We start from the raw sequence: 144,179 nt of genomic DNA, 5'->3' as shown, positions 1-144,179 counted from the left end.
TGTGACGACCCGAAAATTTCTGATCAAATTTAAACTTTAATCTTTATATTATTCAGACACGATAAGCAAAGTTTGTTAAGTTAAATCTCAAGAATTTTAAACTGTGTTCATACATTCATTATAACCTCGACCAAATTCCGACGATTCACGAACCGTTATATATAAATAGATATGTATATGTATATATATATTATAACTTGAGAATATTAATAAAGTATTAAACGTATAATACTTTACACGAACGTATTTGTTTCAATATGATTTTTGACGGAAAAAAATATATATTAAATGATTGAATTATTAGAAAAATTGAATTATGATTACAAGTCTCTGTTGAGAGGTCCACTATGATTTGAGAAAATCTATTCCTCTTAACGATATTCAGAATAATTTGTAAAGCTATTTATAAATAAAAAAAAAAGTGTCATTTACGAAAGTTAGATAAAAGTTAGTGGAGAATTGGTTTCCATAATATTCTATTAATCTATTTTCAAACGTACAAAGACGTTTTCAGTTTAAAAAGAACTTTATTATTAAAACGTATATAACTTTTATAAATATCTAGAATCACTTTTAACAACTCATTACTTAACCAGTATAATAAATATAACGATATTTATATTTTATTTCATTAAATATATATAACGATTTAAATTAATATTATATATATTTATACGCGTATTATACATACATAGTTTTTTATACTTTTACTATACTTTAACTTTACCTTTACTTTACTTTTACTTTACTTTAACTTTAATAATTCATACTTTAATAATTCACTTTAATAATTCATACTTTAATAATTTACTTTAATAATTCATATTTTAATAATTCACTTTAATAATTCATACTTTAATAATTCACTTTAATAATTCATACTTTAATAATTCACTTTAATAATTCACTTTAATAATTCATACTTTAATAATTCACTTTTATAATTCAAAAATCTATTATAAATAGAATTCAATAGGTTTCATTATTTCATAGAAACTTGAAAATATATTTCTCTAAACTCTCTCAATTGATATGTATATATATATATATATATATATATATATATATATATATATATATATATATATATATATATTTGCTCTGTATTATTTCAAGATATTATTAGTATACATAAAATATTACGACGGAGTGCTGTCCGAGTGATTTCAAAATAGTTTTTTTGAATGAGTCGAAGCTAAGGAAATTATGGGTTATAGCTATGGAGGTGATGGGTATGGTTCATGGGTATGCTCGTGAGGTCAATCTAGTGTTTATCATCTCCGTTGCGTCTACGTACTTTCCTACAATATTGAATCTCAATATTGATACGTTCGTGAATCCGAGGCCAACCTTGCACTTATTAATGACGTTATATGTATTTTTACTATGAAATACAGTATTGTGAGTTTCATTACTCCCTTTTATATATATTTTTGGGCTGAGAACACATGCGCTGTTTTATAAATGTTTTACGAAATAGGCACAAGTACTAAAACTAATTCTACGTGGGTTTAAACCAGAAATATACCCTTAGCTTGGTAACATTAAACTACTTGTCTATGTACGGTAGGCGCGAATCCTAAAGATAGATCTATTGGGCCTGACAAACCCCATCCTGACTATGGGATGCTTTAGTACTTCGAGGTTATTTTAAACACACCTGATCTGGTGTACTTCAGAGGGTAAAACATGAACGTTAAGGCTTGTTACCGGGTGCCTACAACTTATAGAATACTTTTATACACTTGCGAGTGTACATATATTTATAAACGGAAATCTTGTGGTCTATTAATATATTGAAATGATTGTTATGATAAACCTGTGAACTCACTAACCTTTTGGTTGACACTTTAAAGCATGTTTATTCTCAGGTATTAAAGAAATCTTCCGCTGTGCATTAGCTCATTTTAAGGATATTACTTGGAGTCATTCATGGCATATTTTGAAAGACGTTGCATTCGAGTCATTGAGTTCATCAAGATTGATATTAAGCCAATTATAGTTGGATGTATTATGAAATGGTGTGCATGCCGTCAACTTTCGTTGTAAAGAAAGTTTGTCTTTTAAAAACGAATGCAATGTTTGTAAAATGTATCATATAGAGGTCAAATACCTCGCGATGTAATCAACTATTGTGAATTGTTTATAATGTATATGAATGGGTCTTTTCAGTTGGTATCAGAGCGGTGGTCTTAGTGAACCAGGTCTGCATTAGTGTGTCTAACTGATAGTCGTTAGGATGCATTAGTGAGTCTGGACTTCGGCCGTGTCTGCATTTCAAAAGTTTTGCTCATCATTCTTGTCGGAAATTACCTGCTTATCATTCTTAGTCTAGACACATCTTATTGCATTAATTGCATGAATAGTGTATAGACAAAATTCATATCTTAGCGTATCTGCTAATTCATATCTTAGCGTATCTGTTACTGTAAACTTTGCCTGACATATTCCGTAAATTCCTCCGTAATCTACGAAACCTTTTGCTCTATATAATTAGAATACCACCCGATAGCCGGAAAATCATTTCATATCGAAAAATTCTTTATTCAATCGTACGAAATGGAATTCGTCATTAGTTCAAGTCCCTCGGATTCCGAAATGGAATCCCACTCAAGTTCCGAAAGCAGTGTGACCGGAATGGATCAACCAATTAGTCATCATCTATTCGGGATGAATTGGGGATGGGTTCGTAGCCTCCTTAATCATTAGAGACAAGAAGAAGGTGATCCCTTCCATCCACCACATTGCCCTCTTGGCGAAGAACCTGAAGCACTTACCGGCGAACCTATCTGAAACACCATTTTCTCTCTTATTTCTAGAGTATCTCGTCACGATTACATACTACACCAAATTCTAGATTTTATTTATCCTCTCGTCCGAACCGACAATCACCCCGGTGTACTAGAAGAAGTCAACGAGCTTCGCGCTCGGGTAGTGGCTTTGGAGAATATGGTGCAAAGGTTACAAACACCAGCTGCAGCACCAACAGCATAAACAGTACCACCATCAGCAACACCAACAGTGCCATCACCACCCCCAACAACAACATCCACATCCCACACCGCAACATCACAATATGTATCTCAAACATCCACTTCATACGCCCTATAAATATACAGGAATATCAACAACAACAAACGATGAAGTATTAATTCATAAACTTCATTGAAGAGATATCTCTGCGACAGTTATGTAATCTCCAAAATCTTAGAGATTATTTAATTCTGACCGTAAATCGGATGAGTGAACGGAGATGGTAGAGTAGAAACTTTGATCGAAAATGGTGTACAATTTACAAGTTAGAATTGTTTTACCAACAACATCAACAGGACCGTAGCATCATCAACACAGTCAGTGCTGTCAGTATCGTCAGAATCAACAGCACCTGTAACATCACAAACTCTGTCAGTTCAAGAATCATTGTGGACATCATTACGAATCAACAACAAATATATTGTATCAACGAGTTATGAAGTATTAACTCATTTCCAATCGAAAGATTTATATGTATATTTTATATGTATAAATTTTTAAACCATAATAAATCTTCCCGTACTAAGCTATTATGTGTGAATCTTAACTACTCAGTTAATTCATATTACAAATATGCAATGATGTACGTCCTTCATCCGCAACTTAACCATCGTTAATTACAATCTCTGTCTCAATTCAATAAAAAATCCAATTCATAATAAATCAAGTGTATTATTCGAATATATGTTTGATTTTACACTTTCATCATCGATGTACTCGAAAATTTTCAAATAACATCATTCGTACCTTGCGAAGTTCACAAGAATTTCACGAAAACCAACAAATAACAAAGTAATGATTCATAATTTCAATATTATTGAAGAAATACTTATGCAATTTATAAAGTTTTAGGGATTACTCAATTCTAGTTCCAACCATAAAACAAATGAGTTTAATTTAATATTAACTCATTAAATCTATGTTACATCTAAAGAAAATATACACATATATTTTCATAAAGACTGTAATAAACTTCTTTTGTACAAAATATTAATTGTGAATTTTTTTTTAACGGGTAGGTAATACCCGAGAGATATATAAATTCACAATTAATATATTACATTTTTCGAAACTGATTCAGCAATCATCAACTATACTCCCTACTTTCACAACAATATCCATTCTTTCATATAAATCAAAAACAATCATACTCATTCAAATTTAATTACATATTCTGATTTTGAAATCGCATAATTCAATTCGAAATATAACCAATATCATCACTCTTAGATTCCTATATCTTTCAAAGCTATACTTTGACTTCAAAACTGTGTTAGAACATCATATGTATTAACGATTACAATATGTGCTCAAACCCTTCAAAATTCCTGAAGACACTTCAACTAAGGAACAATCGAGATGGTGATCCAACCACATGTTACCCACAGTTATACACCTGAAAAACTCTCAAAACCCAAGTCATAGTTCGACATGTATCCGTGTTAGACCCTTTGGCATTTACTAGCTAAAATAACTTTTCAATTCCGTTTCAAAATAGACAGTTTTGTCACAGCTCCAGCAAGTCATCTTCGACTTCTCAATCAAAACAGTCTTATTATAACCTCGATAGATACGTTGCCCTTCGCCAACGTTACCGGGGAATCGTTTATATTCACCACATTAGCAATAAACTTACCAACAACTTCATTGATCTTTGACTTTCCAAAAAAAAAAAAAATCATTATAATTATCGAAACCCTATCATATACTCATTCGTACCTTATAACAAGAATTGCCATACCAATTATTGAGAATCAGCAATCAGTATTTTGAAACCTCGCAGCATGTCTACATCAACAATTACATATTGAAAGGACCCATTCATATATATTATAAACGATTCACAATAGTTGATTACATCGCGAGGTATTTGACCTCTATATGATACATTTTACAAACATTGCATTCGTTTTTAAAAGACAAACTTTCTTTACAACGAAAGTTGATGGCATGCACACCATTTCATAATACATCCAACTATAATTGGCTTAATAATAATCTTGATGAACTCAATGACTCGAATGCAACGTCTTTCAAAATATGCCATGAATGACTCCAAGTAATATCCTTAAAATGAGCTAATGCACAGCGGAAGATTTCTTTAATACCTGAGAATAAACATGCTTTAAAGTATCAACCAAAAGGTTGGTGAGTTCATAGGTTTATCATAACAATCATTTTAATATATTAATAGACCACAAGATTTCCGTTTATAAATATATGTACACTCGCAAGTGTATAAAAGTATTCTATAAGTTGTAGGCACCCGGTAACAAGCCTTAATGTTCATGTTTTACCCTCTGAAGTACACCAGATCAGGTGTGTTTAAAATAACCTCGAAGTACTAAAGCATCCCATAGTCAGGATGGGGTTTGTCAAGCCCAATAGATCTATCTTTAGGATTCGCGCCTACCGTACATAGACAAGTAGTTTAATGTTACCAAGCTAAGGGTATATTTCTGGTTTAAACCCACATAGAATTAGTTTTAGTACTTGTGCCTATTTCGTAAAACATTTATAAAACAGCGCATATATTCTCAGCCCAAAAATATATATAAAAAGGGAGTAATGAAACTCACAATACTGTATTTCATAGTAAAAATACATATAACGTCATTTAATAAGTGCAAGGTTGGCCTCGGATTCACGAACGTATCAATATTGAGATTCAATATTGCAGGAAAGTACGTAGACGCAACGGAGATGATAAACACTAGATTGACCTCACGAGCATACCCATGAACCATACCCATCACCTCCATAGCTATAACCCATAATTTCCTTAGCTTCGACTCATTCAAAAAAACTATTTTGAAATCAGTCGGACAGCACTCCGTCGTAATATTTTATGTATACTAATAATATCTTGAAATAATACAGAGCAAATATATATATATATATATATATATATATATATATATATATATATATATATATATATATATATATATATATATATATATATAAATCAATTGAAAGAGTTTAGAGAAATATATTTTCAAGTTTCTATGAAATAATGAAACCTATTGAATTCTATTTATAATAGATTTTTGAATTATAAAAGTGAATTATTAAAGTATGAATTATTAAAGTGAATTATTAAAGTATGAATTATTACAGTGAATTATTAAAGTATGAATTATTAAAGTATGAATTATTAAAGTGAATTATTAAAGTATGAATTATTAAAGTGAATTATTAAAGTATGAATTATTAAAGTGAATTATTAAAATTAAAGTAAAGTAAAAGTAAAGTAAAGGTAAAGTTAAAATATAGTAAAAGTATAAAAAACTATGTATGTATAATATGCGTATAAATATATATAATATTAATTTAAATCGTTATATATATTTAATGAAATAAAATATAAATATCGTTATATTTATTATACTGGTTAAGTAATGAGTTGCCAAAAGTGATTCTAGATATTTATAAAAGTTATATACGTTTTAATAATAAAGTTCTTTTTAAACTGAAAACGTCTTTGTACGTATGAAAATAGATTAATAGAATAATATGGAAACCAATTCTCCACTAACTTTTGTCTAACTTTCGTAAATGACACTTTTTGTTTTTATTTATAAATAGCTTTACAAATTATTCTGAATATCGTTAAGAGGAATAGATTTTCTCAAATCATAGTGGACCTCTCAACAGAGACTTGTAATCGTAATTCAATGTTTCTGATAATTCAATCATTTAATATATTTTTTTTCGTCGAAAATCATATTGAAACAAATACGTTCGTGTAAAGTATTATACGTTTAATACTTTATTAATATTCTCAAGTTATAATATATATATACATATACATATCTATTTATATATAACGGTTCGTGAATCGTTGGAATTTGGTCGAGGTTATAATGAATGTATGAACACAGTTTAAAATTCTTGAGATTTAACTTAACAAACTTTGCTTATCGTGTCGGAATAATATAAAGATTAAAGTTTAAATTTGGTCAGAAATTTCCGGGTCGTCACAGTACCTACCCGTTAAAGAAATTTCGTCCCCGAAATTTGATAGAGGTCGTCATGACTAACAATGAGAATGTTATTATAACGATTATAGAGTTTTATCATGTTCAAGAAGAATGGATAAAATAATTCGATTACTCGAAGCGTGTGAGTGAAGTTATCGTAAATGAATGAAATAAGATAATAGTGATTCGTCGTATCTTTTGACGTCATCACGATTGATCTCTGAAAAGAAAATCTTTGTAATCTATATTGGATTTGATTATTCGGCGATTAAGGAAATTATGATCCTCTTCGAATTAATGCGATAATCCATTTTGATTTCTCTGTCGGATATTTCACTATAAATCCACCTCATTTGCTTTCTTACAACTCACACCTTCTCAACTCATATTTTAAAGTATTTGTCAATATGCTTCATCCAGTGCTGATTCTTGATATACTCGTCACTTTCATATCTGTCGCTCTTCTTTTTCATCTGCCTCCGGAAGAATCTATTTACTTCTACTATACTCTTGGTTTTATAGTGTTTTTAGTTCTCCCGTGTCTTTATATTGCTATATGCATTGATATATATACGATTTGTGATTTCTGGGTTGTTGTTGGGTTTTATATCTTCCCTTATATTTCAAAGTCCTTGCTTCTTCTATAATCATTGTCATCCACAGTTAATGCTCTCTTCTATTTGCTATGATTTATACTCCCATTTCTAGTTCGGAGCTTTGTCCTTTCGTTTCTTCTTCTTGCGATTAAGCACCGCTTGTAATGGTCCAGAATTCGCAGATATAAATTTCGGAATGAACATTGTTAATGTTCTGTGAAGGAAATTGTAATGACACGATCTTGACTTGTCAAATTACCAGAATACGGAAAAGGCCGAATCATCAAGAAATATTTTCTTGATATTTAGAGATCAAAGAGAATACAAGAGTCGTGTAACATAGCACATGATGACGTTATGATCAGTGAATCATTATGTTCCATTTAGAAACTCAGCATGAATTACTATAATATAATCACGTTGATCAAGTGTCATTATATTATACTAACTCATGCTTCAGCTCCCAACACTTCTTCAAGAATATTCCTATTTTAAACTCGAATGTTTCAGAATTTAGAAACTAAAATAGTTTCTTTTATGATATAATACAGATAGCGCGAAGAGGTAAATGATTTCAGATAAGAATAGTTATAAAAATATCTTCAGAAGTATGGATGATATTTATAATGAAAGATACGATGATATCTTAGAATGTCTAATATCAGAGGATGATGAAGGATATTGTCCGCATGGGTTTAGAGTCAGGAGCAAGGTATTCGTTAATGACTTCAACAAGTACTGAATCATTTGGATTCTTTGAAGGCAGGTTCAGCCTTTGTGATTTGTCCACAGCCTCCTTCATACTTTGCTCAATCCATTTTCCAGTTCCAAAGCTTCTCTTTTTCTGAGCTTTTCCAATATACTATCCTTTATCATCCAACTTTTTACTGTTAAGGTCGTTTACAGTTTTTGCTGCTTCATCAGCATTTTTCAAAATTTCGAGAACTGGTTCGCAGTTTAGGGTGTTTTTCAGAAATTTCTCATTCAAAGAATGTAAGTCTTGGAGGTAGACGTTGTGTGTATATGTAATTGTTGATGTAGACATGCTGCGAGGTTTCAAAATACTGATTGCTGATTCTCAATAATTGGTATGGCAATTCTTGTTATAAGGTACGAATGAGTATATGATAGGGTTTCGATAATTATAATGATTTTTTTTTTTTGGAAAGTCAAAGATCAATGAAGTTGTTGGTAAGTTTATTGCTAATGTAGTGAATATAAACGATTCCCCGGTAATGTTGGCGAAGATGACTTGCTGGAGCTGTGACAAAACTGTCTATTTTGAAACGGAATTGAAAAGTTATTTTAGCTAGTAAATGCCAAAGGGTCTAACACGGATACGTGTCGAACTATGACTTGGGTTTTGAGAGTTTTTCAGGTGTATAACTGTGGGTAACATGTGGTTGGATCATCATCTCGATTGTTCCTTAGTTGAAGTGTCTTCAGGAATTTCGAAGGGTTTGAGCACATATTGTAATCGTTAATACATATGATGTTCTAACACAGTTTTGAAGTCAAAGTATAGCTTTGAAAGATATAGGAATCTAAGAGTGATGATACTGGTTATATTTCGAATTGAATTATGCGATTTCAAAATCAGAATATGTAATTGAATTTGAATGAGTATGATTGTTTTGATTTATATGAAAGAATGGATATTGTTGTGAAAGTAGGGAGTATAGTTGATGATTGCTGAATCAGTTTCGAAAAATGTAATATATTAATTGTGAATTTATATATCTCTCGGGTATTACCTACCCGTTAAAAAAAATTTCACAATTAATATTTTGTATAAAAGAAGTTTATTACAGTCTTTATGAAAATATATGTGTATATTTTCTTTAGATGTAACATAGATTTAATGAGTTAATATTAAATTAAACTCATTTGTTTTATGGTTGGAACTAGAATTGAGTAATCCCTAAAACTTTATAAATTGCATAAGTATTTCTTCAATAATATTGAAATTATGAATCATTACTTTGTTATTTGTTGGTTTTCGTGAAATTCTTGTGAACTTCGCAAGGTACGAATGATGTTATTTGAAAAGTTTCGAGTACATCGATGATGAAAGTGTAAAATCAAACATATATTCGAATAATACACTTGATTTATTATGAATTGGATTTTTTATTGAATTGAGACAGAGATTGTAATTAACGATGGTTAAGTTGCGGACGAAGGACGTACATCATTGCATATTTGTAATATGAATTAACTGAGTAGTTAAGATTCACACATAATAGCTTAGTACGGGAAGATTTATTATGGTTTAAAAATTTATACATATAAAATATACATATAAATCTTTCGATTGGAAATGAGTTAATACTTCATAACTCGTTGATACAATATATTTGTTGTTGATTCGTAATGATATCCACAATGATTCTTGAACTGACAGAGTTTGTGATGTTACAGGTGCTGTTGATTCTGACGATACTGACGGCACTTACTGTGTTGATGATGCTACGGTCCTGTTGATGCTGTTGGTAAACAACTCTAGCTTGTAAATCGTACACCATTTTCGATCAAATTTTCTTCTCTACCATCTCCGTTCACTCATCCGATTTACTGTCAGAATTAAATAATCTCTAAGATTTTGGAGATTACATAACTGCCGCAGAGATATCTCTTCAATGAAGTTTATGAATTAATACTTCATCGTTTGTTGTTGTTGATATTCCTGGATATTTACAGGGCGTATGACGTTGATGTTTGAGATACATATTGTGATGTTGCGGTGTGGGATGTGGATGTTGTTGTTGGTGGTGGTGATGGTACTGTTGGTGTTGCTGATGGTGGTACTGTTTATGCTGCTGCTGCTGCTGCTGCTGGTGTTTGTAACCTTTGCACCATATTCTCCAAAGCCACTACCCGAGCACGAAGCTCGTTGACTTCTTCTATTACACCGGGGTGATTGTCGGTTCGGACGAGCGGATAAATAAAATCTAGAATTTGGTGTAGTATGTAATCGTGACGAGATACTCTAGAAATAAGAGAGAAAATGGTGTTTCGGATAGGTTCACCGGTAAGTGCTTCAGGTTCTTCGCCAAGAGGGCAATGTGGTGGATGGAAGGGATCACCTTCTTCTTGTCTCCAATGATTAAGGAGGCTACGAACCCATCCCTAATTAATCCAGAATAGATGATGACTAATTGGTTGATCCATTCCGGTCACACTGCTTTTGGAACTTGAGTGGGATTCCCTTTCGGAATCCGAGGGACTTGAACTAATGACGAATTCCATTTCGTACGATTGAATAAAGAATTTTTCGATATGAAATGATTTTCCGGCTATCGGGTGGTATTCTAATTATATAGAGCAAAAGGTTTCGTAGATTACGGAGGAATTTACGGAATATGTCAGGCAAAGTTTACAGTAACAGATACGCTAAGATATGAATTAGCAGATACGCTAAGATATGAATTTTGTCTATACACTATTCATGCAATCAATGCAATAAGATGTGTCTAGACTAAGAATGATAAGCAGGTAATTTCCGACAAGAATGATGAGCAAAACTTTTGAAATGCAGACATGGTCGAAGTCCAGACTCACTAATGCATCCTAACAACTATCAGTTAGACACACTAATGCAGACCTAGTTAGCTAAGACCACCGCTCTGATACCAACTGAAAGGACCCGTTCATATACATTATAAATGATTCACAATAGTTGATTACATCGCGAGGTATTTGACCTCTATATGATACATTTTACAAACATTGCATTCGTTTTTAAAAGACAAACTTTCTTTACAACGAAAGTTGACGGCATGCACACCATTTCATAATACATCCAACTATAATTGGCTTAATAATAATCTTGATGAACTCAATGACTCGAATGCAACGTCTTTCAAAATATGCCATGAATGACTCCAAGTAATATCCTTATAATGAGCTAATGCACAGCGGAAGATTTCTTTAATACCTGAGAATAAACATGCTTTAAAGTGTCAACCAAAAGGTTGGTGAGTTCATAGGTTTATCATAACAATCATTTCAATATATTAATAGACCACAAGATTTCCGTTTATAAATATATGTACACTCGCAAGTGTATAAAAGTATTCTATAAGTTGTAGGCACCCGGTAACAAGCCTTAACGTTCATGTTTTACCCTCTGAAGTACACCAGATCAGGTGTGTTTAAAATAACCTCGAAGTACTAAAGCATCCCATAGTCAGGATGGGGTTCGTCAGGCCCAATAGATCTATCTTTAGGATTCGCGTCTACCGTACATAGACAAGTAGTTTAATGTTACCAAGCTAAGGGTATATTTCTGGTTTAAACCCACATAGAATTAGTTTTAGTACTTGTGCCTATTTCGTAAAACATTTATAAAACAGCGCATGTGTTCTCAGCCCAAAAATATATATAAAAAGGGAGTAATGAAACTCACAATACTGTATTTCGTAGTAAAAATACATATAACATCATTTAATAAGTGCAAGGTTGGCCTCGGATTCACGAATGTATCAATATTGCAGGAAAGTACGTAGACGTAACGGAGATGATAAACACTAGATTGACCTCACGAGCATACCCATGAACCATACCCATCACCTCCATAGCTATAACCCATAATTTCCTTAGCTTCGACTCATTCAAAAAAAGCTATTTTGAAATCACTCGGACAGCACTCCGTCGTAATATTTTATGTATACTAATAATATTTTGAAATAATACAGAGCAAATATATATATATATATATATATATATATATATATATATATATATATATATATATATATATATATATATATATATAAATCAATTGAGAGAGTTTAGAGAAATATATTTTCAAGTTTCTATGAAATAATGAAACCTATTGAATTCTATTTATAATAGATTTTTGAATTATAAAAGTGAATTATTAAAGTATGAATTATTAAAGTGAATTATTAAAGTATGAATTATTACAGTGAATTATTAAAGTATGAATTATTAAAGTATGAATTATTAAAGTGAATTATTAAAGTATGAATTATTAAAGTGAATTATTAAAGTGTGAATTATTAAAGTGAATTATTAAAATTAAAGTAAAGTAAAAGTAAAGTAAAGGTAAACTTAAAGTATAGTAAAAGTATAAAAAACTATGTATGTATAATACGCGTATAAATATATATAATATTAATTTAAATCGTTATATATATTTAATGAAATAAAATATAAATATCGTTATATTTATTATACTGGTTAAGTAATGAGTTGTCAAAAGTGATTCTAGATATTTATAAAAGTTATATACGTTTTAATAATAAAGTTCTTTTTAAACTGAAAACGTCTTTGTACGTTTGAAAATAGATTAATAGAATAATATGGAAACCAATTCTCCACTAACTTTTGTCTAACTTTCGTAAATGACACTTTTTGTTTTTATTTATAAATAGCTTTACAAATTATTCTGAATGTCGTTAAGAGGAATAGATTTTCTCAAATCATAGTGGACCTCTCAACAGAGACTTGCAATCATAATTCAATGTTTCTGATAATTCAATCATTTAATATATTTTTTTTTCGTTGAAAATCATATTGAAACAAATACGTTCGTGTAAAGTATTATACGTTTAATACTTTATTAATATTCTCAAGTTATAATATATATATACATATACATATCTATTTATATATAACGGTTCGTGAATCGTTGGAATTTGGTCGAGGTTATAATGAATGTATGAACACAGTTTAAAATTCTTGAGATTTAACTTAACAAACTTTGCTTATCGTGTCGGAATAATATAAAGGTTAAAGTTTAAATTTGGTCGGAAATTTCCGGGTCGTCACACATATACACACAACGTCTACCTCCAAGACTTACATTCTTTGAATGAGAAATTTCTGAAAAACACCCTAAACTGCGAACCAGTTCTCGAAATTTTGAAAAATGCTGATGAAGCATCAAAAATTGTAAACGACCTTAACAGTAAAAAGTTGGATGATAAAGGATAGTATATTGGCAAAGCTCAGAAAAAGAGAAGCTTTGGAACTGGAAAACGGATTGAGCAAAGTATGAATGAGGCTGTGGACAAATCACAAAGGCTGAACCTGCCTTCAAAGAATCCAAATGATTCAGTACTTGCTGAAGTCATTAACGAATACCTTGCTCCTGACTCTAAACCCTTGCGGACAATATCCTTCATCATCCTCTGATATTAGACATTCTAAGATATCATCGTATCTTTCATTATAAATATCATCCATACTTTTGAAGATATTTTTATAATTATTCTTATCTGCAATCATTTACCTCTTCGCGCTATCTGTATTATATCATAAAAGAAACTATTTTAGTTTCTAAATTCTGAAACATTCGAGTTTAAAATAGGAATATTCTTGAAGAAGTGTTGGGAGCTGAAGCATGAGTTAGTATAATATAATGACACTTGATCAACGTGATTATATTACAGTAATTCATGCTGAGTTTCTAAATGAAACATGATGATTCACAGATCATAACGTCATCATGTGCTATGTTACACGACTCTTGTATTCTCTTTGATCTCTAAATATCAAGAAAATATTTCTTGATGATTCGGCCTTTTTCGAGGTATTCTGGTAATTTGACAAGTCAAGATCGTGTCATTACAATTTCCTTCCTAGAACATTAACAATGTTCATTCCGAAATTTATATCTGCGAATTCTGGACCATTACAAGCGGTGCTTAATCGCAAGAAGAAGAAACGGAAGGACAAAGCTCCGAACTAGAAATGAGAGTATAAATCATAGCAAATAGAAGAGAGCATTAACTGTGGATGACAATGATTATAGAAGAAGCAAGGACTTTGAAATATAAGGGAAGATATAAAACCCAACAACAACCCAGAAATCACAAACCGTATATATCAATGCATATAGCAAAATAAAGACACGGGAGAACTAAAAACACTATAAAACCAAGAGTATAGCAGAAGTAAATAGATTCTTCCGGAGGCAGATGAAAAAGAAGAGCGACAGATATGAAAGTGAGGAGTATATCAAGAATCAGCACTGGATGAAGCATATTGACAAATACTTTAAAATATGAGTTGAGTGAAATGTCCCGTTCTTATTGATTAAAAACGTTCCATATTAATTGATTTCATTGCGAGGTTTTGACCTCTATATGAGACGTTTTTCAAAGACTGCATTCATTTTTAAAACAAACCATAATCTTTATTTCATAGATAAATGTTTTAAAAAGCTTTACGTAGATTATCAAATAATGATAATCTAAAATATCCTGTTTACATACGACCATTACATAATGGTTTACAATACAAATATGTTACAACAAAATAAGTTTCTTGAATGCAGTTTTTACACAATATCATACAAGCATGGACTCCAAATCTCGTCCTTATTTAAGTATGCGACAGCGGAAGCTCTTAATAATCACCTGAGAATAAACATGCTTAAAACGTCAACAAAAATGTTGGTGAGTTATAGGTTTAACCTATATATATCAAATCATAATAATAGACCACAAGATTTCATATTTCAATACACATCCTATACATAGAGATAAAAATCATTCATATGGTGAACACCTGGTAACCGACATTAACAAGATGCATATATAAGAATATCCCCATCATTCCGGGACACCCTTCGGATATGATATAAATTTCGAAGTACTAAAGCATCCGGTACTTTGGATGGGGTTTGTTAGGCCCAATAGATCTATCTTTAGGATTCGCGTCAATTAGGGTGTCTGTTCCCTAATTTTTAGATTACCAGACTTAATAAAAAGGGGCATATTCGATTTCGATAATTCAACCATAGAATGTAGTTTCACGTACTTGTGTCTATTTTGTAAATCATTTATAAAACCTGCATGTATTCTCATTCCAAAAATATTAGATTTTAAAAGTGGGACTATAACTCACTTTCACAGATTTTTACTTCGTCGGGAAGTAAGAATTGACCACTGGTTGATTCACGAACCTATAACAATATATACATATATATCAAAGTATGTTCAAAATATATTTACAACACTTTTAATATATTTTGATGTTTTAAGTTTATTAAGTCAGCTGTCCTCGTTAGTAACCTAAAACTAGTTGTCCACAGTTAGATGTACAGAAATAAATTGATAAATATTATCTTGAATCAATCCACGACCCAGTGTATACGTATCTCAGTATTGATTACAACTCAAACTATATATATTTTGGAATCAACCTCAACCCTGTATAGCTAACTCCAACATTCACATATAGAGTGTCTATGGTTATTCCGAAATATATATAGATGTGTCGACATGATAGGTCGAAACATTGTATACGTGTCTATGGTATCTCAAGATTACATAATATACAATACAAGTTGATTAAGTTGTGGTTGGAATAGATTTGTTACCAATTTTCACGTAGCTAAAATGAGAAAAATTATCCAATCTTGTTTTACCCATAACTTCTTCATTTTAAATCCGTTTTGAGTGAATCAAATTGCTATGGTTTCATATTGAACTCTATTTTATGAATCTAAACAGAAAAGGTATAGGTTTATAGTCGGAAAAATAAGTTACAAGTAGTTTTTGTAAAGGTAGTCATTTCAGTCGAAAGAACGACGTCTAGATGACCATTTTAGAAAACATACTTCCACTTTGAGTTTAACCATAATTTTTGGATATAGTTTCATGTTCATAATAAAAATCATTTTCCCAGAATAACAACTTTTAAATCAAAGTTTATCATAGTTTTTAATTAACTAACCCAAAACAGCCCGCGGTGTTACTACGACGGCGTAAATCCGATTTTACGGTGTTTTTCGTGTTTCCAGGTTTTAAATCATTAAGTTAGCATATCATATAGATATAGAACATGTGTTTAGTTGATTTTAAAAGTCAAGTTATAAGGATTAACTTTTGTTTGCGAACAAGTTTAGAATTAACTAAACTATGTTCTAGTGATTACAAGTTTAAACCTTCGAATAAGATAGCTATATATGTATGAATCGAATGATGTTATGAACATCATTACTACCTTAAGTTCCTTGGATAAACCTACTGGAAAAGAGAAAAATGGATCTAGCTTCAACGAATCCTTGGATGGCTCGAAGTTCTTGAAGCAGAATCATGACACGAAAACAAGTTCAAGTAAGATCATCACTTGAAATAAGATTGTTATAGTTATAGAAATTGAACCAAAGTTTGAATATAATTATTACCTTGTATTAGAATGATAACCTACTGTAAGAAACAAAGATTTCTTGAGGTTGGATGATCACCTTACAAGATTGGAAGTGAGCTAGCAAACTTGAAAGTATTCTTGATTTTATGTAACTAGAACTTGTAGAATATATGAAGAACACTTAGAACTTGAAGATAGAACTTGAGAGAGATCAATTAGATGAAGAAAATTGAAGAATGAAAGTGTTTGTAGGTGTTTTTGGTCGTTGGTGTATGGATTAGATATAAAGGATATGTAATTTTGTTTTCATGTAAATAAGTCATGAATGATTACTCATATTTTTGTAATTTTATGAGATATTTCATGCTAGTTGCCAAATGATGGTTCCCAAATGTGTTAGGTGACTCACATGGGCTGCTAAGAGCTGATCATTGGAGTGTACATACATCTAAAAGCTGTGTATTGTACGAGTACGAATACGGGTACATACGAGTAGAATTATTGATGAAGCTGAACGAGGATGTAATTGTAAGCATTTTTGTTAAGTAGAAGTATTTTGATAAGTGTATTGAAGTCTTTCAAAAGTGTATAAATACATATTAAAACACTACATGTGTATACATTTTAACTGAGTCGTTAAGTCATCGTTAGTCGTTACATGTAAGTGTTGTTTTGAAACCTTTAGGTTAACGATCTTGTTAAATGTTGTTAAGCCAATGTTTATAATATCAAATGAGATTTTAAATTATTATATTATCATGATATTATCATGTATGAATATCTCTTAATATGATATATATACATTAAATGTCTTTACAACGATAATCGTTACATATATGTCTCGTTTAAAAATCATTAAGTTAGTAGTCTTGTTTTTACATATGTAGTTCATTGTTAATATACTTAATAATATGTTTACTTATCATAGTATCATGTTAACTATATATATATATATATATATATATCCATATATATGTCATCATATAGTTTTTACAAGTTTTAACGTTCGTGAATCACCGGTCAACTTGGGTGGTCAATTGTCTATATGAAACATATTTCAATTAATCAAGTCTTAAAAAGTTTGATTGCTTAACATGTTGGAAACATTTAATCATGTAAATATCAATCTCAATTAATATATATAAACATGAAAAAGTTCGGGTCACTACAGTACCTACCCGTTAAATAAATTTCGTTCCGAAATTTTAAGCTGTTGAAGGTGTTGACGAATCTTCTGGAAATAGATGCAGGTATTTCTTCTTCATCTGATCTTCATGCTTCCAGGTGAACTCGAGTCCTCTACGAGCATTCCATCGAACCTTAACAATTGGTATCTTGTTTTGCTTAAGTCTTTTAACCTCACGATCCATTATTTCGACGGGTTCTTCGATGAATTGAAGTTTTTCGTTGATTTGGATTTCATCTAACGGAATAGTGAGATCTTCTTTAGCAAAACATTTCTTCAAATTCGAGACGTGGAAAGTGTTATGTACAGTCGCGAGTTGTTGAGGTAACTCAAGTCGGTAAGCTACTGGTCCGACACGATCAATAATCTTGAATGGTCCAATATACCTTGGATTTAATTTCCCTCGTTTACCAAATCGAACAACGCCTTTCCAAGGTGCAACTTTAAGCATGACCATCTCTCCAATTTCAAATTCTATATCTTTTCTTTTAATGTCAGCGTAGCTGTTTTGTCGACTTTGGGCGGTTTTCAACCGTTGTTGAATTTGGATGATCTTCTCGGTAGTTTTTTGTATAATCTCCGGACCCGTAATCTGTCTATCCCCCACTTCACTCCAACAAATTGGAGACCTGCACTTTCTACCATAAAGTGCTTCAAACGGCGCCATCTCAATGCTTGAATGGTAGCTGTTGTTGTAGAAAAATTCTGCTAACGGTAGATGTCGATCCCAACTGTTTCCGAAATCAATAACACATGCTCGTAGCATGTCTTCAAGCGTTTGTATCGTCCTTTCGCTCTGCCCATCAGTTTGTGGATGATAGGCAGTACTCATGTCTAGACGAGTTCCTAATGCTTGCTGTAATGTCTGCCAGAATCTTGAAATAAATTTGCCATCCCTATCAGAGATAATAGAGATTGGTATTCCATGTCTGGAGACGACTTCCTTCAAATACAGTCGTGCTAACTTCTCCATCTTGTCATCTTCTCTTATTGGCAGGAAGTGTGCTGATTTGGTGAGACGATCAACTCTTACCCAAATAGTATCAAAACCACTTGCAGTCCTTGGCAATTTAGTGATGAAATCCATGGTAATGTTTTCCCATTTCCATTTCGGGATTTCGGGTTGTTGAAGTAGACCTGATGGTTTCTGATGCTCAGCTTTGACCTTAGAACACGTCAAACATTCTCCTACGTATTTAGCAACATTGGCTTTCATACCCGGCCACCAAAAATGTTTCTTGAGATCCTTGTACATCTTCCCCGTTCCAGGATGTATTGAGTATCTGGTTTTATGAGCTTCTCTAAGTACCATTTCTCTCATATCTCCAAATTTTGGTACCCAAATCCTTTCAGCCCTATACTGGGTTCCGTCTTCCCGAATATTAAGATGCTTCTCCAATCCTTTGGGTATTTCATCCTTTAAATTTCCCTCTTTTAAAACTCCTTGTTGCGCCTCCTTTATTTGAGTAGTAAGGTTAGTGTGAATCATTATATTCATAGATTTTACTCGAATGGGTTCTCTATCCTTTCTTCTCAAGGCGTCGGCTACCACATTTGCCTTCCCCGGGTGGTAACGAATCTCAAAGTCGTAATCATTCAACAATTCAATCCACCTACGCTGCCTCATATTCAGTTGTTTCTGATTAAATATGTGTTGAAGACTTTTGTGGTCGGTATATATAATACTTTTGACCCCATATAAGTAGTGCCTCCAAGTATTTAATGCAAAAACAACCGCGCCTAATTCCAAATCATGCGTCGTATAATTTTGCTCGTGAATCTTCAATTGTCTAGACGCATAAGCAATCACCTTCGTCCGTTGCATTAATACACAACCGAGACCTTGCTTTGATGCGTCACAATAAATCACAAAATCATCATTCTCTTCAGGCAATGACAATATAGGTGCCGTAGTTAGCTTTTTCTTTAATAATTGAAACGCCTTCTCTTGTTCATCCTTCCATTCAAATTTCTTCGCTTTATGCGTTAATGCAGTCAAGGGTTTTGCTATTCTGGAAAAGTCTTGGATGAACCTTCTGTAGTAACCAACTAGTCCTTAAAACTGGCGTATGTGTTTCGGAGTTTTTGGGGTTTCCCACTTTTCAACGGTTTCGATCTTTGCCAGGTCTACCTGGATACCTTCTTTGTTCACTATGTGACCGAGGAATTGAACTTCTTCCAACCAAAATGCACACTTTGAAAACTTAGCGTACAGTTTTTCTTTCCTCAATACTTCTAGCACTTTTCTCAAATGTTCTTCGTGCTCTTGATCATTCTTTGAGTAAATAAGTATGTCATCGATGAAAACAATGACAAACTTGTCAAGATATGGCCCACACACTCGGTTCATAAGGTCCATGAACACAGCTGGTGCGTTAGTCAATCCAAACGGCATAACCATAAACTCGTAATGACCAAAACGTGTTCTGAAAGCATTCTTTGGAATATCATCTTCTTTCACCCGCATTTGATGATACCCGGAACGTAAGTCAATCTTTGAATAAATAGACGAGCCTTGTAGTTGATCAAATAAGTCATCGATTCTAGGTAGTGGGTAGCAGTTCTTGATGGTAAGTTTGTTCAACTCTCGGTAGTCGATACACAACCTGAATGTACCATCTTTCTTCTTGACAAACAAAACAGGAGCTCCCCATGGTGATGTGCTTGGTCGAATGAAACCACGCTCTAAAAGTTCTTGTAATTGGCTTTGTAGTTCTTTCATCTCGCTGGGTGTGAGTCTATAAGGGGCACGAGCTATTGGTGCAGCTCCTGGTACAAGATCTATTTGAAATTCAACAGATCGATGTGGAGGTAGTCCCGGTAATTCTTTCGGAAATACATCGGGAAATTCTTTTGCGACGGGAACATCATTGATGCTCTTTTCTTCAGTTTGTACTTTCTCGATGTGTGCTAGAACAGCATAGCAACCTTTTCTTATTAGTTTTTGTGCCTTCAAATTACTAATAAGATGTAGCTTCATGTTGCCCTTTTCTCCGTACACTATTAAGGGTTCTCCTTCTTCTAGTACAATGCGAATTGCATTTTTATAACATACGATCTCTGCTTTCACCTTCTTCAGCCAGTCCATGCCAACTATATATCAAAACTCCCTAACTCTACTGGTATCAAATCAATCTTAAATATTTCGCTACCCAGTTTAATTTCTCGATTCCGCATATATTATCTGCTGAAATTAATTTACCGTTTGCTAATTCGAGTAAAAATTTACTATCCAACGGCGTCAATGGACAACTTAATTTAGCACAAAAATCTCTACTCATATAGCTTCCATCCGCACCCGAATCAAATAAAACGTAGGCAGATTTATTGTCAATAAGAAACGTTCCCGTAACAAGCTCCGGGTCTTCCTGTGCCTCTGCCGCATTAATATTAAAAACTCTTCCGTGGCCTTGTCCATTCGTGTTCTGCTGGTTCGGGCAATTTCTAATAATGTGGCCCGGTTTTCCACATTTATAACAAACTACATTGGCATAACTTGCTCCGACACTACTTGCTCCGCCATTACTCGTTCCGACACCATTTGTTCCTTTCGTTCTATTAACCCCTGGTCCGTAGACCTCACACTTCGCCACGCTATGACCATTTCTTTTACACTTGTTGCAAAATTTGGTGCAGAACCCCGAGTGATACTTTTCACACCTTTGGCATAGCTGCTTCTGATTGTTGTTGTTGTTGCAGTTATTATTGTTGTTGGGATGATTGTTGTAGTTGTTGTTGTTGTTGTTGTTGTTGTTGTTGGGCCATTTGTTGTAGTTGCAATTGACGTTGCGATTGTTGGGATAATTGTTGCGATTATTGTTGTAATTGTTGTTGTTGTTATATTGGTGATTCTTATCACCGTTTTTCTCCCACTTTCTTTTGACTTGCTTCACATTGGCCTCTTCAGCAGTCTGTTCTTTAATTCTTTCTTCAATCTGGTTCACTAGTTTGTGAGCCATTCTACATGCCTGTTGTATGGAGGCGGGCTCGTGTGAACTTATATCTTCTTGGATTCTTTCCGGTAATCCTTTCACAAACGCGTCGATCTTCTCTTCCTCATCTTCGAATGCTCCCGGACACAATAGGCACAATTCTGTGAATCGTCTTTCGTACGTGGTAATATCAAATTCTTGGGTTCGTAACCCTCTAAGTTCTGTCTTGAGCTTATTGACCTCGGTTCTGGGACGGTACTTCTCGTTCATCAAGTGCTTGAATGCTGACCATGGTAGTGCGTATGCATCGTCTTGTCCCACTTGCTCTAGATAGGTATTCCACCATGTTAACGCAGAACCTGTGAAGGTATGCGTAGCGTACTTCACTGTGAAGGTATACATATATATCAAAGTATGTTCAAAATATATTTACAACACTTTTAATATATTTTGATGTTTTAAGTTTATTAAGTCAGCTGTCCTCGTTAGTAACCTACAACTAGTTGTCCACAGTTAGATGTACAGAAATAAATCGATAAATATTATCTTGAATCAATCCACGACCCAGTGTATACGTATCTCAGTATTGATCACAACTCAAACTATATATATTTTGGAATCAACCTCAACCCTGTATAGCTAACTCCAACATTCACATATAGAGTGTCTATAGTTGTTCCGAAATATATATAGATGTGTCGACATGATAGGTCGAAACATTGTATACGTGTCTATGGTATCTCAAGATTACATAATATACAATACAAGTTGATTAAGTTGTGGTTGGAATAGATTTGTTACCAATTTTCACGTAGCTAAAATGAGAAAAATTATCCAATCTTGTTTTACCCATAACTTCTTCATTTTAAATCCGTTTTGAGTGAATCAAATTGCTATGGTTTTATATTGAACTCTATTTTATGAATCTAAACAGAAAAGTTATAGGTTTATAGTCAGAAAAATAAGTTACAAGTCGTTTTTGTAAAGGTAGTCATTTCAGTCGAAAGAACGACGTCTAGATGTCCATTTTAGAAAACATACTTCCACTTTGAGTTTAACCATAATTTTTGGATATAGTTTCATGTTCATAATAAAAATCATTTTCCCAGAATAACAACTTTTAAATCAAAGTTTATCATAGTTTTTAATTAACTAACCCAAAACAGCCCGCGGTGTTACTACGACGGCGTAAATCCGATTTTACGGTGTTTTTCGTGTTTCCAGGTTTTAAATCATTAAGTTAGCATATCATATAGATATAGAACATGTGTTTAGTTGATTTTAAAATTCAAGTTAGAAGGATTAACTTTTGTTTGCGAACAAGTTTAGAATTAACTAAACTATGTTCTAGTGATTACAAGTTTAAACCTTCGAATAAGATAGCTTTATATGTATGAATCGAATGATGTTATGAACATCATTACTACCTTAAGTTCCTTGGATAAACCTACTGGAAAAGAGAAAAATGGATCTAGCTTCAACGGATCCTTGGATGGCTCGAAGTTCTTGAAGCAGAATCATGACACGAAAACAAGTTCAAGTAAGATCATCACTTGAAATAAGATTGTTATAGTTATAGAAATTGAACCAAAATTTGAATATGATTATTACCTTGTATTAGAATGATAACCTACTGTAAGAAACAAAGATTTCTTGAGGTTGGATGATCACCTTACAAGATTGGAAGTGAGCTAGCAAACTTGAAAGTATTCTTGATTTTATGTAACTAGAAATTGTAGAATATATGAAGAACACTTAGAACTTGAAGATAGAACTTGAGAGAGATCAATTAGATGAAGAAAATTGAAGAATGAAAGTGTTTGTAGGTGTTTTTGGTCGTTGGTGTATGGATTAGATATAAAGGATATGTAATTTTGTTTTCATGTAAATAAGTCATGAATGATTACTCATATTTTTGTAATTTTATGAGATATTTCATGCTAGTTGCCAAATGATGGTTCCCACATGTATTAGATGACTCACATGGGCTGCTAAGAGCTGATAATTGGAGTGTATATACCAATAGTAGATACATCTAAAAGCTGTGTATTGTACGAGTACGAATACGGGTGCATACGAGTAGAATTGTTGATGAAGCTGAACGAGGATGTAATTGAAAGCATTTTTGTTAAATAGAAGTATTTTGATAAGTGTATTGAAGTCTTTAAAAAGTGTATAAATACATATTAAAACACTACATGTATATACATTTTAACTGAGTCGTTAAGTCATCGTTAGTCGTTACATGTAAGTGTTGTTTTGAAACCTTTAGGTTAACGATCTTGTTAAATGTTGTTAACCCAATGTTTATAATATCAAATGAGATTTTAAATTATTATATTATCATGATATTATCATGTATGAATATCTCTTAATATGATATATATACATTAAATGTCTTTACAACGATAATTGTTACATATATGTCTCGTTTAAAAATCATTAAGTTAGTAGTCTTGTTTTTACATATGTAGTTCATTGTTAATATACTTAATGATATGTTTACTTATCATAGTATCATGTTAACTATAAATATATCCATATATATGTCATCATATAGTTTTTACAAGTTTTAACGTTCGTGAATCACCGGTCAACTTGGGTGGTCAATTGTCTATATGAAACATATTTCAATTAATCAAGTCTTAACAAGTTTGATTGCTTAACATGTTGGAAACATTTAATCATATAAATATCAATCTCAATTAATATATATAAACATAGAAAAGTTCGGGTCACTACATTGAGAAGGTGTGAGTTGTAAGAAAACAAATGAGGTGGATTTATAGTGAAATATCCGACAGAGAAATCAAAATGGATTATCGCATTAATTCGAAGAGGATCATAATTTCCTTAATCGCCGAATAATCAAATCCAATATAGATTACAAAGATTTTCTTTTCGGAGATCAATCGTGATGACGTCAAAAGATACGACGAATCACTATTATCTTATTTCATTCATTTACGATAACTTCACTCATATGCTTCGAGTAATCGAATTATTTTATCCATTCTTCTTGAACATGATAAAACTCTATAATCGTTATAATAACATTCTCATTGTTAGTCATGACGACCTCTATCAAATTTCGGGGACGAAATTTCTTTAACGGGTAGGTACTGTGACGACCCGGAAATTTCCGACCAAATTTAAACTTTAATCTTTATATTATTCAGACACGATAAGCAAAGTTTGTTAAGTTAAATCTCAAGAATTTTAAACTGTGTTCATACATTCATTATAACCTCGACCAAATTCCGAAGATTCACGAACCGTTATATATAAATAGATATGTATATGTATATATATATTATAACTTGAGAATATTAATAAAGTATTAAACGTATAATACTTTACACGAACGTATTTGTTTCAATATGATTTTCGACGAAAAAAAATATATTAAATGATTGAATTATCAGAAACATTGAATTATGATTACAAGTCTATGTTGAGAGGTCCACTATGATTTGAGAAAATCTATTCCTCTTAACGATATTCAGAATAATTTGTAAAGCTATTTATAAATAAAAACAAAAAGTGTCATTTACGAAAGTTAGACAAAAGTTAGTGGAGAATTGGTTTCCATAATATTCTATTAATCTATTTTCAAACGTACAAAGACGTTTTCAGTTTAAAAAGAACTTTATTATTAAAACGTATATAACTTTTATAAATATCTAGAATCACTTTTGACAACTCATTACTTAACCAGTATAATAAATATAACGATATTTATATTTTATTTCATTAAATATATATAACGATTTAAATTAATATTATATATATTTATACGCGTATTATACATACATAGTTTTTTATACTTTTACTATACTTTAACTTTACCTTTATTTTACTTTTACTTTACTTTAACTTTAATAATTCATACTTTAATAATTCACTTTAATAATTCATACTTTAATAATTCACTTTAATAATTCATACTTTAATAATTCACTTTAATAATTCATACTTTAATAATTCACTTTAATAATTCATACTTTAATAATTCACTTTAATAATTCAAAAATCTATTATAAATAGAATTCTATAGGTTTCATTATTTTATAGAAACTTGAAAATATATTTCTCTAAACTCTCTCAATTGATATATATATATATATATATATATATATATATATATATATATATATATATATATATATATATATATATATATATATATATATATATATATATATATATATATATATATATATATTTGCTCTGTATTATTTCAAGATATTATTAGTATACATAAAATATTACGACGGAGTGCTGTACGAGTGATTTCAAAATAGTTTTTTTGAATGAGTCGAAGCTAAGGAAATTATGGGTTATAGCTATGGAGGTGATGGGTATGGTTCATGGGTATGCTCGTGAGGTCAATATAGTGTTTATCATCTCCGTTGCATCTACGTACTTTCCTGCAATATTGAATCTCAATATTGATACGTTCGTGAATTCGAGGCCAACCTTGCACTTATTAAATGATGTTATATGTATTTTTACTACGAAATACAGTATTGTGAGTTTCATTTGCTCCCTTTTATATTTATTTTTGGGACTGAGAATACATGCGCTGTTTTTATTAATGTTTTACGAAATAGGCACAAGTACTAAAACTAATTCTAGGTTTAAACCAGAAATATACCCTTAGCTTGGTAACATTAAACTACTTGTCTATGTACGGTAGACGCGAATCCTAAAGATAGATCTATTGGGCCTGACAAACCCCATCCTGACTATGGGATGCTTTAGTACTTCGAGGTTATTTTAAACACACCTGATCTGGTGTACTTCAGAGGGTAAAACATGAACGTTAAGGCTTGTTACCGGGTGCCTACAACTTATAGAATACTTTTATACACTTGCGAGTGTACATATATTTATAAACGGAAATCTTGTGGTCTATTAATATATTGAAATGATTGTTATGATAAACCTGTGAACTCACCAACCTTTTGGTTGACACTTTAAAGCATGTTTATTCTCAGGTATTAAAGAAATCTTCCGCTGTGCATTAGCTCATTTTAAGGATATTACTTGGAGTCATTCATGGCATATTTTAAAAGACGTTGCATTCGAGTCATTGAGTTCATCAAGATTATTATTAAGCCAATTATAGTTGGATGTATTATGAAATGGTGTGCATACCGTCAACTTTCGTTGTAAAGAAAGTTTGTCTTTTAAAAACGAATGCAATGTTTGTAAAATGTATCATATAGAGGTCAAATACCTCGCGATGTAATCAACTATTGTGAATCGTTTATAATGTATATGAACGGGTCCTTTCACCATGCGATCGCATGGCTCCTTTTTCCAGCTCACATGAGTTTGTTTCTTTGCTTGCCGACGTTTTATAATAATATATATAATATATAAATAATTTTAAGAATTATTTAAATATTATATTATATTCGTGTGCATAGTTGACTCATAATTTTTAGTCCCTTGCGTCGAGCGTTGAGAGTTGACTCTGGTCCCGATTCTGGATTTTCGAACGTCCTTGCGTACAATTTAATATCTTGTACTTTGCATTTTGCGTCTTGTACTCTTGTAATTTTGAGACGTTTCTCATCAATAATTTGAACCACTTTGATTGTACTTTGTACTTTGAGCTTTTTGGTCATTTGCGTCTTCAATTCGTATCTGTCTTTTGTCTTCACTTTTTATTATTTAAACGAATATCACTTGTAAATAGAACAATTGCAACTAAAAGCTTGTCTTTCTTGAGGGATAATGCTATGAAATATATGTTCGTTTTTAGCATTATCAAATATTCCCACACTTGAGCATTGCTTGTCCTCAAGCAATATAGTCTTGAAATAAAAACATACTAGAATCACTTCTTTATTCTTCACACTTTGTATATCAGTGAATTCTATACGGCGGTATAAACAATGGTAGTAACGTTGTGGTTTACAGTCCCACATGACTATAAAAATTTAGATCCTTTAGGGAAATTGGATCTTTATGAAAACATTTGATCTTTTGAAAATTTAATCTAGCTTTTACCCTAGATAAGTTTTCCGGAATAACCCTTCACCGGTGTTTGAAAATTGCTTTTGTGGGTTTGGTGGGTTTCAGATTTCAAAACTTTAGCTCAAAACTTGCGGTTTTGTGTCACCCACTTGCTAACCTTGTATTGGGAAAGCAACACGTCCAGTATACTTGCTCCGTATATTACCTTTCGGTAAACTACCGTCCAGTTGTAAAGGAAAGCGTTGAACAAGCAACTGTTAAGTCATTGTCCCCTGACATGCTTTTAATTATGGTCTATAACGTATCGGATGCATTTACTATCCTTGGTAGGAGCAATAGTAAAGCTCACCCTTATAATTTTCGGTCTGGCACAAGGTCCTGTCTTTGACCATGCTATGCAACCACCGTTCTTACGGTTGACACCCGAATTGGTTCAGGTGACCTAATGAATTCTAGGTGAATTCTCAGGATTTTACTTTCAATGGTAATGAACGCATTAAAAATGGATTTTCAGAAAACAAATCGGTTTGTAATTTTTATCAAAATATTTTCTCGTTCAAGCTCGAGTTTAGATATCATTGAATTCCATGAGTTTGTAATTCTCAATCTTTAAGATCAATCTCTAGGATTGAGTAATATCAGGCTTAAAAGCTGATTTTTAATCTTTAAGGAGATTATCCTTTCTGGGATCTGATTCATTAGTCTTATCCAGCTAATTTGCACGGCGTCCTCCCCATTTTACAAGACAGATCCTCTCATGGTTAGGATAAGTCTGACCACTTGGCGACCCTGTTTGATGCTGAGGTCTGTGGATTTCCTGCTGATTTTAGAGATGACTTTTCTATATTTTTCGTCAACCTACAGCTGGTCTGGACGACAACTTCCTGACCTAAATCAAGAAGCGCATTTCTTTTTTGGAAGACTTTACTTCCTTTTAATGATGGAATTGATTCATCGTGTAGATCCATCTTTCTTTCAAATATATTACAATTTTCCGGGTAAAATGGTTAATTTTGTCCAAAACAAAAGTATCTTTGTACAAAATATGTGATATATGTTTTAAAGAACTTGGTAAATTTTCCCAAACTTGGCTTTTATTTTCCTTTTTATTGTCCTTTATTCCATTTTAAATGAATTCTAACATTTTGGGTTGTTTCTCAATTTATGTCCTTTCCAAGGTAACAATAATTTCGGTATTAATACCTAGTTTTATCGTTCATAAATATGTATAAACATGATTTTGAATTCATTTAATTGAAAATTTTGAAAATTTTACTAGAATTGGGTAGTCAGTATATAAGACTAGGGTTGTTCTTTATTATCAGAGAGCACTAGATTCTAATACAACTACTGCTTTACTAGCATTTTTAATGGTAAGCAAGTGTATAAGTTAAAATTTTAAAAATCCGAAAGAATTTAACCCCTTCCCACACTTAAGATCTTGCAATGCCTTCATTTGCAAGAAATCAGTAACAATTTAAATTATTGAGGGTTATTAGCGTAGAAAAATAATTAAATTTTACCAAAGTTTCCAAACATATTGGCGTTTGTTTGCTGAATGATAAATGGTGCACATCATTTGTTCATTCCGTCTTGTTGTTACATCATATTTGTTTTTCTTTTTATCGTCAAAAGTACTAGCTTTTGCTGAACTTAATGCCAGTCTTTGAAAATTTCGCTGTTTTACCCTGTTGTGTACATGAAATAAAATACATACAATACAAATATAAACATGCATGGTAATTTGAAATGGGACTTAAAATCCCACTTTCAAATCAAATATGAAATATTAGTACAAAATAAAAATATTAAACATTAAAAGTATCGTAATATAATGTGTTTAAACATAAACAAACAGAAATAATAAAAATAAAAATCATAAAAATTACCAACAGGAACTAGATCAATCTGGATAGAGGTTCCAGTTCATGTCGCCATCTGGGTTCCATGGTTGGTGATAGGTGTACTGGTATGCCTGGTTAGGGTCGTAGAGAGTATATGGTGGTCTCATCTCGGGCTGGTGTTGAGGATAGTAAGCGGGTCGGGTCGGAACGTAGTGATCCTGAGGTGACAGCCGGCTCATAATCTGACGCTGATGATAGTCCCATCTATCATGCTGTCGTTGCCTGGAATGCTCATAATCATTCCGGGCTTACCACTGCTCCATCCGACGAAATCTCTCCGCGTTTGTCATGTCTACCTCATCTACACACTGGTAGACATCAGTCATAGCCTCCCGAATGACATCCCTAATGTCATCTGCTTCCTCCATCTCCTCATCTGAGCCTCTCTCTACCTGAGGATGACTACCTTCATAGGGTATTGCCTGGTTGTGTCTACTCTTTAATACCTTAGCACCCGCATAAACCCTCAATCCTAAAGGCTCAACCTGCTCCCTACATTCCAAAAGTGGACCCCCTTGGTCCTTATCTACACCTAAATACTCTCCAATGAAAGTAACAAAAATACCTCCTCCAATTATCCCCCCTCCCTGTATTCCTTCCACCATCTTAGACAAATAAAAACCAACACAGTAAGGGATATTAACAAAGCCTCTTGGGTCTCGAATACACTTTAGGTAAAATAAATCATGTAAGGTCATTTTCTCCTTGTTGTGACCTCTCTGTGTAATCGAGTTAGCCAAAAATCTATGAATTATATGAAGATCGGCTTTGTTAATATGTAAGTAGGTATGTGTTCCTGCCCGCCCAAAAACATTATAATCTGACATACGCCTCCAGACGGCGTTTGCGTCAAAATTCCTATCTACCCTTTCACCACGATAAATCAAATTCATACAATCGGGTAGTAGCAATTCAGCGGGCGTATATATCTGCAAAGCCCTGGCCATGTCCAGCATGGACATCCTGTACATCCTACGGCCAAATATAAATCTAAGAAAACTTCTATCATCTAATCTATCTACATCTACATTTAATGCTATAGTACTCATCAGCTCAACGCACCATTCCTTATATACAGGTCTACGAATGGTGAATAGACGTTCCCAATCGGTAAAAGAAGAACTGCCATACCTTTGAATCAGTAGCAGTCTAACACGGTCAGCAAGTTGGACCTTTTCCAAAGGATTCCAATCAATTACCCTAGGCACCTCTACATCTTTTGTTACTAATTTGAATTTATTAATTTGATATGCCGGGTAATCTCTCCAGCTTCTGTCGAATCTCAGATTAGGATGCAATGTATGTTCAGGAATCGTTGGGTATTCTAGTGGCGGATGCATCGGTACTACTATGAATTCATTATCAAACTGTAGCGGATCATAATAAGGTACATGTTGATCAGGCTGATGTTGTTGTTCCTGTTGTGGTTCTTGTTCGGGTTCTGGCTCGTATTGCGGCTCATATTCTGGTTCAGGTTCTTGTTGTGGTTGTCTAGATGACGATGAAGCACCAGCAATATCGGTTTTCTGCAAAACACATTAAACACAAAATTTGTGCATCCAAATATGCATTAGTGTTAGCAAAATAACAACTTAAAACAATCACAATAACATGTTTAATCAAAATTAAACTTATACACATTTTCACATTTTTTTACAATTATACACTTTTTCAAATAAGCACATATGAAAATGTATACAAAGTTTATAAGCATTTAACTCAAATAACATGTCAAAATAGTCATTACTAACAATTAAACAAGTCTCAAATGGCAATTATATCAAATTAATCAAGTTCATGAAATTTAGACTTAAAAAGTCCACTTTAATTCTCAAAAATCATGTTTAGGATCAATGTTTGGATCATTTAGCTACTTAAACATGTTACACTACTTAATTTAGCAATAATTCATGACAAAAATCGGCCATAACCTGTTTATATCAAAAAGCCCTAAATTGCTCAAGAACACAAACCCTAGATTTCTAAAAATTTTGAAGTTTTTAGCTTCAAATCATGTTAAATAGCATCAATCTAGGTTATACATGCATAAAATACTAACAATTTAACACTAATTACACTAGAAATTAACAAAATTTGCATTAAGTAAAATATTGGTAATTATCACAACAACTAGAAATTTTAAGAGTTTAGGGGTGTAATTTTTACCTTTTTGTTGAAGAAAATCCGAACCTAGGCATGATTAGAGCAAGAAATTTGAAGAATTACGGTGAAAAAATGGTGAAATTTGGTAAGGATTTGAGAGATTTTCGTGTATGTGTGTGTGTATTGTGGAGAGAGCAGAGCAGCTCGCTGATTTTTGGCCTGAATTTTATCCCCATGCGATCACATGGCACCAAAGGCCAAACTCCATGCGATCGCATGGAGTCCGGGTACAGTGACTTTTCACTTTTTTTTTTATAAAACCTTATAACTTATAAAACATATAATTAATAAAATTTTTAAAAATTTGTTTCTTTTTAGGATGAGGGCGTTTCGGATCGTTGTCCTAGTCCGTCCCTCGACAAAATTTTAAAAATTTGTCATTTTTAAGCGCGGTTTTAAAAGCAAAGATTTTTGGGTTTTTTAATGTTTTTGGCATACTTTAATTCAATAAGGCTAAAAATAATGATAATAAAAGTTCTCGTCCCTCCCTTGGGTAGAGTAATTTTGGTTCAAAGACCTAGTCTTCAACTCACGACGAATTTTTAGAAATCAATTTTTAACTTAGTGAAATAAAGCAAATATTTGTTTTTAAATTCACACCAAACTTAAATTTAAAATGCATATAATTAAAAATTCATATTATAAATTCACACCAAACTTAAATTATATTTTTTTGTTTTTATACATACAAACTTATATTAAAAATATTAATTTTTCAAATATGTACAAATTTAAATATATTGATTTTAAAAAGTTACATTAATAATTTAATATTAATTTTAAAAACAAAGTAAAAATAAAATTAAAAATCTTTTTGGTTTTTTTTTATCCCACTTTAATCAATCAAATATTATCAAAAATATACGCCCCTCTTTTCGGTAAAGTAATTTCGGTTCCATAACCTAGTTTAACTCATGACGAATTTTTGAAATATTTTGGGTTGATTGATTAAAGATATTTATACCTTAAGAATAAACGGTAAATTTCGCAGTGATGTAATAAATTTTTGTATGATATCAATAATTTCGGTCGCAAAACCTAATTTTATTGAATATCAATTTAATACTTTATAGCGAACTATTTAGCGTTTGTTATCAAAAGGTTAAAAGCAATAAAATAAAAATAAAAACTGTACATACTTACCTGTGAAATAGAATTCTTAGTGACCTGCTTTAGCCCACTCATAAGATAGTCGGGCTAATTGGTTTTCCATAGCTACATAGGCGTAACCTCGAGCATTCAACGTTTTTTCTTCGAAACATATGAACGGTCCATCTCTGCATAAAGCAACAAATTCGGTATTGGAATATGTCTTATTCGTCGAGCATTTTCCTTCGTGTGACCATTTTTTGCATTTGTGACATCTTTCAAGGTGTCGTGCTCTTCTTTTCGCTGCGGATTTTGATTTTACTTTACCAAATTGTAACTTATTATTTTCGTTTCTGGATTCTTTTCTTACTCCGTCTAATTTACCTCTGATTAATGATACCAATTCACTTGGAAGGGTGTCATTATTACGTTTAGTGATCAAAGCGTGTAGCATTAGACCATGGTTTAATTCACAGGAAGTCTTCATCTCGTAAAACCTAAAAAAAATAAAAATTCAGAATGGGGGGAGAAGACTAGTTCTTTAGGGTCTGCTAGGGAAAGACCATTCAGATTCAATTCTCGAGAACTACACGAAAACAGAAAATCTAACTCTAACAGAAATACATATTACCCTAAAAAGATTCGAACCTCCCCACACTTAGTTGAAATTGTGATTAACGTTATTTTCAATTGGATCATCAACAACTTGTATATCTTTGACTTTTACTTCAATCCATTTGTTGATTTCCTCCATAACTTTCACAAGTTCAACTAACATCGCCTTTTCTTTTGGCGATAAATTGGATATTAATCGGTTACATAACTTAAAGTTTCCCTTAATCTGTAGTGACCCGAACTTTTCCATGTTTATATATATTAATTGAGATTGATATTTACATGATTAAATGTTTCCAACATGTTAAGCAATCAAACTTGTTAAGACTTGATTAATTGAAATATGTTTCATATAGACAATTGACCACCCAAGTTGACCGGTGATTCACGAACGTTAAAACTTGTAAAAACTATATGATGACATATATATGGATATATATATAGTTAACATGATACTATGATAAGTAAACATATCATTAAGTATATTAACAATGAACTACATATGTAAAAACAAGACTACTAACTTAATGATTTTTAAACGAGACATATATGTAACGATTATCGTTGTAAAGACATTTAATGTATATATATCATATTAAGAGATATTCATACATGATAATATCATGATAATACAATAATTTAAAATCTCATTTGATATTATAAACATTGGCTTAACAACATTTAACAAGATCGTTAACCTAAAGGTTTCAAAACAACACTTACATGTAACGACTAACGATGACTTAACGACTCAGTTAAAATGTATATACATGTAGTGTTTTAATATGTATTTATACACTTTTGAAAGACTTCAATACACTTATCAAAATACTTCTACTTAACAAAAATTCTTACAATTACATCCTCGTTCAGTTTCATCAACAATTCTACTCGTATGCACCCGTATTCGTACTCGTACAATACACAGCTTTTAGATGTATGTACTATTGGTATATACACTCCAATGATCAGCTCTTAGCAGCCCATGTGAGTTACCTAACACATGTGGGAACCATCATTTGGTAACTAGCATGAAATATCTCATAAAATTACAAAAATATGAGTAATCATTCATAACTTATTTACATGAAAACAAAATTACATACCCTTTATATCTAATCCATACACCAACGACCAAAAACACCTATAAACACTTTCATTCTTCAATTTTCTTCATCTAATTGATCTCTCTCAAGTTCTATCTTCAAGTTCTAAGTGTTCTTCATAAATTCTACAAGTTCTAGTTACATAAAATCAAGAATACTTTCAAGTTTGCTAGCTCACTTCCAATCTTGTAAGGTGATCATCCAACCTCAAGAAATATTTGTTTCTTACAGTAGGTTATCATTCTAATACAAGGTAATAATCATATTCAAACTTTGGTTCAATTTCTATAACTATAACAATCTTATTTCAAGTGATGATCTTACTTGAACTTGTTTTCATGTCATGATTCTGCTTCAAGAACTTCGAGCCATCCAAGGATCCGTTGAAGCTAGATCCATTTTTCTATTTTTCAGTAGGTTTATCCAAGGAACTTAAGGTAGTAATGATGTTCATAACATCATTCGATTCATACATATAAAGCTATCTTATTCGAAGGTTTAAACTTGTAATCACTAGAACATAGTTTAGTTAATTCTAAACTTGTTCGCAAACAAAAGTTAATCCTTCTAACTTGTCATAACCCGACCTTAACCATAAGGACAAATACAATAATATATGATTTCATCGCGAGGTATTGACCTCTATATGCGACATTTTTCAAAAACTGCATTTGTTTTTACAATACAAACCATAGCTTTTATTACAAATACAAGGTTTAAACAACTTAATAAGGATTATCGTTTAGCGATAATCTTAGACTTACAAACTTTACATGTGATAATAACAACACGACCTCCAACATATTTTACATTACAAATCCTCTGATATGCAGTTTTATTTTTGACACAAATATGCATACTCAAGATCTTGCTTAAATTCAACATGTTGCAGCGGAAGCTTTTAGTTATCACCTGAGAATAAACATGCTTAAAACGTCAACATAAAGTTAGTGAGATATAGGTTTAATGCCGGCAGCAATATATATATATATAGACCACAAGATTTCATATATAAACATTTTAATAAAAATATTCTAAGTGGTTGAGCACTTGGTAACCATACTTAACATTTAATCACGTCGCATATTCCCTTTATTATGAAATCTTACTACACCGTACCAAGTGTAGTCACGAAACGAAGTACTGTGCAACCGTTGAATACTGGTCGTCTAGTCCGGTTGGGGTTGTCAGGCCCGATAGATCTATCAACAGGATTCGCGTTTACAATACAGTTGTAAATAGTAGTTACCAAGCTACAGGGAAGTATGCCAGTGGTACAACTCAACGTAGAATATATTTTTCAGTTACTTGTGTCCATATCGTAAAACATAAAATACATGTATTCTCATCCCGAAATATTTAGAGTTTAAAAGTGGGACTATATACTCACTTTTGCCTTGAAGATATATATATTTTGACTTGGTCTCCGGTTGACATCACGAACCTATCCATATATAATATATCAATATATCTTCATTTTAAACAATCGTCACGTATATATACTTATAATACTTTTAATATCTTCTTAGTCCGTAGTTAGCAATTCAATTTTAATGGTTCATATTTAGGTGTTCAATAAATAAATAAAACCCCCATCAAAATAAATAAAACCCCCATCGTATTTGTATTGGTCGGGATTAATCTTGACCCATGGTACCTATATTGTCAAGAAGACGTATTGCGTACAATCATGGGATCTTATGATTAATCTTCTCGTATAGTTTATGGGTGATCCTGAAATATATAAAATTAAATTATGAGTACATATATATAAAATATCATGTTATTTTAGAAAGATGTGATTTATTTACTTTTTCTCCAATTATTTTCGTGGCAAAACTAGTTTTGGATATCCGATCTTGTTTTAGTCATAGTTTCTTCGTTACAACTCCGTTTTTGTTGGTTCAACTTGCCACTTCCTTGGATCGAGTCCTTCTTTAAGAATATGAACTGTAAATACCTTAGTTTGTATTCAAAATCACAGGTCATAGGTCAAACTTTGGTGAAACTTATGAAGTTGATCATTTTCCATCATGTAAACAACCTTAAATGATTATTTTTCTAAAAATACTTATACTTTGAGTTAAATCATGAAATTTTTATGTGTTAACATATTCATAGTAAATATCAATTTTCCAGAAAATAAGCCTCCAATTCAAAGTTCAAGATGGTTTTTAATTATCCAACCCAAAACAGCCCCCGGTTGTACTCCGACGACGTAAATTCAGTTTTTAAGGTGTTCTTTGAAAAACCAAGTTTTACCTTGTTAAGTTAGCATATCCTTATGATATATTACAGGTCTTGAAGTATTTTAAAAGTTAAGTTAGAAGGATCTATTTAGTTTGCAAACAAGTTTGAAAACATTCAAACTATGTTCTTGTTGTTAAAATTTTATACCATAAAATAAGATAACTATATATATGAATCGAATAAGGTTATGAACAAAGTTACTACCTCAAGTTACTTGGACAAGGTTGCTGTAAAAGAGAAGTAAAAACCTAGAATCAAAAGAGTGGTGGAGTTGGATGAAAGATTGGAAGTAAACTTGTGTTCTTGGAAGGATTCTTGAAGTGTTTTTGTAAGGGTTTTCTTATGGTGATTAAGTGGTGTTTTTGAAGCTAGATCTTCATGGTTGTGGGCTGAGATGGTTAAGGGTTTTAAGGCTCTTGAAAGTGTGTTCCTAACTAGCAAAATGATGTAGCAAAATTGAAAATGGATGGAGTATATATGGTGGTGATGGTGGCGTGAATGATGAAGATCATGGACAAAATTTATGTTGTAATTTTGTGTAATTAGTCATACTATCATACAAAAGTAATTACCTTATACTTAAGGCATGAACAAGAGAGTTACCTTATACATAAGGCATGAACAAGGGCTGGTTGGTGGTGATTTGATGTGTATATACCAATAGTAAATACGTATAGAAGCTAGGTATGATACGAGTACATATACTCTAAATATACGTATAGAAATCTTGTGAAAACGGAACGAGGATTCAAATATAGTTATCTTTTGTGAATATACTTATATTGTTTTATGTATTTAAGTCCTTAAAAAGTGATTAAATACATTACATATACGATATATGTATAAACATTATAGGTTATAAGTATTTATATCAAAAAAACGTTACTTAAAGTTATCGTTTTGAAAACTTAAGTTAGTAGTTTCAAAATATACTTATAACTTATTGTTATTAATACAAAATGAGATATTAAAACATCCTTATATCATGTTAAATATGTATATATACATATATATACACAAACGTATAATTATCATATGTTATATAGTTCGTGATATCATCGGTCAAACTAGACGGTCAAACGTTGTGTAAATCTCTTTTCAAAAACATAAGTCTCAACAATTTGGGTTGCTTATCATGTTGGTAAGGTTTAATTTATGTAAATATTAATCTTATAAGTATAGATCGATCGAAAAAGTCCGGGTCATTACAGTACCTACCCGTTAAATAAATTTCATCCCGAAATTTTAAAATCGTACCTATTTTGCGTCATCGGGAAACAAATGCGGGTATTTTTGTTTCATTTGATCCTCTCGCTCCCAAGTAAACTCGGGACCTCTTCGTGCATTCCAACGAACTTTAACGATCGGTATGTTGCTCTGCTTGAGCCATTTAACTTCACGGTCCATGATCTCGATTGGTTTTTCTATGAATTGTAGTTTCTCGTCAACTTGAATTTCTTCAAGAGGAATGGTGAGGTCTTCCTTTGCAAGACACTTTTTAAGGTTTGAGACGTGAAATGTATTATGTACTTCGGCGAGTTGTTGCGGTAACTCGAGTCGATAAGCTACCGGTCCGATGCGTTCGATAATTTTGAACGGGCCTACATACCTTGGGTTTAGTTTACCCCTTTTTCCAAAATGTATTACACCTTTCCAAGGTGACACCTTTAACATAACCATGTCACCGATCTGAAACTCTAATGGTTTCCTTCGGACATCGGCGTAGCTCTTTTGGCGACTACAGGCTGTTTTCAATTTCTCCTTGATTTGCACTATCTTCTCAGTAGTTTCATGGATGATCTCGGGTCCAGTTAATTGTCGATCTCCTACTTCGTTCCAACAGATAGGGGATCTACACTTCCTTCCATACAGTGCTTCGAATGGTGCAGCTTTAATGCTCGCATGATAACTATTATTATACGAGAATTCTGCTAATGGTAGATATTTATCCCATCCGTTTCCAAAATCGATCACACATGCCCTAAGCATGTCTTCAAGAGTCTGAATTGTTCTTTCACTCTGCCCGTCAGTTTGCGGATGATATGCGGTACTCATATCCAAACGAGTTCCTAGGGCCTCCTGTAGTGACTGCCAGAACTTTGATGTAAATCTACTATCACGATCGGATATAATGGAAATAGGTATTCCATGCCTTGAAACAATTTCCTTTATGTATAATAGTAATAGTTTCTCCATTCTATCCGTTTCCTTTATAGGCAAGAAATGTACAGATTTGGTGAGACGATCAACTATTACCCAAATGGTGTCATAACCCCAGGCAGTCTTAGGTAATTTTGTGATGAAATCCATGGTAATACCATCCCATTTCCATTCTGGAATTTCTGGTTGTTGAAGTAATCCTGACGGCTTCTGGTGTTCTGCTTTGACTTTGGAACAAGTTAAACATTCCCCAACATATGTTGCAACGTCTGTCTTCAAATTAGGCCACCAATAATGCGTCTTAAGATCTTGATACATCTTTCCAACTCCAGGATGTATCGAGTATCTTGTCTTATGTGCCTCATTCAATATTAACTTCCTTAATCCACCCAACTTTGGTACCCAAATACGGTTTGCAAAATATCGAATTCCATCTTCCCGCATAATGAGTTGTTTCCCATACTTCTTCATTATTTCATTTCCTATGTTTTCTTTAGTAAGAGCTTCTCGTTGAGCCTCTTTGATTTGTGAGTTGAGATTCATGCGAATTTTTATGTTCATTGCTCGCACTCGAATTGGTTCTCGTTCCTTTCTGCTTAAAGCGTCGGCCACTACATTCGCTTTCCCGGGATGATAGCGAATCTCACAATCGTAGTCGTTTATCAGCTCGACCCACCTACGTTGCCTCATGTTCAGCTGTTTCTGATCGAAAATATGTTGAAGACTTTTATGATCAGTAAACACAGTGCATCTAACCCCATATAAGTAGTGTCTCCATATCTTCAACGCAAACACGACTGCTCCCAGTTCTAGATCATGCGTCGTATAATTCCGCTCGTGAATCTTCAATTGTCGGGATGCGTATGCAATAACTTTCTTTCGTTTCATAAGAACACAACCAAAACCTTGTCGCGAAGCGTCACAATATATTTCAAAATCATCGTTCCCTTCAGGTAACGATAAAATAGGCGCCGTAGTTAACTTCTTCTTCAGTAATTGAAATGCGTTCTCCTGCTCCGAGGTCCATTCGTATTTCTTCCCTTTTTGCGTTAATGCTGTCAACGGCTTAGCTATTCGGGAAAAATCTTGAATAAACCTTCTATAATAACCGGCTAAACCCAAAAATTGGCGTATCTGCATTGGTGTTTTAGGAGTCTCCCATTTTTCAATGGCCTCAATTTTAGCTGGATCAACCTGAATTCCTTTGCTACTAACAACGTAACCAAGAAATTGCACTTCTTTCAACCAGAAAGCACACTTAGAAAATTTAGCGTATAGCTGTTCTTTTCTCAACAACTCTAATATTAACCTTAAATGCTGCTCATGCTCTTGCTCACTCTTGGAATAGATAAGAATGTCATCAATGAAAACAATAACAAACTTATCTAAATATGGACTACAAACTCGATTCATGAGGTCCATGAATACAGCTGGCGCATTCGTCAATCCAAACGGTATGACCAAAAATTCGTAATGACCGTAACATGTCCGAAAAGCAGTTTTCGGTATATCTTCTTCTTTGACGCGTAATTGATGATAGCCCGATCTTAGGTCAATTTTCGAGTACACACATGATCCTTGGAGTTGATCAAATAAGTCGTCAATTCTCGGTAGTGGATACCGATTTTTGATAGTTAACTTATTTAATTCACGATAATCTATACACATCCTAAAAGATCCATCTTTCTTTTTAACAAATAGAATCGGAGCTCCCCACGGTGAAGTACTTGGTCGTATGAATCCACGATCCAGTAATTCTTTTAACTGACTCTGAAGTTCTTTTAACTCGGACGGTGCAAGTCTATATGGAGCACGGGCAACTGGTGCAGCTCCTGGTACTAAATCTATTTGAAATTCTACAGATCTAAATGGAGGTAATCCCGGCAACTCTTCCGGAAAAACTTCAGGAAAATCTCTTGCCACAGGCACGTCGTTGATGCACTTCTCTTTTTCTTTCTTTTCGACTTTATTAACATGTGCTAGAATAGCATAACATCCCTTTTCTAAACACTTCTTGGCTTTCAAACAGCTAATGAGTTTTAGCTTTGAGTTACCCTTCTCTCCATAAATCATCACCGGCATTTTATCCTTACAAGGAATGCGAATTGCCTTCTTGGCACACACAACTTCAGCTCCTACTTTGGACATCCAGTCCATGCCGACTATTACATCAAAACTTCCTAATTCTACGGGTATCAAGTCAATTTTAAACGTTTCTCCGGCTAAATTTATTTTACAATCACGACAAATTTTATCGGCTTTAATTAGTTTACCATTAGCTAACTCAATCATGTACTTAGCATCTAGAGGTAATGATGAACAATTCAATTTAGTGTAAAAATTTCTACACACGTAACTTCTATCGGCACCAGTATCAAATATAATAGATGCTGATAAGTTATTAATGGTAAACGTACCCGTAACAAGCTCCGGGTCTTCACATGCCTCTCTAGCATTAATAATAAATGCTCTCCCACGTGCAGGTCCGATATTCTTCTCAGGATTCGGGCACTGGCTCTTATAGTGACCTTGTTTTCCACACCCATAACAAGTAATGGTAGCCAAAGCAGTTCTATTTGCATTGGTGGCAGGAGTCTTGGTACCATTTGTATTTGTAACGAGAGCCCTACAATCTTCAGCAAGATGACCCTTTCGATTACATTTGTTGCATACCACATTACAGTAGCCAGAGTGATGTTTGTGGCATCGGTTACATAAAGGATTTTGTCCTTTGTAACCAAAGCTTAAACCACTACCCGCACCTTGCGTGATTTCTTGTTTCTTAAAAGATTGTTGTTGGTTACCTCGATCATAATTTCCATTCCACTTTCTTTTGTTACCTGATACCTTCACATCAGTATTGGATACTTTCTTATCCATGATGACCTGATCCATTAGCTCGTTTGCCATGGTTATAGCTTCATGAATTGTCTTAGGTTTCGATGCTGTAACATTTGCCTTGACCTTTTTGGGCAAACCATCTTTGTACATTTCAATCTTCCGTTCTTCGGTTGGAACCAATTCAGGACATAGCAAAACTAATTCCATGAATCGCTGATTGTAGTTGGTGATTTCAGTACCAACAACCTTCAGGCTTCGTAATTCATCTTCCAACTTCCTAACCTCGTTCCTTGGACAATACTCGTTGATTAACATTATTTTGAATTCTTCCCATGGAGTATCATAAGCTACATCTCCTCCTACAGCCTTCACATAATTTTTCCACCAAGTGAGTGCACTATCTTGTAAAGTGCACGATGCATACTTGGTCATGTCCTTTTCAACACAACCACTAATTTTAAACACAGTCTCCATCTTTTCCATCCACCGGGTTAAACCGATCGGTCCTTCTGTTCCACTGAATGATGAGGGCTTGCAAGCTTGAAAAGTTTTATAGGTGCATCCTACACGAGGATTTGGGTTAACTGCAGCAGCTCTTGCAGCCTCGACCCATAACATTCTGTCGTTCACTCGCTGGTTGATGAATTCCTTGACTTCTTGTTCCGTCATTCGATTCAATCGCGTCATATTCTTCTATAAGAATGAAAAGAAAATAATTATTCACATGGAATATTATAGATGTAGTGTATATTTACAGTACATTATAGCTTATTAATAATATGAACCAGGTATTATTATAAAAGCCTTTTCTTCTTATTAGCGTTTTATAATTATATCTAGGGTAGTACCTACCCGTTAATGTCCATACTTAATAGCTTAGTACAGAACCAATTACTACCATCTAAATAATACTTAACCATGGAAAATTATTGCATTTCATACTTCACTATTTTACATATGCTTATCTTACATTGAACATTAAGCAAACCACACTAATAATATTATACAAAACATTATATGATCCCATGGTTTAATACGGCAGCGCATCGTTTGGTCTATTTTCTAGGACGTTTAGGTTCAAAGAATCGCTTAACACTTATCCTGGCTGTCTGCCTATATTTTGGCGGTGTCTCCCTATATTTTGGCTGTGGGGCTGAATAACTGGATGCCGGGATAGAACGAATAGGAATAGCGGGAATAGGGGTGGTAGTGTCTAGTGGAGTTGGTGCCACATCATCCTCACTAAACTCGGGATTTGAATTTTCTAATTCATTAGCCTTTCGTTTCTTTCCTAGTTCGAACTTGTCTTTTGTAATTTCCTGTATTTCTTCCTCGGGTTCACTTTCCTCCTCGGGTTCACTTTCCTCCTCGGGTTCACTTTCCGGGTTCTCTATAGTCGGTTCATCCGGAATTTGTGAGTCTTCCCCAAAGATATTATTTTCGTCATCGGATAGGTTAATGACTGGAACACCATCTGAAGATTCTGGTTCGGAGTCGCTGAATGTGATAACAAGTTTTGAGCCCGACATCTATCACACAACAACTAACACATTAGTACTACATAATATTTACATATAAATTTTAACCAACAATGATAAGCAATGGTTTTTAAATCAGACCCGGTCAAAGTCCAGACTTACTAATGTATCCTAACGACTTATCAGTTAGACACACTAATGCAAACCTGGTTCGCTAAGACCACCGCTCTGATACCACATGTCATAACCCGACCTTAACCATAAGGACGAATACAATAACATATGATTTCATCGCGAGGTATTGACCTCTATATGCGACATTTTTCAAAAACTGCATTTGTTTTTACAATACAAACCATAGCTTTTATTACAAATACAAGGTTTAAACAACTTAATAAGGATTATCGTTTAGCGATAATCTTAGACTTACAAACTTTACATGTGATAATAACAACACGACCTCCAACATATTTTACATTACAAATCCTCCGATATGCAGTTTTATTTTTGACACAAATATGCATACTCAAGATCTTGCTTAAATTCAACATGTTGCAGCGGAAGCTTTTAGTTATCACCTGAGAATAAACATGCTTAAAACGTCAAAATAAAGTTGGTGAGATATAGGTTTAATGCCGGCAGCAATATATATATATATATAGACCACAAGATTTCATATATAAACATTTTAATAAAAATATTCTAAGTGGTTGAGCACTTGGTAACCATACTTAACATTTAATCACGTCGCATATTCCCTTTATTATGAAATCTTACTACACCGTACCAAGTGTAGTCACGAAACGAAGTACTGTGCAACCGCTGAATACTGGTCGTCCAGTCCGGTTGGGGTTGTCAGGCCCGATAGATCTATCAACAGGATTCGCGTTTACAATACCGCTGTAAATAGTAGTTACCAAGCTACAGGGAAGTATGCCAGTGGTACAACTCAACGTAGAATATATTTTTCAGTTACTTGTGTCCATATCGTAAAACATAAAATACATGTATTCTCATCCCGAAATATTTAGAGTTTAAAAGTGGGACTATATACTCACTTTTGCCTTGAAGATATATATATATTTTGACTTGGTCTCCGGTTGATATCACGAACCTATCCATATATAATATATCAATATATTTTCATTTTAAACAATCGTCACGTATATATACTTATAATACTTTTAATGTCTTCTTAGTCCGTAGTTAGCAATTCAATTTTAATGGTTCATATTTAGGTGTTCAATAAATAAATAAAACCCCCATCGAAATAAATAAAACCCCCATCGTATTTGTATTGGTCGGGATTAATCTTGACCTATGGTACCTATATTGTCAAGAAGACGTATTGCGTACAATCATGGGATCTTATGATTAATCTTCTTGTATAGTTTATGGGTGATCCTGAAATATATAAAATTAAATTATGAGTACATATATATAAAATATCATGTTATTTTAGAAAGATGTGATTTATTTAATTTTTCTCCAATTATTTTCGTGGCAAAACTAGTTTTGGATATCCGATCTTGTTTTAGTCATAGTTTCTTCGTTACAACTCCGTTTTCGTTGGTTCAACTTGCCACTTCCTTGGATCGAGTCATTCTTTAAGAATATGAACTGTAAATACCTTAGTTTGTATTCGAAATCACAGGTCATAGGTCAAACTTTGGTGAAACTTATGAAGTTGATCATTTTCCATCATGTAAACAACCTTAAATGATTATTTTTCTAAAAATATTATACTTCGAGTTAAATCATGAAATTTTTATGTGTTAACATATTCATAGTAAATATCAATTTTCCAGAAAATAAGCCTCCAATTCAAAGTTCAAGATGGTTTTTAATTATCCAACCCAAAACAGCCCCCGGTTGTACTCCGACGACGTAAATTCAGTTTTTAAGGTGTTCTTTGAAAAACCAAGTTTTACCTTGTTAAGTTAGCATATCCTTATGATATATTACAGGTCTTGAAGTATTTTAAAAGTTAAGTTAGAAGGATCTATTTAGTTTGCAAACAAGTTTGAAAACATTCAAACTATGTTCTTGTTGTTAAAATTTTATACCATAAAATAAGATAACTATATATATGAATTGAATAAGGTTATGAACAAAGTTACTACCTCAAGTTACTTGGACAAGGTTGCTGTAAAAGAGAAGTAAACACCTAGAATCAAAAGAGTGGTGGAGTTGGATGAAAGATTGGAAGTAAACTTGTGTTCTTGGAAGGATTCTTGAAGTGTTTTTGTAAGGGTTTTCTTATGGTGATTAAGTGGTGTTTTTAAAGCTAGATCTTCATGGTTGTGGGCTGAGATGGTTAAGGGTTTTAAGGCTCTTGAAAGTGTGTTCCTAACTAGCAAAATGATGTAGCAAAATTGAAAATGGATGGAGTATATATGGTGGTGATGGTGGCGTGAATGATGAAGATCATGGACAAAATTTATGTTGTAATTTTGTGTAATTAGTCATACTATCATACAAAAGTAATTACCTTATACTTAAGGCATGAACAAGAGAGTTACCTTATACATAAGGCATGAACAAGGGCTGGTTGGTGGTGATTTGATGTGTATATACCAATAGTAAATACGTATAGAAGCTAGGTATGATACGAGTACATATACTCTAAATATACGTATAGAAATCTTGTGAAAACGGAACGAGAATTCAAATATAGTTATCTTTTGTGAATATACTTATATTGTTTTATGTATTTAAGTCCTTAAAAAGTGATTAAATACATTACATATACGATATATGTATAAACATTATAGGTTATAAGTATTTATATCAAAAAAACGTTACTTAAAGTTATCGTTTTGAAAACTTAAGTTAGTAGTTTCAAAATATACTTATAACTTATTGTTATTAATACAAAATGTGATATTAAAATATCCTTAGATCATGTTAAATATGTATATATACATATATATACACAAACGTATAATTATCATATGTTATATAGTTCGTGATATCATCGGTCAAACTAGACGGTCAAACGTTGTGTAAATCTCTTTTCAAAAACATAAGTCTCAACAATTTGGGTTGCTTATCATGTTGGTAAGGTTTAATTTATGTAAATATTAATCTTATAAGTATAGATCGATCGAAAAAGTCCGGGTCATTACAGTACCTACCCGTTAAATAAATTTCGTCCCGAAATTTTAAAACCTGGAAACACGAAAAACACCGTAAAACCGGATTTACGCCGTCGTAGTAACACCGCGGGCTGTTTTGGGTTAGTTAATTAAAAACTATGATAAACTTTGATTTAAAAGTTGTTATTCTAAGAAAATGATTTTTATTATGAACATAAAACTATATCCAAAAATTATGGTTAAACTCAAAGTGGAAGTATGTTTTCTAAAATGGTCATCTAGACGTCGTTCTTTCGACTGAAATGACTACCTTTACAAAAACGACTTGTAACTTATTTTTCCGACTATAAACCTATACTTTTTCTGTTTATATTCATAAAATAGAGTTCAATATGAAACCATAGCAATTTGATTCACTCAAAACGGATTTAAAATGAAGAAGTTATGGGTAAAACAAGATTGGATAATTTTTCTCATTTTAGCTACGTGAAAATTGGTAACAAATCTATTCCAACCATAACTTAATCAACTTGTATTGTATATTATGTAATCTTGAGATACCATAGACACGTATACAATGTTTCGACCTATCATGTCGACACATCTATATATATTTCGGAACAACCATAGACACTCTATATGTGAATGTTGGAGTTAGCTATACAGGGTTGAGGTTGATTCCAAAATATATATAGTTTGAGTTGTGATCAATACTGAGATACGTATACACTGGGTTGTGGATTGATTCAAGATAATATTTATCGATTTATTTCTGTACATCTAACTGTGGACAACTAGTTGTAGGTTACTAACGAGGACAACTGACTTAATAAACTTAAAACATCAAAATATATTAAAAGTGTTGTAAATATATTTTGAACATACTTTGATATATATGTATATATTGTTATAGGTTCGTGAATCAACCAGTGGCCAAGTCTTACTTCCTGACGAAGTAAAAATCTGTGAAAGTGAGTTATAGTCCCACTTTTAAAATCTAATATTTTTGGGATGAGAATACATGCAGGTTTTATAAATGATTTACAAAATAGACACAAGTACGTGAAACTACATTCTATGGTTGAATTATCGAAATCGAATATGCCCTTTTTTATTAAGTCTGGTAATCTAAGAATTAGGGAACAGACACCCTAATTGACACGAATCCTAAAGATAGATCTATTGGGCCTAACAAACCCCATCCAAAGTACCGGATGCTTTAGTACTTCGAAATTTATATCATATCCGAAGGGTGTCCCGGAATGATGGGGATATTCTTATATATGCATCTTGTTAATGTCGGTTACCAGGTGTTCACCATATGAATGATTTTTATCTCTATGTATGGGATGTGTATTGAAATATGAAATCTTGTGGTCTATTGTTACGATTTGATATATATAGGTTAAACCTATAACTCACCAACATTTTTGTTGATGTTTAAAGCATGTTTATTCTCAGGTGAATACTAAGAGCTTCCGCTGTTGCATACTAAAATAAGGACAATATTTGGAGTCCATGTTTGTATGATATTGTGTAAAAACTGCATTCAAGAAACTGATTTCGATGTAACATATTTGTATTGTAAACCATTATGTAATGGTCGTGTGTAAACAGGATATTTTAGATTATCATTATTTGATAATCTACGTAAAGCTTTTTAAACCTTTATTTATGAAATAAAGGTTATGGTTTGTTTTAAAAATGAATGCAGTCTTTGAAAAACGTCTCATATAGAGGTCAAAACCTCGCAACGAAATCAATTAATATGGAACGTTTTTAATCAATAAGAACGGGACCTTTCAGTTGGTATCCGAGCGTTGGTCTTAGAGAACCAGAATTTTGCATTAGTGTGTCTTATCGAGTTTGTTAGGATGCATTAGTGAGTCTGGACTTCGACCGTGTTTACTTGAAAAATGATTGCTTAACAAATTTTGTTGGAAACTTTATATTTTTAACATGTGAATATTATGTGATATATTAATCTCTTAACGCGTTTGATATTATGTGATAGATGTCTACCTCTAGAACAAGTCCCATTGACTCACCTAATAATAATGAAGAGTCAAATGTAAATTGGAATGATTCGTGGACTGATTCACAAGTTCCCGAAGAGGAACCGGAAGAAGAGTCGGAACCGGAAGAAGAATCGGAACCGGATGAAGAAATAGAACCGGTGGGGGAAATAATAAAATGGTTAAGTAAAAGAAAATCCTCAACCAACCGACCAAGGTTAATCATGGTCAATGGTGTTTCCGCCAAGGAAGCAAAATATTGGGAGGATTACCAATTCTCCGATGAATCGGATTCCGACGAGAATTCCGATGATGTTATAGAAATTACCCCAACTGAATTTAAAAAGGCAAAAGAAAATAATAAGGGAAAGGGCATAAAAATAGAGAAATCTAATTCCAACCCCGATGAACTTTATATGTATCGTCAACCCCCGAAGTCCTTAAGTTGTAACAATGACCCGGGAACCTCTAAACCACCAGGTTTTTCTAAACCAATGTGGAAAACGACGGCTCGTATTAGGGGAACATCATATATCCCTAGAAACTTAGCAAAACGAACCAAAACCAAAGAAGAAGAAACAAGCGAGTCGGAATAAGATAGTTGTATTCGTGTGGTGTAATATATGTAATATAGTGTGCTTATGCTTTATGATATATGTAAAAATTGCTTGTATTAATAAGTATTTTTTTTTATGAATCTAACTCTTGTCTATTTTACAGTATAAAAACACAAAATGGATAGACAACCCAATATTTTAAGAGACCTACCCGGAGACATGATTGATGAAATCTTGTCTAGAGTCGGTCAGAATTCTTCGGCACAACTATTTAAGGCGAGATCAGTTTGTAAGACATTCGAAGAACGTTCCAAGAATGCCTTGGTTTATAAAAGGCTTTCGTTCGAAAGATGGGGGATATCACATTGGGAAATCCATAAGTTACGATGTGTTTACTTTGACGCATATATTGCGGGGAACCCAAATGCTATTTTACGCAATGGGTTAAGAAATTATTTTGACTCAATATATCCGAATATTGGACTTCGTGATTTAGAAAAAGCGGCTAACATGCAACATAAAGAAGCATGTTATGCTTACGGATTAGTAATGTTCGCTTCTCACCAAAGTGAGAACAAGAACATCGGGCTACAACTATTAAACAAAACGTTCCCACAAGTGACGGAGTCGGTAATTGGGGTAAGAAATGAGGTTTTTAGATTGTTACGGGACTGTTGGACATTACGTAACCTTCGTCCCTTTGACGACATTACAACACGCTGTCTTATCAACGGCCATAACGGTTATGTTCCACAAGACCAAGGATGGGAAGTAATCCTAGTAAAACCAGAATGCATGACTTGTTTCTGGACGTATGAATTACGTGTCTTTATTGCCTTTGCTGAACGACTTGTGTACTAGCTAGAATTATCTTCACAACCATCTTGTATCAAATTTATTGTGTGCTATATTTCATGCTATATGTAAAATAAGCGGTATTGTAAGTTTGTAAAATATTGTGTAAAAGTTTGAACGCGAAATATTATTATAATCAGTTTTTCCTATAGAATTGTAGTAGTTGAATTGTATATTAGCTACTAAGTATGAACTTAACGGGTAGGTACTACCCGAATTTAAACTTATAAAATGCTAATATGAAGAAAAAGCTTTTATAAATGAGTTCATATTATCCTACGAAATACTATTAACTACTCTTAATATTCTGTATAATTAACTTGTTCCATTTGACTATTTTGAAGGAAATGGCACCGACTACTCGACACACCGTGAATATGAATGAAGAGGAATTCCGTACTTTTCTAGCTTCAAACATAGCCGCAGTACAAGCTGCGCTACATACCAACAATAACCTTGGATCTAGCAGTACAGGAAATCGTGTAGGATGCACCTACAAAGAATTCACTGCCTGCAAACCTTTGGAATTTGATGGAACCGAAGGACCGATCGGATTGAAACGGTGGACCGAGAAGGTCGAATCGGTGTTTGCCATAAGTAAGTGTACTGAAGAGGACAAAGTGAAGTACGCTACGCATACCTTCACAGGTTCTGCGTTAACATGGTGGAATACCTATCTAGAGCAAGTGGGACAAGACGATGCGTACGCACTACCGTGGTCAGCATTCAAGCACTTGATGAACGAGAAGTACCGTCCCAGAACCAAGGTCAATAAGCTCAAGACAGAACTTAGAGGGTTACGAACCCAAGGATTTGATATTACCACGTACGAAAGACGATTCACAGAATTGTGCCTATTGTGTCCGGGAGCATTCGAAGATGAGGAAGAGAAGATCGACGCGTTTGTGAAAGGATTACCGGAAAGAATCCAAGAAGATATAAGTTCACACGAGCCCGCCTCCATACAACATGCATGTAGAATGGCTCACAAACTCGTTAACCAGATTGAAGAAAGAATTAAAGAACAAATTGCTGAAGAGGCCAATGTGAAGCAAGTCAAAAGAAAGTGGGAGGAAAACGGTGATAAGAATCACCAATACAACAACAACAGCAATTACAACAATAATCGCAACAATTATCCCAACAATCGCAACATCAATCGCAACTACAACAAACGGCCCAACAACAACAACAACAACAACAACAACAACAACAACAACAACAACAACAGCAACTACAACAATCATCCCAACAACAATAATAACCGCAACAACAACAACAATCAGAAGCAGCTATGCCAAAGGTGTGAAAAGAATCACTCGGGGTTCTGCACCAAATTTTGCAACAAGTGTAAAAGAAATGGTCATAGCGCGGCGAAGTGTGAGGTCTACGGACCAGGGGTTAATAGAACGAAAGGAACAAATGGTGTCGGAACGAGTAATGGCGGAGCAAGTAGTGTCGGAGCAAGTTATGCCAATGTAGTTTGTAATAATTGTGGAAAACCGGGCCACATTATTAGAAATTGCCCGAACCAGGAGAACACGAATGGACAAGGCCGCAGAAGAGTTTTCAATATTAATGCAGCAAAGGCACAGGAAGACCCGGAGCTTGTTACGGGTACGTTTCTTATTGACAATAAATCTGCTTACGTTTTATTTGATTCGGGTGCGGATAGAAGCTATATGAGTAGAGATTTTTGTGCTAAATTAAGTTGTCCATTGACGCCTTTGGATAGTAAATTTTTACTCGAATTAGCAAATGGTAAATTAATTTCAGCAGATAATATATGTCGGAATCGAGAAATTAAACTGGTTAGCGAAACATTTAAGATTGATTTGATACCAGTAGAGTTAGGGAGTTTTGATGTGATAATCGGTATGGACTGGTTGAAAGAAGTGAAAGCAGAGATCGTTTGTTACAAAAATGCAATTCGCATTATACGAGAAAAAGGAAAACCCTTAATGGTGTACGGAGAAAAGGGCAACACGAAGCTACATCTTATTAGTAATTTGAAAGCACAAAAACTAATAAGAAAAGGTTGCTATGCTGTTCTAGCACACGTCGAGAAAGTACAAACTGAAGAAAAGAGCATCAATGATGTTCCCATTGTAAAAGAATTTCCCGATGTATTTCCGAAAGAATTACCGGGATTACCCCCACATCGATCCGTTGAATTTCAAATAGATCTTGTGCCAGGAGCTGCACCAATAGCTCGTGCTCCTTACAGACTCGCACCCAGCGAGATGAAAGAACTGCAAAGCCAATTACAAGAACTTTTAGAGCGTGGTTTCATTCGACCAAGCACATCACCGTGGGGAGCTCCTGTTTTGTTTGTCAAGAAGAAAGATGGTACATTCAGGTTGTGTATCGACTACCGAGAGTTGAACAAACTTACCATCAAGAACCGCTACCCACTACCGAGAATCGACGACTTATTTGATCAACTATAAGGCTCGTCTGTTTATTCAAAGATTGACTTACATTCCGGGTATCATCAAATGCGGGTGAAAGAAGATGATATTCCAAAGACTGCTTTCAGAACACGTTACGGTCATTACGAGTTTATGGTCATGCCGTTTGGTTTAACTAATGCACCAGTTGTGTTCATGGACCTTATGAACCGAGTGTGTGGACCATACCTTGACAAGTTTGTCATTGTTTTCATTGATGACATACTTATTTACTCAAAGAATGACCAAGAACACGGTGAACATTTGAGAAAGGTGTTAGAAGTATTGAGGAAGGAAGAATTGTACGCTAAGTTTTCAAAGTGTGCATTTTGGTTGGAAGAAGTTCAATTCCTCGGTCACATAGTGAACAAAGAAGGTATTAAGGTGGATCTGGCAAGGATAGAAATTGTTGAAAAGTGGAAAATCCCGAAAACTCTGAAACACATACGCCAGTTTTTAGGACTAGCTGGTTACTACAGAAGGTTCATCCAAGACTTTTCCAGAATAGCAAAACCCTTGACTGCATTAACGCCTAAAGGGAAGAAATTTGAATGGAATGATGAACAAGAGAAAGCGTTTCAGTTATTGAAGAAAAAGCTAACTACGGCACCTATATTGTCATTGCCTGAAGGGAATGATGATTTTGTGATTTATTGTGACGCATCAAAGCAAGGTCTCGGTTGTGTATTAATGCAACAAACGAAGGTGATTGCTTATGCGTCTAGACAATTGAAGATTCACGAACAAAATTATACGACGCATGATTTGGAATTAGGCGCGGTTGTTTTTGCATTAAAGACTTGGAGGCACTACTTATATGGGGTCAAAAGTATTATATATACCGACCACAAAAGTCTTCAACACATATTTAATCAGAAACAACTGAATATGAGGCAGCGTAGGTGGATTGAATTGTTGAATGATTACGACTTTGAGATTCGTTACCACCCGGGGAAGGCAAATGTGGTAGCCGATGCCTTGAGCCGGAAGGACAGAGAACCCATTCGAGTAAAATCTATGAATATAATGATTCATAATAACTTTACTACTCAAATAAAGGAGGCGCAACAAGGAGTTTTAAAAGAGGGAAATTTAAAGGATGAAATACCCAAAGGATCGGAGAAGCATCTTAATATTCAGGAAGACGGAACCCGGTATAGGGCTGAAAGGATTTGGGTACCAAAATTTGGAGATATGAGAGAAATGGTACTTAGAGAAGCTCATAAAACCAGATACTCAATACATCCTGGAACGGGGAAGATGTACAAGGATTTCAAGAAACATTTTTGGTGGCCGGGTATGAAAGCCGATGTTGCTAAATACGTAGGAGAATGTTTGACGTGTTCTAAGGTCAAAGCTGAGCATCAGAAACCATCAGGTCTACTTCAAAAACCCGAAATCCCGGAATGGAAATGGGAAAACATTACCATGGATTTCATCACTAAATTGCCAAGGACTGCAAGTGGTTTTGATACTATTTGGGTAATAGTTGATCGTCTCACCAAATCAGCACACTTCCTGCCAATAAGAGAAGATGACAAGATGGAGAAGTTAGCACGACTGTATTTGAAGGAAGTCGTCTCCAGACATGGAATACCAATCTCTATTATCTCTGATAGGGATGGCAGATTTATTTCAAGATTCTGGCAGACATTACAACAAGCATTAGGAACTCATCTAGACAAGAGTACTGCCTATCATCCACAAACTGATGGGCAGAGCGAAAGGACGATACAAACGCTTGAAGACATGCTACGAGCATGTGTTATTGATTTCGGAAACAGTTGGGATCGACATCTACCGTTAGCAGAATTTTCCTATAACAACAGCTACCATTCAAGCATTGAGATGGCACCGTTTGAAGCACTTTATGGTAGAAAGTGCAGGTCTCCGATTTGTTGGAGTGAAGTGGGGGATAGATAGATTACGGGTCCGGAGATTATACAAGAAACTACCGAGAAGATCATCCAAATTCAACAACGGTTGAAAACCTCCCAAAGTCGACAAAAGAGCTACGCTGACATTAAAAGAAATGATATAGAATTTGAAATTGGAGAGATGGTCATGCTTAAAGTTGCACCTTGGAAAGGCGTTGTTCGATTTGGTAAACGAGGGAAATTAAATCCAAGGTATATTGGACCATTCAAGATTATTGATCGTGTCAAACCAGTAGCTTACCGACTTGAGTTACCTCAACAACTCGCGGCTGTACATAACACTTTCCACGTCTCGAATTTGAAGAAATGTTTTGCTAAAGAAGATCTCACTATTCCGTTAGATGAAATCCAAATCAACGAAAAACTCCAATTCATCGAAGAACCCGTCGAAATAATGGATCGTGAGGTTAAAAGACTTAAGCAAAACAAGATACCAATTTTTAAGGTTCGATGGAATGCTCGTAGAGGACCCGAGTTCACCTGGGAGCATGAAGATCAGATGAAGAAGAAATACCCGCATCTATTTCCAGAAGATTCGTCAACACCTTCAACAGCTTAAAATTTCGGGACGAAATTTATTTAACGGGTAGGTACTGTAGTGACCCGAACTTTTCCATGTTTATATATATTAATTGAGATTGATATTTACATGATTAAATGTTTCCAACATGTTAAGCAATCAAACTTGTTAAGGCTTGATTAATTGAAATATGTTTCATATAGACAATTGACCACCCAAGTTGACCGGTGATTCACGAACGTTAAAACTTGTAAAAACTATATGATGACATATATATGGATATATATATAGTTAACATGATACTATGGTAAGTAAACATATCATTAAGTATATTAACAATGAACTACATATGTAAAAACAAGACTACTAACTTAATGATTTTTAAACGAGACATATATGTAACGATTATCGTTGTAAAGACATTTAATGTATATATATCATATTAAGAGATATTCATACATGATAATATCATGATAATATAATAATTTAAAATCTCATTTGATATTATAAACATTGGCTTAACAACATTTAACAAGATCGTTAACCTAAAGGTTTCAAAACAACACTTACATGTAACGACTAACGATGACTTAACGACTCAGTTAAAATGTATATACATGTAGTGTTTTAATATGTATTTATACACTTTTGAAAGACTTCAATACACTTATCAAAATACTTCTACTTAACAAAAATTCTTACAATTACATCCTCGTTCAGTTTCATCAACAATTCTACTCGTATGCACCCGTATTCGTACTCGTACAATACACAGCTTTTAGATGTATGTACTATTGGTATATACACTCCAATGATCAGCTCTTAGTAGCCCATGTGAGTCACCTAACACATGTGGGAACCATCATTTGGCAACTAGCATGAAATATCTCATAAAATTACAAAAATATGAGTAATCATTCATGACTTATTTACATGAAAACAAAATTACATACCCTTTATATCTAATCCATACACCAACGACCAAAAACACCTACAAACACTTTCATTCTTCAATTTTCTTCATCTAATTGATCTCTCTCAAGTTCTATCTTCAAGTTCTAAGTGTTCTTCATAAATTCTACAAGTTCTAGTTACATAACATCAAGAATACTTTCAAGTTTGCTAGCTCACTTCCAATCTTGTAAGGTGATCATCCAACCTCAAGAAATATTTGTTTCTTACAGTAGGTTATCATTCTAATACAAGGTAATAATCATATTCAAACTTTGGTTCAATTTCTATAACTATAACAATCTTATTTCAAGTGATGATCTTACTTGAACTTGTTTTCATGTCATGATTCTGCTTCAAGAACTTCGAGCCATCCAAGGATCCGTTGAAGCTAGATCCATTTTTTTCTTTTTCAGTAGGTTTATCCAAGGAACTTAAGGTAGTAATGATGTTCATAACATCATTCGATTCATACATATAAAGCTATCTTATTCGAAGGTTTAAACTTGTAATCACTAGAACATAGTTTAGTTAATTCTAAACTTGTTCGCAAACAAAAGTTAATCCTTCTAACTTGACTTTTAAAATCAACTAAATACATGTTCTATATCTATATGATATGCTAACTTAATGATTTAAAACCTGGAAACACGAAAAACACCGTAAAACCGGATTTACGCCGTCGTAGTAACACCGCGGGCTGTTTTGGGTTAGTTAATTAAAAACTATGATAAAATTTGATTTAAAAGTTTTTATTCTAAGAAAATGATTTTTATTATGAACATAAAACTATATCCAAAAATTATGGTTAAACTCAAAGTGGAAGTATGTTTTCTAAAATGGTCATCTAGACGTCGTTCTTTCGACTGAAATGACTACCTTTACAAAAAAGACTTTTAACTTATTTTTCCGACTATAAACCTATACTTTTTCTGTTTAGATTCATAAAATAGAGTTCAATATGAAACCATAGCAATTTGATTCACTCAAAACGGATTTAAAATGAAGAAGTTATGGGTAAAACAAGATTGGATAATTTTTCTCATTTTAGCTACATGAAAATTGGTAACAAATCTATTCCAACCATAACTTAATCAACTTGTATTGTATATTATGTAATCTTGAGATACCATAGACACGTATACAATGTTTCGACCTATCATGTCGACACATCTATATATATTTCGGAACAACCATAGACACTCTATATGTGAATGTTGGAGTTAGCTATACAGGGTTGAGGTTGATTCCAAAATATATATAGTTTGAGTTGTGATCAATACTGAGATATGTATACACTGGGTCGTGGATTGATTCAAGATAATATTTATCGATTTATTTCTGTACATCTAACTGTGGACAACTAGTTGTAGGTTACTAACGAGGACAACTGACTTAATAAACTTAAAACATCAAAATATATTAAAAGTGTTGTAAATATATTTTGAACATACTTTGATATATATGTATATATTGTTATAGGTTCGTGAATCAACCAGTGGCCAAGTCTTACTTCCCGACGAAGTAAAAATCTGTGAAAGTGAGTTATAGTCCCACTTTTAAAATCTAATATTTTTGGGATGAGAATACATGCAGGTTTTATAAATGATTTACAAAATAGACACAAGTACGTGAAACTACATTCTATGGTTGAATTATCGAAATCGAATATGCCCCTTTTTATTAAGTCTGGTAATCTAAGAATTAGGGAACAGACACCCTAATTGACGCGAATCTTAAAGATAGATCTATTGGGCCTAACAAACCCCATCCAAAGTACCGGATGCTTTAGTACTTCGAAATTTATATCATATCCGAAGGGTGTCCCGGAATGATGGGGATATTCTTATATATGCATCTTGTTAATGTCAGTTACCAGGTGTTCACCATATGAATGATTTTTATCTCTATGTATGGGATGTGTATTGAAATATGAAATCTTGTGGTCAATTGTTACGATTTGATATATATAGGTTAAACCTATAACTCACCAACATTTTTGTTGACGTTTAAAGCATGTTTATTCTTAGGTGAATACTAAGAGCTTCCGCTGTTGCATACTAAAATAAGGACAAGATTTGGAGTCCATGTTTGTATGATATTGTGTAAAAACTGCATTCAAGAAACTGATTTCGATGTAACATATTTGTATTGTAAACCATTATGTAATGGTCGTGTGTAAACATGATATTTTAGATTATCATTATTTGATAATCTACGCAAAGCTTTTTAAACCTTTATTTATGAAATAAAGGTTATGGTTTGTTTTAAAAATGAATGCAATCTTTGAAAAACGTCTCATATAGAGGTTAAAACCTCGAGAAATCAATTAATATGGAACGTTTTTAATCAATAAGAACGGGACATTTCATAATCCTAGCATCGTGAATCCGTTTATAAAGTTTCTTCGTTGAACTGTTAAAAATGGGTTTATCTAATTTCTTATCATCAACGGGGTTCTTTGTGATTGGATCATCATTAAGTGTTTCTTCATCTTCCCCACACTTATTTGTTTTTATTGGTTTAACAGTTTTGGTTGGTGGAGATCTAAACTTTCGGTTCACAAAGGTGATCGATTTATCACCAACCCTAAGTGTCATTCTACCTTCTCTTACATCAATGAATGCCTCGGTGGTTGCTAAAAATGGGCGACCTAAAATTAGAGAAATATCAAGGTTTTTCTCCATATTAATCACTATGAAGTTTGCAACAAAGGTCAAACTTCCCACGTTAACAAGTAAATTATTTGCTATTCCAACCGGGTGTTTAATGGTTAGGTCAAATGATTGAACACCTATTTTGGTTGGTTTTAATTTACCCATACCTAATCTTTTGTATAAGGAAAGAGGCATAATATTTGCACTTGCTCCTAAATCTGCGAGTCTATTATATACAGCACCATCATTAAGCAAGCAAGAAATGATAAATTCACCCGGGTCTCCTACTTTAGTAAGTCGAGTTAGTTTTTAAACCTTTTTCGGGTGTTCTTTTCTTGGTTCTTTCACTTCTATTTGAACTTCTTGTTCACATTTTTCTTCGTTTCTTGGAATGGGAGGTTTGTATAAGAATTCTTCTTCATCACTCCAATTTGAATCCTTCCTATTTTCCAATTTTGATTTTTCATATGTTGTTGATAACATACTTATGTTTTCATTTTGAAGGTTTTCTTGGGTGGTGAAATTATGGTTGACTTCATTGTCAACTTCCATCGGACCATGTATGTAATGTTTAACTCTGTGACCATTAACTTTAAATTCAATCCCATTTGAATTTATTAACTCTATTGTTCCGTATGGGAAAACTCTTTTGACTATAAATGGTCCAGACCATCTTGATTTCAATTTTCCAGGAAATAGCTTGAATCTTGAATTGAAAAGAAGAACTCTGTCTCCTTCTTTAAATTCTTTTGAACTTCTGATTCTTTTATCATGCCATTTCTTCCTTCTTTCTTTATAGATTAACGAATTTTCATATGCTTCAAGTCTTAATTCTTCTAATTCGTTTAGTTGACTTAATCGTAGACGTCCGGCTTCATGTAAATCAAGATTACATGTCTTCAAAGTCCAAAATGCTTTGTGCTCAATTTCTACTGGAAGATGACATGCTTTTTCGTAAACGAGTTTAAAAGGTGTGGTACCAATTGGAGTTTTGTAGGCTGTTCTAAAAGCCCAGAGTGCATCCTCCAATTTCATGGACCATTCCTTCAGATTTGATCCTACGGTTTTCTCAAGAATACGTTTTAATGCTCGGTTGGTATTTTCAACTTGTCCACTTGTTTGTGGATGATAAGCAGTGGAGATTTTATGAGTTACTCCATATCTTTTGAGAACTTTCTCAAGTTGATTATTACAGAAATGAGTACCCCGATCACTTATTAAAGCTTTCGGTGTTTCGAACCGTGCAAAAAGATGTTTTAAAAAGTTGACTACAACTCGTGCATCATTAGTCGGGAGAGCTTGTGCTTCCGCCCATTTAGATACATAATCAATGGCAACGAGAATGTAGAGATTATTATGAGATTTTGGAAATGGACCCATAAAGTCAATACTCCAAATGTCAAATACTTCACATACTTGAATGACATTTTGTGGCATTTCATCACGTTGACTTATTTTTTTCGGCCCTTTGACAAGCATCACAGGATTTGCAAAGAAGGTGTGCGTCTTTGAAAATTTAGGCCAATAGAATCCAGCATCGTAAACTTTTCTTGCTGTGAGCTGAGACCCATAATGCCCTCCTGTTGGTCCTGTGTGTCAATGGTTTAAAATTTGACTGGCTTCATCTCCGAATACACATCGGCGTATTATTCCATCGGGACAACTTTTAAACAAATGTGGATCTTCCCAGAAATAGTGTTTTGTATCACTAAAGAATTTCTTTCATTTTTGGTACGATAATCCTTTTTCAAGGAATCCACATACTAAGTAGTTTGCATAGTCTGCAAACCATGGAATTTCATTATAATCTATCTTCAATAGATATTCATCAGGAAAGTTGTCTTGTATGGCCGATTCATTTAGAACTTCTAATTCGGGATTTTCAAGACGAGAAAGATGATCAGCGGCGAGATTTTCTGCTCCCTTTTTATCTCGGATTTCAATATCGAACTCTTGTAAGAGTAAGATCCAACAGATTAATCGTGGCTTGGCATCTTGTTTTGAAAATAGGTATCTAAGAGCAGAATGGTCGGTATAGACCACCGTTTTTGCTAGAACGAGATATGAACGAAATTTGTCAAAAGCAAAGACAATAGCAAGGAGTTCTTTTTCAGTAGTTGTGTAATTTGTTTGTGCTCCTTGTAACGTCTTACTATCATAATAAATAGGTTGAAATCATTTTTCAATCCTTTGTCCTAAAACGGCTCCCATTGCAAAATCACTTGCATCGCACATTAGTTCAAATGGTAGATTCCAATTTGGTGTTATCATGATCGGCGCATTAGTGAGTTTTTCTTTAAGAATATTAAAAGATTTGATGCATTCATCTGAAAAGATGAATGGAGCATCCTTTTCTAGGAGTTTATTCATAGGAGTGGCAATTTTAGAAAAATCTTTTATGAAACGTCGTTAAAAACCGGCATGCCCTAGAAAACTCCTAACTCCTCTAACATTAGTGGGATGCGGAAGTTTAGCAATTACATCTACTTTAGCTATATCCACTTCAATTCCTTCCTTTGAAATTTTATGACCAAGAACGATGCCTTCTTTAACCATGAAATGGCATTTCTCCCAATTAAGTACTAGATTTGATTGTTCGCATCTAATAAGTATTCGTTCAAGATTAACTAGACATGTTTCAAAAGTATCACCGAAGACTGAATAGTCATCCATGAAAACTTCCATGCATTCTTCTATCATGTCATGAAAAATCGCCATCATGCACCTTTGAAAAGTTGCAGGGGCGTTGCAAAGTCCAAATGGCATGCGTTTGTAAGCAAAAGTACCATAAGGGCACATAAATGTAGTTTTCTCTTGATCCTCAAGTGCTATTGGAATTTGAAAATATTCAGAAAAACCATCAAGAAAACAATAGTAACTATTTCCGGCTAATCTTTCCAACATTTGATCAATGAAATGTAAGGGAAAGTGATCTTTTCTGGTGGCGTCATTTAATTTTCTATAATCAATACAAACACGCCATCCTGTTACAGTCCTAGTAGGAATAAGCTCATTTTTCTCATTTGTGATGACAGTCATGCCACCTTTCTTAGGTACGCATTGAACTGGGCTTACCCATGGACTATCAGAGATTGGATAAATTAAACCTGCATCAAGCAGTTTAATTATTTCTTTCTTAACAACATCTTGCATATTTGGATTTAGTCTTCTTTGGCGTTGCAGATACGTTTTATGACCTTCTTCCATAAGGATTTTATGTGTACAATACGAAGGACTTATTCCTTTAATATCATGAATCTTCCATGCAATAGCTGGTTTATGAGCTTTTAGCACAGAAATGAGTTGAGATTTTTTATTTTTAGTAAGAGAAGACGATATTATTACAGGTAATTCAGATTCACCATGTAAATAAGCATATTCCAAATGGTTTGGAAGTGGCTTTAACTCTAATGTCGGTGGTTCTTCTATCGATGATTTATATCGATATCTGTCTTCCTCTTTTAGCATTTGAATTTCTTCTGTTGTTGGTTCATATCCATTAGCCATAAGTGTAGCTAACATTTCAGTTTCATCAATTGGTTCAGTTCCTTCTCCTAAAGAACATTCTCCTGTTCCTTGTAATTCTGGAAATTCTTCTAACAATTTTGCATGTGATTCTATAGTTTGAATATAATAACATGTATCATCTGCAGAATGCGGTTGTTGCATGACTCTATCCACAGAAAAGGTAACACTCTCGTCCTCTATACTTAGGGTCAGTTTCTTACCAAACACGTTTATTATTGCTTTGGCCGTGTTTAAGAATGGTCTTCCTAATATGAGAGGAACTCGAGAATCTTCTTCCATATCCAGAATAACAAAATCTACTGGAAATACTAAAGTACCAACTTTAACTAGCATGTTCTCCATTATCCCTCTAGGATATTTTACTGATCGATCGGCTAGTTATATACTTATTCGTGTTGGTTTCAATTCTCCAAGGTCTAGTTTAGCGTATAGTGAATACGACATTAAATTTATACTAGCACCTAAGTCTGCCAATGCTTCTATTGAACTAAGACTACCCAGAAAACATGGAATTGTGAAACTTCCTGGATCTGATAATTTTTCTGGTATCTTATTCAACAACACTGCAGAACAATTAGCATTCATAGTAACAGCCGAGAGTTCTTCCATTTTCTTTCTATTGGTGATTAGATCTTTCAAGAATTTAGCATATCTAGGCATTCCTGAAATCACATCAATGAAAGGAAGATTTACATTTATTTGTTTAAACATATCCAAGAATTTGGATTGCTCGGCTTCAAGTCTCTCTTTTCTCATTTTACTCGGGTAAGGAAGTGGTGGTTGGTATGGTTTAACATAAGGTTTAGCCTTAACTGTGTTATCTTCATTAACCTTTTCAACTACCGGTTCTTTTTCCTTATCTTGATCAGATTGTGGTTCTTGTGGAGTACGAATAGCTTCATCAGAAATTACAGGTATTTTAGGTGGTTTAAGTGTAATACCACTTCTTGTGGTAATGGCTTTAGCTGTTTCATTCCGGGGGTTAGCATTTGTATCAATAGGTAGACTTCCCGGTTTTCTTTCACCTATCAACCTTGCTAGGTTGCTCACTTCTTGTTCCAAATTTTGAATAGAAGCTTGTTGATTTCTAAATGCTTGAGCATTTTGTTCATTGGTTTGTTTCTGAGATGTGAAAAATTGTGTTTGAGAATCAACTAGCTTCGACATCATGTCTTTCAAATTTGGCTTTTTATCATCAGTTTGTGGTGGTTTATTTTGAAAAATAGGTCTTTGCTGGTTGTAAGTATTGTTGGATACTTGTTGATTGCTAGGACCTTGTTGGTTGTTGTATGGAACATTTCGGTTATAATTCTGATTTTGATTGTAGATTGGTCTTGGCGGTTGATAATTATTCTGATAATTATTTCCAGGCCTTTGGTTTATGTATGAAACATTCTCTCTTTGTTCCATTGTTAGTTCAATACTGAGACAATCTTTTGTCAAATGTGGTCCTCCACACTGCTCATAACTAATTCGTATTGAGTGAATATCTTTAGTCATCTTTTCCATTCGTCTCTCGACAGCATCTATCTTTGCAGAAATGGAATCAAAGTCATGGCTAGAATCGGCTCTAGCTGCTTTAGATGATCTAACGATATCTTTTTCTTGGTGCCACTCATGTGAGTGGGAAGCAGTGTTATCAATAATTTTGTAAGCATCAGTTGCGGTTTTCTTCATAATGGAACCACCAGCTGCTATATCGATGTCTTTTCGTATAGTGATGTCGCATCCTTGGTAGAATATTTGTACTATTTGACAGGTGTCTAAACCATGTTGCGGACATCCTCTTAATAACTTTCCAAATCTTGTCCATACTTCATATAGAGTTTCATTTGGCTTTTGTGTGAACGTAACAATTTCTCCTTGAAGTCTTACGGCTTTAGATGCCGGAAAGAATTGTTTAAGAAAATTTTCAACTAAAACGTCTCATGTATCAATCGCCCCTTCAGGTAACGATTCTAACCAATCTTTGGCTTCTCCCTTTAAAGTCCAAGGAAATAACATGAGATATATCTGTTCATCCTCCACTTCTCTTATTTTAAATAGAGTGCAGATCCTATTAAATGTACGAAGATGTTCATTTGGATCTTCCTTCGATGCACCACTAAATTGGCATTGATTAGTTACCATGTGTAGAATTTGTCCCTTGATTTCATAATCTGGCGCATTAATGTCTGGTTGAGTAATTGCGTGACCTTGGCCAGTGCGTTTAGCTCTCATTCGGTCTTCCATACTTAGAGGTTCCAGATTCTCCATGATTGAATTTGTTGAATCTGAATCACTAGAGGATTCTGATTTAATGGTTGGTTCCTCGACAATCTCTGTTTGAATGATTGGTGGTTCCGGAGGAAAGATTAATGGTTCAGGATCTATGAATTGTCCCTGAATATTCTCCGGATTCTCAATTGTGAGGTCAGGTTCAAAAAATAGATTATCGGAACTTTGAATTGGAGTACTTGGTCGACTAGATGACGATTCTAAAGAAAAATCAACGGCGACAATATTTGCTAGATGTCTTGATCGAGTTACAGGTGGTGAACGTACAAAAGGTGGTGAACGTTTTGCTCGGTGCATTCACTGAATATCCTATTAGTTATAAAAATAAGAAAAATTATATAAGTTATCAAATTAATAGACTTTTCTGATTTTTCTCACGTTTCGAATAGCCAAAAGATGCAGCAGAGGGGCAGGATTCATTTGGTCTCAATATAATTGAGTACTGTTTGGCTCCAATAACCCGGTCCACGTACAAATCCAACTATTACTACGAACCAGAAAATTTTGATGTCTATCAATTTAACCACTTAAAATAATTTTTCGTTGAAATTTAAAGAAATTTTAGAGAAGAAATAGAAATTCTATGTCCTAAAAACTAGAATGTCGAGAATTAAGAAAGAAAAAGAGTGCGTTGAAAAACGACGAAAAATAAAAGGTCGAAAAATAAGCGTCGAAAAATAAAAATAAGAAAGTAGCTCGTCGAAACTTAAAAAGGAACTAAAAATTAAGAATTAAAAGTTGCGTCTAAAAAATATTAAAGCTTAAAAGAAAAACTATATCCCAAAACGGCAATAACTTAAAAAGGTACTAAATTTTAAAAACGGCGTCGCAAAATTCTAAAGCACCTAAATCTTAGTCTAAAGAAAAAGCACTTAAGGGATTTTACGGCAAAGCCTAAAAATCTAGAAATAAAAATAACTATGGCAAATACTATGTCTTAAAACTAATTACGAGCGAAAAAAATACAAATATTACGCTAAAAATAAATAAAAAGATACAAAATATAAAAATAAACTTAAAGTTGTAAAAAGTAAAATTTTTTATAAAAATATTATTTTTATATTATTTATTTTATAAAACTATTAATTTTATAATTTATTAAAACTAAATAAACTAAATATATAAATTAAATACTAAAAACTAAACTAAATTAATAATAAATATAACCCTAATTAGGGTTTTAATTATAATAATAATAATAATTACATAATGATTGCTGTTGGAGAATCAATTAGGGCGTGTCAGGTACCCTTATGCGATCGCATGAAAATTTGCCTTCGGGCTCATGCGATCGCATGGGCTAGGGTTTCGGGCCAGTATATGGTGTAGCGACCCGACAAAATCGTCATTGACGGCGCCGTCTACTTAGGTCCCGTTACGTGGTCATAAGTCTTTAAAACAACGTTTGACCAAAAGATATGTCGCATTCATTTCAAATGTAAAGATTGTTCAAAGTTTATAAGAATTGTTCCACCACAAGTTACGTTACAAAGTTATAAGTACAATGAAACTTATGCGACATAATTTAAAAGTAGCCAAAAGACGCTCCATGTATGCATATATACTCGACATCCAATGCAAGTATCAAAATAATGAGCGGAAGCATGTAACATGTATCGTTCAAGGACCTGAGAAAAACATAGAAATCTGTCAACGAAAACGTTGGTGAAATCATAGGTTTAAGTAAGTAAGTGAGTAAAAGTAAGTCGAACCACAAGATTTACATCAAAGATAATATAGTAATACATTCTAAAAGTTGATATTCACGAGCACCCAATTATCAAGGCTTAACATTCCGTCCGTTGATACCCCATTCATAGTGCTAGAACATCACTGTTTCTCGAAAATATATTTCATCTGTGGACGGTAGTGAACCGTCCGAGATGAGGGTTTGTCAAACCCATATGGCCATACAACATAAGTTCACGCCTACACTTACACCCTACAAGTGTAACTAATGATAATCGAATTGAGGATTTCGTTCTAAACTCGTATGTAGAATGTTTGTTTTCCTGTACTTGTGTTCACTTAGTAAAAGAAATGTTTATGTTTTCTCATCCCAAATATAAGTTCAAAAAGAGTAAAAGTGGGACTATGATCTCACCTTGAGTGCACGAGTAGTAAAGTACTTCAACAAGTAAACGTGTGCAAAGAACAATGCTAGTCTTGACCTAAACAATAGGTTGTATCAATAACGGTACACACGATAGGTCAAAGATGTTCAATTAGTCCTATGGCTCGTTAAGACTCGATCATAATAGCATGTGAATCAAATTGTCATGTTTCATGCAAGGTACAAGTATAAAAGCATGTTAGAACGATTGCACAAATAATTGGTTAAGTTTGATTAAAAGTCAACTTGGTCGGGTCAAAGTCAACGAAAAAGTCAACACGTTCAGGTCGGGTCCCGAACTATTTTTCTGAGGTTTTTAATCATATATGAGCATGTTAGAACAAGTTACATGTGAATCGGAGGTCCATAGCATAGCAAACATTTTCCGTAAAATGACCAACGAAGACAGTGGCCTGCCAGGGTATCTGGACGGCGTCCAGATAGTCTGGACGGCGTCCAGCTTTGAAGTCTGGGACGGCATCCAAATAGCTGGACGACGTCCAGCTTTGAAGGCTGGGATGGCGTCCAAGTTTCTGGACGGCGTCCAGATTGGTATTTCAGTCTGATGCAGTAAGCTTCTAAGTACACGAACCAAAAACCAAATAAACACAATTTATGATCCGCAAACAATCAAGTCAAGTATTTTATACCGTTGGGAAGGTAATTTGACGAAGAAAACGACTAGACACATTTCAACAAGTAATTTAACACCTACAACAGCCCAAAACCGCATTAAACTTTCATAATCAAAGGTTCAAGTTCTAAAAACGCATTTCATGATTCGGGTAACCAATTTACATGTATGATATGCCGTTTCGAAGGTAATCAAACATACAATCCAACTAAACACTTACCAATAATAATCCATGGTATTCAATGCATCAAAAGTTCATTTCAAGTTCAACAAACCCTAACCCAAATTCACCAAAATCATAAATCAAGTTCATGAACTTTTCTAAAGCAACCTACACATCAAATTGAAGCTAGTGATACTAGGAACACAATTAGAACATGAACTTTTAACATCTAACAACATATGATCATCCAAAATTCAAGAACAATACACCAAAATTCAAGTTCATGCTAGTTACACTAAAACAACGAGATCGAGCATATAAATCATATAATCATGTTAGACTTGAGCCATAGACACTAACTAACACCATTTCAAGTCAAAAACACGAATTTAGAGAAATATAGAGTTTTAGAAATGTTACCCAAACGAGATGAAGTTGGTACCAAAATGAAGAGGATGAAGAGAGGATCACGAATATGTAATTTATTTTGTTGTAAGCCTCCTAGATCGAATTTAGATGATGATTGAATGAATTTGGTAATTGTGTGTGTGTTCTTGCTAGAGAGAAAGAGAGAGAGATGGAGATGGTTGAATGGTGGTGATTTGGGGTGGACTAGTTGACCTAGTCAACTAGTTTGCCCCGTGTCAATTTTAGTCCCTCAAGTTTCGTTCGGGTGCGTGAATTACCTAATCGAGATAATTTAAAACGCGTATTAACGAAAGATGTTATAAATATATAACGGACTTTAAAATAGTTAAACGGAAAGTAACCGAAAAAAGGCGGGATGTTACATTACCTAATCCTTATAAGAAATTTCGTCCCGAAATTTAAATAGGCATAGCAGTCGTTGTTTTTTTTCCTCGAGATCTTGCGTTTCCGAATTTACGAATAGATGAGGATACTTCCTTTGCATTTGATCTTGTCTTTCCCAAGTAAACTCGGGTCCCCTTTTGGCATTTCAACGGACCTTGACAATTGGATTTCGGCTTTGTTTTAACGTTTTGACGGAGGTGTCCACAATTTCAACCGGTTCCTCCACAAAATGAAGTTTGTCATCCATAGTAAGCTCCTCGAGAGGGATGACGAGTTCGGGTTCGGCTAAACACTTTTTCAAGTTAGATATATGGAAAGTAGGATGAACGGAACTCAGTTGAGGCGGAAGATCTAAACGATAAGCAACGGTTCCAACACGCTCCAAAATTTCGAAAGGACCAATATACCGCGGATTTAGCTTCCCTCGTTTCCCAAAGCGGATTACACCTTTCCAAGGTGCGACTTTTAACATTACTCGGTCACCGACTTGAAATTCGAGGTCGTTGCGTCGTTTTTCGGTATAACTCTTTTGACGACTCCGGGCCGTCCTAAGCCTATCTCGGATTTGTACGATCTTCTCGGTGGTTTCGTGAATGAGTTCGGGTCCAGTGATTTGCACGTCGCCTACCTCGGCCCAACAAAGAGGTGAACGACATTTGCGGCCATATAGCGCTTCAAAAGGTGCGGCTTTAATACTCGCGTGATAACTATTATCGTAAGAGAACTCTGCGAGAGGTAAGTGCTTGTCCCAAGCTTTTCCGAAATTAACCACGCAAGCTCGTAGCATGTCTTCCAAGGTTTGAATTGTGCGTTCGCTTTATCCGTCGGTTTGTGGATGATATGCGGTGCTCATGTCTAAACGCGTTCCCAATGCTTCTTGCAAAGTACGCCAAAATCTAGAAACAAAACGGCCATCTCGGTCGGAGATAATCGATAAGGGTACACCGTGTCGGGCTACGATTTCTTTGATGTAGAGTTGTGCGAGTTTCTCCATGTTGTCGGTTTCCTTCATGGCAAGGAAGTGTGCGGATTTGGTGAGACGGTCAACAATAACCCAAATGGTATCATAACCGCCAACCGTCTTTGGTAGTTTGGTGATAAAATCCATCGTTATCCTTTCCCATTTCCATTGCGGGATTTCGGGTTGTTGAAGTAGTCCGGACGGTCTTTGATGTTCGGCTTTGACTTTGGAGCAAGTTAGGCACTTTCCAACATAAGTAGCGACGTTCCTTTTAATGTTCGGCCACCAATATTGTTCTTTGAGGTCGTGGTACATCTTATTGGCACCGGGGTGAATCGAATACCTTGACTTATGGGCTTCGTCTAAAATAAGGCTTCGCAAGTCCCCATAACTAGGTACCCAAATTCTTCCGGCGAAATATCGGAGTCCGGTTTCTTTAACTTCGAATCGAGAGGTGAGGACGTTCAAGTGTTCAAGAGAGATATTTTTGTCCTTGAGAGCCTCATCTTGGGCTACCCGAATTTGGCTATTAAGGTTTGTGTGGATGGTGATGTTTAAGGCTCGGACACGAAGAGGCACCGCTCTTTCTTTTCGACTTAAGGCATTGGCTACTACATTTGCCTTCCCGGGATGGTAACGAAGCTCGCAATCGTAATCGTTTAAGGTTTCAATCCACCTTCGTTGTCTCATGTTTAGTTGCTTTTGATCGAAGATGTGTTGAAGGCTTTTGTGATCGGTGAAGATAGTACTCTTGGTTCCATAAAGATAGTGTCTCCACATTTTAAGTGCAAAGACAACGGCTCCAAGTTCGAGATCATGAGTCGTGTAATTCCGTTCATGAATTTTTAGTTGTCGAGAGGCATAAGCAATGACTTTCTTCCGTTGCATCAATACACACCCAAAACCATGTTTCGAGGCATCGCAATATACAACAAAATCATCATTGCCTTCGGGAAGTGACAAGATAGGAGCGGTGGTTAGCTTTGTCTTCAAGATTTGAAACGCGGATTCTTGTTCGGTCGCCCAAATGAATTTCTTTCCCTTGTGAGTTAATGCGGTTAGAGGACGTGCAACCAAAGAAAAGTTTTCGATGAATCTACGATAGTACCCGGTGAGACCCAAGAATTGATGAATGTGACTAGGAGTAGTAGGAGTCTCCCATTTACTAATGGCTTCGATTTTCGTTGGATCGACTTTAATACCTTGGTCACTTACAACATGACCAAGAAATTGAACTTCCTTTAACCAAAATTCACACTTGAAGAATTTGGCATAGAGTTGTTCTTGTCTTAAAAGTTCAAGCACAAGTCGGAGGTGTTCCTCGTGTTCTTCTTCGCTTTTTGAATAGACTAAAATATCATCGATGAACACGATAACGAATTTGTCAAGATACGGTTTGCACACACGGTTCATAAGATCCATGAACACCACCGGTGCGTTAGTGAGACCAAATGGCATTACAAGAAATTCATAACTACCATAACGAGTTCGGAAAGCGGTTTTGGAGACATCTTCCCCCTTAACCCCTAATTGATGATAACCCGAGCGGAGATCGATTTTTGAATATACACAAGACCCTTGTAATTGATCAAAGAGGTCATCGATGCGAGGAAGAGGATATCGGTTCTTAACCGTCAATTTGTTTAGTTCAAGATAATCAATGCACATTCATAGGGATCCGTCTTTCTTTTTAACAAACAAAATCGGAGCGCCCCGAGGTGAATGGCTAGGTTGGATAAAACCACGATCAAGTAGTTCTTGGATTTGACTTTGCAATTCTTGCATTTCGGATGGAGCGAGTCTGTATGGTGCACGTGCTACGGGGGCGGCTCCCGGAATAAGATCGATTTGGAATTCAACCGGTCGATGAGGTGGAAGACCCGGCAATTCATCGGGAAATACATCGGAATAGTCACTAACAATTGGCACATCATCGATGTGCTTCTCATCGGACTCGACTTTCTTAACGTGAGCAAGGATCGCAAAACAGCCCTTACGGAGTAGTTTTCTAACTTTAATACACGAAACGAGGTTGAGTCCGGTGCAACTCTTAACGCCATAGACGATCAAAGGTTCACCATTCTCGATAGGGATTCGGATTGTGTTAAGATCACAAAGGATGTGAGATTTCATTTTGGCTAGCCAATTCATACCGATTATTACATTGAAGCTCCCTAGTTCCATGGGTATCAAGTCAATTTCAAACTCATTACCCAAAATGTTTAACGTACACCCCCGGTAATATGTGTCGGCACTCAATAGTTTTCCGTTGGCCACTTCAATGGTATAAGTGGTATCTAGTGGACGTAGTGGAGTATTAAAAGAATGAGTCAAAGTCTTGGATACAAAACTCTTATCGGCACCCGAATCGAATAAACAAGTAACATAAGTGTTGTTGAGAAGAAACGTACCCGTGACCAATTCATTATCATCTCGGGCTTCCTCGGTGTTGATGTTGAAAGCTCGGCCGCGCGTATTGGGGTTATCTTTCCTCTTCGGGCATGCATTTCTATAATGGCCCGTTTGGCCACATTCGTAACAAGTGACCGTTTTTGGAGTATTGGGCCCCTTTCGAGCGATGGGGACGGCGCTTGTGCAATTGTTGGCCTTATGACCAACTCCTTGGCACCGGTGGCAAATTAGCTTGCCGCATTCACCCGAGTGGTGCTTGTGACATTTGTTGCAAAAAGGTTGAGTTCCGGCATAACCTTTCTTGCCGTCGTTGTTGAAAGGCTTTTTGGTGAAGGTATTGTTGTTGTAGTTGCTTGATGGAGTGGCTTCCCATTTTCTTTTGTTGTTACCCGACTTGTCCTCGGCTTTAGGTGCCGGTACTACGATTTCGTCCACCGTCTCTATCAATTTGCGGGCCATGTTCAAAGCTTCTTGATGATTAGGAGGTTTGGATGACATTACTCCGTGTTTGATGCTCTTTGGAAGACCATCCATGTAAAGTTCAACCCTTAAAGACTCGGGGTTCACAAGGTTTGGGCACATCAAGGCTAGTTCAAAAAATCGTTGATTATAGGCCTTGAGATCGTTTCCGACTGCTTTTAGAGTTCTTAGCTCTTGTTCGAGCTTTCGGGTTTCCTCGCGCGGAAAGTATTCGGTGATCATCTTTCCTTTCAAATCGGACCAAGAGAGAGCGTGGGCTTCATCGGTACCCACCGATTGTACATAGGTGTTCCACCAAGTGAGAGTGACGCCGGAGAAAGTGTGAGTGGAGTACTTGACCTTGTCTTGGTCCCGACAACCGCTTATACTGAAAACGGCGTCCGTTTGCTCAAACCATCAAGTGAGAGCAACCGGTCCTCCGGTTCCATCGAAAGTGTGAGGTTTGCACCCCATGAAAGCTTTATAGGAGCATCCCTCGTTTGAGTTACCGGCTCCATTGTTGTTGTTGTTGTTGTGGTTGTTATTATTATTGTTGTTGGATGAGTGACCGGCCATGGCCGCATCTACGGCGGTGGCTATCATGCGTTGTAGAGCTTGTTCGGGAGTTTCACGACATGGCGCACGGCGAAGAGGCATTGTTCCTTCAAAACAAAAGAATACCGTTGGTTAGTATTCTAAATAATACTAACCGTGATATGGAATAAAGATAGAGAGAAAATTTTCCTTGACTCGCCTTAAATTCTTTATGCCACAATGTCGGAACGTTCATATGAGTCACCGTAATATAATCCCGGAAATTATATTACCCTGATTCATATGTGCATTCGACATCATTTCATATAGTCAAGGTGGCGTGTCAATCAAATTTAACAACGTGAGATTAAGATGAACTAAGAGTAGATATGAGTAGAAGCGTTCGAGTATAAATGCACAAGTAGTCAAGTAATTCCTACTTCAAGTCTATATGCCGGTTGTAGTCTAGACTCACCAATGTACCCTATGACTCGGGGTTGACACCAATGAACTCTAAATCCCTACAACCAATGCTCTGATACCATCTGTAGCGACCCGACAAAATCGTCATTGACGGCGCCGTCTACTTAGGTCCCGTTACGTGGTCATAAGTCTTTAAAACAACGTTTGACCAAAAGATATGTCGCATTCATTTCAAATGTAAAGATTGTTCAAAGTTTATAAGAATTGTTCCACCACAAGTTACGTTACAAAGTTATAAGTACAATGAAACTTATGCAACATAATTTAAAAGTAGCCAAAAGATGCTCCATGTATGCATATATTCACGAGCACCCAATTATCAAGGCTTAACATTCCGTCCGTTGATACCCCATTCATAGTGCTAGAACAACACTGTTTCTCGAAAATATATTTCATCTGTGGACGGTAGCGAACCGTCCGAGATGAGGGTTTGTCAAACCCATATGGCCATACAACATAAGTTCACGCCTACACTTACACCCTGCAAGTGTAACTAATGATAATCGAATTGAGGATTTCGTTCTAAACTCGTATGTAGAATGTTTGTTTTCCTGTACTTGTGTTCACTTAGTAAAAGAAATGTTTATGTTTTCTCATCCCAAATATAAGTTCAAAAAGAGTAAAAGTGGGACTATGATCTCACCTTGAGTGCACGAGTAGTAAAGTACTTCAACAAGTAAACGTGTGCAAAGAACAATGCTAGTCTTGACCTAAACAATAGGTTGTATCAATAACGGTACACACGATAGGTCAAAGATGTTCAATTAGTCCTATGGCTCGTTAAGACTCGATCATAATAGCATGTGAATCAAATTGTCATGTTTCATGCAAGGTACAAGTATAAAAGCATGTTAGAACAATTGCACAAACAATTGGTTAAGTTTGATTAAAAGTCAACTTGGTCGGGTCAAAGTCAACGAAAAAGTCAACACATTCGGGTCGGGTCGCGAACTATTTTTCTGAGGTTTTTAATCATATATGAGCATGTTAGAACAAGTTACATGTGAATCGGAGGTCCATAGCATAGCAAACATTTTTCGTAAAATGACCAACGAAGACAGTGGCCTGCCAGGGTATCTGGACGGCGTCCAGATAGTCTGGACGGCGTCCAGCTTTGAAGTCTGAGACGGCATCCAAATAGCTGGACGGCGTCCAGCTTTGAAGGCTGGGACGGCGTCCAAGTTTCTGGACGGCGTCCAGATTGGTATTTCAGTCTGATGCAGTAAGCTTCTAAGTACACGAACCAAAAACCAAATAAACACAATTTATGATCCGCAAACAATCAAGTCAAGTATTTTATACCGTTGGGAAGGTAATTTGACGAATAAAACGACTAGACACATTTCAACAAGTAATTTAACACCTACAACAGCCCAAAACCGCATTAAACTTTCATAATCAAAGGTTCAAGTTCTAAAAACGCATTTCATGATTCGGGTAACCAATTTACATGTATGATATGCCGTTTCGAAGGTAATCAAACATACAATCCAACTAAACACTTACCAACAATAATCCATGGTATTCAATGCATCAAAAGTCCATTTCAAGTTCATCAAACCCTAACCCAAATTCACCAAAATCATAAATCAAGTTCATGAACTTTTCTAAAGCAACCTACACATCAAATTGAAGCTAGTGATACTAGGAACACAATTAGAACATGAACTTTTAACATCTAACAACATATGATCATCCAAAATTCAAGAACAATACACCAAAATTCAAGTTCATGCTAGTTACACTAAAAGAACGAGATCGAGCATATAAATCATATAATCATGTTAGACTTGAGCCATAGACACTAACTAACACCATTTCAAGTCAAAAACACGAATTTAGAGAAATCTAGAGTTTTAGAAATGTTACCCAAACGAGATGAAGTTGGTACCAAAATGAAGAGGATGAAGAGAGGATCACGGATATGTAATTTATTTTGTTGTAAGCCTCCTAGATCGAATTTAGATGATGATTGAATGAATTTGGTAATTGTGTGTGTGTTCTTGCTAGAGAGAAAGAGAGAGAGATGGAGATGGTTGAATGGTGGTGATTTGGGGTGGACTAGTTGACCTAGTCAACTAGTTTGCCCCGTGTCAATTTTAGTCCCTCAAGTTTCGTTCGGGTGCGTGAATTACCTAATCGAGATAATTTAAAACGCGTATTAATGAAAGATGTTATAAATATATAACGGACTTTAAAATAGTTAAACGGAAAGTAACCGGAAAAAGGCGGGATGTTACATATGGGCTGCTACAGTAAGGGCCGAGTAATTTTTTTTTTTTTCTGTTTTCTGATTTAGATATTTATATAATATATTTAAATAAAACTTATATTTTTATAAACTAAAAATAAAAATAAAGAAACTGTGATGCCCCGTACTAAATCATCATTTCCTTCTGGTAATGACAAAATGGGTGCAGACGTTAACTGTGACACCCCGTACTAAATCATCATGTACGGACCATCAACAACAGGATCATTACAAGGTCAAACACTATATACGTTTTCAAAACGAGTTTGCATTCATGATGAAAGGTGACGTCATAACTGAAATGTCCCGTTCTTATTGATTAAAAACGTTCCATATTAATTGATTTCGTTGCGAGGTTTTGACCTCTATATGAGACGTTTTTCAAAGACTGCATTCATTTTTAAAACAAACCATAACCTTCATTTCATAAATAAAGGTTTAAAAAGCTTTAAGTAGATTATCAAATAATGATAATCTAAAATATCCTGTTTACACACGACCATTACATAATGGTTTATAATACAAATATGTTACATCGAAATCAGTTTCTTGAATGCAGTTTTTACACAATATCATACAAACATGGACTCCAAATCTTGTCCTTATTTTAGTATGCAACAGCGGAAGCTCTTAGTATTCACCTGAGAATAAACATGCTTTAAACGTCAACAAAAATGTTGGTGAGTTATAGGTTTAACCTATATATATCAAATCGTAACAATAGACCACAAGATTTCATATTTCAATACACATCCCATACATAGAGATAAAAATCATTCATATGGTGAACACCTGGTAACCGACATTAACAAGATGCATATATAAGAATATCCCCATCATTCCGGGACACCCTTCGGATATGATATAAATTTTGAAGTACTAAAGCATCCGGTACTTTGGATGGGGTTTGTTAGGTCCAATAGATCTATCTTTAGGATTCGCGTCAATTAGGGTGTCGGTTCCCTAATTCTTAGATTACCAGACTTAATAAAAAGGGGCATATTCGATTTCGATAATTCAACCATAGAATGTAGTTTCACGTACTTGTGTCTATTTTGTAAATCATTTATAAAACCTGCATGTATTCTCATCCCAAAAATATTAGATTTTAAAAGTGGGACTATAACTCACTTTCACAGATTTTTACTTCGTCGGGAAGTAAGACTTGGCCACTGGTTGATTCACGAACCTATAACAATATATACATATATATCAAAGTATGTTCAAAATATATTTACAACACTTTTAATATATTTTGATGTTTTAAGTTTATTAAGTCAGCTGTCCTCGTTAGTAACCTACAACTAGTTGTCCACAGTTAGATGTACAGAAATAAATCGATAAATATTATCTTGAATCAATCCACGACCCAGTGTATAGTATCTCAGTATTGATCACAACTCAAACTATATATATTTTGGAATCAACCTCAACCCTGTATAGCTAACTCCAACATTCACATATAGAGTGTCTATGGTTGTTCCGAAATATATATAGATGTGTCGACATGATAGGTCGAAACATTGTATACGTGTCTATGGTATCTCAAGATTACATAATATACAATACAAGTTTATTAAGTTATGGTTGGAATAGATTTGTTACCAATTTTCACGTAGCTAAAATGAGAAAAATTATCCAATCTTGTTTTACCCATAACTTCTTCATTTTAAATCCGTTTTGAGTGAATCAAATTGCTATAGTTTCATATTGAACTCTATTTTATGAATCTAAACAGAAAAAGTATAGGTTTATAGTTGGAAAAATAAGTTACAAGTCATTTTGGAAAGAGGTAGTCATTTCAGTCGAAAGAACGACGTCTAGATGCCCATTTTAGAAAACATACTTCCACTTTGAGTTTAACCATAATTTTTGGATATAGTTTCATGTTCATAATAAAAATCATTTTCTCAGAATAACAACTTTTAAATCAAAGTTTATCATAGTTTTTAATTAACTAACCCAAAACAGCCCGCGGTGTTACTACGACGGCGTAAATCCGGTTTTACGGTGTTTTTCGCGTTTCCAGGTTTTAAATCATTAAGTTAGCATATCATATAGATATAGAACATGTGTTTAGTTGATTTTAAAATTCAAGTTAGAAGGATTAACTTTTATTTGCGAACAAGTTTAGAATTAACTAAACTATATTCTAGTGATTACAAGGTTAAACCTTCGAATAAGATAGCTTTATATGTATGAATCGAATGATGTTATGAACATCATTACTACCTTAAGTTCCTTGGATAAACCTACTGGAAAAAAGAAAAATGGATCTAGCTTCAACGGATCCTTGGATGGCTTGAAGTTCTTGAAGCAGAATCATGACACGAAAACAAGTTCAAGTAAGATCATCACTTGAAATAAGATTGTTATAGTTATAGAAATGGAACCAAAGTTTGAATATGATTATTACCTTGTATTAGAATGATAACCTAATGTAAGAAACAAAGATTTCTTGAGGTTGGATGATCACCTTACAAGATTGGAAGTGAGCTAGCAAACTTGAAAGTATTCTTGATTTTATGTAACTAGAACTTGTAGAATTTATGAAGAACACTTAGAACTTGAAGATAGAACTTGAGAGAGATCAATTAGATGAAGAAAATTGAAGAATGAAAGTGTTTGTAGGTGTGTTTGGTCGTTGGTGTATGGATTAGATATAAAGGATATGTAATTTTGTTTTCATGTAAATAAGTCATGAATGATTACTCATATTTTTGTAATTTTATGAGATATTTCATGCTAGTTGCCAAATGATGGTTCCCACATGTGTTAGGTGACTCACATGGGCTGCTAAAAGCTGATCATTGGAGTGTATATACCAATAGTACATACATCTAAAAGCTGTGTATTGTACGAGTACGAATACGGGTGCATACGAGTAGAATTGTTGATGAAACTGAACGAGGATGTAATTGTAAGCATTTTTGTTAAGTAGAAGTATTTTGATAAGTGTATTGAAGTCTTTCAAAAGTGTATAAATACATATTAAAACACTACATGTATATACATTTTAACTGAGTCGTTAAGTCATCGTTAGTCGTTACATGTAAGTGTTGTTTTGAAACCTTTAGGTTAACGATCTTGTTAAATGTTGTTAACCCAATGTTTATAATATCAAATGAGATTTTAAATTATTATATTATCATGATATTATCATGTATGAATATCTCTTAATATGATATATATACATTAAATGTCTTTACAACGATAATCGTTACATATATGTTTCGTTTAAAAATCATTAAGTTAGTAGTCTTGTTTTTACATATGTAGTTCATTGTTAATATACTTAATGATATGTTTACTTATCATAGTATCATGTTAACTATATATATATATCCATATATATGTCATCATATAGTTTTTACAAGTTTTAATGTTCGTGAATCACCGGTCAACTTGGGTGGTCAATTGTCTATATGAAACATATTTCAATTAATCAAGTCTTAACAAGTTTGATTGCTTAACATATTGGAAACATTTAATCATGTAAATATCAATCTCAATTAATATATATAAACATGGAAAAGTTCGAGTCACTACAGTACCTACCCGTTAAATAAATTTCGTCCCGAAATTTTAAGCTGTTGAAGGTGTTGACGAATCTTCTGGAAATAGATGCAGGTATTTCTTCTTCATCTGATCTTCACGCTCCCAGGTGAACTCGGGTCCTCTACGAGCATTCCATCGAACCTTAACAATTGGTATCTTGTTTTTCTTAAGTCTTTTAACCTCACGATCCATTATTTCGACGGGTTCTTCGATGAATTGAAGTTTTTCGTTAATTTGGATTTCATCTAACGGAATAGTGAGATCTTCTTTAGCAAAACATTTCTTCAAATTCGAGACGTGGAAAGTGTTATGTACAGCCGCGAGTTGTTGAGGTAACTCAAGTCGGTAAGCTACTGGTCCGACTCGATCAATAATCTTGAATGGTCCAATATAGCTTGGATTTAATTTCCCTCGTTTACCAAATCGAACAACGCCTTTCCAAGGTGCAACTTTAAGCATGACCATCTCTCTAATTTCAAATTCTATATCTTTTCTTTTAATGTCAGCGTAGCTCTTTTGTCGACTTTGGGCGGTTTTCAACCGTTGTTGAATTTGGATGATCTTCTCGGTAGTTTCTTGTATAATCTCCGGACCCATAATCTGCCTATCCCCCACTTCACTCCAACAAATTGAAGACATGCACTTTCTACCATAAAGTGCTTCAAATGGCGCCATCTCAATGCTTGAATGGTAGCTGTTGTTGTAGGAAAATTCTGCTAACGGTAGATGTCGATCCCAACTGTTTCCGAAATCAATAACACATGCTCGTAGCATGTCTTCAAGCGTTTGTATCGTCCTTTTGCTCTGCCCATCAGTTTGTGGATGATATGCAGTACTCATGTCTAGACGAGTTCCTAATGCTTGCTGTAATGTCTGCCAGAATTTTGAAATAAATCTGCCATCCCTATCAGAGATAATAGAGATTGGTATTCCATGTCTGGAGATGACTTCCTTCAAATACAGTCGTGCTAACTTCTCCATCTTGTTATCTTCTCTTATTGGCAGGAAGTGTGCTGATTTGGTGAGACGATCAACTATTACCCAAATAGTATCAAAACCACTTGCAGTCCTTGGCAATTTAGTGATGAAATCCATGGTAATGTTTTCCCATTTCCATTCCGGGATTTCGGGTTGTTGAAGTAGACCTGATGGTTTCTGATGCTCAGCTTTGACCTTAGAACACGTAAAACATTCTCCTACATATTTAGCAACATCGGCTTTCATACCCGACCACCAAAAATGTTTCTTGAGATCCTTGTACATCTTCCCCGTTCCAGGATGTATTGAGTATCTGGTTTTATGATCTTCTCTAAGTACCATTTCTCTCATATCTCAAAATTTTGGTACCCAAATCCTTTCAGTCCTATACCGGGTTCCGTCTTCCTGAATATTAAGATGCTTCTCCGATCCTTTGGGTATTTCATCCTTTAAATTTCCCTCTTTTAAAACTCCTTGTTGCGCCTCCTTTATTTGAGTAGTAAGGTTATTATGAATCATTATATTCATAGATTTTACTCGAATGGGTTCTCTGTCGTTCCTGCTCAAGGCATCGGCTACCACATTTGCCTTCCCCGGGTGGTAACGAATCTCAAAGTCGTAATCATTCAACAATTCAATCCACCTACGCTGCCTCATATTCAGTTGTTTCTGATTAAATATGTGTTGAAGACTTTTGTGGTCGGTATATATAATACTTTTGACCCCATATAAGTAGTGCCTCCAAGTCTTTAATGCAAAAACAACCGCGCCTAATTCCAAATCATGCGTCTAATAATTTTGCTCGTGAATCTTCAATTGTCTAGACGCATAAGCAATCACCTTCGTCCGTTGCATTAATACACAACCGAGACCTTGCTTTGATGCGTCACAATAAATCACAAAATCATCATTCCCTTCAGGCAATGACAATATAGGTTCCGTAGTTAGCTTTTTCTTCAATAATTGAAACGCCTTCTCTTGTTCATCCTTCCATTCAAATTTCTTCCCTTTATGCGTTAATGCAGTCAAGGATTTTGCTATTTTAGAGAAATCTTGGATGAATCTTCTGTAGTAACCAGCCAATCCTAAAAATTGACGTATATGCTTCGGAGTTTTTGGGGTTTCCCACTTTTCAATGGTTTCGATCTTTGCCGGGTCCACCTGGATACCTTCTTTGTTCACTATGTGACCGAGGAATTGAACTTCTTCCAACCAAAATGCACACTTTGAAAACTTAGCGTACAGGTTTTCTTTCCTCAATACTTCTAGCACTTTTCTCAAATGTTCTTCGTGCTCTTGATCATTCTTTGAGTAATTAAGTATGTCATCGATGAAAACAATGGCAAACTTGTCAAGATATGGCCCACACACTCGGTTCATAAGGTCCATGAACACAGCTGGTGCGTTAGTCAATCCAAACGGCATAACCATAAACTCGTAATGACCATAACGCGTCCTAAAAGTAGTTTTTGGAATATCATCCTCCTTTACTCGCATTTGATGATATCCAGAACGTAAATCGATCTTCGAATAAACCGATGAGCCTTGTAGTTGATCAAATAAGTCGTCAATTCTCGGCAGTGGATAACGGTTTTTGATGGTAAGTTTGTTCAACTCTCTGTAGTCAATACACAACCTAAATGTACCATCCTTCTTCTTAACAAACAAAACAGGAGCTCCCCACGGTGATGTGCTTGGTCGAATGAAACCACGGTCTAAAAGTTCTTGTAATTGGCTTTGCAGTTATTTCATCTCGCTGGGTGCGAGTCTGTAAGGAGCACGAGCTATTGGTGCAGCTCCTGGTACAAGATCTATTTGAAATTCAACGGATCGATGTGGGGGTAATCCCGGTAATTCTTTCGGAAATACATCAGGAAATTCTTTTGCAATGGGAACATCATTGACGCTCTTTTCTTCAGTTTGTACTTCTCGACGTGTGCTAGAACTGCATAGCAACCTTTTCTTATTAGTTTTTGTGCCTTCAAATTACTAATAAGATGTAGCTTCATGTTGCCCTTTTCTCCGTACACCATTAAGGGTTTTCCTTTTTCTCGTATAATGCGAATTGCATTTTTGTAACAAACAATCTCTGCTTTCACTTCTTTCAACAAGTCCATACCGATTATCACATCAAAACTCCCTAACTCTACTGGTATCAAATCAATCTTAAATGTTTCGCTAACCAGTTTAATTTCTCAATTCCAACATATATTATCTGCTGAAATTAATTTACCATTTGCTAATTCGAGTAAAAATTTACTATCCAAAGGCGTCAATGGACAACTTAATTTAGCACAAAAATCTCTACTCATATAGCTTCTATCCGCACCCGAATCAAATAAAACGTAAGCAGATTTATTGTCAATAAGAAACGTACCCGTAACAAGCTCCGGGTCTTCCTGTACCTCTGCCGTATTAATATTGAAAACTCTTCCGTGGCCTTGTCCATTCGTGTTCTCCTGGTTCGGGCAATTTCTAATAATGTGGCCCGGTTTTCCACATTTATAACAAACTACATTGGCATAACTTGCTCCGACACTACTTGCTCCGCCATTACTCGTTCCGACACCATTTGTTCCTTTTGTTCTATTAACCCCTGGTCCGTAGACCTCACACTTCGCTGCGCTATGACCATTTCTTTTACACTTGTTGCAAAATTTGGTGCAGAACCCTGAGTGATACTTTTCACACCTTTGGCATAGCTGTTTCTGATTGTTGTTGTTGCGGTTATTATTGTTGTTGGGATGATTGTTGTAGTTGTTGTTGTTGTTGTTGTTGTTGTTGTTATTGTTGTTGTTGTTGTTGTTGTTGTTGTTGGGCCGTTTGTTGTAGTTGCGATTGATGTTGCGATTGTTGGGATAATTGTTGCGATTATTGTTGTAATTGCTGTTGTTGTTGTATTGGTGATTCATATCACCGTTTTCCTCCCACTTTTTTTTGACTTGCTTCACATTGGCCTCTTCAGCAGTCTGTTCTTTAATTCTTTCTTCAATCTGGTTCACTAGTTTGTGAGCCATTCTACATGCCTGTTGTATGGAGGCGGGCTCGTGTGAACTTATATCTTCTTGGATTCTTTCCGGTAATCCTTTCACAAACGCGTCGATCTTCTCTTCCTCATCTTCGAATGCTCCCGGATACAATAGGCACAATTCTGTGAATCGTCTTTCGTACGTGGTAATATCAAATCCTTGGGTTCGTAACCCTCTAAGTTCTGTCTTGAGCTTATTGACCTCGGTTCTGGGACGGTACTTCTCGTTCATCAAGTGCTTGAATGCTGACCACGGTAGTGCGTACGCATCGTCTTGTTCCACTTGCTCTAGATAGGTATTCCACCATGTTAACGCAGAACCTGTGAAGGTATGCGTAGCGTACTTCACTTTGTCCTCTTCAGTACACTTACTTATGGCAAACACCGATTCGACCTTCTCGGTCCACCGTTTCAATCCGATCGGTCCTTTGGTTCCATTAAATTCTAAAGGTTTGCAGGCAGTGAATTCTTTGTAGGTGCATCCTACACGATTTCCTGTACTGCTAGATCCAAGGTTATTGTTGGTATGTAGCGCAGCCTGTACTGCGGCTATGTTTGAAGCTAGAAAAGTACGGAATTCCTCTTCATTCATATTCACGGTGTGTCAAGTAGTTGGTGCCATTTCCTTCAAAATAGTCAAATGGAACAAGTTAATCATACAGAATATTAAGAGTAGTTAATAGTATTTCGTAGCATAATATGAACTCATTTATAAAAGCTTTTTCTTCATATTAGCGTTTTATAAGTTTAAATTCGGGTAGTACCTACCCGTTAAGTTCATACTTAGTAGCTAATATACAATTCAACTACTACAATTCTATATGAAAAACTGATTATAATAATACTTCGCGTTCAAACTTTTATACAATATTTTACAAACTTACAATACCGCTTATTTTACATAAAGCATGAAATATAGCACACAATAACTTTGATACAAGATAGTTGTGAAGATAATTCTAGCTAGTACACAAGTCGTTCAGCAAAGGCAATAAAGACACGTAATTCATACGTCCAGAAACAAGTCATGCATTCTGGTTTTACTAGGACTACTTCCCATCCTTGGTCTTGTGGAACATAACCGTTATGGCCGTTGATAAGACAACGTGTTGTAACATCGTCAAAGGGACGAGGGTTACGTAATGACCAACAGTCTCGTAATAACCTAAAAACCTTATTTCTTACCCCAATTACCGACTCCGTCACTTGTGGGAACGTTTTGTTTAATAGTTGTAGCCCGATGTTCTTTTTCTCACTTTGGTGAGAAGCGAACATTACTAACCCGTAAGCATAGCATGCTTTTTATGTTGCATGTTAGCCGCTTTTTCTAAATCATGAAGTCCTATATTCGGATACAGTGAGTCAAAATAATTTCTTAACCCGTTGCGTAAAATAGCATTTGGGTTCCCCGCAATATATGCGTCAAAGTAAACACATCGTAACTTATGGGTTTCCCAATGTGATATCCCCCATCTTTCAAACGAAAGTCTCTTATAAACCAAGACATTCTTGAAACGTTCTTCGAATGTCTTACAAACTGATCTCGCCTTAAATAGTTATGCCGAGGAATTCTGACCGACTCTAGACAAGATTTCATCAATCATGTCTCCGGGTAGGTCTCTTAAAATATTGGGTTGTCTATCCATTTTGTGTTTTTAAACTGTAAAATAGACAAGAGTTAGATTCATAAAAAAGTACTTATTAATACAAGCAATTTTTACATATATCATAAAGCATAGGCACACTATATTACATATATTACACCACACGAATACAACTATCTTATTCCGACTCGCTCGGTTCTTCTTCTTCGGTTTTGGTTCGTTTTGCCAAGTTTCTAAGGATATATGATGTTCCCCTAATACTAGCTGTCGTTTTCCACAACGGTTTAGAAAAACCTGGTGGTTTAGAGGTTCCCGGGTCATTGTTACAACTTAAGGACTTCGGGTGTTGACGATACATATAAAGTTCATCGGGGTTGGAATTAGATTTCTCTATTTTTATGCCCTTTCCCTTATTATTTTCTTTTGCCTTTTTAAATTCAGTTGGTGTAATTTCTATAACATCATCGGAATTCTCGTCGGAATCCGATTCATGGGAGAATTGGTAATCCTCCCAATATTTTGCTTCCTTGGCGGAAACACCATTGACCATAATTAACCTTGGTCGGTTGGTTGAGGATTTTCTTTTACTTAACCGTTTTATTATTTCCCCCATCGGTTCTATTTCCTCCTCCGGTTCCTCCTCTTCCGGTTCTGATTCTTCTTCCGGTTCTTCTTCAGGAACTTGTGAATCAGTCCAATATATATTCGACTGTTCGTTATTATTAGGTGAGTCAATAGGATTTGTGATAGAGGTAGACATCTATCACACAATATCAAACATGTTAAGAGATTAATATATCACATAATATATACATGTTAATAATATATAGTTTCCAACAAAAATGTTTAAGCAATCATTTTTAAAGAAAACACGGTCGAAGTCCCGACTCACTAATGCATCCTAACAAACTCGATAAGACACACTAATGCAAATTTTCTGGTTCTCTAAGACCAACGCTCTGATACCAACTGAAATGTCCCGTTCTTATTGATTAAAAACGTTCCATATTAATTGATTTCGTTGCGAGGTTTTGACCTCTATATGAGACGTTTTTCAAAGACTGCATTCATTTTTAAAACAAACCATAACCTTTATTTCATAAATAAAGGTTTAAAAAGCTTTACGTAGATTATCAAATAATGATAATCTAAAATATCCTGTTTACACACGACCATTACATAATGGTTTACAATACAAATATGTTACATCGAAATCAGTTTCTTGAATGCAGTTTTTACACAATATCATACAAACATGGACTCCAAATCTTGTCCTTATTTTAGTATGCAACAGCGGAAGCTCTTAGTATTCACCTGAGAATAAACATGCTTTAAACGTCAACAAAAATATTGGTGAGTTATAGGTTTAACCTATATATATCAAATCGTAACAATAGACCACAAGATTTCATATTTCAATACACATCCCATACATAGAGATAAAAATCATTCATATGGTGAACACCTGGTAACCGACATTAACAAGATGCATATATAAGAATATCCCCATCATTCTGGGACACCCTTCGGATATGATATAAATTTCGAAGTACTAAAGCATCCGGTACTTTGGATGGGGTTTGTTAGGCCCAATAGATCTATCTTTAGGATTCGCGTCAATTAGGGTGTCTGTTCCCTAATTCTTAGATTACCAGACTTAATAAAAAGGGGCATATTCGATTTCGATAATTCAAACATAGAATGTAGTTTCACGTACTTGTGTCTATTTTGTAAATCATTTATAAAACCTGCATGTATTCTCATCCCAAAAATATTAGATTTTAAAAGTGGGACTATAACTCACTTTCACAGATTTTTACTTCGTCGGGAAGTAAGACTTGGCCACTGGTTGATTCACGAACCTATAACAATATATACATATATATCAAAGTATGTTCAAAATATATTTACAACACTTTTAATATATTTAGATGTTTTAAGTTTATTAAGTCAGATGTCCTCGTTAGTAACCTACAACTAGTTGTCCACAGTTAGATGTACAGAAATAAATCGATAAATATTATCTTGAATCAATCCACGACCCAGTGTATACGTATCTCAGTATTGATCACAACTCAAACTATATATATTTTAGAATCAACCTCAACCCTGTATAGCTAACTCCAACATTCACATATAGAGTGTCTATGGTTGTTCCGAAATATATATAGATGTGTCGACATGATAGGTCGAAACATTGTATACGTGTCTATGGTATCTCAAGATTACATAATATACAATACAAGTTGATTAAGTTATGGTTGGAATAGATTTGTTACCAATTTTCACGTAGCTAAAATGAGAAAAATTATCCAATCTTGTTTTACCCATAACTTTTTCATTTTAAATCCGTTTTGAGTGAATCAAATTGCTATGGTTTCATATTGAACTCTATTTTATGAATCTAAACAGAAAAATTATAGGTTTATAGTCGGAAAAATAAGTTACAAGTTATTTTTGAAAGAGGTAGTCATTTCAGTCGAAAGAACGACGTCTAGATGACCATTTTAGAAAACATACTTCCACTTTGAGTTTAACCATAATTTTTGGATATAGTTTCATGTTCATAATAAAAATAATTTTCTCAGAATAACAACTTTTAAATCAAAGTTTATCATAGTTTTTAATTAACTAACCCAAAACAGCCCGCAGTGTTACTACGACGGCGTAAATCCGGTTTTACGGTGTTTTTCGAGTTTCCAGGTTTTAAATTATCAAGTTAGCATATAATATAGATATAGAACATGTGTTTAGTTGATTTTAAAAGTCAAGTTAGAAGGATTAACTTTTATTTGCGAACAAGTTTAGAATTAACTAAACTATGTTCTAGTGATTACAAGTTTAAACCTTCGAATAAGATAGCTTTATATGTATGAATCGAATGATGTTATGAACATCATTACTACCTTAAGTTCCTTGGATAAACCTACTGGAAAAGAGAAAAATGGATCTAGCTTCAACGGATCCTTGGATGGCTCGAAGTTCTTGAAGCAGAATCATGACACGAAAACAAGTTCAAGTAAGATCATCACTTGAAATAAGATTGTTATATTTATAGAAATGGAACCAAAGTTTTAATATGATTATTACCTTGTATTAGAATGATAACCTACTGTAATAAACAAAAATTTCTTGAGGTTGGATGATCACCTTACAAGATTGGAAGTGAGCTAGCGAACTTGAAAGTATTCTTGATTTTATGTAACTAGAACTTGTAGAATTTATGAAGAACACTTAGAACTTGAAGATAGAACTTGAGAGAGATCAATTAGATGAAGAAAATTGAATAATGAAAGTGTTTGTAGGTGTTTTTGGTCGTTGGTGTATAGATTAGATATAAAGAATATGTAATTTTGTTTTCATGTAAATAAGTCATGAATGATTACTCATATTTTTGTAATTTTATGAGATATTTCATGCTAGTTGCCAAATGATGGTTCCCACATGTATTAGGTGACTTACATGGGCTGCTAAGAGCTGATCATTGGAGTGTATATACCAATAGTACATACATCTAAAAGCTGTGTATTGTACGAGTACGAATACGGGTGCATACGAGTAGAATTGTTGATGAAACTGAACGAGGATGTAATTGTAAGCATTTTTGTTAAGTAGAAGTATTTTGATAAGTGTATTGAAGTCTTTCAAAAGTGTATAAATACATATTAAAACACTACATGTATATACATTTTAACTGAGTCGTTAAGTCATCGTTAGTCGTTACATGTAAGTGTTGTTTTGAAACCTTTAGGTTAACGATCTTGTTAAATGTTGTTAACCCAATGTTAATAATATCAAATGAGATTTTAAATTATTATATTATCATGATATTATCATGTATGAATATCTCTTAATATGATATATATATATATACATTAAATGTCTTTACAACGATAATCATTACATATATGTCTCGTTTAAAAATCATTAAGTTAGTAGTCTTGTTTTTACATATGTAGTTCATTGTTAATATACTTAATGATATGTTTAATTATCATAGTATCATGTTAACTATATATATATATATATATATATATATATATATATATATATCCATATATATGTCATCATATAGTTTTTACAAGTTTTAACGTTCGTGAATCACCGGTCAACTTGGGTGGTCAATTGTCTCTATGAAACATATTTCAATTAATTAAGTCTTAACAAGTTTGATTGTTTAACATGTTGGAAACATTTAATCATGTAAATATCAATCTCAATTAATATATATAAACATGGAAAAGTTCGGGTCACTACAATAACCAACGTCAAATGTTTTACAACCAAAGTATACTTCAATGAACAGAAGCAAATATAATAGTGCGTGACCCTTAGGTCGTTACAAATCATAGTTTCCAAAGTATTAAAGTTATGAATGCAAGATAAACAGTTCATGCAATGACATCTCTAAAGCAGCGGGTGTCTACATCAAGACTAGTACACAGCAGAAGCAACCTTAAGCACCTGAGAAAAACATGCTTAAAAACGTCAACACAAAGGTTGGTGAGCTATAGTTTAAGTATAACAGTATGTAAGGTATGCCACGAGATTTCAGTGCTACAAAGAGCGTTTCAAAATAGTATGTTAAAGTATATGCTTAACCGTGGGCACTTGGTAACTAACTTAACGTTTATACCCCCTGAAAGTACACTTGGCAAGTGCGTATGTATATGAAGTATTAAACACTCGTTAAATGCTAGCGCGACTAGCCCGAGTGGGGATGTCAAACCCTATGGATCCATATCTAAGATTCGCGTTCACCGGTTCAAAAATCAATGACTAAACGTTACCGAGCTAAAGGTAATGTTTATGCCGTTGTATAACCCACACATATATAAAGTTTAAGTACTCGTGCCTAGTATGTAAAACGTAAAATGCGTATGTATTCTCAGTTCCCAAAATAGTTAAAGTAAAAAGGGATGCTATAACTCACAATGATAAAGTAGCCGTAAAGTATGACTCGGGAAATAAGCAAGTGTGTAGGTCCGGAAAGTCCTCAACCTAAGTCAAATAGTACTAAGTCAGTAAATCGTCCCAAAAGGTTTAAATGTATGTAAATTAGGTCTTAAAGGTCATCATCATTCATCATCAAACAAAAGGTGTAAAGTAAGTTTCGTTCATGAAAAGAGTTTAAAACAAAGGCTGAGTTCGATCAGTCGCCACAGCCTTTATACCTACTGAAATAAGGTGAGACCAGTGGCCATGCCTCCGTATATGAGTCCTTTAGTTGTGGTAAAAATCCCAGAAGCAAAATCATCTTCGTTTGACCGTGGCGACGGTCTAAGTGCGAGTAGGTCAGAATTTTCAGCACAACGTTAAAAGACATAGTGACGATCGGAGGCCCATAAATCCTAAACCGTAACTCGGATTAAGACGAGTCCTAAATGAAAAGTTATCTACTCAAACAGAGATATCTGAAAATCATGTTTACAGTAGCCTCGGTTGTATGTGTCAGACCCAGAAATAGTAAAACAGTAGGTTCTGGTGGTTCTTGGTACTCGATGCTTATCACGGTTCTCATCCTTGATGCATATAGCTTCAAGTGTACAACTCGTTGATGTGTTTGCATCATCTTAACCAAGGTTTCACCATCATAAAATTTGTGTAAGTCTAAGACATGTAGCACAACTCAATTAAGTGTTGTATGTAGTTCGATGAACCAAAGTTACATCAAAGTCTTAGATCCGACACATACATGAACTTTAAAAGTAATATTAACCAATTTTTGACTATTATGACACAAGTGTAGGTCTAAGACATGTAGCACAACCCACTTAAGAGTTGTATGAAGTTTGATGAACCAAAGTTACATCAAGGTCTTAGATCTAACACATACATGAACTTTAAAACTAATATTAAGTTACAACTTGAAAATAAACTTATAAAATCAAGATCTTAAGTTGTAGAACATAGTTCTTAGTTAGGTCTTGAAGATCCTAGACCCAAAAGTCTAGATCTAACATAAGTGTACCAAGTTATAATTAAAGAAAGCTTACTTACATGTTCTTGAACTTTTAAAGTTAATTTTAGTTCAAGAAAGTATGAGATCAAGACTAACTTGTAACTTGACCATTTAAACCAACAAACATGAAATTAAGGTGCATAATATAAAGAAATAAACTAAGTAAACAAGTAACTAGTTCATTGTTGTTCATACTTTAAAGATTCAACCAAAGCTTGATCTTTAAGAGAGTAAACTTTTAAGTTTACAAACATGATTCACAAGTATGATTTTTACAACCATGAACTTACAATCTTTAAAACTTATAAAGGTAGAACATAAACTAGTAAGTTTATGTTCTTGAGTATTCTTGTAAATACAAGATAAAATGAAGAATTAAACTAAAGAGTTTGATTCTTGTAACTAGTAAAGAACAACAACAACTAGTAAGTAACTAACAAAGACAAGTATCAAAACAATAAACAAGGAATGATGATGATGAGAGTGTAGCTTCGGTTTTGCAAGGAAAGAAAAGAAGAAAATGTTCAAGATACTTACAAAGTTTAGAGAGAAAAGAGACTAAAAGAGTTGCAAGTATGAGTGTGTTTTTGGAATGAGAGAAAATGCATGTGTTTCAAGTAGTCAAAAAAAAATGAATCTCTCCCTTGTAATACCCCAAAACCGACGGTTTAGGGGAGGGAAAGAGGAAGGGTTTAATCCACTAGGTAATCTCATGTAAAGGCTTCAAAAGTTGGTTACATGGGATGTTTGCATGGGAATGAACAAGTGACTAGATTCTTCAAGTATTAAACTATCTAGTTAATCTCTAAATGTAATACTTACATGTTAAGTTGGGCTAATGAGTCCACTAAAGAAGTAGGGTGGGCTTCATATGTCCATTAACACTAATTAAAGCCCAAGTCCAAGTATTTAACAACTAAATCCAAATAAAGCCTAAGTAATTAACTAATAACCTTAGTTAATTAAAATGATTAATAAAACTTAATCATGAATGTAAATAATATCTAGAAATATTATTCGTGTAATGTACGTGTGTCACAAAGACGTGTCGGGCATTCAAAAATCATGTATGATCAATCATGGTAACAAGTATATGTAATAACATACATTCGTTAAATCACAAGTATTAATAATAAACATTATTAATAAATAAACGTTGGAAAATCCAGGGTCGTTACATTAACTTCTTCTTTAATAACTGGAATGAGGATTCCTGTTCCGTGGACCAATCATACTTCTTTCCCTTTTGAGTCAATGCAGTTAAGGGTTTGGCGATTTTAGAGAAATCTTGAATAAATCTTCGATAATAACCAACAAGACCTAAGAATTGACGGATTTGTGTTGGAGTCTTCGGTGTTTCCCATTTGCTAATGTCTTCGATCTTGGCAGGTTCAACTTTAATTCCATGTTTACTGACAACATGGCCCAAAAACTGTACTTCTTGTAACCAGAAATCACACTTCGAAAATTTTGCGTACAATTTTTCTTTCTTGAGAATTTCTAGTACCAGTTTTAAGTGTTGCTCATGTTCTTCTTTGTTCCTCGAGTAAATAAATATGTCGTCGATAAAAACAATGACAAATTTGTCTAAATACGGTCTGCAGATGCGATTCATTAGATCCATGAATACTGCTGGAGCATTAGTCAATCCAAAAGGTATGACTAAAAACTCATAGTGACCGTAACGGGTTCTGAACGAGGTTTTAGGAACATCTTCTTCCTTCACTCTCAGCTGATGATATCCGGAACGTAGATCGATTTTAGAATAAACACTTGATCCTTACAATTGATCAAACAAATCATCAATCCTCGGTAATGGGTACTGATTCTTGATCGTTAATTTGTTTAATTCTCAGTAATCTATGCACATTCTCATAGATCCATCCTTCTTCTTGACAAACAGAATAGGAGCACCCCAAGGTGAAAAACTGGGGTGAATAAATCCACGATCCAATAATTCTTGCAATTGGTTTTTTAATTCTTGCATTTCTGAAGGTGCAAGTCTATATGGGGATTGGGCTACAGGTGCGGCTCCTGGCACGAGATCAATCTGGAATTCTACACATCTGTGTGGAGGTAGCCCCGGTAATTCTTCTGGAAATACTTCGGGATATTCTCTCACAACTGGCACGTCATCAATGCTTCTTTCTTCAGTATCTATCTTCTTCACGTGTGCCAGAATAGCATAACAACCTTTTCTTATAAGTTTCTGGGCCTTCATACAGCTGATAAGGTTCAGCTTTGAGTTGCTCTTCTCTCCATAAATCATTAATGATGTTTCATCCTTACGAGGGATGCGGGTCGCTTTCTCAGCGCAAATAACTTCTGTTCTTGTTTTGGACATCCAGTCCATGCCAACGATTACGTCAAAACTTCCTAATTCTACGGGTATCAAATCGATTTTGAAGTTTTCACCAGCGAGATTTATTTCGCAACCATGGCAAATTTTATCGGCTTTTATTAGTTTACCATTAGCTAATTCAATAGTATATTTATCGTCTAGAGGCAGTGATGCACATTTTAGTTTAGAACTAAAGTCTTTACACATATAACTTCTATCAGCACCCGTATCAAACATAATAGAAGCTAGTTGATTATTAACGGTAAACGTACCTGTAACAAGATCAGGGTCCTCACGTGCTTCGCTGACATTAATGTTAAATGCCCTTCCACGTGCGGGTTCTTTGTTCTTATCCTTATCAGGGCATTGATTTATAAAGTGACCAGACTTCCCGCATCCAAAACATTTCTTGACATCGGTCGCTTTTGTCTTTACTTCAGAAATGGTGGCATAACAATCTTTTGCCACATGTCCTTTCTTATTGCACTTATCACATACCACCTGGCAATAATCTGAATGGTGGGTGTAACATATTTTGCAAAATGGATGGGGTCCCTTATAGTTTGGACTAGCAGTTGCCCCATCTTGTTTACCTTTAAAAATCTCTCGCCTCTTCAGATGAGTACTTTTGCCCTTATAGTCTTCCCATTTCCTCTTTCCTTAAGTTGTCTAGACTTTGGTAATTGGTGCCTTAATCGAACTCTCCGTGATCTGGTCCATAAGTTGGTGTGCCATTCTCATGGCTTCCTACATCGTATTCGGTTTGGATGACGTAACATTTCCTTTGATATTGATCGACAAACCGTCAATATACATCTCTATCTTTCGTTTCTCATTTGGAACTAATTCGGGACACAACAAGGATAGTTCCATGAAATGCTTTTCATAGTTATTGAGTTTCACACCCACAACCTTCAGATTACGTAACTCAGATTCCATTTTTCTGATCTCATTTCAAGGACAGTACTCCTTGATAAGCATCTTTTTCAATTCTTCCCAAGAGATATCATATGCCGTATCTACTCCTTCTGCTTTATCATAATTGTTCCACCAAGTAAGTGCACCATCTTGTAACGTGCTCGAAGCATACTTTGACTTGTCTCTGTCCGCACAATTACTGATTTTGAAAACGGACTCCATCTTTTCGAACCATCGGGTTAGACCGACTGGTCCCTCAGTTCCACTAAACGTCTATGGTTTGCATGCTTGAAAAGTTTTGTATGAGCATCCGTTTCGTGAGTTTGTGTTTACGGCTGCTGCTTCGGCTGCTGCTTCAGCTGCTGCTTTGGCCGCTGCTTCGGCTGCTGCAATTCTTTCATTCACACGTTTCTCGACTAGTTCCTCAAACTCAGCATCCGACATTTGAGACATGTTTCTTCAATAAACACAACAGAGATAATTTAATCATATAGAATATTATGGGTATAACGAGTAGTCAATAGTTAATTGTAGCATATTAATAATATGAACCAATTATTATAAAAGTCTTTTCTTCTTATTAGCGTTTTATAATTATTTCTAGGGTATTACCTACCTGTTAAAGTGAAATGTCCCGTTCTTATTGATTAAAAACGTTCCATATTAATTGATTTCATTGCGAGGTTTTGACCTCTATATGAGACATTTTTCAAAGACTGCATTCATTTTTAAAACAAACCATAACCTTTATTTCATAAATAAGGGTTTAAAAAGCTTTACGTAGATTATCAAATAATGATAATCTAAAATATCCTGTTTACACACGACCATTACATAATGGTTTACAATACAAATATGTTACATCGAAATCAGTTTCTTGAATGCAGTTTTTACACAATATCATACAACCATGGACTCCAAATCTTGTCCTTATTTTAGTATGCAACAGCGGAAGCTCTTAGTATTCACCTGAGAATAAGCATGCTTTAAACGTCAACAAAAATGTTGGTGAGTTATAGGTTTAACCTATATATATCAAATCGTAACAATAGACCACAAGATTTCATATTTCAATACACATCCCATACATAGAGATAAAAATCATTCATATGGTGAACACCTGGTAACCGACATTAACAAGATACATATATAAGAATATCCCCATCATTCCGGGACACCCTTCGGATATGATATAAATTTTGAAGTACTAAAGCATCCGGTACTTTGGATGGGGTTTGTTAGGCCCAATAGATCTATCTTTAGGATTCGCGTCAATTAGGGTGTCTGTTCCCTAATTCTTAGATTACCAGACTTAATAAAAAGGGGCATATTTGATTTCGATAATTCAACCATAGAATGTAGTTTCACGTACTTGTGTCTATTTTGTAAATCATTTATAAAACCTGCATGTATTCTCATCCCAAAAATATTAGATTTTAAAAGTGGGACTATAACTCACTTTCATAGATTTTTACTTCGTCGGGAAGTAAGACTTGGCCACTGGTTGATTCACGAACCTATAACAATATATACATATATATCAAAGTATGTTCAAAATATATTTACAACACTTTTAATATATTTTGATGTTTTAAGTTTATTAAGTCAGCTGTCCTCGTTAGTAACCTACAACTAGTTGTCCACAGTTAGATGTACAGAAATAAATCGATAAATATTATCTTGAATCAATCCACGACCCAGTGTATACGTATCTCAGTATTGATCACAACTCAAACTATATATATTTTGGAATCAACCTCAACCCTGTATAGCTAACTCCAACATTCACATATAGAGTGTCTATGGTTGTTCCGAAATATATATAGATGTGTCGACATGATAGGTCGAAACATTGTATACGTGTCTATGGTATCTCAAAATTACATAATATACAATACAAGTTGATTAAGTTATGGTTGGAATAGATTTGTTACCAATTTTCACGTAGCTAAAATGAGAAAAATTATCCAATCTTGTTTTACCCATAACTTCTTCATTTTAAATACGTTTTGAGTGAATCAAATTGCTATGGTTTCATATTGAACTCTATTTTATGAATCTAAACAGAAAAAGTATAGGTTTATAGTCGTAAAAATAAGTTACAAGTCGTTTTTGTAAAGGTAGTCATTTCAGTCGAAAGAACGACGTCTAGATGGCCATTTTAGAAAACATACTTCCACTTTGAGTTTAACCATAATTTTTGGATATAGTTTCATGTTCATAATAAAAATCATTTTCCCAGAATAACAACTTTTAAATCAAGGTTTATCATAGTTTTTAATTAACTAACCCAAAACAGCCCGCGGTGTTACTACGACGGCGTAAATCCGGTTTTACGGTGTTTTTCGTGTTTCCAGGTTTTAAATCATTAAGTTAGCATATCATATAGATATAGAACATGTGTTTAGTTGATTTTAAAAGTCAAGTTAGAAGGATTAACTTTTATTTGCGAACAAGTTTAGAATTAACTAAACTATGTTCTAGTGATTACAAGTTTAAACCTTCGAATAAGATAGCTTTATATGTATGAATCGAATGATGTTATGAACATCATTACTACCTAAAGTTCATTGGATAAACCTACTGGAAATAAGAAAAATGGATCTAGCTTCAAAGGATCCTTGGATGGTTTGAAAGTTCTTGAAGCAGAATCATGACACGAAAACAATTTCAAGTAAGATTTCCACTCGAAATAAGATTGTTATAGTTATAGAAATTGAATTAAAGTTTGAATATGATTATTACCTTGTATTAGAAACATAACCTACTATAAGTAACAAAGGTTTCTTGATCTTGGATGATTACTTGGAATGGATTTAGAAAACTTGGAAGTAAACTTGCAATCTTGGAAGTATTCTTGATTTTATGAAACTAGAACTTTTGGAATTTATGAAGAACACTTAGAACATGAAGATAGAACTTGAGAGAGATCAATTAGATGAATAAAATTGACAAATGAAAGTGTTTGTAGGTGTTTTTGGTCGTTGGTGTATGGATTAGATATAAAGGATATGTAATTTTGTTTTCATGTAAATAAGTCATGAATGATTACTCATATTTTTGTAATTTTATGAGATATTTCATGATAGTTGCCAAATGATGGTTCCCACATATGTTAGGTGACTCACATGGGCTGCTAAGAGCTGATCATTGGAGTGTATATATCAATAGTACATACATCTAAAAGCTGTGTATTGTACGAGTACGAATACAGGTGCATACGAGTAGAATTGTTGATGAAACTGAACGAGGATGTAATTGTAAGCATTTTTGTTAAGTAGAAGTATTTTGATAAGTGTTTTGAAGTCTTTCAAAAGTGTATGAATACATATTAAAACACTACATGTATATACATTTTAACTGAGTCGTTAAGTCATCGTTAGTCGTTACATGTAAATATTGTTTTGAAACCTTTAGGTTAACGATCTTGTTGAATGTTGTTAACCCATTGTTTATTATAACAAATGAGATGTTAAATTGTTATATTATCATGATATTATGATATATAATATATCTTAGTATGATATATATACAGTTAAATGTCGTTACAACGATAATCGTTACATATATGTCTCTTTTCGAAATTATTAAGTTAGTAGTGTTATATTTACATATGTATTTCATTGTTAATACACTTAATAATATATTTACTTATCATTTAACATAATTAACCAAGTGTATCAATATCTTAATATGATTCATATGTACCTAGTAAGACGTTGTTATAACGATAATCGTTATATATATCATTTTCGAGTTTCTTAAATTAATAGTCTCATTTTTATGTATATAACTCATTGTTAAAATACCTAATGAGATACATACTTATAATAAAATCATGTTAACTATATATATAACCATATATATGTCATCGTATAGTTTTTACAAGTTTTAACGTTCGTGAATCACCGGTCAACTTGGGTGGTCAATTGTCTATATGAAACCTATTTCAATTAATCAAGTCTTAACAAGTTTGATTGCTTAACACGTTGGAAACACTTAATCATGTAAATAACAATTTCATTTAATATATATATAAACATGGAAAAGTTCGGGTCACTACAGTACCTACCCGTTAAATAAATTTCGTCCCGAAATTTTAAGCAGTTGAAGGTGTTGACGTATCTTCTGGAAATAAATGCTGGTATTTCTTCTTTATCTGATCTTCATGCTCCCAAGTGAACTCGGGTCCTCTACGAGCATTCCATTGAACCTTAACAATCGGTATCTTGTTTTGTTTAAGTCTCTTAACCTCACGATCCATTATTTCGACTTGTTCTTCAATGAATTGAAGTTTTTCATTGATTTGGATTTCGTCCAACAGAATAGTGAGATCTTCTTTAGCAAAACATTTCTTCAAATTGGAGACGTGGAAAGTGTTATGTAAAGCCGCGAGTTGTTGAGGTAGCTCCAGTTGGTAAGCTACTGGTCCGACAAGATCTATAATCTTGAATGGTCCAATGTACCTTGGATTTAGTTTCCCCCGTTTACCAAATCGAACAACGCCTTTCAAACGTGAAACCTTAAGCATGACCATTTCTCCAATTTCAAACTCTATATCTTTTCTTTTACTGTCCGCGTAGCTCTTTTGTCGACTCTGGGCGGTTTTCAATCTTTGTTGAATTTGGATGATTTTCTCGGTAGTTTCTTGTATTATCTCCGGACCCGTAATCTATCTATCCCCCACTTCACTCCAACAAATCGGAGACCTGCACTTTCTACCATAAAGTGCTTCAAACGGCGCCATCTCAATGCTTGAATGGTAGCTGTTGTTGTAGGAAAATTCTGCTAACGGTAGATGTCGATCCCAACTATTTCTGAAATCAATAACACAAGCTCGTAGCATGTCTTCATGCGTTTGTATCTTCCTTTTGCTCTGCCCATCAGTTTGTGGATGATAGGCAGTACTCATGTCTAGACGAGTTCCCAATGCTTGCTGTAATGTCTGCCAGAATCTTAAAATAAATCTGCCATCCCTATCAGAGATAATAGAGATTGGTATTCCATGTCTAGAGACAACTTCCTTCAAATACAGTCGTGCTAACTTCTCCATCTTGTCATCTTCTCTTATTGGCAGGAAGTGTGCTGACTTGGTGAGACGATCAACTATTACCCAAATAGTATCATAACCACTTGCAGTCCTTGGCAATTTAGTAATGAAATCCATGGTAATGTTTTCCCATTTCCATTCCGGGATTTCAGGTTGTTGTAGTAGACCTGATGGTTTCTGATGTTCAGCTTTGACCTTAGAACACGTCAAACATTCTCCTACATATTTAGCAATATCGGCTTTCATACCTGGCCACCAAAAATGTTTCTTAAGATCCTTATACATCTTCCCCGTTCCAGGATGTATTGAGTATCTGGTTTTATGAGCTTCTCTAAGTACCATTTCTCTCATATCTCCAAATTTTGGTACCCAAATTCTTTCAGCCCTATACCGGGTTCCGTCTTCCCGAATATTAAGATGCTTCTCCGATCCTTTGGGTATTTCATCCTTTAAATTTCCCTCTTTTAAAACTCCTTGTTGCGCCTCCTTTATTTGAGTAGTAAGGTTAGTGTGAATCATTATATTCATAGATTTTACTCGAATGGGTTCTCTGTCCTTTCTGCTCAAGGCGTCGGCTACCACATTTGCCTTCCCCGGGTGGTAACGAATCTCAAAGTCGTAATCATTCAACAATTCAATCCACCTACGCTGCCTCATATTCAGTTGTTTCTGATTAAATATGTGTTGAAGACTTTTGTGGTCGGTATATATAATACTTTTGACCCCATATAAGTAGTGCCTCCAAGTCTTTAATGCAAAAACAACTGCGCCTAATTCCAAATCATGCGTCGTATAATTTTGCTCGTGAATCTTCAATTGTGTAGACGCATAAGCAATCACCTTCGTCCGTTGCATTAATACACAACCGAGACCTTGCTTTGATGCGTCACAATAAATCACAAAATCATCATTCCCTTCAGGCAATGACAATATAGGTGCCGTAGTTAGCTTTTTCTTCAATAATTGAAACGCCTTCTCTTGTTCATCCTTCCATTCAAATTTCTTCCCTTTATGCGTTAATGCAGTCAAGGGTTTTGCTATTTTGGAGAAATCTTGGATGAATCTTCTGTAGTAACCAGTCAATCCTAAAAATTGACGTATATGCTTCGGAGTTTTTGGGGTTTCCCACTTTTCAACGGTTTCGATCTTTGCCGGGTCCACCTGGATACCTTCTTTGTTCACTATGTGACCGAGGAATTGAACTTCTTCCAACTAAAATGCACACTTTGAAAACTTAGCGTACAGTTTTTCTTTCCTCAATACTTCTAGCACTTTTCTCAAATGTTCTTCGTACTCTTGATCATTCTTTGAGTAAATAAGTATGTCATCGATGAAAACAATGACAAACTTGTCAAGATATGGCCCACACACTCGGTTCATAAGGTCCATGAACACAGCTGGTGCGTTAGTCAATCCAAACGGCATAACCATAAACTCGTAATGACCATAACGCGTCCTAAAAGCAGTTTTTGGAATATCATCCTCCTTTACTCGCATTTGATGATATCCAGAACGTAAATCGATCTTTGAATAAACCGATGAGCCTTGTAGTTGATCAAATAAGTTGTCAATTCTCGACAGTGGATAACGGTTTTTGATGGTAAGTTTGTTCAACTCTCTGTAGTCAATACACAACCTAAATGTACCATCCTTCTTCTTGACAAACAAAATAGGAGCTCCCCATGGTGATGTGCTTGGTCGAATGAAACCACGTTCTAATAGTTCTTGCAGTTGGCTTTGCAGTTCTTTCATCTCGCTGGGTGCGAGTCTATAAGGAGCACGAGCTATTGGTGCAGCTCCTAGTACAAGATCTATTTGAAATTCAACAGATCGATGTGGAGGTAGTCCCGGTAATTCTTTCAGAAATACATCGGGAAATTCTTTTGCTACGGGAACATCATTGATGCTCTTTTCTTTAGTTTGTACTTTCTCGACGTGTGCTAGAACAGCATAGCAACCTTTTCTTATTAGTTTTTGTGCCTTCAAATTACTAATAAGATGTAGCTTCATGTTGCCCTTTTCTCCGTACACCATTAAGGGTTCTCCTTCTTCTCGTACAATGCGAATTACATTTTTATAACATATGATCTCTGCTTTCACCTTCTTCAGCCAGTCCATGCCAACTATTACATCAAAACTCCCTAAATCTACTGGTATCAAATCAATCTTAAATATTTCGCTACCCAGTTTAATTTCTCGATTCCGGCATATATTATCTGCTGAAATTAATTTACCGTTTGCTAATTCGAGTAAAAATTTACTATCCAACGGCGTCAATGGACAACTTAATTTAACACAAAAATCTCTACTCATATAGCTTCTATCCGCACCCGAATCAAATAAAACGTAAGCAGATTTATTGTCAATAAGAAACGTACCCGTAACAAGCTCCAGGTCTTCCTGTGCCTCTGCCGCATTAATATTGAAAACTCTTCCGCGGCCTTGTCCATTCGTGTTCTCCTGGTTCAGGCAATTTCTAATAATGTGGCCCGGTTTCCCACATTTATAACAAACTACATTGGCATAACTTGCTCCGACACTACTTGCTCCGCCATTACTCGTTCCGACACCATTTGTTCCTTTCATTCTGTTAACCCCTGGTCCGTAGACCTCACACTTCGCCGCGCTATGACCATTTCTTTTACACTTGTTGCAAAATTTGGTGCAGAACCCCGAGTGATACTTTTCACACCTTTGGCATAGCTGCTTCTGATTGTTGTTGTTGTTGCGGTTGTTATTGTTGTTGGGATGATTGTTGTAGTTGTTGTTGTTGTTGTTGTTGTTGTTGGGCCATTTGTTGTAGTTGCGATTGATGTTGCGATTGTTGGGATAATTGTTGCGATTATTATTGTAATTGCTGTTGTTGTTGTATTGGTGATTCTTATCACCGTTTTCCTCCCACTTTCTTTTGACTTGCTTCACATTGGCCTCTTCAGCTGTCTGTTCTTTAATTCTTTCCTCAATCTGGTTCACTAGTTTGTGAGCCGTTCTACATGCCTGTTGTATGGAGGCGGGCTCTTGTGAACTTATATCTTCTTGGATTCTTTCCGGTAATCCGTTCACAAACGCGTCGATCTTCTCTTCCTCATCTTCGAACGCTCCCGGACACAATAGGCACAATTCTGTGAATCGTCTTTCGTACGCGGTAATATCAAATCCTTGGGTTCGTAACCCTCTAAGTTCTGTCTTGAGCTTATTGACCTCGGTTCTGGGACGGTACTTCTCGTTCATCAAGTGCTTGAATGCTGACCACGGTAGTGCGTACGCATCATCTTGTCCTACTTGCTCTAGATAGGTATTCCACCATGTTAACGCAGAACCTGTGAAGGTATGCGCAGCGTACTTCACTTTGTCCTCTTCAGTACACTTACTTATGGCAAACACCGATTCGACCTTCTCGGTCCATCGTTTCAATCCGATCGGTCCTTCGGTTCCATCAAATTCCAAAGGTTTGCAGGCAGTAAATTCTTAGTAGGTGCATCCTACATAATTTCATGTACTGCTAGATCCAAGGTTATTGTTGGTATGTAGCGCAGCCTGTACTGCGGCTATGTTTGAAGCTAGAAAAGTACGGAATTCCTCTTCATTCATATTCACGGTGTGTCGAGTAGTCGGTGCCATTTCCTTCAAAATAGTTAAATGGAACAAGTTAATCATACAGAATATTAAGAGTAGTTAATAGTATTTCGTAGCATAATATGAACTCATTTATAAAAGCTTTTTCTTCATATTAGCGTTTTATAAGTTTAAATTAGGGTAGTACCTACCCGTTAAGTTTATACTTCGTAGCTAATATACAATTCAACTACTACAATTCTATATGAAAAACTGATTATAATAATATTTCGCGTTCAAACTTTTATACAATATTTTACAAACTTACAATACCGCTTATTTTACATAAAGCCTGAAATATAGCACACAATAACTTTGATACAAGATAGTTGTGAAGATAATTCTAGCTAGTACACAAGTCGTTCAGCAAAGGCAATAAAGACACGTAATTCATACGTCCAGAAACAAGTCATGCATTCTAGTTTTACTAGGACTACTTCCCATCCTTGGTCTTGCGGAACATAACCGTTATGGCCGTTGATAAGATAGCGTGTTGTAACGTCGTCAAAGGGACGAGGGTTACGTAATATCCAATAGTCCCTTAACAATCTAAAAACCTCATTTCTTACCCCAATTACCGACTCCGTCACTTGTGGGAACGTTTTGTTTAATAGTTGTAGCCCGATATTCTTGTTCTCACTTTGGTGAGAAGCGAACATTACTAAGCCGTAAGCATAACATGCTTCTTTATGTTGCATGTTAGCCGCTTTTTCTAAATCATGAAGTCCTATATTCGGATATATTGAGTCAAAATAATTTCATAACCCGTTGCGTAAAATAGCATTTGGGTTCCCCGCAATATATGCGTCAAAGTAAACACATCGTAACTTATGGATTTCCCAATGTAATATCCCCCATCTTTCGAACGAAAGCCTTTTATAAACCAAGGAATTCTTGGAACGTTCTTCGAATGTCTTACAAACTGATCTCGCCTTAAATAGTTATGCTGAGGAATTCTGACTGACTCTAGACAGGATTTCATCAATCATGTCTCCGGGTAGGTCTCTTAAAATATTGGGTTGTCTATCCATTTTGTGTTTTTATACTATAAAATAGACAAGAGTTAGATTCATAAAAAAAATACTTATTAATACAAGCAATTTTTACATATATCATAAAGCATAAGCACACTATATTACATATATTACACCACACGAATACAACTATCTTATTCCGACTCGCTCGTTTCTTCTTCTTCGGTTTTGGTTCGTTTTGCCAAGTTTCTAGGGATATATGATGTTCCCCTAATACGAGCTGTCGTTTTCCACAATGGTTTAGAAAAACCTGGTGGTTTAGAGGTTCCCGGGTCATTGTTACAACTTAAGGGCTTCGGGGGTTGACGATACATATAAAGTTCATCGGGGTTGGAATTAGATTTCTCTATTTTTATGCCCTTTCCCTTATTATTTTCTTTTGCCTTTTTAAATTCAGTTGGGTAATTTCTATAACATCATCGGAATTCTCGTCGGAATCCAATTCATCGAAGAATTGGCAATCCTCCCAATATTTTGCTTCCTTGGCGGAAACACCATTGACCATAATTAACCTTGGTCAGTTGGTTGAGGATTTTCTTTTACTTAACCGTTTTATTATTTCCCCCACCGGTTCTATTTCCTCCTCTGGTTCTCGTCTTCCGGTTCTGATTCTTCTTCCGGTTCTGATTCTTCTTCCGGTTCTTCTTCGGGAACTTGTGAATCAGTCCAATATATATTCGACTCTTCGTTATTATTAGGTGAGTCAATGGGATTTGTACTAGAGGTAGACATCTATCACACAATATCAAACATGTTAAGAGATTAATATATCACATAATATATACATGTTAATAATATATAGTTTCCAACAAAAATGTTAAGCAATCATTTTTAAAGAAAACACGGTCGAAGTCCAGACTCACTAATGTATCCTAACAAACTCGATAAGACACACTAATGCAAATTTTCTGGTTCTCTAAGACCAACGCTCTGATACCAACTGAAATGTCCCGTTCTTATTGATTAAAAACGTTCCATATTAATTGATTTCGTTGCGAGGTTTTGACCTCTATATGAGACGTTTTTCAAAGACTGCATTCATTTTTAAAACAAACCATAACCTTTATTTCATAAATAAAGGTTTAAAAAGCTTTAGGTAGATTATCAAATAATAATAATCTAAAATATCCTGTTTACACACGACCATTACATAATGGTTTACAATACAAATATGTTACATCGAAATCAGTTTCTTGAATGCAGTTTTTACACAATATCATACAACCATGGACTCCAAATCTTGTCCTTATTTTAGTATGCAACAGCGGAAGCTCTTAGTATTCACCTGAGAATAAACATGCTTTAAACGTCAACAAAAATGTTGGTGAGTTATAGGTTTAACCTATATATATCAAATCGTAACAATAGACCACAAGATTTCATATTTCAATACACATCCCATACATAGAGATAAAAATCATTCATATGGTGAACACCTGGTAACCGACATTAACAAGATGCATATATAAGAATATCCCCATCATTCCGGGACACCCTTCGGATATGATATAAATTTCGAAGTACTAAAGCATCCGGTACTTTGGATGGGGTTTGTTAGGCCCAATAGATCTATCTTTAGGATTCGCGTCAATTAGGGTGTCTGTTCCCTAATTCTTAGATTACCAGACTTAATAAAAAGGGGCATATTCGATTTCGATAATTCAAACATAGAATGTAGTTTCACGTACTTGTGTCTATTTTGTAAATCATTTATAAAACCTGCATGTATTCTCATCCCAAAAATATTATATTTTAAAAGTGGGACTATAACTCACTTTCACAGATTTTTACTTCGTCGGGAAGTAAGACTTGGCCACTGGTTGATTCACGAACCTATAACAATATATACATATATATCAAAGTATGTTCAAAATATATTTACAACACTTTTAATATATTTTGATGTTTTAAGTTTATTAAGTCAGCTGTCGTCGTTAGTAACCTACAACTAGTTGTCCACAGTTAGATGTACAGAAATAAATCGATAAATATTATCTTGAATCAATCCACGACCCAGTGTATACGTATCTCAGTATTGATCATAACTCAAACTATATATATTTTGGAATCAACCTCAACCATGTATAGCTAACTCCAACATTCACATATAGAGTGTCTATGGTTGTTCCGAAATATATATAGATGTGTCGACATGATAGGTCGAAACATTGTATATGTTTCTATGGTATCTCAAAATTATATAATATACAATACAAGTTGATTAAGTTATGGTTGGAATAGATTTGTTACCAATTTTCACGTAGCTAAAATGAGAAAAATTATCCAATCTTGTTTTACCCATAACTTCTTCATTTTAAATACGTTTTGAGTGAACCAAATTGCTATGGTTTCATATTGAACTCTATTTTATGAATATAAATAGAAAAAGTATAGGTTTATAGTCGAAAAAATAAGTTACAAGTCGTTTTTGTAAAGGTAGTCATTTCAGTCGAAAGAACGACGTCTAGATGGCCATTTTAGAAAACATACTTCCACTTTGAGTTTAACCATAATTTTTGGATATAGTTTCATGTTCATAATAAAAATCATTTTCCCAGAATAACAACTTTTAAATCAAAGTTTATCATAGGTTTTAATTAACTAACCCAAAACAGCCCGCGGTGTTACTACGACGGCGTAAATCCGGTTTTACGGTGTTTTTCGTGTTTCCAGGTTTTAAATCATTAAGTTAGCATATCATATAGATATAGAACATGTGTTTAGTTGATTTTAAAAGTCAAGTTAGAAGGATTAACTTTTATTTGCGAACAAGTTTAGAATTAACTAAACTATGTTCTAGTGATTACAAGTTTAAACCTTCGAAAAAGATAGCTTTATATGTATGAATCGAATGATGTTATGAACATCATTACTACCTCAAGTTCCTTGGATAAACCTACTGGAAATAAGAAAAATGGATCTAGCTTCAAAGGATCCTTGGATGGCTTGAAAGTTCTTGAAGCAGAATCATGACACGAAAACAATTTCAAGTAAGATTTCCACTCGAAATAAGATTGTTATAGTTATAGAAATTGAATTAAAGTTTGAATACGATTATTACCTTGTATTAGAAAGATAACATACTGTAAGTAACAAAAGTTTCTTGATCTTGGATGATTACTTGGAATGGATTTAGAAAACTTGGAAGTAAACTTGCAATCTTGGAAGTATTCTTGATTTTATGAAACTAGAACTTTTGGAATTTATGAAGAACACTTAGAACTTGAAGATAGAACTTGAGAGAGATCAATTAGATGAAGAAAATTGAAGAATGAAAGTGTTTGTAGGTGTTTTTGGTCGTTGGTGTATGGATTAGATATAAAGGATATGTAATTTTGTTTTCATGTAAACAAGTCATGAATGATTACTCATATTTTTGTAATTTTATGAGATATTTCATGCTAGTTGCCAAATGATGGTTCCCACATGTGTTAGGTGAGTCACATGGGCTGCTAAGCGCTGATCATTGGAGTGTATATACCAATAGTACATACATCTAAAAGCTATGTATTGTACGAGTACGAATAGGGGTGCATACGAGTAGAATTGTTGATGAAACTGAACGAGGATGTAATTGTAAGCATTTTTGTTAAGTAGAAGTATTTTGATAAGTGTCTTGAAGTCTTTCAAAAGTATATGAATACATATTAAAACACTACATGTATATACATTTTAACTGAGTCGTTAAGTCATCGTTAGTTATTACATGTAAATGTTGTTTTGAAACTTTTAGGTTAACGATCTTGTTGAATGTTGTTAACCCATTGTTTATTATAACAAATGAGATGTTAAATTGTTATATTATCATGATATTATGATATATAATATATCTTATTATGATATATATACAGTTAAATGTCGTTACAACGATAATCGTTACATATATGTCTCTTTTCGAAATCATTAAGTTAGTAGTCTTATATTTAAATATGTATTTCATTATTAATACACTTAATAATATATTTACTTATCATTTAACATAATTAACCAAGTGTATCAATATCTTAATATGATTCATATGTACCTAGTAAGACGTTGTTATAACGATAATCGTTATATATATCGTTTTCGAGTTTCTTAAATTAATAGTCTCATTTTTATGTATATAACTCATTGTTAAAATACCTAATGAGATACATACTTATAATAAAATCATGTTAACTATATATATAACCATATATATGTCATCGTATAGTTTTTACAAGTTTTAACGTTCGTGAATCACCGATCAACTTGGGTGGTCAATTGTCTATATGAAACCTATTTCAATTAATCAAGTCTTAACAAGTTTGATTGCTTAACATGTTGGAAACACTTAATCATGTAAATAACAATTTCATTTAATATATATATAAACATGGAAAAGTTCGGGTCACTACATAAAGTTCATACATAATAGCTTAGTACAACAATTAACTACTACAATTAAAATAATATTCAATTATGAAAAACTAATGCATTATCATTTCACGCTTTATTCTTTAATGCATTATCGTACAACGATACAATACCACTTATTCACATAAGTTTATTTTACATAAAACATATGTAAGATAAAATAAAACACACTAATTAATATTATACAATGCGTGAAGTGATGTCGTAGCGGAAATGGTTTTTAAAAACGGCAAGGCTTCTTGTTATCAGATACTGGAATATCGCTTATTTGAATGGTACATTTATATTTTTGTCGGGGTTCTGAGGTACTTGATACCTCAATAGAGTTGGTAAGAGAAGGGTGACTAGGGGTAGCAATATTAGGAGTAACAATTGCTTTATTAATTTTTGGATTTGGCAATTCTGGGTTGGTGACTACAGGTTCCTTTTCTTTGTTAACTTCTTTTTCGGTAATCTCCTTTACTTCCTCCTCCTCCTCACTGATCTCACCTAATGAACTGTCTGAGTCATGTGTAGGAGAATATGTACCGGTGGTCATGAACCGATATCTGCCAGGCGTAATCGGCACAACCCGCCCGTCGGCGGTGTATCTGGCCCAGTGTCCATGTTCGTTAAGAAATGGACGGCCCTCGTTTATTCCAGGGATCACAGTACCATCGAAATGATACTGTGGCTCCGGGAAACTAGGGCAGGGTGAAGCTGGGACCTCTTCTGGTTTTACTGGGAGTTGAGATTCCCCGGCTAACACAATTTCTTCTTTAATAGATATTGGAACACCCTTTTTAGTTGTGGAGAGAATAGATTCAGTGTCCGATTCGGAGTCGTACAAAATGATAGGATTAGAAGAAGTCATCTATCACATAATTGAAACAACAATTATGTTAGCATATAAATATATCACATATAATGTTTTTGACAAAATGATAAGCAAAAATCGGTAAAAACAAATATGGTCATAGTCCAGACTCACTAATACATCCTAACAATTACCAGTTAAACACATTAATGCAAATTCTGGTTCCCTATGACCTCAAGCTCGGATACCAACTGTAACGACCCGTCAAAATCGCTATTGACGCGGTACGTTAATCAACGATTTCACTGTGAGGTTTTGACCTCTATATGATACGTTTTGATAAAATATTGCATTCATTAAAATAAGTGACTTTCCAAACATAGAAAGTTATAAACATGTGGGCGAGTGCTTAAGTATAAGGAAATCCCCAAAATACATAAGTCTTTATTTTACAGGTTGACATCACAGTTAAATTATTTATTACACAACGTAGTTTTTTTTTCAGAATGCAATAAACTTTATACAAAGCATGAGAGACTCCATGCAGACAACAAGCACATCACATCGGAAGAAGTCTAAGAACCTGAGAACAAAACATGCTAAAAAGGTCAACACGAATGTTGGTGAGTTATAGTTTTAATTGCTCGAGTCATAAGTATATAAAGATGGACCACAAGATTTCATCAAAAGTTTATCAATAGATTCTACGTAACAGAGCACCCTGGTAACTAAACTTAACTCTATAATAATAATTACCCCTGCTGTTTTAATACACGCAAACCAACGTGTCGTAAACTCAAGCAACATACGTCCATTAAAAGGCTAGCGCTCTAGCTCGGATGGGGATGTCAAGCCCTATGGATCCATATACAATTACTCGTGCCCACCAGTTCACATCATATGTACTGGCAGTTACTAGTTACCAAAGCTAAGGGATTTTCGGTTTAAACTCAGTGTAGAATTAAGTATGTACTTGTGCCCATTACGTATAAAATAAAATGTATGTATTCTCAACCCAAAAATATTTAAAGCATTTAAAAAGGGATCTATAAACTCACGGTTCAATATTGAGATTCAATATTGTAGGAAAATTGCTTAGACGTAATGATAGTGGATGATTGTATGGTTGGTCTTGGATTCACGAACAATACCCAATATTTTGATTAATTTAAAAATTGTTTGAAACATACAGCAAGGTGGTTATATGGGTTCTTGATTACTAGATGATGAAGGTGTTGGATTATTTATATGCACCGTATATAAATATATATATATAGAGAAATGTGTATAGTTTATTAAGTCCGTGATTCAAAAGTAATATGATGTGCATGTATGTGTATTATATGTGGGATCCAAAACAATTCCCATTTATGACTATGATGAAGTTTATTAAGTCCGTGATTCAAAAGTAATATGGTGTGCATGTATGTGTAAAAGTAATATATGTGGGTTTGGTGTTTGATTATAATATCACATAAATGTATCTATTATCTCTATATATAAATTATTGTGCAATAATTGTGCAGATGCACTAAAAAATGTACAAAAGCAAATAGTACTCAATCAATTCAATCACATATCACGGGTTCTTTAAGTTAATGCATATAGTTTATATTTTTATTTATTCATGTATATAGTTTAAGTTTATAATAATGTGTTCTTAATCAAATGATAGCAACACTTGGTTAACTGTCTACACACGAGACCTTAATCGTAAATAATAGGACAAAGTAAATGTTTAAAAGAAAATGTGACCGTTAGATAATTTGGTACATAATATACTTGGTCCAAGTTGCACCAATTATTACTAATTCAATAAAAGTGAGTGGGTCAGTGAAGAAGTTAAATTGAATTTGTTGAGTAGTTAGACAAAATAATTAGACTCCACTTTGCTTCCTTCTTCTCGTGAGAAGACAAATGGAATCCAATTATGTTTATTTGACAATTTATTCTCTTATGTGTACTATGTTATTTTACTATTGAGTCTCAACCCTCAACTGCGTATATCTCCGTGTCTCATAAAATAATAGGTTAGTATATCTTTTATATAGAGGAACAATAGAGGGGAAATGTTAAAAAAAAATAAAGTTACTAATTAGATTTTAATGTCAATCAAGTATTACTTAATTTCATAAGTTATAAAATGAGTAGGTTCATTATAATAATAAAATGCCACTTAATAATCGGATAAGCAACTTGAAAATAAATGGCCACACCTAATTGTAACAAATGACACATTTCCAAGTGTTAGTCAACTTCATTCAAAATCCATTATATTTAATATAATATATATAAATACATCTTAGTAACAAGTATTATTATATCAAAATTTATTTTACATAATAACTAAATCATATAATAGTTTATTAACTTTTCAATTTATTATATATATACATACATATATATATATATATATATATATATATATATATATATATATATATATATATATATATATATATATATATATATATATATATATATATATATATACATATATACATATTTATTCACAAATAAATGTTCGTGAATCGTCGGGAATAGTCGAGGGTAAATGAATTAACGAGAACAGTTCAAAATTTTTGAAACTCAACATAATAGGTTCAGTTATCGTGTCGAGAACATTTTATCCTGTAATTAATTTATTAATGCCATTTTTCTGGGTCATCATAGCGTAAATATATAATTTTATTAAAATAAACTAATTCCACTCGAATTTTTAACGGGCCCTATCTTCTCGCTCGGTGCGAGTTAAATTTTTCCGAAATCACCGTACAACTCGAAAAAAATCTAATGAATACAACGAGACTAACTACGCGTGAAACGGACATCGTTAAAAAACACTAAATATTTTGGGCTATATTTCATACATATACATACACCTACAACAAACAACTCAACCTATTAGATATATTATGTACCAAACAACAAATATCCAAATTCGACCGCGCGTTGAATACAACCGCAGCAACGCGCGGTCGAATTTTTTTCTAGTTTAGTTTCAAAACTACCAATATGAATATCTAAATCAAAATAAATAAATTTGATTCTTTGAATTGGGTATCGAAAACTGAATAAAAACCTAATTCAACTAGTAATATATTAATTAATTATTTATTTATTAATATATAGACGAACAAACACTTTTAAGATCGAAACTCGAAATTAAATTAGTTTGTTATAATTATTTTGGCTAAATTATGATTTTTGGTTTTTTGATTTTAACCGAAATCAAATTGAACTCGAATTTAGTTTTTGTTTAGTCCATTTCGTTTTGATATTGAAATTGAATTCAATTTAGGTTTTGCCTCCAAAATTTTCAAAACCGAAATCTGAACCGAAGAAATTAAAAATCGAACAAATAAACGCCCCTAATCACGGATCCATCTAAAGTGCTAGAAAAAAATTAGAAATTAAGTGACCAAACAAGAATGTTCCCAACAAATATTGTAAGTAAAAAAACATACAACGTTGAGACACTTCTTTGATATGACTAAATTAAGACCGGGCGCTATATCCATTGTTATTAATCTATATATCAATATCAATAGAGTTGGCCAATTACTATAGGAGAAATTTACTGACAGAGACGATGTCAGAGAATGTTTTTGAAACTAGACGTGCGGACTCCCGGTTGGGTTAATTCCTCCGGCGGTACTGGCGGTATCCACCCTACGCTCGACATGTGTACTCTTCTACCGCCGTCTCACTATTTGAAATCGAATACAACTGCTCGTCTGCGGTACCGCTGGATTCATAAAATTGACCAGCAGTTAGAATTTGAATTATCGATTTTCGCGCTAGATCTAAATTACCCTTTATTTGCTGCGAATTTATCTACCATTTATTTTAGAGATATAAAAGTGGTAGTGGTGACGATGACGGTTGTGGGCAGTGGTAGTGGTGAACCTGTAAGTTCCAGTGGGTCAGATCGACGACTTTCTCAGGTTATTCTTCTTCCATGTTTAATCTGCTACTTAGTGTGATGATAATCTGCTACTTACAAATTATGCAACAAAGTTGTGCTTCATGTAATTTTAATTAAGTATATGAAGCAAAGTTTTGATCTTTTAATTGGGTTTGTTTGTATTGAATGAAACAAGTTTCTTAAACCTCTGTAAATGTATTACTTTGTGCTTCTTTGTTACACTTCAATTAATCTACAAATTATGTAGCTGCTGCTTCTTTTTTGGGCTAATCTGTTACTGTATTGTCTCATTTCACATAAGTTGTACTTCATGTAATTTTAGTGTTTGAAATTTTGGCTGTTTGATGATTAGATAGATAAATATATATTCTTGTAGTAGCCTGTTTCTTATTTGTAACCGTGATCTCTGAAATCGACTTTTAGCTTCAGATTAGGTTGAATATGTTATGAACGCAAATGAAATAATGTGTTTGTAAATGTTCAAGAATAGAATAGAAATCTACTCTTGAAAGATTAAGGTAGCAAGACTTTGTTGCTAAAGATTAGAATAGCAAGACTTTGATGATAAAGATTAAGATAGGAAGACTTTGTTGCTAAGTAGATTAGAATACATAATAAAAGTGTAGAATAGAAATAATTTGAAGGTTGGTTATATTATTTGAAGATTTGTTATCTTTTACAACTCTTGATTACAACATCTATTTATAGGCTAAAAAGCTAACTTTCTTAACCTCTAAGAAATCTTAGGAGCTAAGGATCACGAATACCGATAATTACTTAACAATTAAGGATACTAAAATATCTAAGTATCCTTAATGGATAAGAATACTTAATGGCTAAGTATTCTTAATAGTTAAGAACACTTAATAGTTAAGTTTTCTTAGTAACTAAGTTTTCTTAATAACTAAGTTTTCTTAGTAACTAAGTTTACATAACATAAGATTAATGTCTAATAACAAGCCTAGATACGCTAACACTGTCCTTAATATTGTTGTTAGACATCATAAGCCGAATTTTCAATTGATTTAGCTTCATCCCCGTAAGAGACTTTGTAAGCACATCTGCCAATTGATCATCAGAGGTGCAATATTTTAGCTAGACTTTTCTATTCTTCTTGGCTTCTCGAATAGCATGATATTTGATATTAATGTGTTTCTTATTCCTTGTTGCACCGTATTCTCTGCTATAGCAATAGCAGACTTGTTATCACAATAGATTACTGTTGGACATTTTTGAGTTAGATCCAAGTCGGACATGACATTTCTCATCCAAACAGCATGATTAAGAGCATATACGATTGCTATATATTTTGCCTCTGCAGTAGATTGTGCGATAATTCTTCGCTTCTTTGAGTTCCAGCAAAATGCACTTGAACTCCTCCTAAAATTATGATTCATTAAATGAGCGTCGATCTCAGAGTACCACGCCTTTGGTGCTTTCTTTAGACCATAAAGTGCCTTATATAGTCTGTACACTTTTTCTTCTTGACCAACTACTTCAAAGCCTTGAGGTTGCTTTACATAAATCTCCTCCTCAAGTTCAGCATTCAAAAATGCAGATTTCACATCAAGATGATGAATTTTCAAATTACGTTGAGCGGCTACAGCTAACAATAATTTGATCACGTCATGACGAGCAACTGGAGCGAAAGTCTCCCTAAAATCAACACCGGCAATTTGAGAATATCCTTTCGCTACCAACCTTGCTTTGTGTTTATGAACTGAACCATCTGGTTGAAACTTAGTTCTGAACACCCATTTGACACCTATTGCATTCATATCCTTTGGCAAAGCAACAAGCTTCCATGTTTCATTTTTGTTAATCATTTCGAGTTATGCTTTCATGGCTTCATTCCATTCATCATATTTGAAAGCTTCTATATAGCTTTCAGGCTCCATAACAACGTGATTACAAGACTCGTAAACATCAGCAATTTTTCTGGTTCTCAAAACTTCGGTGTCAGTTGTGTTTTCGATATCAAATTCTGGATCATCAAAATGAGATTCTTTTTGGAGATTTGAAATAGAAGCTTCATGCCTTTTAACTTCCTTCATATTCCAATCCCAGTAGGCTCCTTCATCAACAGTCACATCTCTACTAATTGCAATTTTACAATTAGTCAAATCGTATATTCTATATCCCTTTAACTCGGTCGCATAGCCAACAAAAATTCCTTTTCTTGCTTTAGCATCAAGTTTTGTCCTCTTGACATCTGGAATATGATAGTAACAAATAAAACCAAATACCTTCAAATGTTTGACTGAAGGTTTGATTCCTGACCAAGCTTCAACCGGAGTCTTATTACTCACAGCTTTTGTTGCTAATCTGTTGAGCAAATACAAAGAAGTTGCAACCGCTTCTGCCCAAAATGTCTTGGATAGATTCTTTTCGAAAATCATCGATCTTGCCATCTCCATAACAGTTCTGTTTTTTCTCTCAGAAACTCCATTTTGGTGTGGCGAGTATGGAACCGTGACCTGATGAATTACTCCTTGTTGTTGAAGGAAGTCTTCAAATTCATTTGAAGTATACTCTCCACCATTGTCAGTTCTCAAAATACGCAAAGTATTGTCACTTTGCACTTCGACAAGTTTCTTGAAATTCTTGAAGATAGAAAAAACTGAAGCTTTATTATTGAGAAAATAGACCCAACACATCCGTGTGTAATCAGCGATAAAAAGTATAAAATACTTGTTGCCATTCCAGGATGGGATAGACATATGAGCACAAATATCAGAATGTATGATTTCTAACTTCTGTGTAGTGACCCGAACTTTTCCATGATTATATATATTAAATGAAATTGATATTTATATGATTAAGTGTTTCCAACATGTTAAGGAATCAAACTTATTAAGACTTGATTAATTGAAATAGGTTTTATATAGACAATTGACCACCCAAGTTGACCGGTGATTCACGAACGTTAAAACTTGTAAAAACTATATGATGTCATATATATGGATATATATATATATATATATATATATATATATATATATATATATATATATATATATATATATATATATATATATAGTTAACATAGTATTTTGATAAGTAAACATATCATTAAGTATATTAACAATGAACTGCATATGTAAAAACAAGACTACTAACTTAAGGATTTCGAAATGAGGCATATATGTAACGATTATCGTTGTAATGATATTTAATTGTATATATATATATATATATATATATATATATATCATATTAAGATATATTAATGCATCATAATATCATGATAATGTAATAATTTAACATCTCATTAGATATAATAAATAATGGGTTAACAACATTTAACAAGATTGTTAACTTAAAGGTTTCAAAACAACACTTACATGTAACGACTAATGATGACTTAACGACTCAGTTAAAATGTATATACATGTAGTGTTTTAATATGTATTCATACACTTTTGAAAGACTTCAAGACCTTATCAAAGTACTTCTACTTAACAAAAATGCTTACAATTACATCCTCATTCATTTTCATCAACAATTCTACTCGTATGCACCCGTATTCGTACTCGTACAATACACAGCTTTTAGATGTATGTACTATTGGTATATACACTCCAATGATCAGCTCTTAGCAGCACATGTAAGTCACCTAACACATGTGGGAACCATTATTTGGCAACTAGCATGAAATATCTCATAAAATTACAAAAATATTAGTAATCATTCATGACTTATTTACATGTAAACAAAATTACACATCCTTTATATCTAATCCATATACCAACGATCAAAAACACCTACAAACACTTTCATTCTTCAATTTTTTTCATCTAATTGATCTCTCTCAAGTTCTATCTTCAAGTTCTAAGTGTTCTTCATAAATTCTATAAGTTCTAGTTTCATAAAATCAAGAATACTTCCAAGTTTGCTAGCTTACTTCCAATCTTGTAAAGTGATCATCCAACCTCAAGAAATCTTTCTTATTTAAAGTAATATATCTTTCTAATATAAGGTAATACTCATATTTAAACTTTGTTTCAATTTCTATAACTTTAACAATCTTATTTCGAGTGGAAATCTTACTTGAACTTGTTTTCGTGTCATGATTTTACTTCAAAAACTTTCAAGCCATCCAAGGATCCTTTGAAGCTAGATATATTTTTCTCATTTCTAGTAGGTTTATCCACAAAACCTGAGGTAGTAATGATGTTCATAACATCATTCGATTCATATATATAAAACTACCTTATTCGAAGGTTTAAACTTGAAATCACTAGAACATAGTTTAGTTAATTCTAAACTTGTTCGCAAACAAAAGTTAATCTTTCTAACTTGAATTTTAAAATCAACTAAACACATATTCTATATCTATATGATATGCTAACTTAATGATTTAAAACCGGAAAACACGAAAAACACCGTAAAACCGGATATACGCCGTCGTAGTAACACCGCGGGCTGTTTTGGGTTAGTTAATTAAAAACTATGATAAACTTTGATTTAAAAGTTGTTCTTCTGGGAAAATGATTTTTCTTATGAACATGAAACTATATCCAAAAATCATGGTTAAACTCAAAGTGGAAGTATGTTTTACAAAATGGTCATCTAGACGTCGTTCTTTCGACTGAAATGACTACCTTTACAAAAATGACTTGTAACCTATTTTTCCGACTATAAACTTATACTTTTTCTGTTTAGATTCATAAACTTAAGATCAATATGAAACCATAGCAACTTGAAATACTTAAAACGGATTTAAAACGAAGAAGTTATGGGTAAAACAAGATTGGATAATTTTACTTGTTGTAGCTACGTGAAAATTGGTAACAAATCTATATTAATCATATCCTAGCTAACTTATATTGTATTATACATGTATTCTAATATATTATGTAATCTTGGGATACCATAGACACGTATGCAAATGTTTTGACATATCATATCGACCCATCTATATATGTTATTTGGAACAACCATAGACACTCTATATGCAGTAATGTTGGAGTTAGCTATACAAGGTTGAGGTTGATTCTAAAAATATATATACACTGAGTTGTGATCTAGCCTGAGACATATATACACTGGGTTGTGGATTGATTCAAGATAATATATATCGATTTATTTTTGTACATCTAACTATGGACAACTAGTTGTAGGTTACTAACAAGGACAGCTGGCTTAATAAACTTAAAACAGTAAAACGTATTAAAAATGTTGTAAATATATTTTGAACATACTTTGATATATATGTACATATTTGTTATAGGTTCGTGAATCGACCAGTGACCAAGTCTTACTTCCCGACGAAGTAAAAATATGTGAAAGTTAGTTATAGTCCCACTTTTAAAATCTATTATTTTTGGGATGAGAATACATGTAGTTTTATAAATGTTTTACAAAATAGACACAAGTGATCAAAATTACATTCTATGTTGAATTATCGAACCGAATATGCCCCTTTTCAGCTTGGTAGCCTAAGAATTGGTGTTTATTATAATTTCCACCAATTGACGCGAATCCTAAAGATAGATCTATTTGGCCCAACAAGCCTCATCCGAGTTACGGATGCTTTAGTACTTCGATTTATCATGTCCGATGAGAGTCCCGGAATGATGGGGATATTCTATATGTATCATGTTAAGGTCGGTTAACAGGTGTTCATCATATGAATGATTTTTATGCAGATTGCATGCTGTTTATGAGAAATGGAAATATGAAATCTTGTGGTCTATTATTACGATTTGATAAATATATAGGTTAAACCTATAACTCACCAACATTTTTGTTGACGTTTAAAGCATGTTTATTCTCAGGTGATTATTAAGAGCTTCCGCTGTTGCATGCTAATTTATGGACAAGAGTTAGAGTCAGCATGCTTGTATAATATTGTTTAAAAACTGCATTCGAAGACTTAAATTGATGTGTAATATTATTGTAAACCATTATGTAATAATCGTGTGAAAACGCTATATTTTAGATTATCATTATTTGATAATCGTCGTAATATTTTTAAACCTTTATCGATAAAATAAAGGTTATGGTTTGTTTTAAAATCGAATGCAGTCTTTGAAAAATGTCTCATATAGAGGTCAAAACCTCGCAACGAAATCAATTAATATGGAACGTTTATAAATCGATATGAACGGGACATTTCAGTTGGTATCCGAGCGTTGGTCTTAGAGAACCAGAAATTTGCATTAGTGTGTCTTATCGAGTTTGTTAGGATACATTAGTGAGTCTGGACTTCGACCGTGTTTTCTTTAAAAACGATTGCTTAATACTTTTGTTGGAAACTATATATTATTACCATGTAAATATTATGTGATATATTAACCTCTTAATGTGTTTGATATTGTGTGATAGATGTCTACCACTAGTACAAATTCCATCGACTCACCTAATAATAATGAAGAGTCGAATATAATTTGGGAAGATTCACAAATTCCCGAAGAGGAACCGGAAGAAGAGGAACCAGAAGAGGAGGAATCGGAAGAGGAGGAACCGGAAGAGGATGAACTGGAAGAAGAAGAGGTTCCGGAGGAAGAAATTTTGATACCTACAGTAAATCGATTAAATAAAAGAAAATCATCAACCAACGGACCAAAGTTAAAAATGGTCAATGGTGTTTCCGCCGAGGAAGCAAAATATTGGGAAGATTACCAATTTTCCGATGAATCCGATCCCGATGAGGATTCCGATGATGTTATAGAAATTACCTCGACTAAATTTAATATGGCAAAAGAAAATAATAAGGGAAAAGGTATAAAAATAGAGAAACCTGATTCCAACCCCGATGAACTTTATATGTATCGGCAACTTCCGTATTTCCTAAATTGTAACAATAACCCGGGAACCTCTAAACCACCAGGTTTTTCTAAACCATTGTGGAAAATGACGGCTCGTATTAGAGGAACACCATATATCCCTAGAAAATTAAGAAAACGAACCAAGTCCGAAGAGGAAGAAACCAGTGATTCAGATTAGAGGGTTGTAATCATGTTGTGTATTATATGTATTGTAGTGTGCTTGTACTTTTATGTTCTATGTAAAAAATGCTTGTATTGTTTGTTAATTATCTTTTACGAATCTAATCCTTGTCTATTTTACAGTATAAAAACACAAAATGGACGTTAAGGATAGACAACCAATAATTTTAGAAGACCTACCAGGAGATATGATTGATGAAATCTTGTCTAGAGTCGGGCAGAATTCATCAGCACAATTAGTTACGGTAAAATTAGTTTGTAAAACGTTTGAAAGACATTCCAGGCATGCCTTAGTATATAAAAGGCTTTCCTTTGAAAGATGGGGTATATCACATTGGGGAGACTTTAAGTTACGCCAAGTTTTCTTTAAGGCATTTAGTGCGGGAAACCCAGATGCAATTTTACGCTACGGGTTATGAACCTATTTTGACTCAACATATCCCAACATAGGACTCCATTCTTTAGAAAGAGCTTCTAACATGCAACATAAAGAAGCATGTTATGCTTACGGGTTAATAATGTTCACTTCTCATCAAATGGAGAAAAAGAACATTGGGTTGAAACTTTTAAATAAAACATTTTCACAAGTGACGGACTCAGTGAAAGGACCCGTTCATATACATTATAAACGATTCACAATAGTTGATTTCATTGCTAGGTATTTGACCTCTATATGATACATTTTACAAACATTGCATTCGTTTTTAAAAGACAATCTTTCTTTACATCGAACATTGACAGGCATGCATACCATTTCATAATATCCACTATCCAACTATAAATTGATTTAATAATAATCTTTGATGAACTCAATGACTCGAATGCAACGTTCTTCGAAATATGCTATGAAAGACTCCAAGTAATATCTTTAAAATGAGCAAATGCACAGCGGAAGATTTCTTTAACACCTGAGAATAAACATGCTTTAAAGTGTCAACCAAAAGGTTGGTGAGTTCATTAGTTTATCATAATCATTTATTTCCATCATTTTAATAGACCACAAGAATTTAATTTCCAGTCCTCATAAATATACGTCCCATGCATAGAGACAAAAATAATCATTCATATGGTGAACACCTGGTAACCGACATTAACTAGATACATATAAGAATATCCCCATCATTCCGGGATCCTCCTTCGGACATGATATAAATTTCGAAGTACTAAAGCATCTGGTACTTTGGATGGGGCTTGTTGGGCCCGGTAGATCTATCTTTAGGATTCGCGTCAATTAGGGTGTATGTTCCCTAATTCTTAGATTACCAGACTTAATAAAAAGGGGCATATTCGATTTCGATAATTCAACCATAGAATGTAGTTTCAATTACTTGTGTCTATTTCGTAAAACAGTTATAAAAATAGCGCATGTATTCTCAGTCCCAAAAATATATATTGCAAAAGCATTTAAAAAGGGATTAATGAAACTCAACATACTGTATTTCGTAGTAAAAATACATATAACGTCATTGAACAAGTGCAAGGTTGGCCTCGGATTCACGAACCTAAATTAATTATATATATTTATGTGTTGGTCAATATTTGTCTAACAAATTAGGTCAAGTCATAGTGTACCACAATCCTAATGCTCGAGACTAATATGCAAAAGTCGACAAAAATTAGTTTGTCTCAAAATGATTTCAAAAATTTATAAATGATTATTATATAATTTAAATATCGTCGTTTTATATTTTAAATATTTTTAAAAGATTTATTAGAATAAATAATATAATTCATTTATTAATAAATAAAATTTTTATATTAAAATTTATATAATAATTTATACTTTTATATATATTAGGTAATAAAATTTATAAAGTTTATTTAGTATCATACAGATAATATGATAGGTATTATTAATGTAATTACATTACACGTAGTAAAATATCCTTGTATTGCATATTTATCTGATAAAATAACATTGATAATAATAACAAGTAAGAGTCGTATTATTTTGTAATAATAATTATTATTATTTTATTAATAAAAATCAATATTTATATTTACTAAAATGATATTATGATAAAGTGATAATTCTAATTATAATTTTTTTAATATTTACGATACTTTTTAATATTAACTTTAAAATAATAATTTCTATTTAAAACGATAATAATAATGATATTTTATAATAATAATTTTGATAAAATGATAGTTTTAATACTAACGACACTTTTAATAATATTAGTAATGATAAAAATAATAAGAACGATAATTTTATCTAAATCCTTATTTTTCAATATTTAAATTTTATTATGATACTCATACTCATTATTTCCTAATCAATTTGTTAATAGTTTTTAAATCGTCTTTTATATCGCGTTCATTTTAATGATAATAATAATAATTATAATAATTAAGTGTTACTAATATTAGTTTTAATTATAATAATATTAATAATTATGATAATGATAATACTAATAATTATGATAATGATAATACTAATAACTATTTTAATAATAATAATAGTAATACTAATGATGATAATAAAAATAACAATTTTCAATGATAATTCTTTTATTGATAATGATAATAATAATATTAATAATACTAATAATAATAATAATAATAATAATAATAATAATAATAATAATAATATTAATAATAATAATAAATAATGATAAATAATAATAATAATAATAACAATTAGATAAAAATTAGGACAACGATATTAACGACGATAATAATCATTTTTATGAAATTTCACTTGACTATAACTTCTAATCCGTCCATCAAACCCATTTGGCATCTAAAGGAAAAGTTATTGATTTTTCACTAGTTTTTTAAAGACATGCATATCTTATATCTTATTTCATCCTTAGTATAACAACTTTTAAGATTCAACCTAACCTAACTAAGGGCAATATCAAAAGTACAAGCATGTATAATCCTATTTTCTCGAGCACTAGTCAGGGATACACTATTAGTATGTAAAAATTAAATTATGAGTACTCACGTATCAATATTGAGATTCAATATTGCAGGAAAGGTACGTAAACGCAACGGAGATGACAAACACTAGATTGACTCCACGAGCTATACCCCTGATCCATACCCATTAACTTCATAGTATTAACCCATAATTTCCTTAGCTGTATCCCATTCTAAAACCCGTTTTGAGAATGATACGCTCATGACCTCGTCGTAGTATTTTATGTATATAATAATGCTACCTAGTATCACTCATACTAATAATAATATTACTAATCTTACTAATAATAATATTAATAATATATATTTATTTACTCTGAGTGTTGTGAAGAAATGAAATATGAATTACAATAGCCAGAAGTCGAGCAAGCTTTATAAGATTTCTGTCACCTACTCCCATGATCGAAATCTGTCACCTACCCCCATGATCGAAATAATTGAGTGTCAACATTTCTTATTCTTTACATTACACAATACGTAATGTTATATGTTATTTAATATTTATTATATTTAAACTTTAGAATTAATTAAATATTATATTATATTTACGCTCATGGTAAAAATATAATTTTTACCAAAATGACACGGTCGTGGTCTCACGATTCATGTACCGCTTTCTGTTTTTCGAGCGCACTTGCGTACGTTTAGAAAACTAGCCTTTTACGTTACGCGACGTGTACCTTTTACAAAAATTAGACTTACTCATCAATAAATTTCCTTTATAAAAATATAACTTATAAAATTGAGTGTCGTGGTCATTTACTTCTATAAATCAGTGACTCGTTGTTTATCAAAATATATTATTTTAAATTAGGACGTTTTATGACTCGTACCTTTATCAAAATATAGACTTAAATAAATGAAAAATTAACCCACTCAAAGTGTAACTTAATCTTTTGAGTATTTTGGTTATTTACTTTCATAAACCACAATCTCGTTATTTATCAAAACAATTTTAATGATATTAGTTTAGATCAATACGTTTGTTGACTAATTATAATATAATAATTCATCATCTCGTAAAATATATATATATATATTTTCATTTAAAAAAAATAAACTCGTATATATCGTATGTAATGGAAATATTAATGTAATAATATTTTGTTTAGTTTTTCACACTAATAATAGTTCAATGTCTATTTTAAAAACATAAAACACGTAACGTTTACACTCTAAACCTATAATTCCTTTATACGCTAACGTTTATTTTAGTTTCCTTAAACTTTCTAAAGAAAATAACTTAGTATCGATCGAATCAAATAACAAGGGTTATGAAATTCAATCCTCCACCAACTTTTTGTCTAATCCTCAATAATTAACACTTTTGTTCTTATATACAATCACTTTTCCAAATATTCCGAATACCGTTAAAAGTAAGGGTTTCCTAATTCAAAGTGGACCTCATAACGGAGACTCGTAATCCTAATTCAATGTATCTGATAATTCAATCATTTGATATTATCTTTTAATCTCGTCGATAAACTTACATCGAACAAATACATTCGTATAAAGTATTATTCATTCAATACCTTGATAACATTTCCAAATTCATAAAATAGATCTTATAGCTTAAATTCATATTAACTAATCCGTTCAATGTTTCATCAATATATTTCAATTTCATAATCACACCTATATATATGTATATATCTTTATTTACACATAATTGTTCGTGAATCTTCAGGCATGGTCAAAGGGTATTTGATTAAATGAATATAGTTTCAAAACTTTCGAGACTCAACATTACAGATTTTGCTTATTGTGTCGGATATATATAAAGATTAAAGTTTAAATTTGTTCGGAAATTTCCGGGTCATCACACTCAGTAGTTGGGGTAAGAAACAAGGTTTTTAGATTGCTACGAGGCTGTTGGGCATTACAAAACCCTCGTCCTTTTGATGACATAACAACATGATGCCTAGCCAATGGTCATAACAATTACTTTCCACAAGATCAAGGATGGGAAGTCGTCTTAGTAAAACCAGAATGCCTGTCTTGTTTCTGGACTTATGAATTATGTGTCTTTATTTCTTTTGCTGAACAACTTGCGTATTAACTAGAATTGTCTTTATAGCTGCCGGGTAGCAAAGTTATTATGTGCTATATTTCATCCTATATGTATAATAGTGGTTTTGTAAGTTTGTAATATTTTGTATAAAGTTTGAACGCGAAATATTATTGTAATAAGTTTTTCATATAGAAGCGTAGTATTTGAGTTGTATAGTAGCTAGTAAGTATGAACTTAACGGGTAGGTACTACCCGAATTAAAACTATAAAATGCTAATATGAAGAAAAAGCTTTTATAAATAAGTTCATATAATGCTACGAGATACTATTGACTACTCTTAAATTCTATATGATTAACTCAATTCTTTTGGCTATTTTTGAAGGAAATGGCACCAGCGACTCGTCAGAATTTGAACATGAGCGACTAAGACTTCCGTGTTTTCCTTGCAGCAAACATGTAACACCCCGTTTTCCCGTACGTATCGAAAGGTACATACTTAATCATTTGTACGTTGTAACTCGCTAGATTATGCGTAATTGTATAGATATATGAGTAGATATGTATATATATATATATATATATATATATATATATATATATATATATATATATATATATATATATATATATATACTTCATAATGTGTGCGCCTACAAGTGTATACATGGGCTTTGATAGCGTTAAGTCTTATGAGACTATTGTTGAAGTTTAGGCGAATGTAGGAAGCGGGTTTTAAGTGTGCGAATCAAATAAAATCAAAATTCGTTTAAGGTTGTCGAGGTGTCCAGGTGACGGCTAATGTCGCACCGTGAAAAACAGGGTCGCGTCGCGACACATAAAGCAATTCTGGATCAGAAGTTGGGTTAAGAATGGTTCATTTTCCTTCGATATGTTGCGCAATGACATTTGGGCCGCGCCGCGGCAAATCTGCTGGACAGATTCCGGTTTTAGCTCCAATTAAATGACTTTGAGGGGCAAAATGGTAAATTGACATGTGGATCTGATGGAAGCATTAACTCTCCACCACATATCCATTTAATTCATTTTTTTTCTCTTTTCTCTCCATTTTCTCTCCCAAAACTTAAAACCCATTTGAATCAAAGGTAAGATTGGAGAGGGAAGGATTGAGGGTTGATCTTTGGAGCAAGAATTAAAGTTGTTCCTTGTGTCTCTAGCTACGCGTTGATAGTCTCGGTAAGTTCTAACTCTAAGTTTTGAGTTTTAATTGGTTAATGACTAGGGTTTTGGGTACTAGAGATTTGTAAGACCCAATTGGTGGTAAAATGGGTGAGTTGGGTTATGCTGTTGTAATGAAACCCTAATAGCCACAATCTAGGGTTTTGGCCTTGTGATTTGAGGTTGTAAGTGTCAATTGGTGTTGTTAGTCACTAATGCACTTTAAGATTTATGAAATAAGTGTTAATGGGTAAGTTTGACACGATTGTGAGTTTAAGTGACATAAAATGGGTCAAAATGTACTAGTTGGCCTAATTAGATGAAATGGGTATGGATTACCCTAAGTTTTGGTGTTAATTGAAGTTAATAGACTTTAATTCACTAGTCTTAGTGATTAAAGTCGAGTCTTGGCCGTTTATGGGCGGTTGTGAGTAGTTGAGTCATTTAATGCAAATTGGGTCATTAAATGCTCAGGTGGGAGTATTGTGGTTAATCCCACTAGTTGTGAAATTAAATGTGCACTTAATGATTTAGGTACATTGCATTGAAGCTCAGAAGTGCTAAATCATCCTTGTGACAAGGTGAGTGGAATAATTATGCGTTCATGTATATGGCGTGTTTATTTGTGAATGTTATGGTATGAACCACGTGCCGGTAATGCCATAACATGTGTGGGATGAGATGTGAACCACGAGCCGGTAGCATCAAGTGTGAACCACGAGCCGGTAACACTATAAACTAAGATGTGAACCACGAGCCGGTAGCATCGAGTGTGAACCACGAGCCAGTAGCACTATAAACTGAGATGTGAACCACGAGCCGGTAGCATCGAGTGTGAACCACGAGCCGGTAGCACTATAAACGAGTATGACTCAAATGCGTATGGTGTGAACCACGAGCCGGTAGCACCATAGCATTATTGGTTAACCATATTGAGATTGTTGATTTGTTTAGCATATTATATATATATGTTGAGTTGAGTATATGCTAATGAAGTGGCGTGATAATGTACGACTTGATGGTGTTACGTTTATGTTGACATGCTTTTTGAGTTACAAGTTCGTATGAGGTATTTGGTAATGTGATTGCGAATGGATAGGTTATATATATGTATGTATAATTGTTGCACTCACTAAGCATTGCTTACCCTCTCGTTGTTTACCATTTTATAGGTTCCGGCTTGGACAAGGGTAAGGGCATACGGTTGGATTAGTTGTCTCCCGTTTATGTTGACAAGGGGTGCTTTTGGGATAGCTTTTGAAGTTGGCCTAACGTTTTGGGTAGTTTAGTCCCAAACCATGCTCGAGTATCGTTTGGATTATAAACTATCATTGTAGGGGGTCAAACTTGTATTGAACTTAATTAATGGCCTTCGTGCCTTTTGTAAACATCTAAATCGTTGTACGTTTAAATGGAACTCGTGGAATGGTTTACATATTTAATTGGCGCATAAATGTGTATTATAAAAAAAAAAATTTATCGTATGGAATACGGGTTGGGTTGTTTCAAGTGGTATCAGAGCCAGGTCTAAGGGATTTAGGCGACTTGAGATAGGTGCCTAGACTTGGGCTTTATTGTGTGAGCGCTTTATGCGGGACTTGTAGGACTTTGGGTCTAATCGAGAATTGTTAGTGCTTTGGTTTATGTGAGCTAACCTTGTGCTAATTGTTTTGTGTTGTGTTTAGCAATCATCAAGCAAGACGGACGTTGTACTAGCAAGTTAATGCGACGTGCTCGAGTAACAATTATTAGCTACCGTTGTTACGGGTGCAATTCGTGTCAAACGAGTAATGTACGACGATTGTTGAGCAAGATGGGGTAGTGTAGTACGCATGTATATACTTACACGTTATGCTTTTCGTTCATGGTTTAACCCTTTCCGTTTTATAGAATGAAGACGAGAAACGGACCCGATCATGATAACGGAAGTACAAGCGAGGACGTCGAGTTTTCGGCTAAGGTTGAGGCCGTCTTTAAAAAGTTAAAAGCGGATTTTCTTACGGATGTCCTAAAGGTCTTCCAAGATTCGGTCGATGGGCAAGTGACCGATTTGATAAATGAACGAATGAAGGCCACTATCGAAGAGGCCCTTGATGCTAAAAACATTTATCCTCGCGGTGAAGGAGGTGAAGGAAGGCGGGACTTCCACTACAAGAATTTCAAGGATACTAAACCTCCGATGTTTAATGAGGTGAGGGATCCATTGAAAAGCACTTGTTGGATTTCCGATATCGAGGGAGCGTTCCGTACCGCGGAGTGTCCTACCGAGAAGAAGACGAGATATGGGTCTAGCATGTTACGTGAAGAAGGCAAGTTGTGGTGGGACGATAAAATCAATTTATATGGTGAAGAGCAATGCATGAGCTTGACATGGGAGGAGTTTAAGAAGGAATTCTTCCAAGAATACCGAACTTCTTCCGACCTTGATAGAATCCGAGACGAGTTGCATCATTTGCAACAATTTTCAATGGACTTGGTTACTCTCAAGTCTACCTTTTTGGCAAAGACTCGTTTTTGCCCGGAATATGTTGGTGACGATCACAAGCTAATGAAAGATTTCTACCGTACCTTGAGCGATGAGTTAAAGGGTAAGATTAGCTGGGGAATGGCTAAGACTTTCGAAGAGCTATTCGAGTTGGCTCGGGGTTTTGAGCCGGAGGTTCCAAGGAAGAGTGATTTCACTTTTTTAAAAGAAAGTTTGAAGGTTCGAGTCATTCGAACTTTTCCAATAAAAAGAACAAGAAAGGCTTCAAAAGCGTTAATAGTGTGAAGAAGGGTGCTTCCGGGGGTTTCGGGCCCACGTGTTATAATTGTAATCAAAGAGGACACATGGCCCGTGATTGCACCAAGGCGTCGACCAAAGTTACTTGCTTTAATTGTGGTAAAGAGGGGCACAAGAGGCAGGAATGCCCCGACTTGAATAATGATAACGTTAAGCGGTTAGAGAAAGCGGCGGGCACGGCTAGGGGTCGCAACTATTTGATGACAAATGAGGAGGCCAAGCAATCCAACAAAGTCGTTTCAGGTACTTTCATGGTTAACTCTAATCCGGCACGAATCCTATTTGATAGTGGTGCCAATTTATCGTTTGTTTCTCCAAGGTTCGTGTCTAAGTTAAATAAACCGCTAGTTAAGTTAAGTCATCTGGTAGAAGTTGAAATAGCGGATGGCAAGATGGCGCTAGTGGTTGATGTGTGTAAAAATTGTAATGTTGTGTTTGGTGCCGAAAATTTTAAAATCGATCTCATTCCAATGACCTTGGGTGATTTTGATATCATTGTTGGTATGGATTGGCTCGATCGAAATAGAGCCGATATTGCATGCCATGAAAAGTTTATACATGTGAAGACCCCAAGTGGGGGAGAGTTAATTATTCACGGTGATAAACGAAGAAGACTTGTGCCGATATGCACTTTTGCACGGGCACGTCGTTTTCTTGTTAGTGGTGGCATGGCTTTTCTTGCCCACGTTGTTGATACTCGTGATGAGCCACCACCCATTCGTGAAATTCCGGTGGTTAGTGAATTCGAAGACGTTTTTCCGGATGAGTTATCGGGTGTTCCGGCAGAAAGACAAGTTGAATTTCGTATTGAGTTGGTTCCGGGAGCTACTCCCATTGCTAAAACTCCTTATCGTTTAGCACCAACGGAAATGCAAGAGTTGTTAAATCAAACCCAAGAGTTGCTTGAGAAGGGTTTTATTCGACCGAGTGCTTCGCCATGGGGCGCTCCGGTCTTATTCGTGAAAAAGAAGGATGGTAGTATGGGGATGTACATCGATTATCGGGAGTTAAATAAAGTGACAATCAAGAATCGTTATCCGTTACCTCGGATTGACGATTTTTTGACCAACTCCAAGATGCAACGTATTTCTATAAAATCGACCTACGGTCCGGCTATCACCAAATGCGGGTCCGTGAGGAAGATATTGAGAAAACGGCTTTTCGAACACATTATTGGCATTTTGAGTTCGTAGTTATGCCTTTTGGTCTTACGAATGCACCGGCGGCATTCATGGATCTTATGAACCGAGTGTGCCAACCTATGTTAGACAAGTCGGTAATTGTGTTCATTGACGACATACTTGTTTATTCAAAGAGTATGAATGAACATGAACGTCATTTGCGTGAAGTATTGAAGACGTTACGAAAGGAGAAGTTGTATGCTAAGTTATCCAAATGTGAATTTTGGCTAAGGAAAGTTCAATTCCTTGGTCATATTGTGAACAAAGACGGCATTCAAGTGGATCCGGGGAAGATAGAGACGGTGAAGAGTTGGAGACAATCGACTACGCCCACGGAGGTCCGAAGTTTTCTCGGATTGGCCGGTTATTATCGTCGGTTTATCCAAGACTTTTCTAAGATCGCTTCTTCGTTGACGAGATTAACAAGGAAGAACGCGAGGTTTGTTTGGGAAAACGAGCAAGAAGTTGCTTTTCAATTATTAAAGGAGAAGTTATGTCAAGCTCCGATGTTAGTTTTGCCGGAAGGGGTGGAAGACATGACGGCTTATTGTGATGCCTCGTTAATTGGACTCGGGTGTGTTCTAATGCAAAGAGGTAAAGTCATCGCTTATGCCTCTCGAAAATTAAAGGAACACGAGACGAGATATCCGACTCATGATCTTGAGTTGGCGGCGGTTGTGCATGCATTGAAAATTTGGCGCCATTACTTGTACGGTGTCAAGTGTATGATTTATTCGGATCATATGAGTTTGAAACACCTCTTTAATCAAAAAGATTTGAATTATCGTCAACGTAGGTGGGTGGATGTGGTGAAAGATTATAATTGTGAAATACTTTATCATCCGGGCAAAGCAAATGTGGACGCGGATGCGTTAAGTCGAAAGAGTCATCACCCGGCGTTACGATTGGGATTGTTACGTATGATTATTACTAACGATTTTCTTGAAAAACTCGGAGTGATTCAAATAGAGGCTTACGTTCACAACAAGCATGCGGAGCGAATTGTGGGACAATCAGAGTTCATTACTATGGGCTCGCGGGGTTTGTTGTCTTTTCAAGGAAGAGTGTGGGTGCCTAAGATGGGAGATTATCGACAAGTGCTACTTGATGAAGCACATAAGTCAAAGTATTCCATTCATCCGGGCGCAACAAAAATGTATCGTGATTTAAGGAAAAATTATTGGTGGCCGGGCATGAAACGTGATGTTGTGAAGTATTATGAGCAATGCGTCACGTGTTTGCAAGTTAAGGCCGAGCACCAAAAGCCGTATGGTAAGTTACAACCGTTAGAAATCCCGAAATTGAAATGGGAGCACATTACCATGGATTTCATCACAAAGTTACCTAAAACGGCGAGGACCCAATTTGATTCGATTTGGGTTATAGTTGATCGATTGACGAAAAGCGCGTTGTTTCTTCCCATTAAGGAAGCGATATCGTCGGAGACGTTGGCTAAGTTATTTATCAAGGAAGTCATCTCTCGACACGGTGTTCCTATATCTATTATTTCGGATCGAGATACCCGTTTTACGTCTCGGTTTTGGGAGAAATTTCATGAAGATATGGGTACGCAATTGAAGTTGAGCACGGCGTATCATCCTCAAACGGACGGTTAAACCGAACGTACGAATCAAACTTTGGAAGATATGTTACGTGCGTGCATTATCTATTTTGGTGGTAGTTGGGACGAGCACTTACCTTTGGTGGAATTCTCGTACAATAATAGTTATCATACTAGTATTGGAATGCCACCTTATGAGATGCTTTATGGGCGTAGGTGTCGAACCCCGATTTGTTGGGGTGAAGTGGGACAAAAGGAAATCGGGAGTACCGATTTGGTTTTAGAGATGAATAGCAAGATTGATGTGATTCGATAGCATTTGAAAAAGGCTCAAGATAGGCAAAAGTCGTATGCCGACAAACGTAGACGAACGATCGAATTTCAGGAAGGTGACATGGTGATGCTTAAGGTTTCTCCATGGAAAGGTATTATTCGATTCCGGAAACGAGGAAAGTTAGCTCCTCGCTTTATTGGGCTGTTTAAGGTTTTAGCTCGTGTTGGTGAAGTCGCGTATCGCTTGGAATTACCCGAAGAGCTTGCAGGGATCCATAATACATTTCATGTTTCCCACCTCCGTAAGTGTCTTGCGGATGATTCATCTTGGGTACCATTAGACGAGATTGAGCTAAATAATAAGTTAGAGTATATCGAGGAACCGATTGCCATACTTGATGAGAAGGTCAAAAGGTTGAGACGTAAAGAGGTTAGGACTTTTAAAGTTCAATGGCATCGTAGTAAGGGTTCCGAGTTTACTTGGGAGCCCAAAGAATTCGTGTTGGTTTATCTTCCTTCTTGCCATGCGGCTTGGATCGCGAGGACGCGCTCTGATTCAAGTGGGGGAGAGTTGTAACACCCCGTTTTCCCGTACGTATCGAAAGGTACATACTTAATCATTTGTACGTTGTAACTCGCAAGATTATGCGTAATTGTATAGATATATGAGTAGATATGTATATATATATATATATATATATATATATATATATATATATATATATATATATATATATATATATATATATATATACTTGATAATGTGTGCGCCTACAAGTGTATACATGGGCTTTGATAGTGTTAAGTCTTATGAGACTATTGTTGAAGTTTAGGCGAATGTAGGAAGCGGGTTTTAAGTGTGCGAATAAAAAAAAATCAAAATTCGTTTAAGGTTGTCGAGGTGTCCAGGTGACGGCTAATGCCGCGCCGCGACAAACAGGGTCGCGCCGCGACACATAAAGCAATTCTGGATCAGAAGTTGGGTTAAGAAGGGTTCATTTTCCTTCGATATGTCGCACCGCAACATTTGGGCCGCGCCGCGGCAAATCTGCTGGACAGATTCCGGTTTTAGCTCCAATTAAATGACTTTGAGGGGAAAATTGGTAAATTGATATGTGGATCTGATGGAAGCATTAACTCTTCACCACATATCCATTTAATTCATTTCTTTTTCTCTTTTCTCTCCATTTTCTCTCCCAAAACTTAAAACCCATTTGAATCAAAAGTAAGATTGGAGAGGGAAGGATTGAGGGTTGATCTTTGGAGCAAGAATTAAAGTTGTTCCTTGTGTCTCTAACTACGCGTTGATAGTCTCGGTAAGTTCTAACTCTAATTTTTGAGTTTTAATTGGTTAATGACTAGGGTTTTGGGTACTAGAGATTTGTAAGACCCATTTGGTGGTAAAATGGGTGAGTTGGGTTATGTTGTTGTAATGAAACCCTAATAGCCACAATCTAGGGTTTTGGCCTTGTGATTTGAGGTTGTAAGTGTCAACTGGTGTTGTTAGTCACTAATGCACTTTAAGATTTATGAAATAAGTGTTAATGGGTAAGTTTGACACGATTGTGAGTTTAAGTGATATAAAATGGGTCAAAATGTACTAGTTGGCCTAATTAGATGAAATGGGTATGGATTACCCTAAGTTTTGGTGTTAATTGAAGTTAATAGACTTTAATTCACTAGTCTTAGTGATTGAAGTCGAGTCTTGGCCGTTTATGGGCGGTTGTGAGTAGTTGAGTCATTTAATGCAAATTGGGTCATTAAATGCTCAGGTGGGAGTATTGTGGTTAATTCCACTAGTTGTGAAATTAAATGTGCACTTAATGATTTAGGTACATTGCATTGAAGATCGGAAGTGCTAAATCATCCTTGTAACAAGGTGAGTGGAATAATTATGCGTTCATGTATATGGCGTGTTTATTTGTGAATGTTATGGTATGAACCACGTGCCGGTAGTGCCATAACATGTGTGGGATGAGATGTGAACCACGAGCCGGTAGCATCAAGTGTGAACCACGAGCCGGTAACACTATAAACTAAGATGTGAACCACGAGCCGGTAGCATCGAGTGTGAACCACGAGCCGGTAGCACTATAAACTGAGATGTGAACCACGAGCCGGTAGCATCGAGTGTGAACCACGAGCCGGTAGCACTATAAACGAGTATGACTCAAATGCGTATGGTGTGAACCACGAGTCGGTAGCACTATAGCATTATTGGTTAACCATATTGAGATTGTTGATTTATTTAGCATATTATATATATATTTTGAGTTGAGTATATGCTAATGAAGTGGCGTGATAATGTACGACTTGATGGTGTTACGTTTATGTTGACATGCTTTTTGAGTTACAAGTTCGTATGAGGTATTTGGTAATGTGATTGCGAATGGATAGGTTATATATATGTATGTATAATTGTTGCACTCACTAAGCATTGCTTACCCTCTCGTTGTTTACCATTTTATAGGTTCCGGCTTGGACAAGGGTAAGGGCATACGGTTGGATTAGTTGTCTCCCGTTTATGTTGACAAGGGGTGCTTTTGGGATAGCTTTTGAAGTTTTCCTGACGTTTTGGGTAGTTTAGTCCCAAACCATGCTCGAGTGTCATTTGGATTATAAACTATCATTGTAGGGGGTCAAACTTGTATTGAACTTAATTAATGGCGTTCGTGCCTTTTGTAAATATCTAAATCGTTGTACATTTAAATGGAACTCGTGGAATGGTTTACATATTTAATTGGCGCATAAATGTGTATTATAAAAAAAATTTATCGTATGAAATACGGGTTGGGTTGTTTCAAAACATAGCCGCAGTACAGGCTGCGATGTAAAATAACAATAACTCTGGATCTAGCAGTGGAACTAATTCCACAAGAAATCGTGTAGGATGCTCCTACAAAGAATTCACTGCCTGCAATCCTTTGGAATTTGATGGAACTGAAAACGGTGGACCGAGAAAGTCGAATCGGTGTTTGCCATAAGTAAGTGTACTGAAGAGGACAAAGTTAAGTACGCTACGCATACCTTCACAGGTACTGCGTTAACGTGGTGGAACGCCTATCTTGAACAGGTAGGACAAAATGCTGCTTACGCACTACCGTGGTCGGCATTCAAGCAATTGATGAACGAGCAGTACCGTCCTAGAAACGAAGTCAATAAGCTCAAGGCAGAACTTAGAGAGTTACGAACACAAGGGTTCGACATTACCACATATGAACGACGATTCACAGAGTTTTGCCTATTGTGTCCGGGAGCGTTCGAAGATGAAGAAGAGAAGATCGACGCGTTTGTAAAAGGGTTACCAGTAACGATTCAAGAAGATGTGAGTTCACACGAGCCCGCTTCTATACTGAAGCTAAGTCGAATGGCTCATAAACTCATAAATCAGATTGAGGGAAGAATTAAAGAGCAGGCGGCCGAAGAAGCCAACACGAAACAACTCAAGAGGAAGTAGGAGGAAAACGGTGACAAGAGTCACCAGAACAACAACAACAACAATTACAACCACAATCGCAACAACTATCCCAACAACCGCAACAACAATTGCAACAATAACCGCAATCCTAATAACAACTATAACAAACATCCCAACAACAACAACAATTACAACAACTGTTTCAACAACAACAACAATCCCAACAACAACCACAACAAAAACCAAAAACAGCCATGTCATAGGTGTGAAGAAAATCACCAGGGGTTTTGCATGACATTTTGCAACAGGTGTAAAAGAAATGGTCATAGCTCAACAAAGTGTGAGGTCTACGGACTAAAGTTTAACATAACTAAGGGAACAAATAGTGTTGGAACAAGTAATGCCGGAACAAATAGTGTCGGAGCAAGTAATACCAACGCTGTTTATTTTAAATGTGGAAAACCGGGCCACATTATTAGAAATTACTCGAATAAGGGGAATACTAATGGGCAGGGCTTTGGAAGAATTTTCAATATTAATGCGGCAGAAGCACAGGAAGACCCGGAGCTTGTTACGGGTACGTTTCTTATTGACGATAAATCTGCTTATGTTTTATTTGATTCGGGTGTGGATAGAAGCTATATGAGTAGAGATTTTTGTGCTAAGTTAAGTTGCCCATTGACGCCTTTGGATAGTAAATTTTTACTCGAATTAGCAAACGGTAAATTAATTTCAGCAGATAATATATGTCGGGATAGAGAAATTAAACTGGGGGATGAAACGTTTAAAATTGATTTAATACCAGTCGAGTTAGGGAGTTTTGATGTAATAATTGGCATGGACTGGTTGAAAAAGGTGAGAGCAGAGGTCGTTTGTTACAAAAATGCGATTCGCATTATGCGTGAAAAGGGAAAACCTTTAATGGTGTACGGAGAAAAGAACAACGCGAAATTAAATCTTATTAGTAGTTTGAAGGTGCAAAAACTAATAAGAAAAGGTTGTTACGTCATTCTAGCACACATCGAGGAAGTTAAACCTGAAGAAAAGAACATCAGTAATGTTCCCGTCGCAAAAGAATTTCCTGATGTATTTCCGAAAGAATTACCGGGATTACCCCCACATCGATCTGTTGAATTTCAAATAGACCTTGTATTAGGAGCTGCACCAATAGCTCGTGCTCCATACAGACTCGCACCCACCAAAATGAAAGAATTACAAAGTCAATTACAGGAACTTTTAGAGCGTGGTTTCATTCGACCAAGTACATCACCATGGGGAGCTCCTGTTCTGTTTGTCAAGAAGAAAGATGGTACATTCAGGTTGTGTATCGACTACCGAGAGTTGACCAAACTTACCATCAAGAACTACTACCCACTACCAAGAATCGACGACTTATTTGATCAACTACAAGGCTCGTCGGTTTATTCGAAGATTGATTTACGTTCTGGGTATCATCAAATGCGGGTGAAGGAGGATGATATTCCAAAGACTGCTTTTAGGACGTGTTACGGTCATTACGAGTTTATGGTTATGCCGTTTGGGTTGACTAACGCACCAGCTGTGTTCATGGACCTCATGAACCGAGTGTGTGGACCATACCTTGACAAGTTTGTCATTGTTTTCATCGATGACATACTTATTTACTCAAAGAATGACCAAGAGCATGAAGAACATTTGAGAAAAGTGCTAGAGTTGTTAAGGAAAGAAAAACTGTACGCTAAATTTTCAAAGTGTGCATTTTGGTTGGGAGAAGTTCAATTCCTCGGTCATATAGTAAACAAAGAAGGTATTCAGGTGGATCCAGCAAAGATTGAAATCGTTGAAAAGTGGGAAACCCCGAAAACTCCGAAACACATATGCCAATTTTTAGGGCTAGCTGGTTATTACAGGAGATTCATCCAAGATTTTTCCAAAATAGCAAAACCCTTGACTGCATTAATGCATAAAGGAAAGAAATTTTAATGGAAGGATGAACAAGAGAAAGCGTTTCAATTGTTGAAGAAAAAGTTAACTACGGCACCTATATTGTCATTACCTGAAGGGAATGATGATTTTGTGATATATTGTGATGCCTCAAAGCAAGGTATCGGTTGTGTATTAATGCAACGAACGAAGGTAATTGCTTATGCGTCTAGACAATTGAAGATTCACGAGCAGAATTATACGACGCATGATTTGGAATTAGACGCGGTTGTTTTTGCATTAAAGACTTGGAGGCACTACTTATATGGGGTCAAAAGTATTATATATACCGACCACAAAAGTCTTCAACACATATTTAATCAGAAACAACTGAACATGAGGCAGCGTAGGTGGATTGAATTGTTGAATGATTACGACTTTGAGATTCGTTACCACCTGGGGAAGGCAAATGTGGCAGCCGACGCCTTGAGCAGAAAGGACAGAGAACCCATTCATGTAAAAGCTATGAATATAATGATTCACACTAACCTTACTACTCAAATAAAGGAGGCGCAACAAGGAGTTTTAAAAGAGGGAAACTTAAGCGTTGAAATACCCAAAGGATCGGAGAAGCATCTTAATATTCGGGAAGATGGAACCCGGTATAGGGCTGAAAGAATTTGGGTACCAAAATTTGGAGATATGAGAGAAATGGTACTTAGAGAAGCTCATAAAACCAGATACACAATACATCCTGGAACGGGAAAGATGTACAAGGATCTTAAGAAACATTTTTGGTGGCCGGTATGAAAGCCGATGTTGCTAAATACGTAGGAGAATGTTTGACGTGTTCTAAGGTCAAAGCTAAGCATCAGAAACTATCAGGTCTACTTCAACAACCCGAAATCCCAGAATGGAAATGGGAAAACATTACCATGGATTTCATCACTAAATTGCCAAGGACTGCAAGTGGTTTTGATACTATTTGGGTAATAGTTGATCGTCTCACCAAATCAGCACACTTCCTACCAATAAAAGAAGATGACAAGATGGAGAAGTTAGCACGACTGTATTTGAAGGAAGTCGTTTCCAAACATGGAATACCAATCTCTATTATCTCTGATAGGGATGGCAGATTTATTTCAAGATTCTGGCAGACATTACAGCAGGCATTAGGAACTCGTCTAGACATGAGTACTGCTTATCATCCACAAACTGATGGGCAGAGCAAAAGGACGATACAAACGCTTGAAGACATGCTACAAGCATGTGTTATTGATTTTGGAAACAGTTGGGATCGACACCTTCCGTTAGCAGAATTTTCCTACAACAACAGCTACCATTCAAGCATTGAGATGGCGCCGTTTGAAGCACTTTATGGTAGAAAGTGCAGGTCTCTGATTTGTTGGAGTGAAGTAGGGGATAGACAGATTATGGGTCCAAAGATAATACAAGAAACTACAGAGAAGATCATCCAAATTCAACAACGATTGAAAACCGCCCAAAGTCGACAAAAGAGCTACGCTGATATTAAAAGAAAAGTTATAGAATTTGAAATTGGAGAGATGGTCATGCTTAATGTTGCACCTTGGAAAGGCGTTGTTCGATTTGGTAAACGGGGGAAATTAAATCCAAGGTATATTGGACCATTCAAGATTATTGATCGTGACGGACCAGTTGCTTACCGACTTGAACTACCTCAACAACTCGCGGCTGTACATAACACTTTCCACGTCTCAAATTTGAAGAAATGTTTTTCTTAAAAAGATCTCACTATTCCGTTAGACGAAATTTAAATCAACGAAAAACTTCAATTCATCGAAGAACCCGTCGAAATAATGGATTGTGAGGTTAAAAGACTTAAGCAAAACAAGATACCAATTGTTAAGGTTTGATGGAATGCTTGTAGAGGACCCGAGTTCACCTGGGAATGAGAAGATCAGATGAAGAAGAAATACCCGCACTTATTTCCAAAAGATACATCAACACCTCCAACTGCTTAAAATTTCGGGACGAAATTTATTTAACGGGTAGGTACTGTAGTGACCCAAACTTTTCCATGATATATATATTAAATGAAATTGATATTTATATGATTAAGTGTTTCCAATATGCTAAGCAATCAAACTTATTAAGACTTGATTAATGGAAATAGGTTTTATATAGACAATTGACCACCCAAGTTGACCGGTGATTCACGAACGTTAAAACTTGTAAAAACTATATGATGTCATATATATGGATATATATATATATATATATATATATATATATATATATATATATATATATATATATATATAGTTAACATGGTATTATGATAAGTAAACATATCATTAAGTATATTAACAATGAACTGCATATGTAAAAACAAGACTACTAACTTAAGGATTTCGAAACGAGGCATATATGTAACGATTATCGTTGTAACGACATTTAATTGCATATATATATATATATATATATATATATATATATCATATTAAGATATATTAATACATCATAATATCATGATAATGTAATAATTTAACATCTCATTAGATATAATAAACAATGGGTTAACAACATTTAACAAGATCGTTAACTTAAAGGTTTCAAAACAACACTTACATGTAACGACTAACGATGACTTAATGACTCAGTTAAAATGTATATACATGTAGTGTTTTAATATGTATTCATATACTTTTGAAAGACTTCAAGACCATATCAAAGTACTTCTACTTAACAAAAATGCTTACAATTACATCCTCATTCATTTTCATCAACAATTCTACTCGTATGCAGCCGTATTCGTACTTGTACAATACACAGCTTTTAGATGTATGTACTATTGGTATATACACTCCAATGATCAGCTCTTATCAGCCCATGTGAGTCACCTAACACATGTGGGAACCATCATTTGGCAACTAGCATGAAATATCTCATAAAATTACAAAAATATTAGTAATCATTCATGACTTATTTACATGTAAACAAAATTACACATCCTTTATATCTAATCCATATACCAACGACCAAAAACACCTACAAACACTTACATTCTTCAATTTTCTTCATCTAATTGATCTCTCTCAAGTTCTATCTTCAAGTTCTAAGTGTTCTTCATAAATTCTATAAGTTCTAGTTTCAAAAAATTATGAATACTTCCTAGTTTGCTACCTTACTTCCAATCTTGTAAAGTGATCATCCAACCTCAAGAAATATTTCTTATTTACAGTAAGATATCTTTCTAATATAAGGTAATACTGTGATGACCCGGGAATTTCCGACCAAATTTAAACTTAATCTTTACATGATTTCGACACGATAAGCAAAGTCTGTAATGTTGAATATTAAAATTTGTAAACTATTTTCATGTATTCAGTTAACCTTTGACCAATTCCCGACGATTCACGAACAAGTGTTGCAAATAAATGTAAATATATATAAATAAACATAAATGTAGGTATTGAAAATAATGAAATATAAATGAATCATCAGAATTTAAAATATAAAAAAAACAATTAGGATAATTAAATTACTATTATTCTTATATATATATATATATATATATATATATATATATATATATATATATATATATATATATATATATATATATATATATATATATATATATATGATGTTGTAAAATATATAAAATATATGAATATTAACTACTCAGTAAAAGTCATCAAATAATATAATAATACATAAATAATAAATGATATTCTATTAAAATACAAGTTTGAATATAAGTGATATTTAATATTATTATCATTAATTTCATCATTATTATAATTATTAATATTCATATTAATATTTGTATTAGCTATATTATTAGTTCTAATATATAATTTATAGATATATGAAAATTTATATATTTAATCTGCTATATAACTAATATTATTATTATCTATAATAATAGGAGTATTATTATTAAAGTTATAATTATTAATGAAATTGATTATAATCTATAAATATAAATATGGTTATATATAGATATAATATATAAATATATATACAAATTATGTCATAAATAGGTATATATTACTAAATCCAATTCAATCATATTCAACTTTTCTTAATTTCTCCATGTTCTATTTCACTTGTGAGAAAGTGTCATACAATTGAAGATACAAACAACAATCTATCAATTCTTGCTACTGTACAAGTCAATTAATCACCTACTTAAGTTATACTCTACAATTCGTTAGAAATTAAAAAGGGAAAAGAAGCTAAATTTGTTTATTCCTCTGAACTTGGTTCAAATTATCAAAAGCTTCAAATGCAAATTTAAATCAAAATCTGGATTTGCAGTTTTGTTAAGAATGATCTATGTAAACTATCTGTAAGTTATCAACCTCCAATTCTTTCTATTACTTTCGAATTTTGAAGTCAAACTATTAAATTAAAAAGTCAAATATTTTGTTCATGAGGAAATTCGAAGTTCTTTTGATGTTTCAGACTCAACTGAGTATTCAAAAAGTTTCCAGGAGTCATTTACACCACATTTCATGTTGTAACTATAATCTAAAACTATCAAAAATTTAAAACCCAATTTAGAGTTTATAGTGTTCTTGGTTCAATAATTCAAAAACTGGAATTCGAATTCAATTGTAAAAAGTAATAATGTAGTGTTGTTAGAAATCATCCACTTAAACTTTCTGCAAAATTTCAAGTTCTAATTCCTTAAATTGAATTAGAATTTCGAAGTCAAACGTTTTAAAATAAAAGTCAACTGAAAGTGTTCATCGAGAAATTCGTAATTGTTTTGATGTTTTCAGTTAATTTGTCGATTTATAAAGTTTCTAAAAAGGATTAGAAATATGAATCGTGTTATAACCCATGTCTAAAACACTTCAAAAATTGAAAGTCAATTTTTTTTCTTTTTATGCTGCGTCGAACAGCAGGTTGTGCCTGCATCTTTTTTTTTTATTTTATTTTTTTCTGTTGTTAAATCTATTAATTTGAATTCATTTATTACCAGATATTGCGATTAGTTTATAACCCGTAACAGATAATTATATAATTTTTGGGTCGGTTGAATTGGGAGATTAAGAAGAGAAAATGGAACTAGAAAAGTAAACAGGTTAAATTAATTGAGAACATGATTTATTCAGGAAAAATGGAATGGATGAATGGTTGAGTACTAGATGTGTGAATGAGTGGTCGCGGGTTCGAGTCCCGGCTTGGGCGGGTTGTTATCCTTTTGAGCCTTTAAGGTAGTAATCACTTTTGTTAATTTTTTATTATTATTATTATTATTATTATTATTATTATTATTATTATTATTATTATTATTATTATTATTAAGGTTAAGATTATTGTTATTATAAATATATTATCATTAATATTGTTACTAGTATTATTGTTATCCTTATTGAAATCATTAAAAGTATTATTATGAAAATTTTAGAATTATCACTGTTATTAATACAGGTATTACTATTATTACTATGATTATTACTGTTAATATTGTTATAATTATTATTATTAGGAAAATGATACAAATCATTATTATTTCACTAATGAAAGTATTAGTATCATTTTTATAATTATTAGAATTAATATTATTATTAGTATTAACATAAATATCATTCTTAACAATATTATTATTATTATTAGTATTATCATTATCACTAATATCATTAGTAGTAAAATTATTATAATTAATATTATTATCAGTATTAGTATTATTAGTAATACCATTACTACTAAAAGTAACATTATTTTCAAACCTGTTGTTTTTGTTAAAACTAAAAGTATCATTAAAAGTAACATTTTTACTATTATTATTATTTTTATTATTATTATTATTATTATTATTATTATTATTATTATTATTATTATTATTATTATTATTATTTTTATTATTATTATTATTATTATTATTATTATTATTATTATTATTATTATTATTATTATTATTATTATTATTATTATTATTATTATTATTATTATTATTATTATTATTATTATTATTAGTATTATCAATTATCAATATCATTAAGATTATTATGATTATGAAAATAAAGGTTTTAAAGATATTATTAAAGATTTCATATACATAAATATATTCAAATTACATAACTTAACTATATTAAAAATTTCTATATATAAAAATGAAAAGATATAAATAAATAATAAAACTAATAAAGTATTAATATAACAAATACATTACCAATAATAAATAGATTTATTCGATTACGAATATATATTTTAATATATATATATGAACAAATGATATAGGTTCGTGAATCCGAGGCCAACCCTGCATTGTTCAATGTTGTCATATGTATTTTTACTACAAAATACAGTATAGTGAGTTTCATTTGCTCCCTTTTTAAATGCTTTTGCAATATATATTTTTGGGACTGAGAATACATGCGCTGCTTTTATAAATATTTTACGAAATAGAAACAAGTACTTAAAATTACATTCTATGGTTGGATTATTAACCGAATATCGCCTTTTAAGTCTGGTAACCTAAGAATTTAGGGAAATGGCCCCTGATTGACGCGAATTCTAAAGATAGATCTATGGACCTTGACAAGTCCCATTCGGGGTACGAATGCTTTAGTACTTCGAGATTATTATACAGACGAGAGGTTCTGTTTTGGGGATATTCTATGCATTAAGTTATCGTCGGTTACCAGGTGTTCAACCCATATGAATGATTTTTGTCTCTATGCATGGGACGTATATTTATGAGAAATGAAAATCTTGTGGTCTATTAAAATGATGGAAATGATTATTTATGTTAAACTAATGAACTCACCAACCTTTTGGTTGACACTTGAAAGCATGTTTATTCTCAGGTACGAAAGAAATCTTCTGCTGTGCATTTGCTAATATTAGAGATATTACTTGGAGTCATTCATGACATATTTCAAAAGACGTTGCATTCGAGTCATTGAGTTCATCAAGATTATTATTAAGTCAATTATAGTTAGATATATTATAAAATGATATGCATGCCTTCAAATTTCGATGTAATGAAAGATTGTCTTTTCAAAAACGAATGCAATGTTTGTAAAATGTATCATATAGAGGTCAAGTACCTCGCGATGTAATCAACTATTGTGAATCATTTATAATCGATATAGACTTCGTCCAGATGGATTAGGACGGGTCATTAGAGTTGGTATTAGAGCGGTGGTCTTAGCGAACCAGGTCTTGTATTAGTGTGTCTAACTGATAGTTGTTTAGATGCATTAGTGAGTCTGAACTTCGACCGTGTCTGCATGTCAAAAGTTTTGCTTATCATTTAGTGTCGAAAATTATTTGCTTATCATCCTTAAAGTCTAGACACGTCTTACTACCTCTATTGTATAGACTGTGTATAGATAAATTCATATCTTAGCGTATCTGTTATTGTTACCTTTGCCTGACAGCTTCCGTAGATTCCTCCGTAACTTATGGGATTTTAGTATTATATATGCATGTGTAAATTATGTATTGCAGGGTACTAATCTACATCCTATAATCTATTTCTTATCGAAAATCCTTCATCTGATCGTACGAGATGAATCCCTAAACCAGTTCGAATTCCTCGAATTCCGACAGCTATTCCGATATAGAGTTTCACCTAAGCTCCGAAAGCAGTGTCACCAGAATGAATCAACAAATCATTCATCCCCAATTCATCTGATGGGTTCGTAGTCGACTTAACCGATG

This window comes from Rutidosis leptorrhynchoides, chromosome 1, assembly GCF_046630445.1.
Source record: "Rutidosis leptorrhynchoides isolate AG116_Rl617_1_P2 chromosome 1, CSIRO_AGI_Rlap_v1, whole genome shotgun sequence".
Classification (NCBI taxonomy): Eukaryota; Viridiplantae; Streptophyta; class Magnoliopsida; order Asterales; family Asteraceae; genus Rutidosis; species Rutidosis leptorrhynchoides.
The sequence above is the reverse complement of the archived record's forward strand: the minus strand, read 5'-3'. Positions refer to the sequence as shown.